Source organism: Mesocricetus auratus, unplaced genomic scaffold (genome assembly GCF_017639785.1).
Source record: "Mesocricetus auratus isolate SY011 unplaced genomic scaffold, BCM_Maur_2.0 Super-Scaffold_100048, whole genome shotgun sequence".
Classification (NCBI taxonomy): Eukaryota; Metazoa; Chordata; class Mammalia; order Rodentia; family Cricetidae; genus Mesocricetus; species Mesocricetus auratus.
Genome location: NW_024429225.1, coordinates 1 through 115,000, shown reverse-complemented (window position 1 = coordinate 115,000; position 115,000 = coordinate 1). Strand labels below are relative to the sequence as shown.

General features: G+C 46.4%; 5 protein-coding genes, 3 long non-coding RNA genes and 4 other non-coding genes across 25 annotated transcripts; 8 read left to right on the top strand and 4 right to left on the bottom strand.

Moving 5' to 3' along the window:
* Positions 1-19,947: 19,947 nt before the first annotated feature.
* On the bottom strand, positions 19,948-20,029 carry Trnal-uag. Its single transcript has one exon. It is a non-coding gene; the product is annotated as a tRNA-Leu (tRNA).
* Positions 20,030-24,058: 4,029 nt separating this feature from the next.
* On the top strand, positions 24,059-24,131 carry Trnat-ugu. The gene has a single exon. It is a non-coding gene; the product is annotated as a tRNA-Thr (tRNA).
* A 671-nt stretch (positions 24,132-24,802) lies between these two features.
* Positions 24,803-24,889, top strand: Trnay-gua. The gene is given in 2 exon segments: positions 24,803-24,839; positions 24,854-24,889. It is a non-coding gene; the product is annotated as a tRNA-Tyr (tRNA).
* Positions 24,890-25,849: 960 nt separating this feature from the next.
* Trnap-ugg lies at positions 25,850-25,921 on the top strand. Its single transcript has one exon. It is a non-coding gene; the product is annotated as a tRNA-Pro (tRNA).
* Positions 25,922-26,289: 368 nt separating this feature from the next.
* On the top strand, positions 26,290-47,764 carry Rnase4 (ribonuclease A family member 4). 2 transcript variants are annotated; one of them, XM_013126271.3, is made up of 2 exons: positions 26,290-26,424; positions 46,485-47,764. In XM_013126271.3, exon 2 carries the CDS (start codon positions 46,502-46,504, stop codon positions 46,943-46,945), a length of 444 nt encoding a protein of 147 aa, XP_012981725.1. In that variant the 5' UTR covers positions 26,290-26,424; positions 46,485-46,501; the 3' UTR covers positions 46,946-47,764. The 2 variants fall into 2 exon arrangements, with proteins under 2 accessions (XP_012981725.1, XP_012981724.1); XM_013126270.3 differs by lacking the exon at positions 26,290-26,424 and adding an exon at positions 33,999-34,021.
* Positions 26,300-39,947, top strand: Ang (angiogenin). Of its 2 annotated transcripts, none has more exons than XM_013126272.3 (2): positions 26,300-26,424; positions 39,363-39,947. In XM_013126272.3, exon 2 carries the CDS (start codon positions 39,381-39,383, stop codon positions 39,816-39,818), a length of 438 nt encoding a protein of 145 aa, XP_012981726.1. In that variant the 5' UTR covers positions 26,300-26,424; positions 39,363-39,380; the 3' UTR covers positions 39,819-39,947. The 2 variants fall into 2 exon arrangements, with proteins under 2 accessions (XP_012981726.1, XP_005087547.1); XM_005087490.4 differs by lacking the exon at positions 26,300-26,424 and adding an exon at positions 33,899-34,021.
* A 5,575-nt stretch (positions 47,765-53,339) lies between the features above and the next one.
* On the top strand, positions 53,340-55,378 carry LOC101839097 (epididymal secretory protein E3-beta). The gene is made up of 2 exons (XM_005087489.4): positions 53,340-53,532; positions 54,762-55,378. The coding sequence occupies exon 2, from the start codon at positions 54,780-54,782 to the stop codon at positions 55,212-55,214; it is 435 nt and encodes a 144-aa protein (XP_005087546.1). The 5' UTR covers positions 53,340-53,532; positions 54,762-54,779; the 3' UTR covers positions 55,215-55,378.
* Positions 55,379-57,972: 2,594 nt separating this feature from the next.
* On the bottom strand, positions 57,973-69,770 carry LOC110339731. Its single transcript, XR_002381740.2, has 2 exons — positions 69,360-69,770; positions 57,973-65,871 (listed from the first exon to the last, which is right to left on the bottom strand). It is a non-coding gene; the product is annotated as an uncharacterized LOC110339731 (long non-coding RNA).
* Positions 65,483-66,815, top strand: Rnase6 (ribonuclease A family member k6). The gene is made up of 2 exons (XM_005088145.4): positions 65,483-65,622; positions 65,955-66,815. The coding sequence occupies exon 2, from the start codon at positions 65,961-65,963 to the stop codon at positions 66,420-66,422; it is 462 nt and encodes a 153-aa protein (XP_005088202.1). The 5' UTR covers positions 65,483-65,622; positions 65,955-65,960; the 3' UTR covers positions 66,423-66,815.
* A 3,532-nt stretch (positions 69,771-73,302) lies between the features above and the next one.
* On the bottom strand, positions 73,303-77,408 carry Rnase1 (ribonuclease A family member 1, pancreatic). 8 transcript variants are annotated; one of them, XM_040735772.1, is made up of 6 exons: positions 77,250-77,408; positions 76,679-77,061; positions 76,176-76,406; positions 76,003-76,038; positions 75,489-75,629; positions 73,303-74,082 (listed from the first exon to the last, which is right to left on the bottom strand). In XM_040735772.1, exon 6 carries the CDS (start codon positions 74,056-74,058, stop codon positions 73,609-73,611), a length of 450 nt encoding a protein of 149 aa, XP_040591706.1. In that variant the 5' UTR covers positions 74,059-74,082; positions 75,489-75,629; positions 76,003-76,038; positions 76,176-76,406; positions 76,679-77,061; positions 77,250-77,408; the 3' UTR covers positions 73,303-73,608. The 8 variants fall into 8 exon arrangements, with proteins under 8 accessions (XP_040591706.1, XP_040591707.1, XP_040591710.1 ...); XM_040735773.1 differs by having other exon boundaries at positions 75,489-76,038; positions 76,176-76,262; positions 76,365-76,406; XM_040735776.1 differs by having other exon boundaries at positions 75,489-75,549; positions 75,630-76,406.
* A 2,260-nt stretch (positions 77,409-79,668) lies between these two features.
* Positions 79,669-81,999, bottom strand: LOC121136107. Of its 2 annotated transcripts, XR_005873236.1 has the most exons (3): positions 81,875-81,999; positions 80,062-81,498; positions 79,669-79,974 (listed from the first exon to the last, which is right to left on the bottom strand). It is a non-coding gene; the product is annotated as an uncharacterized LOC121136107 (long non-coding RNA). The 2 variants fall into 2 exon arrangements; XR_005873235.1 differs by having other exon boundaries at positions 79,669-81,498.
* LOC121136106 lies at positions 81,917-111,354 on the top strand. 4 transcript variants are annotated; one of them, XR_005873232.1, is made up of 4 exons: positions 81,917-82,267; positions 83,807-83,914; positions 84,081-84,278; positions 110,855-111,354. It is a non-coding gene; the product is annotated as an uncharacterized LOC121136106 (long non-coding RNA). The 4 variants fall into 4 exon arrangements; XR_005873230.1 differs by lacking the exon at positions 81,917-82,267 and adding an exon at positions 82,575-82,709; XR_005873233.1 differs by lacking the exon at positions 81,917-82,267 and adding an exon at positions 82,617-82,673.
* The last annotated feature ends 3,646 nt before the right edge of the window (positions 111,355-115,000 follow it).

Genomic DNA, 115,000 nt, shown 5'->3' with positions numbered 1-115,000 from the left:
CTAGCCATTGAAACCAATGAGCCTATGCGGGCCATTCTCCTTCAGTCCACCATAACAAAACACCGTGGCCGAGAGCGAACTGGGGAGGGAAGGGTTTAACGTCAAAGAAGAGTGAGTGACAGCTGCTGCAGAGCTGGTCCCACTCGCCAACAAGGAGGCCATGAAGGCAAGCAGACCTGTGGTCCTCTCCAGACCGCTCTGCAGCACCTGGGACCATTCCCCCAGAAGGTGCTGTCCATCTGCAAGGGAGTCTTCTTCCTTCACGTAACCCTTCCTGGAAATACCTCCCAGACCCTCCCGGAGGCGTGTCTCTAGGTTGATTCCAGACCCAGCCACACTGACAGTCCAACAGATCTTCACATCAGCCTTGATGAGGTGCTTTGTGTGTGTTCCTATGTTTAAGAAGGCTTTATCCGGGCTCATCTTGTGCTAATTGCATTTAGGGTGAGGTTCTCTGAAAAAAAAATGTACATCCTGTCGTGATTTGAACAAGACGGACTAAGATATCTGAACACTTGGTCTGGAGTTGGTGGTGCTGTTTGGGAAAGTGCGGGACCTTTAGGAAACAGAGCTTTGCAGGGGGGAGTATGTCACCGGAGGTGATATTTAGGAATTTATGGCCTTGTCCTGCTTCCCGTTCTCTCTCTGTTCCGTGTGTGCTGGATGAAATGGGATCAGCCAGCTTCCTGAATGACTTTGTGTTTCTCTGGACGTTATGTTTTGTAAAAGAAAGTTCTTCCCAGCGTCTCCTGTGTCATTACTGTAAAGGTGATCTCTGCCTTCATTGTCTGCATCTGTGATGGCAGCTGTGTCTTGGCTGGCCTACTTTCATTCTCTACATGCCTGCCCTTCCTCTATACTGGCATTAGAATTTACTTTAAAAGCATATATTTGAGCAGGGTCATGGTCGTCATTTTCAGATTCCAAGCCCTCTGTGATTGGGCCTGACACCCCTGCTCCTTCTGTAATTCATCCACAACAAACAGCCATATATGGAAGACACCACATAATATGTTTTGAGATTTTATCTTTGTGTGCGTGTTAAGACTTATTTTATTTTATATGAATGTCTGCTTCTCTGTAATGTGCACCATGTTTGTATAGGTGTCTGAGGAAGCCGGAGAAATTGGAGTCACAGTGGTTGTGTTAGGAATTGAACTCAGGTCCTCTGGAAGAGTAGCTTGTACTCTTAATCACTGAGTAATCTCTAAGCCCCTGCGTGCGTGCGTGCGTGCGTGTGTGTGTGTGTGTGTGTGTGTGTGTGTGTGTGTGTGTGTGTGTGTGTGACATGTACGTGGGTGGCTCTGGAGGCAAAAAGAGAGTGTTGGTTCCCTGGAGACTGGAGTCACTGGAGTCACTTGTGGTTATGAGCTACCTGACATGGGTGCTGAGAATCTTCAGCAAGAGCCATAGTGCCTTCATCTCCAAACATTCTCTCCAGCCTTCAACATACAGTGTTATACCCCAGTGTCTCGACTCTACCCCTTTTTATACCTTTCCACTTGTGTAAATGCTTTTCTCTTGCTTGCTTGGTTGATTTTTCTTTTCTTTCTTTTTCTTTCTCTTTTTTTTTTTTTCTGCTTGCTTGCTTCTTTATTTGTTTCCAGTCCGGGGGATCAAATAAGGTCAGAACTCACCTTCGGGCTTATGTCCTCAGCACTCAGTATTTTGAGACAGGTCTGGCCTCAACTCAGACTGGCCCAGGCTGACTCCAGACTCAGAGTCCTCCGGTCTCTGCCTCTTAAATGCTGGGATTACAGTTAGACACCAACACACCCAGCCCTAAAATGTTCTCAGCAGTTAACAGCATTTGCTGCTCTTTCAGAGGACGTGACCTGAGTTCAGCTCCCAGAACCCACATCTGGCAGCTCACAACTGCCTGAAACTACGGCTCCAGGGGATCTGACACCCCCTTCTGGCCTCCAAGAGTACCTCACATATACAGCACACTCTCACACAGATACACACACACACACACACACACTTTATTTTAAACAAATAAGAACTCTCCGAAAATTTCTATAAAACCAAAATCAGAATTAATTTAATTTTTTACATAAACTAATAATAATTGAGCACATTGGTGATATGAGAAAGTCTTTCCATTTTCATGGAATTTAGAATTGAGATGGTTAGAACATAGAAGATGTAATTAGACAGTGATGTCCCACACCTTTAATCCCAGCACTGGGGAGGCAGAGACAGGCAGATCTCTGTGAGTTTGAGACCAGCCTGGTCTATGAGAGTGAGTTCTAGGACAACCATAGAGAAACCCTGTCTCAAAAAAACCAAAAAGAAAAGAAAAGAAAGCAACTATTTGCATAAATATTTGGAAACCTTTATTGAGAGTGTATGTAGTCAGTCTTGAACTTTTGAATAGAGGATGTGCACAGATATTCATAAAGGTCCACTTAGGGATATTCTAACAGACCCCCATTCCCAGACAGACCCACACACGTTCAAACAGGTGTTACAATGATGGGTGGGAGGTGAAACCAACATCTGGGTCTTGATATATCAAATAGCGTGAGTTGGGCTGGAGAGATGGCTCAGTGGTCAAGAGTACTTGTTCCTCCAAAGAATCTGAGTTTGGTTCCCAGCACCCATGATTGCCTCAGTGGGCACCTGCACTCACATGTGTGATACAATCCAGGGATCTTGATCGGAAAGGTGTTTGTTAGGGGTGAGAACACACACACACACATGCTGCAAACACACAGAGAAAGGACTCTCTGCAAAGCAGAGGGGACACTCACGGAGCCAAAAAAAAACCCAGCCTCAGTTTCCCTCTGCAATTTAGGGTTGATCGGTCTGAAGAAAGACAGAACAGTCATGTAACAGTCCATCAGTCGAGGGCCTGTTGTCAGAAGACACAAAGCTTTCCAGGCCTTTGTTTTAAGCTGTCAGACTTTTGTATCAGACCAGAAGGGTGAGGAAGAAGCCGCCCTCTTGGAAGCTGGCCCCCTTTGCTACCTAGCCACGACCCCTCCCTCTCCTTTCTGCCTACCGGAGAATCTACTCTCTCGTGTGCACACCCCGTTTCCCCCACATAGAGATGTAATGAAAACAAAAACAAAATACTAAAAATGGTGAGTTGCTATTACTAGGCACAAGGTGGAGTCAACACATTTTACTTGAGAAAGAAATTCAGAGTTGGTGTCTCTGACGCTCACTGTGGCTCCTCTCATGCTGCTGGCGATGAAGGAAGAGCTGGCGGGGTGTGTGTGTGTGTGTGTGTGTGTGTGTGTGTGTGTGTGTGTGTGTGTGTGTGACTCTGAGGCAGAGCCCCGTTACTCTCTGCTCACTGTCGTCTTTCTCAACCTTTCCGAAAGGAAAGAATTTGCTGAAAGCTCTGCCACCGCCTTCCTGGACACGTCTTTCCAAAGCCTCCTTGGCCCGGTCATTGCGCAAGGCATAGACACACATGGATTCAGCAGGGGAGTCACAAAAGTTATTGCCACTGGTACCGACCAGTTAGCATGCACAGAGCCGCTCTGTGATGGCCGCGCATAAAGAAAAATGACACTTCCGTAGAAGAGAGTGACCGCCATCAAGTGGGAGGTGCAGGTGGAGAAGGCCTTGGGGCGGCCTGGAGCAGAGGGGATACGCAGGACAGCCAGGACTCTTCGGCCGGCCCGTAGGATGCAGCAGTAACAGCGAGTGGGGACGCAATGACGAGAAAGGCGAGGACAAAGTCAGCCCTCTTCAGTTTCTTTGGTGTTGGCCCACGCCAGGTGCGGAAGAAATGCTGTACCACAGCACCCTGCTTGCAGAAAGGAAGCAAGGCCTCCGTCACATGAGCGGGGCCGAGGACAGGAAGGAGCCCCCCCCCCCAAACCCAAGGCTACACGAAAGCACACAGCCCCGCTCCTGAGCAACGGGTGGTGCAGAGGACGGCAGATGGCCAGGTCGCGGTCCACAGACGTGACCGCCAACAGGAGGAACTCGGAGGCCCCCAGGAAGAAGTAAAAACAAAACTTGAGCGATGCACGCGGCAAAGGAAATGGTGGGCTGTTTTCGAGAGGGAGTTGCTCAGCATCTTAGGAATGACGACAGAGGTGATCAGAATCTCCAGGACAAGTTACCCAGGAAGAAATGCATGGGCGTCTGCAGGCGATGGTCAGCTCCTACCACCCCCACAATCAACGTGTTGCCTGTTAAGAGTCAGCAGGTGCCGGGCGTTGGTGGCACACGCCTTTAATCCCAGCACTCGGGAGGCAGAGGCAGGTGGATCTCTGTGAGTTCGAGGCCAGCCTGGTCTACATAGCCAGTTCCAGGACAGCCTCCAAAGCCACAGAGAAACCCTGTCTCGAAAAACCCAAAAAAAAAAAAAAAAAAGAAGAGTCAGCAGGTAAATAAGAAATGAAAAACCTCAATACACCCCTCCCCCCTTTTGAGAGTCAGAAGGTCGCTTCAGTGGAAAATTCCCCAAGGTCCCTTCCCCTAGAACAAGGTCGAATTGAAAAGAACATCTGGTCCAGAGTGCTGATGAAGGAAACGGGCAGGCTGTAGATAGAGATAAGTGTAATTCTGACCTTGTGGTTTCTCCAGGAAGGATGAGTTGTGCCCGCGTTCTTACAATACCCCTATTGCTTTGCTTGCCAAAAGTATGTATATAAAAACAACACTGTCCTAAAGCCCAACACATTCAGCTAGCTAAGGCTGCTGAATCGCCCACAGACGCCTGTGTAAACAATAAACCTCTTGCGGTTTGCATCCAACTGTCTGGTTATTGAGCTCGAGACATCACCTGGGTACTCAGCCTGAAGCCTGATAATCTCAGGTCTTTCAGAAAGAACATAGAAAACAGTTCCGCTCCTGTGCTGTTTAAGGTTTGGGAAGCCTGCCAGGATGAACTCTTGTCGTCCAATCACTGTGGTTCCCGCAAGGAGCCATTGTTGTCTGCCCCCCCTGTAAGACGATATGAGTGTTGTCACGATGGAGGGGTGCCCAGTCCTGAAACTCAAGGTCACTATCTGATTGCAGAGCTGGAGAAATTTCCTCTCAGGGGTAGCTCAGTCGTAAGAGAATATCAGGAGCCTGTATCTCCAATATCTCATTCTGAAATCCTGATTGACGGCTCTGGATGAGGAAGACAATCTCTCTGAACAGCTGAACCGGGTGAAAATATGAGCCGCTGACGTCCTGCCCTGGAAGTCCTGCGTCGCTACTCACTGGGCTGAGTGCATGCACTGTGCTCCTTGGCTGCAAATTTTTTGGTAAGGAGCAAGTGAATTAACAGGACAAAGGACTCAGCAGAGTTTCCGACATCACCCTAACAAATGAAGAGGCAGAGGAAATCCTAGGATGAGGATCAAAATCTAGGCCTGGTTCGCCACCTCATTTGGAAGCTGATTCAGGAACGGAACTCTTTTTTTTTTTTTTTTTGGTTTTACGAGACAGGGTTTCTCTGTATTGTTTTGGAGGCTGTCGGTCCAGCCTGGCCTCTGGGATTAAAGGCGTGCGCCACCACCGCCCGGCCAGGAACGGAACTCTTACTTGCATCTCAATTACCCAAATAAACAATCAGCTGGGCCATTTTACATTACACACCATTTCTCCCTTTTTTGTGGACAATTTTCACAATAAACCAAGAATCGAACCAAACTCAGATCACCACAAAATGCTCACATTTCTGAGTTAAGTGGCAAAATGTAAAAAGGAGACTGCAACAGTAAGTCGTATTGACTCATTCAACTAGTCTGCTGTCTTCAGTTAAGTACTCTTGTTAGTTTTAATATGAGTTCATGAAGCCCTTTTCAACTTGTGACACTTTCTGTTCTGAGCCACAGTCCAAAGCCTTTCCAAAAACAGGCTCCATTGCATTGTCAGAAACAGGATTCCACATTCCTGGCTATAATTAATTAAATTGGAAACGGAGTTGATTCAAGTCCTTCCAGTTCCACCAACTAAAAGCATAAACAAAAATAGTCAAATTGGTGATATTCTGAAGTGCTGTCTTTGAAAACCTCCATTAAAAGATAAAGAAAACACAAAAGAAAAAAAAACCAATGAGAAACTCACGGTAGGAAAACATCAGGAATGATCTTAAAAGCATCGACTCTTCTTCTCTAGCTGTTCCGTTCTGAACACACACCAGCCGTCCAGGTCCCGGCAAACGCTGGACTCCTTACTCTCGCCTCTATTTCCCCTTCCCACCTCTGGGTCTTAGATGCCTGAGAGGGAAGCATTTGTGCTAGGATGCGGGAGAGGGAAGCATTTGTGCTTGGATGCGCGAGAGCGAAGCATTTGCGCCTTCTGTCCGGGGCACGGCAGTTTTGTGATCTTTTGCCTTAGGAGCTCACCGGGCGTCGCTCCTCCCTCCAGCTTCTGCAGAAATCACGATGCGTAGGTTAGGACTGCTGCATTAACTCTGCTTTCCTCACGTGTCACAATCTGTATTAGGTGACCGATTCAGAGACAGGCCGCGTTGCTGGATCACTGCCTAACGACGAAACGGGAAGTTAGGATCTGGGGCAGGAGGAAATGCTGCTGCTATGTATAGAATGTTAAGAAGGATGTTAACAAGCCTTAGAGGGGTAAGTAGTATCCTCAAGAAAGAGAAACAGAGGGTCTCAAATGAGCGCTCCAGGGGAGAGGGACATTTCCACAGAAGCCATGCATTTGACCTAAGAACAGAAAGTAGGGATACAGTGTCGTGAGGCCACACTGGGTATCTAAAAGCAGAACTATTTTCTGACCGTCTGCCAGAAGAAGTAGTCAGGCCAGATACCTTCCTAAGTGTAGGACCCTGAAATATTTACCTTTCCCAGTTTATGAGCCAACGTCCCCTCCATCCTGTGGTCCTTCCATCACCTTGTACCATGAAGCTGACAGTAACCTAGTATCCTTGGGGTTCCCAGGGATGGATACTACGCTTGGGAAAAAAAGGGGGTTGGGTAACGCCTCTCTTCCCTTGGGCTCTCTGCCCTGGCATACCCTCTGTGCTGATCTACCTAGCGAGCACAGGGGCTTTCTGACCCGGAGGAGGGTGTTACACACTCTTCCTTCACAGGCTTGCTTTGTTTCTTTGTTTGCTTGTTTTGAGACAGAGTCTCGATTAAGTAGCCCTAGAACTTGCTATGTAGACCTGGCTGGCCTTGAAGTCACAGAGAAGGGTTGGTCTCTGTCTCCTGAGAGCTGGGATTAAAGGCATAAGCCACCCTGTTCCTGCAAGGCAAGCACCAGGACCCAGTCCTCTCTCTGTAGAAAGAGCGGCTCGCACAACACATGAGTGCTCTAGGCTGTGCTGGGCAGAATGCATGTGAAAAACAGATGTCTCTGCCCTCTGAAATGCCACCGCCGGGACAGTAGCTGGAAGGCAAGGGGTGAACGCAGAGGGTTACTTCTACCTTGAGAATACAACACACTTACCAATAGCTGTTGTCAACTCTAGTGGCTGAAAAACACTATTTTTTTTTCCTCATCTTGCTGATGGATTTCAGGTAGAGTGTCTGTTTTCTGCTTTTAGACCCTGTTTTCTGCTATTAGACCCCTGTTCTCCCCGGAGTGCGGGGGCGGGGGGGTGGGGTGGGTGGGGTTAGAGCACTTGAACTCTGACAGATCTCTGCACTTCAGTTGCTGGTGGGGAAGCTAGACTTGATCCACACACGAGGAGCTTACCAAGGGGTGGTGCCTTGTGGAGAGAAAGGGGAGGGGGGGGGGCAAACACAGCCGAAGGGGCCCAGGAGAAAGTTGTGATTCTAAGGGAACCTTCTAGACGCAGTATCTGGCACATCTGAAAAGGAGACAAGGACTGCTCTCTTCACTGGCTGTCAACCATCCTGCCAGGCGGCTGGGAAAGGCGTGGTAGCTATGGAAATGAGGGCGAGCACAGCATCTGACCAGCGTCAACTGCCTGTCCCCTCCTGATACAGGGGGAGGGGGGGGATATCTGCAACCCCAGTGACATTGCCTCTTCACCCTGAGGACTTAAATCGGTAGTGTGAATCCTTCCCTTGGGTTCTACAGAAGAAAATAACGGGAGGCCCAAGGGTGTGATGAGACAGTGAAAGGCCTCACTGTCTCCCTTCTGCTGCTTCTCCCTGCCATGCACTCTATACCCTGTCAACCACATGTAATCCCACATACCCAAGGCACCGTCAAGAATTCTGGACAGCTGCTCACACGTTTCCATCGCTGTGCACCATGTGCTCGTTACTAAAGACTTGGTCGCTTCCTGTTCAGGTGCAGGCCTCAGCTCGCGGGGTTCTACCTACTCTCTCCATCCCGTCTCTCTGACACATTCCAACCAGCACTATGAGCCGTTCGGCTGACTTTCCTCCAGTCTGATATTTAACCTGCTGCGCTACGATTTTTCTTCCTTGGCTCATCTTCTGCTCTCTGAATCACGAGTGTGCCAAGTGTTTGCCTTTGCATTTCCGGCACGAGTCTCAATGCTTGGGACACGCTACATGCTTCAAAACGGCACGTGTGCTGAGCGGCTCGGAACCCCAGGCTGGAAGGGCAGCTGCTTTTCTGAAATAGATGTGAATTGGGTTTTGAGCCAATTAGAAAGCACCAGAGGCTTTCTAGGCTCAGTTTGACTGGATTCCATCCTTGCTGGACCTAATACTTCTGAGAGCATAAAAGATAGCCGTAAACAAGCCGGGGCAAAGTGAGACAGTCTTCACTAGACTAAAGAAAGGAGCGCCGGTGCCGGGCGTTGGTGGCGCATGCCTTTAATCCCAGCACTTGGGAGGCAGACGCAGGCGGATCTCTGTGAGTTCGAGACCAGGCAAGAGCTAGTTCCAGAACAGCCTCCACAGCCACAGAGAAATCCTGTCTCGAAAAACCAAAAACAAACAAACAAAAAAAAAGCAAAAAAAAAAAAAAAAAAAAGGAGCAAGGGGACCCGGGGATTGGCAGAACTGTCATACCAAATCAGACTAAGCTAGAGCCCTCACTTGCTAAGCTAAGGGAAGGATGTATCTAAAGAGAGGATGTGAGCTGTCTAGAGAACTCTATACAGAATTTTAAACCTTAACTGAAGCGGGACCCAGTGGTTCATGCCTGTAATCCCAGCACTTGGGAGGACAGCCATGAATCTGAGGCCGGCTCGGGATATATAATAAGATCCTGCCTGTCTCAAAATAAAACTTCTTGATAGAACTATAAATACTTAAAGCTATCGAAAAAGAAAAAGGAATGAGGTGAGAAAATGCTTTTTAAATTAAGGTAGTTTGCCAAAATTTAAAATTTTGGCTAGCATACTGAGAAATTAGTTTCCTTGAGACAGTTTCATAACACACATTATTTACTTATTTTCATTTGCCTTCCCACCTGTCCCCCTGTCCCTGCTCAGTGTCTTGTCAATGAATCACTTCCACCTTCCGATTTCATGACACACAGATCCTATTACCTCTCTTGTTTCCCCCCCCCTCTCATAGTCACTTCCTACTTCCATAGCCTACATATACACATACCCAAACACATACGTGTACAATGTGTGTGTAAACTTAAATCTAGACTCTACATACGAGAGAAAACGTGATATTTGTCTTCTGAGTTTGCCTTCTTTCCGTCCGTTTTCCTGTGAGTGTCATGATTTAATTCTATTTTATATTTGAAGACAATTCCATTGTGTGGATTCACCCGTGTTTTCCTTTTCTGTTTGTTGGTTGTTGTTTGACCCCATTTCTTACCTATTGTGAATAAGTGTCAGTGGACACAGATGTGTGAGGACCTCTGTGGCATACTGACTTGGACTCCTTGAGGTACGGCAGGGTTGTATGGGGAGTGTTCAGTATTGTGAAGAGTGTCCATGTTGATTTCCATATTGGCTGTACCAGCTTATATTCCTAAGAGTAAACAAAGATTCCTCTTTTCCCTCCATCCTGGCCAGCATTCATTATCATTGGTTTGCTTAGTGATCAAACTGGGGTAACACGGTAATTTTAGTTTGTTTCCTGATGGTTAAGCATATTAAACACATCCTAAAATCTTTATTGGCCATTTGCATTTAATTTTCTTGGAAAGCACCTGGGCGTTGGTGGCGCACGCCTTTAATCCCAGCACTCGGGAGGCAGAGGCAGGCGGATCTCTGTGAGTTAGAGACCAGCCTGGACTACCAATCGAGTTCCAGAACAGCCTCCAAAGCCACAGAGAAACCCTGTCTCGAAAAACCAAAAAAAAAAAAATTTCTTGGAGAGCTATCTATTCAATTCATTAGCTCATGTATTAGTTATATGATATTTGGTATTTAACTTTTGGGTTCTCTATAGTTTTCAAACATTGATCTCCCTCCTACCAGACGTAGCAAAGATTTTTTTCCCAGTTCAGCAGGCTGGGTTCTCACTCCAGTGGCTGCTTCCTTTGTGGCACAGAAGCCATTTAATCTTACACAATCTTGTTTGTCAACTCTTAAGTCTATTTCCTGTACAATTAGACTCTTTTCCGGGAAATTCTTCCCTATTCTTGAGGCATTTTCCTTGTTTCCCCTAGCAGTCTCAGAGTTTCAGGTCTGACCTTAAGGTATTTGGTCCATTTTGAATGAGTTTTCCCTCAGGGCAAGAAGTGTGAAGTTTCATTCTTCAACATGCAGAGATGCAGTTTTTCCAGAACTATTTGTAGACGATACTCTTTATGCCGGAACATGTTTATGATGCCTTTGTTAAAGATTAAGTGTTAACATTACAGGGCTTCCTTGTATGAAAATGACCTGGGCATGCAGCTAATAATACAGTCAAACCTAGCTGTTATAAGATAGTAGAGATATTAGAAAATTCTTGTTTATTTTTGCAACTCTATATGCTTATGATGTTTCAGATTTTACCTATAAGGTATACACACATGGTTCAACTGTAAAGCTATAACAATATACAGGATAACAGCGCTAGGTATAGCTCAACGGGAGTGTACTAACTGCATGAACAAACCCACTTTATCTCAGCAACACAAGGAGAATCTAATTTCTAGCCCCTCCTTTGTCCATACCCACTCATTCCCCGTCATCTAATTCACCATTTTCATTATTTTTGTGTTTTCTTCCCAAGTTTTTTTGTTATATGACAACAGAAGGCAAAAATGTTCCTATGTTTACTCATGGTTTTCAGAGTCTGTGCTGTTTCTGTAAGATTTACAGATATCCTGTAAATTTTCCCTTCTCTATACACCGACAACAGGTGAAATATGTTTTAACTCAGATTATTAATGTGAAAAATCTATTCGTTACTTTATGCCTTTCTGAAACAAAATATCTAGCCAAAGCAACTGAAGGAAGAAACGGATTGTTTTGGCTCGCAATTTGAGGGTAAGGTTATCGTGATTAGAAAAGCATGATACGTGGCCAGAGCATGAATCGGTTGGTCATATTACATTTGCAAAGAAACCCTGTAAGAAACAGGGCTCAGCTCTGTTTCTACTTTCCCTGGACAAGGTCTCACTGTGTAACCTTGGCTGGCCTGGAACTCACTATGCTGCTGACCAGGCTGGTCTCAAACTCACAGATGTCCCCCTGCCTCTGCTTACCAAGTGCTGGGATTAAAGGTGCACACTACCAAACTTGGTGCCTTTTTCTCCCCAGTTCAGGACCCCAGACCAAAGAATGATGCCACCCACATTTAGAATGGGTCTATCCACATCAAGTAACTCAACCTAGAAACTTCTTTGCAAATACATCCAGAGATCTGTTTCCATGATGACTCTAAGTCCCACCAAGTTGACAGTCAAGGTTAGCCCTTACGACAAATCTGTTGTATTAAATGAGCTGCAACCTTGTTGAATTAAACTTGTGTTCTGATCATTGCTTATTGGGTCTTTTACCTTCAGTTTTCCTCATTAGCAACAACGACTGCTATAAACTATATAAACAACTAACCATATAAAAGTTAGTTATAACAAAACTCATATATCTGGAATTCTCTTCAAATAAAGTGGGGATTGTAAACAAAACTAGCTTTGCCATGAATTAGTAATTTGTGGAACTATGTGTTGGCAACGCTGTGACTTATTATACCGGGCTAGTTACCTTTAGTACGCCTAGAAATTTTCATAGTGAAAGGCCTCAGAAATGTGAGGTAGTGGAGTGAGGGAGGCAAAATGCTTGTTGTGCCAGCATGAGGGCCGGAGTTCAGATCCCCTACACCTGCATGAAAGCTGAGTGGGGTGGCATGTGCCCAGGAACGGAAGGAAAAGACAGGAGAAATCCTGGAGGTTGCCAGCAAGCTAGACTTACTGGACTAGTGGGCTCCAGATTCAGTGAGAAACCTTGCCTCATAAAGTAGGTAGAGGAAGAAACCCAGCTCTCAGCTCTGGCTGCCACAAACATTTGTGAGCTGCATCTCCATCCTGACATCATGCCTTCCCCACCATCAAGGACTGCAGCTCCAAACAGTGAGCCAAAATGAATCCTTCATTCCTTAAGCCACTTGGTCAGGGATTTTGTTCCAGAGATGCAGGAACTAACTAATGTCTGTTCCATGCTGCTGATAGTTTTAGTTTAAACCTTTCCCATCTGCTCTGTTTTAGTTACTCCTCTGTGGCTGTGATAAAACACCAGGACCAAAGCAACTTCGGGAGGAGTTTATTTGGAATTACAGTTGGGGGTGGGTAGGAGTCTGTTGTGGAGGGAAGGCCAGCATAGCTTCAGGAGCAGGAAGCTGAGGAGGAAGCAGAGAGGGAGCTGGAAGTGGCATGAGGCTTTTAATCTCAAAGCCTGCCCCCTAGTGACATACTTCCTCCAGCACACCACCTAACACACACACACACACACACACACACACACACACACACACACACACACACACGCAAACAGAGCCACCAACTGGGAATCCAGTGTTCAAATACCCGAGTCTCACCGAGACCATTTCATGCTCTAAATGCAGAGACGGGGCCGAGTAAATATATAGTAGTGGCAATCTGAGAGGTGACTGAGATTTTAGAAATAAAGCATTTCCTTGGTTAAAAATTAATGTCAGAAATACCTCCCTAAAGATAGAAACTAATCCTGCAGAATTAACCAACCGAGCTCTGGGGAATGTCAAATGCCATGTGGGTTACACAGATCCCAAGAAATGAAAACTGATAATTGAAAGACCCCGAATTTATAGAAATAAAATATAAGCTTAAACAGGGAGGGCACCCCACTAGAGAACTTGGGAAGTGAACAAAGGACCCCATCCCAGGAACTGGCCAAACCACAGAATGGAATGTATGGTTTAGAGACCTTAATTGCAGAAGGGCTGTAAATCGCCACAGAATGGAATGTATGGTTTAGCAACCTTAATTGCAGAAGGACTGTAAATCCACAAAAAGCCAATTATGGGCTGCCATCTGTGAAGAACTGACCAGGGCAAACAAGACTAGTGGGAAACAAGGAGATAACACTATTTATTTAGGGAGAGATAATTAACTCATGCCAAGGTTTGATGTGAAGGACATCTACTTCCCCCGGGACAGGAGTCACGTACCCCCTTCCCCCGTCACGAGATAAGGACTCCTCCCAAAAGCTTGTGGTTTTTGTCTTTAAAAGCTGATTGTAACTAAACCTCAGGGCCAATCGGTCTAAAAGCTGAGCGAGAGGCCCATCTGCAGATGCCTAATTAAAGCCTCTGCGTGTTGCATCAATTGGCGCGTGGACTCTTGATTCTTGGGGTGACAAATCCAGCCTGGGTACCCTCCTCAATTTCTGGTACCCCAACAATAATGAACTCCTAAAGGAATTCAGTTTCATCAGAAGCAACCTGCTTCTGGATCCAGACACTGTGGAGGCAAGGTAGAAATTCAAGAAGACAGAATCACAGTCTAGAATGTGGAGACTACGTCAGAATAATGATTGGAATGCAGAAGTCTCTTTTTCATTATGACAGATTCCTTAAAATTAATTTTTTCTTTTATCCCATTAACATTTTAACAACATAGGAAAGCAAGAAAAAAATGTTGTCACAAAAATGTTACAACAAAGTCGGGCATTGGTGGCACACGCCTTTAATCCCAGCACTGGGGAGGCAGAGGCAGGTAGATCTCCTCCTTGAGTTTGAAGCCAGCCTGGTCTACAGAGCGAGTTCCAGGACAGCCTCCAAAACAATACAGAGAAACCCTGTCTCGAAAAAAACAAAACAAAACAAAAAACAACAAAAAAAGTTACGACAGAAGTTCAGTTCGGTGCAGGCTGCTGTAACAAGTTACCATGATCTCAGCCTCTCCTCCATGCAGAGGTCCAGAGAGAGAGAGACAGAGACAGAGACAGAGACAGAGACAGAGAGACAGACAGAGAGACAGAGAGAGAGACATAGAGACAGAGAGAGAGAGAGCAAAAGAAAGCAATGATCAGAGCACCCACCCAACAGACCAGATATCAGCATTCCACCCAACAGAGATAAGACTGAATATCAGCACTCCAATCACCTGACTCATCCCAACCCCAGATGCCTTAGACACCACCAGAACCCAGAAATCCTCCTACAGTAGGCACTGAGAAATCCAATATAACAGAGGCACAAGACTTTTGAATAACAATTATGAATATGTTCGAGGACCTTAAAGAGAATATGAATAAATCCATTAATCAAGTCTGAGAACACAAACAGTGGAACAAAAATAATGAACACAGTTCAAGACGTGAAAATAGAAATAGACTCACTAAAGAAAACCCAAACTGAGATAAAACTGGAAATAAAAAATTTAAGAAGTCAAACAAAAACCTCAGCATTGAGGGATGGAATAATCATAGATGTTGATGACTGTTAGGGCCCATAAAGAGGGGTCCATTTCATCTTGCCTCAAGATCAGAGAGTTCAAAACTACCCTTACACCTATAAGTCTATAGCTTGGCTGCTACAGGATGTTTCAGCCTTGGTAGCGGATGTCTTTATCTAAATAGCAACAGACTTGGGATCAGGTATGTTTACTCTTGACCCTGAAGATCAGATGACAGGTATGGCTACCAAATACCTGGAGGATTAAAGGAAGTAAGTCTGTTTGCTTCTTTTACATGATAATAGAAACCTTTTGCCATTTCCCCACTTTTGGCTGGGTACTTAAGAATGTTGAAGAATAAACTAAGGGTGTTCAGTATGGACTGGATTTTGCCCTCCTGACATCATCCTATGTCTCCATCTTTTCTCTTAATGTCTTTAGCTAACCTTTCTCAATCCACGCTCCCCCTCTCAAGGGCAGGCCGGCTGACTCTGACAGCAGCCCAGCAAACACAGCTTCCGACAGATGACAAGGTAGAAGAAATGGACAACTTGGTCAAAGAAAGTGTTAAATCTAAAAAAATTCAGGCACAAAGCATCCAGGAAACCTGGGACACTATGAAAAGACAAAAATTAATGAATAATAGGAATAGAGGAAGGAGACAGAGGAAGAGGAGGAGGAGGAGGAGGAGAAGAAGAAGAAGAAGAAGAAGAAGAAGAAGAAGAAGAAGAAGAAGAAGAAGAAGAAGAAGAAGAAGAAGAAGAGACACAGGTTAAAGGCACAGAAAATAGTTTCAACAACATAGAAGGAAATTTCTCTGACCTAAAGGAGGTGCCTATCAAGGTACAAGACGCATACAGAACACCAAGTCGACAGGACCAGAAAGAAATTCTTCATGACACCATGACCAAAAGACTAAACATACAGAACAAAGAAAGAGAATTAAAGGCTGCGAAGGAAAAGCACCAAGCAGCATACAAAGGCAGATCTGTTAGAATAGCGCCCAGATTCACAATGGAGACTCTAGAAAGTCAGCAAGGCCTGAACAATGGTTCTACAAACTCTAAGGGGCCACAGATGCCAGTCCAGCCTACGACACCCAGCAAACTACCAATCACAATAGACAGGGGGGAGGGGTTCCATGATAAAACCAAAACTAAGCAGCATCTGTCTACCAATCCAGTTCTTTTTTTTTTTTTTTTTGGTTTTTCGAGACAGGGTTTCTCTGTGGCTTTGGAGGCTGTCCTAGAACTAACTCTTGTAGACCAGGCTGGCCTCGAACTCACAGAGATCCGCCTGCCTCTGCCTCCCGAGTGCTGGGATTAAAGGCGTGCGCCACCAACGCCCGGCCCAATCCAGTTCTACAGAAGGCACCGGAAGGGAAACCAATCTGAAGAGGGTAACAACACAAAAAGAGGAGTAAATAATCCCAGGCCAGAAAATGAAGCCGGGCACATCATAGAAACAAAACAGCAGGAACCAATAAACACTGCTCATTTATAATACAAAAAGACTCAGAGTAAAGGATTAGATTAGAAAAGAGGTTCCACCTTTCTGCTGCATCCAAGAAACACACCGTAGCAGCAAGAATAGACATGACCTGAGGGGAAAAAGATGGGAGAAGCAAGCGGACCAGAGAAGTAACCCAGGGTAGCCCTTTCAGTAGCTGACAAAATAGACTTCAAGAAATATGAAGAGATAGGGAAGGGCATCATACTCATGGAAGGAAAAATCCACCAAGAGGCTATCCCAATTCTAAACAGTATGCACTAAACACTGGGCACCCGAGTTCATAAAAGAAACACCACTACAGCCATGGTAATAGGGGAATTCCCCCACTCTCCCTAATAGACAGGTCATCCAGACAAAAGCTAAACAGATAAATGCCGGAGCTAAATCACGTTACAAATCAAATAAAGTTAGAACACATCTACAGAACATTTCGCCCAAATGCAAAAGAGCATTCCTTCTCAGCAGCTCATGAACTTTCTCCAAAACTGACCACATTCTTGGACACAAAGCGAGTCTCAACACACACAAGAAGGCTGAAATAACACCCAGCATCCTACCTGCTCACCATGGATTAAAGCTGGGTATCAACAATAACAAGAATCTTATAAATTGGGGGAAACTGAACAGTTCGCTACCAAATGGAAACTGGGTCAAGTCAGAAATTAAAGAAGGAAATTTTAAAACTTTTTAGGATCTAGTGAAAAGGAAATCACAGCACCCCCAAACCTGTGGGACACAATGAAGGTGCATCTAAGAGGTGAGTTCAGAGCACAAAGTGCCCACATAAAAACACTGGGGAGATCGCATATTAACAACACGCCTTACCAGCACACCTGAAAGATCTAGAAGAAAAATGACACTCCAAAGAGTTGATGGCAAAAATAATCAAACTCAGGAATGAAATCAATAAAATAGAAACAAAACAAACCAGAATACAAAAAAATAAAAAAAAAGAGTTGAATAAAATGAAGAGTTGGCTCTCTGAGAAAAAGCCTAAGATTGACAAATGCCTAGGTAAATTAACTAAAAGAGAGAGAAGATTCAAATTAGTAAGATTAGAAATGGAAAGAGGGCATCACAACAGACACTGAGGAACCCAGAGAATCATGAGGGCAGGCTTTAAAACTGTTACCCCATCAGATTGGAAAACCTAAAAGAAATGGATACATGTCTTGATACACACAAACTACCAGAATTAAATCAAGACCAGATGAGTAACTTAAACAGACCCAAAACCTCTAGTGAAACAGAAGCAGTATTTAAAAGTTTCCCAACTAAAAAAAAAAAAAAAAAAAAGCTCAGGGTCAGAAGGATAAAACACAGAACACTACCAGACCTTCAAGGAAGAATTAATGCCAACACTCCTCAAGTTATTCTGCAAAATAGAAACAGAAGAAGTATTACCTAATTCCTTTAATGAGGCCACAATTATCCTGAACCACGCAAAGACCCAACAGAGAAAGAAAATGACAGGCCAGTTGTCCAGAGTGTTTGCAGGAGGACGAGAGCAGTGTCAGGATCAGTAGGGGAGTGGCCTCTGAGAAGATGGAGAGGCTAGCTGACAGGAATGCCCAAGGTTGACCCTAGACACTGATGTCCAAATGGGACTGACCACAGAAAGGACTGTAAAGGAACCTCTTCCGCAGGAGCTCAGCTCTCTGATGCTTGTGGAAAGAGAGGCATCCTTTGAAGTGCACTTCTAATTTATCTTAATAATAAAAACCTGGAGTCAGATATTGTGGTAAGTACTGAAAGATCAGAGAAGTAAAGGAGTCAGCCACTAGAGAGACTTCTTACTTCTACAGGATCCCCAGACAGAGAAGGGTTGAGCTCCTATCCATCCGCGTCTAACCTCCCCCCTCTCCCCCGCCCAGCCTTATATTCCTCTCTCCACCCAGCAGCATCGCTTTCTGACTCCACCTCCCTAGTGCTGGTAATAAAGGCGTGGGACTTGGGATCAAAGGCACGAGATCCCAAGTGCTGAGACTAAAGGTGTGTGCCACCACTGCCTGGCCTCTACGGGTAACTAGTGCCTAGCCCCACCCCCTGATCTTCAGGCAAGCTTTATTCATCAGAGCAGGGACAAAGCATCACCACCGCCATTTCCTTTGCGGGCGGGATACCTTATGAGCTGCCATTTCTCAGGCAGCTCCTCGCAGTGTTGAACTACGTCTTCCACATCAAGCCAAGAATCCCACTGCCGAAGGAGGCCAACGGATTCCCCCTGCCTCAGTAGGATCCTGATATTCTGTAGCCTTCAAAAGGTTCTGGTCTCCTGAACCATTAATCCCAGCACTGGGGACACAGAGCCAGGTGGATCTCTGTGCGTGTGAGCCTGCCTGCTCTGTCCAGTGACTTCTGGATCTACATAGAAATATCCCATCTCAAAACCAAAAAAGGGCTCCAGCCAGAGTGACATCGTCTACAGAGGTCAGCAAGGAAACTTGTAACACGAATTAATAAAAGACCCAGAGACAGACATTGCCCATTGCCGTTCAAACTTCAAGTTGAATATCAGAAAAGCAAAGCAGCTGGCCGCTAGCTTCTTACTCTACCTCAGGTTGAATGGGCTGGTCCTGTCTCCACCAGCTCTCACCAAGCCTCAGACTGTAACCTTTCCTCAGCGTGACTGGAAAATAAATGCCTCTCTGAGACCTTGTTTCTGTTTTATATACTTCCCTAATGTTGGGATTAAAGGTGTGAGCTATAATTCTCTTTTAGACTGATTCACCTTGTGTAGATCTGGGTGGTCTTGGACTCACAGAGATCCATCTACCTTTTAATCCTGAGTCCTAGAATTAAAGGCGTGTGCCACCATCTCCTAGCTTCTGGCTGCTGGAACTGAAGCTTCTGGCTTCTATGGCTTATGGTTGACTTTGCTTTATGAACCCTCAGGTAAGCTTTAATAAATCACAAACAATATATCACTACAAAAGTGGCTGAACACACCCCAAATAGGATACAGAGAGAGCAAGCTGGAAGCAAGGTTAGACTGAACACTCAAAGCCTGCTGGTAACGACACACTTCCTCAAGCGAGGCTGTGCCCCCTCTCCACACAGGGTCACCAGCTGGTAATCAAACCACCACAGCCTGCACCCAGCACATGGCAGTCAGTCTGAGTCCTTACTCTAAGTCTGAGACCAGCCTGAGCTACTCAGTGATGACCACGCCAGGTCTGGCTCTAGAACCATATCCTAAAATTCATAAGCCAGCAACAAATAAAACGATAAAGGCCAAAACTATTCTTCGAAGTCCCATTTGACCATATCTGGGGACAGTTTTGTCACATTTGATTAGTTAGGGAGGCCACCATGAGAGAATGTCTCTTTAAAGGACCTCAAATTCCAGCAAAGGTACAGGCAAGGGGCTCAGGGGTTCAAACGTCACGCTCAGTTACATATCAAGTTCCAGAACAGGCTACACGAGACTCTGTCTGAGAACAAAACAAAGCTTCCAAACAGCATTGCCCCTGACTTCATACTCATCCTAGGACTCTTTGGTTCTGATCTTGTTTGGCTCAAGTCCTTCACAGGTCTTCCTAGTGGTTTGTGTAGGAAAGGCAGGACAGATGGGGGAGACAGCTGGGAGGTGCCGAGGAGAAAAACAACACCGTTATTTCATCCAGAGGCCGACATGAGCCCTCAGGCTTTCAACCCTGCTGCAATGCCTGACGCCTTGGTGCGGTCTGGCCCTGAGAGATCTCGAGAGCTTGCCAGTGCCTCCTGGCGGGAGTTTAGAAAACAATCGCATTTTCAGAGAGTGCAGGGATTGAAAGACACATGAGATCAAGAAAACATTGGCAGCGGTGGGATTCGAACCCACGCCTCCGAAGAGACTGGAGCCTAAATCCAGCGCCTTAGACCGCTCGGCCACACTACCAATCTGCCTGCCTCCGTTTTGTGTATCCTAGCTATTTACATCATTGCATTCTCTTTAAACCGTGCACCGAAAGCCAAAACCGTGCGCCGAAAGCCAGAGTTGGAGGATTTTCCCCATCGCGCTGCCCTCCTCGCACACTGACGGCTCGGCTCTGGAGGGAGCGGGTTAAACAAACTGTCCTCCGGACTGGAGTCCGCAACCCAGCCGGCCACACCTGGAGGGGCGACCGCGGCAGCTTCCCGTCTCCAAGTGTTTTTCTGATCGTGGAGTTTGAATTTCTCCGTTCGGAAGGCCCGAGACGCATTCACTGAAAGGCCGAGGCCAAGGCCAGTTCCCGGGTGCTCAGGAAAACCCGCGCGCAGAAGCAGCCAGAATCCCTGGCTGCAGCCTGTGTCCCCAGCCTGTGCGTCCCTGGGAGCGGGCTGTCTGCAGCCAGAGAGCCCTGTTCTCTTCCTAGAGAACCTGTGTCTTGTGATCACAGAACAACGCTTTGTTGACCCCTTTGTTTTGAGTGTGGCAGTGGCTGAGAAATGGTCCCATTGCTATTAACTGGAAAACCAGGTGGCTATCCCAGCAAAAGGCTGGGTTTGGGGCTGGGTAATGTTTGAACGTCTTTCGTATCTTTAAAAGGAAATTGTGGTTCCCTGGTGATATTCAAATTACATCTTCCGTCTGACTAAATTCAGTATACTTGGAGAGAGATTTCCACAAAGAGGCAGTAAGCCTGGAGACTGTATACGTCCCTGATCCTTGCTTACCTCTGTTGCGAGCAGGGCAATCACAGTTGCAGAAAAGGCACTCAGACCTAGCATAGCTGTTATTTTCTGGGGTCATGATCCAGTTCTTTTTCTCCACCTATTAAGAATTAAAAGGAAGGAAAAATCTCAGACGCAGCAGACAGCAACAGGTAACAAACTTTATTAGAGGCGAAGACTCGAAGAAGTGAGCGAGCACATGTATACACACACACACACACACACACACGTATGCACGCGCGTGCGCGCGCGCGCGCGCACACACACACACACACACACACGGAATGGGCAGCGGGACACATACAGGAGACAGACTCTCCAAAAATGGGGAAGGGGATCCAGAAACTGAAACTTGTTTTTCCCTGGAGGGCTAGGGATTTTAAGTTGTTTTGGTAGCATAGGATGAGACCCTTCTTCCAGGTTATTTTGGATTGATGGGGGTGGGATGGGGATTTCTGCTGATAGACCCAGAACTTCAGGTCATCAAGACTGGCCTTGAGCGTATCTGACCAGCCGGGATCAGTCAAACGGAAGAGGAGTCCCACTGATGGCTCTTGTCTCTGGTCAGGAAAATTTGCCATCTTTACCATCTGTCTGTGCCCCTTTCCCTAGCTGTCTGGCCATCAGAGATCTGTGTAGCTCCCAGTCCCTCACTTATTTAAGACTAGAATATTGTTATTGTTTCTGAATCACTTGTTCTCCTCAAGTGAAGAATTTACTGTCGCTGTGTGCACAAGGGGGCGTCTCGTTCTTGTTCAAGAACCTGGAAATACCCAGTCTAGAGATTTTCTTGGTGATATTTTTACTATCTTCCTTCAAGAGTGCATAGCTTAAAAATATTTATCTTTTATTTATGGATACATGTGTGAGCTTGCAAGAACACGTGTATTAAGTGTGTGTGGGAGGGAGCCCTCAGAGGCCGACAGAGGTCCCTGGGTTCCCTGAAGCTGGAGTTAGGAGCAGTTGCGATCCACCATGTGAGCGCTGGGAACTGGACCTAGATCCTCTACTGGAGCAGCCAGTACTCTTAACTGCTGAGCCGGCTCTCCAGTCCCACAGTATAGACCCACTAAGTGCTAACTTAGTGGATGACTTGCGGAATTTAAACGTTTTATTTTAAATTTCGGACAACTTTCTTAAGCAATCGTTTTCATTGTTGAGCTTTTGTTTGGCTTGCTTACCCAGCAATCTGAGTTTTGGTACTCCCCCCCCCTCAGAAGTCATGCAAATAAGCGTGGAAGGAAAACCGATTCCACAAACACAACAACAACAAATAAAAATCCGAGTGGAGGTGGCAAGATGGTTTGGTGGACTAAGGTTTTCATCCCTGGAACTCAGCTGGTGAGGGGTTGGTTTCCGACTGCACACTCCAGCTGTGACATCCGATGGCCCCCAGACACAAAAGCAAATACATGTTCTTAAAAGCAAAATAAAAATAAAAAATAAAAAACATTGTTGAACCAGGTGTATTGGAGGCAGAGGCAGAGGCAGGCTGATTTCTGTGAGTTCCAGGCCAGCCAGGAACATAAAGACCCCACCTACAAAAACGAATCGCCTGCTAGAGAGACGGCTCCTTGTCAGCAGCCCACGTGGATCACAGCTGTCTGTACCTTCTGTCCCTGGGGACCCGGGTCCCCCTTCTGGCCACCAAGCAAGCAGCTGGTGCTCAATCATGCATGGAGGCAAAACGCACATACATACATACAAGAAAAAAAGTTAAGGCAAAAAGCAACCTTTTGAAAAGCTAACTTTTACTTACTGATTGATAGCGACAGTGTCTTGCCCTGGGTGTGTCCCTGGCTGGCCTTGATCTCAAGATGCTCAGGTCACAGTGCCTACAGTGAGGTTTGCTGGTGGAAGCTAGTACTCCCAGTACTCCCAGTTTAACTTTTTATTTTATTTTGTGGTTCTGGAAACCGAACCCAAGACGTTGCAGTTTACCGTTCGGCTCTACTCCCAGGCTTGCTTAGTTTATTCTCAGCATGACCTTAGCTCACGGACTCTAAACACAAGCGTGTTCCGTGAAGAGCTCCCTGCACCTCCTATGTACGCCACCCAGACGCTGACATTTCTGCACCTCTGTCCTTTTTACAGGTATGGAGGTAAGACGGAGAGTCCCCTCTCCTTTCTGTCCGCCGCATTAAAGGCAGCAGACCAACGTTTCTCTGTGTCTTTTAGTCTTTCCTCTGTAGCCCCCGGCTCTTCCAACTTTGTGCTCGCCCGGCTCTGGGGTCTCGACTCTCTAGTTTCCTCTCCATTCAGTTTCCTCTACACTCCACGCTTGGTGACTTCCCGTCATTCCTGTCTCTTAGCCATCTCAGCTCTTGTCACTTCGATGAGGGTGGACCGACCATGTTCTCTTAACCTCTGACCCATCTCTCCAGCCCTGGACCAACCATGTTCTAACAGTGTACCTACCCTTAAGCATTTGGGTCTTCCTTGGACTTTACTCCTAATTTTCTTCTACCAGGAATCGTCTGACCCCACCACCACCACCGTAGTGCAAATCCCAGCCTCCCCGATCTTCAGATTTATCCCACCCCTTTTCAGGGTCCTCCAAAAGCAAGTTACACCTGGTACATCTGCTTTTCATTTTGGTTCCACAAAAACTGAAAGAAAAAAAATCCCACGTGGTGCACAAAAGAAGTATGAGGGAAGAAAATAAAATGATTATCAACGAAGCAAATAATAATAAAATAATAAATCTGAATCCCTATTCGGAGAATTTGGAGCTTCTTGAATGAAGGAATGAGTTAAATGGCCAACTGGGGATTGCTTGTTCTGACGCTGAGGGGAAGATCTTTTAAGAGGCCAGTGGTGGAGGTCTGGAGTCCAGGAGAGAAATCCAGATGTGGGGGCGTCAGGTTCCGCCCAGACTTGTGGTCGGCTTATTTCCTTGCTCTGGATTTCTGTTCCGGATTTCACCGTCTGAAGGAAGCACGAGAGGAGGGTTCTGTTGGTGTTAGGGTGGGGGGAGGATGGGGGGGAGGATGGGGAGCAGCGGAGGAGGGGGTAGGGAGAGGTGGTGAGGTCGGGGTGGACACATTTCTCCAAATTTAGGAGAGTAGTGATCCCCGCCACAATCCGCCGCTAAACCAGTCCCAACAAGCCCAGAGTCTGTAGACTGAATTTCCGTACTGCATACGGGAGTGGATGTATACGCGGGGATCAGACTAGAGTGCAATCCAGGTTTGCCTTCTGTCGTGCAGCCGATCAGCCGGAGAACCAGCAAACCTATCCTTTTCTAATGGAGAGAGACGCAGGACCTCCGTCAGGCCCTATAGCTCAGGGGTTAGAGCACTGGTCTTGTAAACCAGGGGTCGCGAGTTCAAATCTCGCTGGGGCCTGCGCTCAACATCTCTTTTCACGGAGGGAAGAAAGTGCGTTACAGCTGCCCTTCTCGTTTGGTTTTGATTCTCTGCACCCTGGGAAGGTGGGGCCTCCGCCTACACTCGGCTACGCGCGCGCGTGGGGCGCCCGGGGGCGGAGGGAGAGGGAAAGAGGGAGGGCGGATTGGTCCCCCCCGAGGCCGCGCGGGGAGCCCAAGCTGCGTGATCCCGAGACGTCCCCGTCTGGCCCCTGAAACGAAGGGCCGCGGTTGGGGTGAGACCTCGCTTATGGCCTCCTTCTAAAGGGACGCTTCCTCTCCAAGGACGGCGGTTTCTGCTTTTACGAGCTTAAGCTGAACTTGGAGACTCTGGCGCTGGGCGACGGCGCTACCACCCACCAAGCCACGCCTCCAGCCCCCGGGTTTCCCGGCTGCGGCGCAGGGTCGCGCCGCAGGGTTGGGCGCGCAGGACCACGCCTCCCCGGTGCGGGGCGCACGGTCCCAGACCTCTGGAGCCCGCGCCGCCGCCTGCGTGCGTGCACCCCGTCGCCCCAGGCGGACCCCCGCAGGGCGCTGGCTGCGTCCGGAAAGCCGGGGTGGAGCAGGACGGCGGATCCGGTCGCCGCACACCGGGGGCCGCTGCGCCCTGCACACTGAACAGCGCTCTCGGCGGACCGTCAGCCGCGCTTCCCTTCGATAGCTCAGCTGGTAGAGCGGAGGACTGTAGAGTGTGCGACAGCCATCCTTAGGTCGCTGGTTCGATTCCGGCTCGAAGGAGTAGCCTATGTTTTGGGATTTCAGAGTAAATAATCTCTAGTCCTATAGGCAACGCTTTCATCCCCGCTCCTGAGAATGGATTCGCTAGGTCTTGCTCAATCACTGACCACGATTTTGCACTTGGGGAAAAAAAAAAAATAAGAACTTTGAGTTTGTTTCCTGGCACTTTCTATTGTTTACTTTTAGTTTCCAACCGAGCCTAGTTTGCTGCCCTACGTCCTAAGTCCAGACTCCAAAGACCACAAGGTCCAGACCCTTGTGCACGCGCTTGTGTGCGCAAGTTTCCCGTGCCCTATTGGCCCGCAGGACTCTGATTTGCACAACACAATCCTTGACCGGTAAAGCGGCGCTTTATTCGTTAAGGTATTCGCGTAGCATTTGACCGTGAGTTGGAGATGAGGTTGGAAGCGTCTGAAGTCCAGATGGGTGGGTGAAGGGAGACTGAAAACGCAATTCCCGTTCCGGAGAGCTGCGAGGGTCTACGGAACCCGGTCCTCCTCCAGCCTAGCGGGCCACCCGTAGCCGCCTCCTGCCCCCAGGCTTCTGTGGCTGCTGGGGTGGATGCATCTGAGCTCCGCCCGGGGCGTGCAGCGCCAACCCGGCTCGCTTCAGGCGCCTGGATTAAATAGGCGCATGACTTGACATCTAAAAAGCGGCCGCCTCGGATCCCGTTTTGGACCTAGAGTTGTCAGGGACGTGGATAGAGAATAAGACGGGATAAGTCTAGAGGTCTTGGGTGGGAATTGACTAAGATGGGGTGCAAATGAAATAATCAGAAAGAAGATTCGCTTGTAAGAAAAAGAAAGGAAGGAAGGAAGGAAGGAAGGAAGGAAGGAAGGAAGGAAGGAAGGAAGGAAGGAAGGAAAAAAAGAAACCACCGGCAACACATCCTGACAGCCAACTGAACGCGGAAATGTTTCGGTTAGACAGATGAACTGTGAAGCAGCAGCGTGGTATCGCGGCTCGTTGGTCTAGGGGTATGATTCTCGCTTTGGGTGCGAGAGGTCCCGGGTTCAAATCCCGGACGAGCCCTTCGGTTTTACAACTTTAGTAATTGGAAACAGTTCCCTTCTCTGCAAACTTTCTCCAGCTGTAACCATCCTGCAGGAGGAGACGGTATCTCAGTACTACGCACAAGGCTGAGTTTGGGGGTCCCTGGTCCTTCCCCCGAGGAACCTCCCGGGGTCCCCTGAGTCACTGAGCGTCTGCGGCTGGTATCCTCCGGGCTCTACAGTTTGGCTCCTGCGTAGAACCCACACTGGTTCTCCGCGGGGACTCCTTTGGCTTCTGCAAGCGGGCCCAGCGGGGAGGGGCATCCTAGGAGACGTGGGGTGCGGCCCCAGCCCCCGAGGCTGGAACGCCCACCCTCCGCGTCCTCTGCACCCGGCCCCAATCTGTCTGCGTGGCCAGGCAACGCCGGCCTCACCCATATCCGCGACGAGATTCCCAAGGAAGCTGCATTTCTGCTTTTCGGCCCCCCACTAGGAAGAAAAGCGCGAGAAACAAAGCCGCCGCCGCCTCCAGTTCCGCGCCAGGTGGGTTTCTACTCCTGCTCCTCCAGTTTGGCCAGGAGCGGGTTCCTCTGTGGGAGCCCTTTCCAACCCAGGGCGGCTGTGCGCGCCCTGGGAGACCGCTTTTCCCGGTCTGATTGCGGAGCTGAGGGGCGGCATGTACCAACTCTTGCCAGGGTCGGCAATACGCTTTCCACAGCTGGGCACAGTGCAGCGTGGATGGCCTTTGTCTAGAACCCAGGTTCGGAGGGGACCACAGAATCTGCGAAGGGAGGAGTTCCAGGAACCCCGCCCGCGTTTGCTCAGATAAGGAAGGTCTGAGGGTTTCTGGGTTGGCCTCAGATTTGTGGAAAAGGCCTGTCGAGGTTGTGCAGGCATGAACTTAGCATCTGAGGGCTGGTGTTTGTCGTTTTCTGTCTCCTGTCTCCCGCCCTTAAGTGCGTTGTGTAACTTTTGGAGACTCAACAGACTCCTCCCTGCCTTTTCTCTGGGCGGTTGGGATTCTCTCGCTCTAAAGTGGCAGAGCAAATCGGAGCCATCTCCTTACACTGGGACATCTCCAGTGGGCCGGGATCCTCCCTCTGTGACGACAGTAATCTTTACAAGTTAGTTCATACATGCAGTCGCTAGTAACCTCAGTAGTCTTATCTGTCTGAACAGCTCCTGGCCAACCCCCGAAAGCAACTCTTCAAAAAGAGCTGCGCGCCACTCAGCGTGGAGTCAGCTTCTGTAATTCAAGATGCTCTTCTTCGCAGATAAAAGGGGAAGTCAAATGTTTGGGAGATTTACGGAAACAATCAGTGTTGGTCTTCTTTCAATGATTTTTTAAAGTGTTGCTTCGAAAATCAGTTTTGATTTTTCTAGAAATCATTGCAATGGGACATCAAAGTCGTGTTGTGAGTTAGAAAGTGTCTGATCACAGGAATGTCCGATGTTCCTTGGTCAATTAATGTCCTTTTCTTTGTTATTCAATTTCCTTCCTCATCTGTCAAGTGGAGGCTGGAGAAACCCGCTTAAGCATATCCCCGTTTTCATCTTTAACACGATTTGGGATAATGTGGGGTTGAACTGTTTAGTTTAACCGAAATTGCTTAGAAAAAGCAGACTAGCTCCAGCCGGGGTCAGAGACAGGCGGGAAAGCGTCACGAGTTAGTTCATCAATGTCTCAGCCTTGTTCTCTCTGCATCCCATGACTGTTTGTGGAGCTGTGGGCTGGAGGCATTATTAGTGTGACTCCAGTCCTGATGCAGGCTGGTGAAACATCCCTTGAGATCTTCCATTGTATCTGTATTTGAGCAGAGAGCAGTCTCTGCAAACAGTTATCCTGAGGATCATTGGAAGCCAGGAGAAGGCCAAAGCCCAGTGTGCTGGAAGCCAGGAGTAGGCCAAAGCCCAGTGTGCTGGAAGGTGAATTTTAACTTATGTCTTGTTTGGAGATTCAGGGAAGCCATCAGGAATTGTTCCCATTCTCCCTCAGCCACGGGTGTCCCTCTTCCTCAAGCCCTAGTCCAGTGAGATTTTCTCTTTTAGTTCTTGCTTCTGTCACGGACTACATGTTAAGTTAGCATTGTACAGGAATTTACACGGGTCACTCATACCTTCCACACCTGATTCTCCAATGAGTCCTAAGGACAGAATCAAATGTACACACTCCATATAAAGGGGGAAATGTCCCAGCACTAGAGTTCTTGGAAGGAGAATGTCATGCCTCATGTGTCCATGGATACTACTGGCTTGGATGAGAGACAGACAAAAATTCCATGAAAGGGGAATAGCTTTCAAAAACTTTGGAGCCTGTCCTGGAACCAACTCTATAGAAAAGCCTGGCCTGAAACTCAGAGAGATCCACCTGCCTCTGCCTCCTGAGTGCTGGGATTAAAGGTGTGTGCCACCACTGCCCAGGTGGTTAAAACCTTTTAAGAGAATACTTTTTAAAGTTGGCAGTTGTTTCATATGAGTTAAAATTACTGACCAAGATATAATATTCAGGCCCCGGGGTGCGGCTCAGTTGTAGTCTGAGTAGCATGTCTGAGGTCCTGGGTCTGAACCTTAGCAACACACACACACACACACACACACACACACACACACTTTGTTCAGCATTCATAGACAACATCTTAATAAAATACAAAACTTTTTAAAAATACCCATTTCTGTTTCTATATGTGCCAAGTTGAAAAAAAAATCCTGGCCTTTTGTCAGAGAAGTGAGCAGGTTCTAAATCTCCGAGCCGGCAGTTGAGGGCCGGCGACTTCAGAGACCTGAGGGCTGCAAGAGTCTTTGGCTGCTCTGTGGCATTCTTACACAGTTCTGAAGAAAAGAGGCTGCTGTTTGGACAAGGCGGTGTGTGTGCTGTGGGTTAGGGGGAAGTGTCTGCTGTGCAGCTGTTTACCAGAAAAGGGCCTCACTGATGAGAGATCATCTCTGGCTAGGGGAGTTGGCTGATACGTTCCCCGGGGGCTGGTGAGGCCATCGAGTGTTGCAATGCATTTGGCTGTTCTCTTCTAACAAATGAGTGGTTGATGACTCCAGCGCGCAGTCCTTCCGCGTCTGCTTAAAAAGTGATGTGCGGTCCATTTAAGGTGGGTGTGCTTGCCCGCTGAGCATTCCGGTGCCCAGCTGGAGATGCCAGTTGAGGTCTCTCTCGCCTCTGCTGTGGCTTCTCCATCCTTCTGAAGCACTTTACACTTTGGTGCTTGGCAGGACACAAAGCTCGGCACTTGTCACGTGGAAGCAGTGGTCAGAAGCGTGCTTGTGCCTCCCTTCCAGAGACGGTGGTCCCTCCCTCAAGTCACCAAGGCAGAGACAGAAGGCAGGCGTCTACAGCTTGCTGAGTCATCTACCAACCTCGCTTCCTTTCAGCTCTCAGTTGGGCTAGGAGCGCAGGGAGGAGGGAAAGGGACAAGGACAAGGGGGAACTTCAAGCAGGGCTGTGCCTCCACAAAACTGACACCTGTGGAGGTTTGTCCTTTCTAGGTCCCCATGCCACCCTCCTCCTCAAGCTGCCAGACCCTGTTCGTAGGAAGTGTGTCCCTCAGGGTGTGCACACACTGGGCAGCTTCTTCCGGTTTGTTTGTATGTTTGAGACAGGGTTTCTCTGTATTGTTTTGGAGGCTGTCCTGGAACTCGTTCTGTAGACCAGGCTGGCCTCGAACTCACAGAGATCCGCCTGCCTCTGCCTCCCTGGTGCTGGGATTAGAGGCATGCACTTTTTTTGTTTTTTAAGAGGTTAATCTCCTAGAGATTTTACACTGTGGTCGGGAATGGTACCTCATTGGCAAAGGCAAATTAGCCACTTTCAGCTACTTTTTGCAGGCAAGAGCAGAGTACTCCCAGGACTATTGCAACACCCGGATGGCCTCATCAGTTCCCCAGGATAAATATCAGTCAACTCCCCTAGCCCCCAGTTTGCTCTGCCGGAGATCAAGCTTTATTTGGTAACTGCTACCAAATCTTGCATCTCTGAACCTCTAAAGAGAAGCCCAGACAGCTTGCATGGTTAGAGGCTCCAGGTCAGCTGACGGTGACTTAGATGTCAGTCACTATGAATGCAGAAATGAGTAAACCAAATATTATTCTCGGGAAAGGTCCCACACAATGGAGAGACCACGACATTAACTAACTCCCAAAGGAAAGCGGGCAGCCCCTTTTCCTCAGTTACACCAACCTGAAGTGAAACCAGATCCGCCCCCAACCAGTCTGTGGGGACTCTAGATGAGCCCAGTCTTGCCAGTGTTCCCAAGTCCAGGTGTGATCGCGCCTGAGTCAGCGCCCTGGGGCTGCCTGTCTTTCCTGGAGGAGTTCTGTTCCTGCTACACAGAGGGACAGCCCCGCTGAGGGAGTCTGAAGATACCCACATGCTGTCTTCTTCCTCCTGCTAGAGCAAGTTAGTCAGCTAATGCTCCTCCTCCCTCCTGGGCACAAGTCTGGTTCCTGTGCCCAGACTCACCTCCAAAGACCCCCGAGAGGGTTCTCATTTGGGGCTCCCCCCCTTGCCTCTGCTCTCCTCCCTCATTGTCAGCTGTAAGGGGTTTTGTTCTTGTTTTTTTCTACTTTGTTTTTTTTAGAAATCAGTACAGCTTAAATTATGCACAAATATCTACACAGAATGCTGGAGCAAAATCTAGAAATCGATAAAGAACTAAACTATTGCAGTCTTGCCCTACATAGACAACAAATGTATAACAATTCTTTTTTTTAAATTTAAATTAGAAACAAGCTTGTTTTACGTGTCAATCCCAATTCCCTCTCCCTCCCTCCCCTGCCCCCCATCAACCCCCTGTCCCTTTCCCTTTCTGCTCCCCAGGGAGGTTGAGGCCTTCCTTGGGGGGAGTCTTCAAAGTCTGTCACATCATTTGAAGCAGGGCCTAGGCCCTCCCCCATGTGTCTAGGCTGAGAGAGTATCCCTCTGTGTGGCGTGGGGTCCCAAAGTCCATTCGTGTACTAGGGATGAATACTGATCCACTACCAGAGACCCCGTAGATTAATCAGATCGCCAAACTGGCATCCTCGTTCAGGAGGTCTGGATCAGTCCTATACTGGTTTCCCAGCTTTCAGTCTAGGGTCCATGAGCAACCCCTTGTTCAGGTCAGCTGTTTCTGTGGGTTTATCCAGCCTGGTCTTGACCCCTTTGCTCATCACTCCTCCCTCTCTGCAACTGGATTCCTGAGTTCAGTTCAGTGTTTAGCTGTGGGTGTCTGCTTCTGCTTCCATCAGCCACTGGATGAAGGCTCTAGGATGGCATATAAGGTAGTTATTAATCTCATTATAGGGGAAGGGCATTTAAGTAGCCTCTCCACTACTGCTTAGATTCTTAGTTGGTGTCATCCTTGTAGATCTCTGGACTTTCCCTAGTGCCAGATTTCCCTTTAAACCTGTAATGGTTCCCTCTATTATGCTATCTCTTTTCTTGCTCTCCTCTATTCTTTCTCCGACTCAGTCTTCCTGCTCTCTCATGTCCTCCTCTCCCCTTCTCTTTCTCCTAACTCTCTTTCCCCTCCCCCCATGCTCCCAATTAGCTCAGGAGATCATGTCCCTTTCCCCTTCTCTGGGGACTATGAATGTCTCTCTTAGGCTCCTCCTTGTTTCCTAGTTTCTCTGGTGGTGTGGATTGTAGGCTGGTAATCCTTTGCTCTATTTCTAAAATCCATATATGAGTGAGTACATACCATGTTTCTCTTTTTATGACTGGGTTACCTCACTCAGGATAGTTTCTTCTAGTTCCATCTATTTGCCTACAAATTTCAAGATTCCATTGTTTTTTTTTTCTGAGTAATACTCCATTGTGTAAATGTACCACATTTTCTCCATCCATTCTTCAGTTGAGGGGCATCTCGGTTGCTTCTAGGCTCTGGTTATTACAATAATGCGGCTATGAACATAGTGGAGCAGATGTCCTTGTATGAATGTGCATCTTTTGGGTATATGCCTAAGAGTGGAATTGCTGGATCTTGTGGTAGACTGATTCCCATTTTCCTGAGGAATCTCCATACTGATTTCCATAGCGGCTGTACGAGTTGGCGCTCCCCACCAGCAATGGAGGAGTGTTCCCCTTTCTCTACATCCTTTCCAGCATAAGCTGTCATTGGTGTTTTTTTATTTTAGCCATTCTGACAGGAGTAAGATGGTATCTCAGAATTAATTTGCATTTCCCTTGTTGAGCACTTTCTTGTGTCTTCAGACATTTTTGATTCCTCTATTAAGAATTCTCCATTTAGTTCTGTACCCCACTTTTTTAAAAAGATTTTTTTATTATGAATACAACATCCTGCCTCCATGTATGCCTGCACACCAGAAGAGGGTACCAGATCTCATTATGGATGGTTGTGAGCCACCATGTGGTTGCTGGGAATTGAACTCAGGACCTCTGGAAGAGCAGTAGGTGCTCTTAGCCTCTGAGCCATTTCTCCAGCCCTGTACCCCACTTTTTAATTGGATCCTTTGGTGTTTTGGTGACTAGTTCTTGAGTTCTTTGTATATTTTGGAGATCAGCCCTCTGTCAGATGTAGGGTTGGTGAGTATCTTTTCCCATTCTGTGGGCTACCATTTTGTCTTGCTGACTGTGTCCTTTGCCTTACAGAAGCTTCTCAGTTTCAGGAGGTCCCATTTATTAATTTAATGTCGATCTCAGTGTCTGTGCTACTGGTGTTATGTTCAGGAAGCAGTCTCCTGTACCAGTTCATTTGAGGGTACTACCTATTTCTCTTCCAATAGGTTCAATATGGTTGGATTTATGTTGAGGTCTTTGATCCATTTGGACTTAAGTTTTGTGTATGGAGATAGATATGAATCTATCTGCAGTCTTCTATATGCCAGCATCCAGTTATGCCAGCACCATTTGTTGAAGATACTTTCTTTTTTCCATTGTATAATTTTAGCTTTTTTTTTTTGTCAAAAATCAGGTGTTCGTAGGTTTGTGGGTCCATATCAGAGTTTTCAATTCGATTCCGTTGGTCTACTTGTCTATTTTTGTGCCAATACCAAGCTGTTTTCAGGACTATATCTCTATAATAGAGCTTGAAGTCAGGGATGGTGATGCCTCCGGATGTTACTTTATTGTACAGGGTTGTTTTGGCTATTCTGGGTCTTTTGTTTTGCCATATAAAGTTGACAAACAATTCTTTGCATTTTATATTTGTTTGTCTTCTGTATGTGGGTATTTTGTCTGCATGTATGTCTGTTTACCTGGCATATGCAATGCCTGGGGAGGCCAGAAGAAGGTGTCATTATAGATGGTTGTGAGATGCCACGTGGGTGCCAAGAATTGAGCCTGGTTCCTTTGAAGAGCTGCCTGTGCCCACAACCCCTGAGCCATCTGCCGAGCCCTAAAGATGAATATGTAACAATTCCAGGGAACCTCTTTTTACTACCGCCCTGTGTGCTTTCTGGGTGTTAGAAGTCTGGCCTCGTGATTTATCTACTGTTTAGTCTTGGTGTTCCCTCATAAGCAGAGCAGATGTACACAATGCCTTCTTTATGTAGTTTTGGTGATTATTAGATATAGGCAATTGGTTTCACAATTGCACTTTAAAGAACAGAAGGTTGGTGGTCAGGTTTTGTTTCCTGTGGATGGGTGAAGGGAAGAGTCCAGGAAATGCTATAAAGGTATTTCTGAGACTTGAAGAGGTAGGAGCATGGCTGCCTTGCTCCTCCCTCCCTCTAGACTTCTTCCAAAGTAGTTCTTGGAGTTGCCCTTCAGGTCAGAGATAATATGTTTTTGCATCTAACCTGTGGCATATGAAGAGTGAAGCCTCAGTCCTGCCGTGAGCCAGGGCAAGGACCATGCACACCGGGAAAGAGGTGGTTTTGGAACAAAAGGCCATACCTAGCAAACATTATCGTCTCTGAGCAAACATCGGGTCTACCAGCTGGTTAATATATGACCCAGTCATGCCCAGGGAAAAGGTGAGTGACTCCTCGTTTGTCCACTATTAGTGTCCTTGATTTACATGTCTCTGCCAAGGTAGAGGTCCTTGGATATGTCCACCCCGCCCCCTCCCAGGAGCACTCTATATAACCAGACTGAGAAGAGCCGGCAGCTCCACACTGCTGGACCTGGTCTCCAGGAGCGAGCAAACAGTTGGACTCGTCTCCAGCTGGAGGAGAGCTCTGGCCAATTGTTGTAAGTTTCCTCCTCCTGAGTACACTACTGCTCTGTGTCTTTTTCTCGGTACTCTTTCTAGCCGTCCATCTATTTTAATGAAACCAATTATCCCTCCTTAGGACCCTGGGCTCAAGCTCACACGCTAAATGAAAAATGAGTCGGAGTCTAAATTTAAAATGAAAGCAGGTTTCTTTTGGGATAGTTTGTATCTGGATGAAGATACATTAATGGAATTGAGAGCAAGGAGATGAAGGATTGTGATAGGATCTCCCAAAGGCTTGGGAAGTCATTTGCTGAAGGCATCTGAACTGCTGGGCTCCATGACAGACAGGTGGCATGCCAGGAGGAGACAGGAAAACCCCGAACCAGGAAGTAAGCTGTCAGCGCTGCTTCCTACACATTTCTCTCCTTTAAAAAAAATTTATAGACAAAATGGAATGTGTCCCAGGATCAAAAGGTGCTGGCTGGGGCAGAAAGGAGGAACGATTCGAAGGAAGCCTGGCATTATGGCTTCTCTCCGGAAGTGTTGCTGGGGTTGGCTGTGAAGGGGTTCTCTCCACACCGTCAGCCCTGCTACATCCCTAGGGGTTTTCTCCACACCCTCAGCCCTGCTACATCCCTAGGGGTTCTCTCCACACCCTCAGCCCTGCTACATCCCTTGTGTGCAGAGCACTGCCAATGGAGCAGGGAAGAGAACATCAGTTCTTGTGGGGACCAGTCTACAGGAGAGTTGGAACACATTCTCGGGACGGGACTCTGAACGACAGTGATGGGCTCAGCACCTTTGGTCCTTGGTGGATTTACATCTGCACCCCAAATAATCCAGCTATCGCTTGTATTCTCACAATTATACTTCTCCTGGTGTTGGGGGAAATCTAGAGTTAAATATGTGAGTGAGGCAGTTGCAGGGGTAGACATTGGTGTTCGTGGTGTGCTGCTGGGATTCGGTTTCTGGGTGTTTTAGAGAAGTGAAGTTATAATAAGCCCGAGAACTGCATTAGGTGAGCTGGCAAAAGTTAATGTGAAACTTCTGCAAGTTAGAAACAAGTAAGGCCTTTACCTGGCCACACAGACCTGAGTACTTTCAAAATCTAAAAAGCAAGGGTCTTTTTAGGGGGCAAAACCCCGCGCAGTGTTGGTGTATTGATGGTACACGGGCTTGGCTTACACGGACAACCTTCATGGAAGATGTGTTTCAGTGAGATTGGGCCAAGGTTGACCCATCACCGATTTCTTCCACTCGGTACCTCATACCATCAACAGCCTTATGTAAATTTGCCCTGTAATTCCAACGCTGCTGAATTCTGCGAATGAAACCGGTAAAGGATCTATGAGCTTAGTGAGAACCATAGACCTTGGGACTTTCGAAGCTAGAAAGAAACCCTCTCACTTATGGATGGCAATTCGTAGGCCCGGAGGAGAAATAGAAGCTAATCACCAAGGGGGTTTTTGAGAGTCTGCTGTGGAGCAAGGTAAAGAATGCGGATCCCACTCGGTTGTGGATTACACAGCGTGAGGAAATATGGACGGGTCAATGGTTGTTTGCCCAAGATCACACGAGTAACCATGTGCTTGGAAACCCCAGAGCTGGCAAACATCTGCTTTGTGATATGCCACGACCTGCACTCCTACAGGGTCGTAATTAAGCATGGGTTGGCACCTCCACAAGGGTCAACTGTCTCTACCAAATGGCAGCCTCCCTACCCACTGCTGCCACCTGCCGATGCTTTCAAGTACTACCAGTTCTTGTTATCTTTGTGTGTGTTTAGGTTGGCGTGGATCTCCCTAGGCAACCGGGCTAGCCCCAAACTTGCCGCGGTCTCCTTGCCTGTTCTATGATTGCGGGCATGCATCTTCCTAATTTCTGATGAGAAATCACACCCCAGGACGGCCCCAAGTGGGTGTCACGCAGCCCGACAGCTCTGCTGGAGCAGCCGGAGCTTATGAGGGTGGGGCGACTGTCCCCTCTGCACCAGGCACCGTCTTTTCTCAACAAACAACAAGGCACACTCGAGTTTGATTCTGTTGCAGATTATGATCTGCACACGTAATGGAGGCTTGTTATTTCAGTGCTGTGAGATGACAAGAATTTGGTGTCCTTTAGCCACACGCCGAGTTTGTCTACGGTTATCACGAAACAGAGAGGGTGGGTTAGCATCAGATGCCGGTTAGAGACAGTCTGTTTCCCTGTCCATCATCTGTCTCCCACAGGCTCAGTAAGGCCGCTGGCTGCTGGCCCCCTGATTCCTGCTATTCTCCCTGAGCCTGCACCAGGGAATAAACCACATACAGGCTGAGTGCCAAAACTTCGCCTTTACACACACACACACACACACACACACACACACACACACACACAGTAAAAGTGTTCAGACTTACACAGGAGAGAAACACAAAATAAAATGAATGATTAACTATGTACCACACTTTAAGGGAAAAGAAAAGAAAAAACCTTTTACCTGGGGCTGACCTTTCAGTAACACTTTTCTTTCAGGCTGAAAGATGCAACATTTATTTTATTTATTTACAGACAAGGTCTATTTTTTTTTATTTATTATGTATACAGCACTGTATCTGCATATATGCCTACAAGCCAGAAGAGGGCACCAGATTTCAGTACAGATGGTTGTGAGCCACCGTGTGGTTTCTGGGAGTTGAACTCAGAACCTCTGGAAGAGCAACCAGTGCTCTTAACCTCTGAGCCATCTCTCCAGCCCAGCCTTGAAGCTTTGATGCTCCTGCCTCCATCCCCCCAGAACTACATTGAGTGGGCATGGTAGTTCTTTTTTTAAAATTATCATTAACATTATGTCTTCGATTATAAATGTCTATAGTTTAGTAACATACATAATTTTTACTTGATGGATGATAATTTTCAAGCAGGAGTGTATTTGCTTCCACAAGACGTTTCAGAAAATCTCTTCTTGGTTACACACTTGTAAGCCTTGCGAGGGGAATACCTATGCTACAGCACACTTGCATAACTCGTCCTGAGCACTGCTGCTGTCCTCAATTCTCCACACCACACAGTTCCAACACGTGTGTTACATGTCAAAGCGGAGTAAGTGCTTGACCGTCACGGTGGGATGCCTTGTCCTTCTGACACTTCCAGCTTCCTCCTGGTATTCTGTAGCAATGACGGGAATCGTTGCTAATACATATCACGGCAAAGTCTGAAAGAGAAGCATCAATGAGCTGGTCTATTTTGGCTATAAATTATCTCATTCCATCACTGGAGGGCATCTTGGAACATCCTTGTTAATAAAAAAGGAATACCTAAGGATGGGAAACGGATACAGCTTATTATGAAAGGAAGTAGCTTTTATTAAGCCATGGACCAGTTGTGCTGTGATCTATGTGCATGGTAGTTCTTAGTCAAGAGTTTCAGACTAGCCTGGGCTACATAGCAAGACCCTGTATCAAAAAAATTCAAAACGTTTGTTGTTAGATGTGGGGGCATTCATCGCTCTTTAATATGCTGGGGTGTAGACCTACAGCGGGTTTGGTGGGAAGTGCACATTTGTGTATACAGCAGGTTTGGTGGGGAAGTGCACATTTGTGTGTATACAGCGGGTTTGGTGGGAAGTGCACATTTGTGTATATGTTCCTCGGAAGCCGTTTACCATGTTTTCTGGGACCTGAAACTCACCAGTTACTGGGGTGAATAGTAGGGGATACTCATGTTTCCCCCTTCACAGAGCATCCTCAAGCCCAGCTTTTTACTTACTGAACTACTTTCTCCTTATAACGCTTTAAAAAGAAAGATTAATTTTTGTTATTCTGAGAGTGTACATGCATGTCAGTGGGAAGGTATGTGCACCCACAGAGACCAGGAGCGTTAGACTCCCTAGCACTGGAGTTGCATGTAGATGGGACCTGCTGTTCAGTGTGAGATTTGGACCGGAACTCAGGAAGAGCAGTGTGCACTTTTAACTGCCAAGCCGTCCCTGCAGCCCCGATGTGAGGAGGGCTGTGAGTCTCGGAATGGTCTTTACGTTTCTCTCCAAAGACTGAAGGGCATTATCGCAAACTGCTTGCCGCAAACACCTAGTGCCTCTCGGTTCTCAGAATTCCACATTTCACAAGACATAACATCTTTCCAAAGTCCAGAAGAGAGGCCGGGCGTTGGTGGCACACGCCTTTAATCCCAGCACTTGGGAGGCAGAGGCAGGTGGATCTCTGTGAGTTCGAGGCCAGCCTGGTCTACAGAGCTAGTTCCAGTACAGCCTCCAAAGCTACAGAGAAACCCTGTCTCGAAAAAAAAAAAAAATGGTGTCACCAAAGTCCTTAAGAGGGTCAAGCCCCAGCAGAGGGCACCTTTGGTCCTAAGGTGTGTGGTTTGTGGTGGAGGCCTGTGGCAGAGGTCATCTCTCCGTCCTTTTCAGAGAGACCTTACCGCATGTCCTTTGGCCTCATGAAGACATCTCATTTTTGTGTTGTTACGTTTTGTTTTACCATGCTGTAAGATTGCATGCCTGTGATAGCCGTGTCACAAACATAGAGTAGACTAGAAACTATTCTCTCGAATCGTCCGAAGCGAGACACTGGGAAAGGCAAGCCCGCATTCCCCTTTTCACGCTGTAAGCGCTGTTCCCAAGCCCGCTTCAAGTACTGCACCCCTGTTCCATTCTTTCTATGCACTGGGTAGTGGCTCCGCCCTCTGGGAGACACACACCTGCCCTACCTCACACCAAGGTGATTTGCTCTCCACAGCTTTCCTCATTGGTGTGGAACTGAGTAACCTGAGTTCCTGGAATCCTGTCTCGGTAGCCTTGGGGGATTGGCGGTCTCTGTGCTCATGATCGCCCAGAAGTCATTCTTCATGACTCTCACCTGTGTTACCATTTGTCTCGCCTCAGGAGGCACCTTTGCTTCCCCTGGATGCCACATTTCATTTCATTTCATTTATTTTCTCCCCACCCCCACCCCCAAACGGAGTCTTCTGTGTTGCCCAAGCTAGTGTGGAACTCCAGAGCTCAAGGATCCTGCTGCCTCAGTTTCCCAAGCAGCTGGGACTTACAGACACACACGACACCTTGTCCTTAGCGTAGCTTTGACCCAGGATCTAGCACAGTTCCTGGGACCAATAGGGAGGTGGGTAACGTTTGCTCTCAAGTTAAGTAATACCTGACTAAGAATGTAAATAGTTTATAATTATGCTGTGACTAATGGTGATCCTAAAAGACAGAGAAGGATGGCTGGGCCGTGGAGTCGATTAGGAAGGCCACAGCAAAGATGGCATTTGATGACTGAGAACAAATGATTTGTTACGTGTTAGAGAGAAAAGTCTCCGCCTCTTTAGCCTAAGTTAGGCTGTGGTTCCATGGCCCTATTATTCCTACTTTTTTGTATTTGGCAGGACTCTCTGTTGGAAGAGATGACAATGAGTCTGGGCCCCTTGTTGTTGGTCTTCATGCTGAGTCTGGTTTTGATTCCACCAGCTCTGGCACAGAATGACCACAGGTATATCAAATTCCTGAACCAGCACTATGATGCCAATCCAAAAGGCCGGGACGACAGATACTGCAACAGAATAATGAGGAACCGAAAGCTGACCTCTCCTTGCAAGGAGCTCAACACCTTTATTCATGGCACCAGGGGCAGCATCAACGCCATCTGTGAAACCAATGGAGCTCCTTACGCAGATAACTTAAGAAAAAGCACCTCTCAATTCCAGGTCACCACCTGCAGGCATAGCGGAGGGTCCCCCCGGCCTCCATGCCGGTACCGAGCCTCCAGAGGGTTCCGATACGTTGTTATTGCCTGTGAAAACGGCTTGCCTGTCCACTTAGAGGAGTCTTTCTTCAGCTCATAGCCAGCAGGCTCCTGGCACAGAGTCGGCTCTTTATCCCCTCTTACCCCAGCGGCCAGAAAATAAACTATCTGAAACGGAGGTCTCCTGATTTACAATGCACATAAATAAAGATGTCTCTAAAGCCCTTAAGAATCTGTCCGGAAGAGTCACTAGTTCCTAGTAAACTTATGTTTACTTTTCCTATGTTTTCTGCTCAGCTGCCCCCTGGGGGAAGGGACAGGAACAGAGGTGTTCTTCCTTATCTGCCAATCAAGGGAGGGCGGACTTCATCTGTCTGTGGTGGCGAGGAAGATGATTTACAGACAGGCCGGATGGGGATTTTCAGAAGAGTCAAGTTGTCTATTAAGTAATAGGTCACTAAAGGAGTCCTTAGGGAAAGGGCTTTAGGACTGAGAGCCAACACACCAAAGACACCCTCCCCACCCTCTCCTCCCTTCTCTTACAAATACCTGTACACAAACCAGCTTGAGACGGTTGGTACTGAGGGGGTGGACACAACTTCCTGCTTCATCCCCAGAAACCTAATTTTTTTAGGGACCTCAACTCTGAACAAACCAGATTCATGGTTTCACACAGACAACAATTTCAAGACTAGCCTGTATGAAGCAGATTTGGAGGTTTTTAATCAATGATGTTTTTTTTAAAATAAGATTTATTTATTGGGCTGGAGAGATGGCTCAGAGGTTAAGAGCACTGACTGCTCTTCCAGAGGTCCTGAGTTCAATTCCCAGTAACCACATGGTGGCTCACAACCATCCGTAATGAGATCTGGTGTCCTCTTCTGATGTGCAGGTAGAACACTATATACATAGTAAATAAATAAGTCTTTAAGAAAAAATAAGAAAAGATTATTTATTATGCATGCCTGCAAGCCAGAAGAGAGCACCAGACCTCATTGTAGATGGTTGTGAGCCAACTTGTGGTTGTTGAGAATTGAACTCAGGACCCCTGGAAGAGCACCCAGGCCTCCCAACCTCTGAGCCCTCTCTCCAGCCCCTATAGATGATAATTTTTAAACATAGGCTGTCAACATAAAGGTGGCGAGAGAGGGACTGAGAAAGGAGGCATACCCAAATGTGGGTACGGGCTTCCCAACAGACAGCCATGTGTTAGTCATGTGTGCAATTTGGGTGCCTCTCAAGTCACGTCTTAAAAGGCTGCTAAAATATCCCTCCTTTTCCCTCTCTTTAAAAAATCGCTTATTTCATTTGATGTGTATTTTGTTACATGTGTTTTGCCTGCATGTATGTATGGGGATCACATGTGTGCCTGGTGCCCAGGGAGGTCAGAGGTGGCTGGATCCCCTGGAGCTGGAATTATAGATGGTCATGACGAGTCCTCTGCAAGAACAGCAGGTTCTTAACTGCTGAACCACCGTAAGCCCCCTTTTCTCTGTCTCTTGATAAGTGGCATCATAGGGTCGCTCAGGGGATGCCTTGGATAGAATTGCAATCTGCAAAGGTAGAATCACAAGCCGCTAGGGACGAACAAGGAGTTTAGTACACATCTCCTCCCTGGAAACAAAGTTTCTTCTTGGGTTCTCGGAAAGTGCAGGTTTACAGCTGGCAAGGGAGGAAGGTCTTATGCAGTGGTTAATTGTGATAAGATACTTCCCTCCCACACTGCCAAGCTGGGGCTTCCTTCCCTTCTCACAGCCCCTCCAGTTCCTCTTTTTATTCATTCAGTGTCTCTTGTCCTGAGGAATGGTTTTGTTGTTGATTCTAACGGAATGCCCCCAAGACATTCATTTGGCATAGCTAATTTATTTAAACTTTAACAACTTGGCTACTTTATATACTTTTTATCATTAGTCTTTTTTTTTTTTTACTTTATTGAGTGACATTCGACAACTGTGGGGTTTTAAGGAAGTCATAGAAAGATTTCAAGCTTTTTTTTTTTTTTTTTACATTCTTCTGCCAGACTTGTTTTCAAATATAAAACATAGCTTGTTGGATGCTGTCTGATGCACTGACCAGTCTATGAGCTCCGTAGGTGGTTTCCTGCTAGGCAAGACTCATGAACACACACCTGGGTGTTTTATTTAGAAACAGTTTCTAATAAGTGAAAGCCATCAGTCGTGCTGTCTTGTGAATATCTGAATATCCGGGTTGCAGGTCTACCTAACATACCTCCTACTGCTATCATTGTCCTAAATTTGGCCCAAAGCCCCACTTTCCCAGTCCTCAAGCTGTGGGCCAGTACCTGGGTGAGCCCAGCTTTCCTGGCAGTGTTCAAGTTTGGGAAGGGCTCGGGAAGTCAGTTGCTGATGCTTGGCATAGGAATCTCCACCATCTCTTCAGAAGACAGGAAGAAGTTCAAATGTCTTTCAACAGATAAGTTGTCCTAAAAAAAATATAGAAAAAGGCCCGTGAGATCATTCAGTGAGTAAGGGTGCTGGCCACCTAGACTGATGACCCAAGTTTGATTCGGGGACTCACGTGATAGGAGGAGACAACCTGTTCCTGCAACCAAATAACAACAACAACAGTCACACGACTGGATGAGTGCTTTCTCACTTGTTGATGGAGAAGCAGCTGACCAGTCCTGACATTTTTGTACCGAGTCTCCTGCTCTATCACAATACAAAGCTATTTAGAGTGAAAGTCAAATTACAGGTAAGGCGCTGTGTCCCAATAAACCCTTTGAGAAACAGAAGACAAAACCGTAGGTGAGTGCTAGCTGTGAGAGGAAAAGACAAGAAACATTCCCGAATTTCACAGATCGGTGACCATGGGAGGAAGGAAATTCCATGCAGTTGGAGAGGAAACTCTCCCCAGGGACACAACACGAACAAATAGACCTCCGATTTTTTGAGAGTGTGATTAACTCTTTAAAATAAAGGGAGTCAATAGTACTGAGTGTAGCGCATTGTAGTCATTCGTTATAGTCTCCTAATTGAAGAAAGCAGAAGAAAATGAGAAAAAATGAAAGTGAAGGCTCTTAGCTCTGAAGACCGGGCCTGCGTTCCTTTCTCTGCTCTGTGAGAGTCTATCCCTGGCTCACTGGAGCCTGTCACAGCCCTTGCTTCCCATGTAGTAATTCTGCCTTCTGAAGGAAGTAGCCCCGCCCCCTTCACCCCAAGGTGACCCTGCTTGCAACTCCTTACATGCTCAAGGATAAAGGCCGACAAATGGGAAAGAATCGCCAGCCTTTACCTCTTACCGTGTGCTAGGCATTGTGATAAGATCTGTTACACTGTCGAAAATTTGTTTCTCACAATATTGCAATAGACAGTTCCTGGTGAAAAATGTACTAGGTTGGAAAGCCCTTCTCTTGGAGCCAGAGGCCACCTTGATTTCTTTTATTCCTTCCTCTGCCTCCTATGCGTTCGGATTACAGGTGTGCCCCGCCATGCCTGTCTGTGTAATGCTGGGAATAGAACCCAGGACTTCATGCATGCTAGGCAAGCGCTCTGCCAACCATCACGGCTTTATCTCCGGCCGCCTCGTTTTCTCTTGTGGTGAGAGCCTCTGCTGCATGTCCACTTTGGACTGCTCCCCTAGGATGCTTGTTACTGTCTTACTTACTCATTTGGTCAGTGTATCTGAAGTGTGTGTTTACTGTTGCATGAATAGGTTTTCTATGTGGCCAATTTTCTCGCTAATCCATATTTTAGACTTTAAAAATAAAAAACATGGTTAGAGAAGGTAAATAAGAGGCATGTAAAATGAGAGGTGGTTTAGCTGAAGCTAAAATTCTTAGTACTGTGTGTCCCTGTAGAATTTGTGTCCGAGGTCTTGGACAGAGAGAGGGCTGTTTTGATCCCTGGCTACTTGGCAGACATAACTCAGTGGGGGGCAGGAGGGTCTGCCTGGTTTACACCTTCAGGTCACACCCCATCACTGAAGGAAGTCAGAGCAGGGACTGAAGTAGCTGGAAGCAGAAACCATGGCCGAATACTGCTTGCTGACTGGCCTGAGACTCATGTTTAGTGGTTTTCTCCTACAGCCCAGGGAACAGTGCTGCTCACAGTGGGTTGGGCTCCTCTACAGTTATTAACAGTCAGGACCCTGCCCCAGACATGCCCTCAGGCCCTTCTGACCTGGGAAACCTCTTAGCTGAAGCTCCCTTGGCAGCTGACTCTAGACCAATGGTTCTCAACCTTCCTAGTGCTGTGGCCCTTTAATACAGTTCCTCCCAACATAAAATTATTTCATTGCCACTTCATAACTGTGCTTTTGCTTTTGCTACTGTTACGAATCAAAATGTAAATATCTGGCAGGCAGGCTGTCGGATAGGAGACCCCCACAGGGGTCATGACCCACAAACTGAGAGCTGTTGCTCTAGGCGAAGACAAAGCTGACAGTTAGAACTGGGCCAGAAGTAAATCAAACCCCAGATTTCTCTATCTCCTTTCCTCCCAAAACCACTTAACTCCCCTCTTCCTGAATGGCGTTAGCAGAATGCTCTGTTCCTTCTTTTGGGTCTCCTTGATAAAAATAACTTAGCCTCAAAAAGGAAGCTTGAGAACATTTCATTGGAGTTTAAAAGAAAAATAGTGGAGGACAAGCTGCAGACCTTGGCAGCTAGCAGGAGGGAGGAGATGGAGAAGAGGAAGAGGAAGAGGAAGAAGGGAACGTTTTAAAGCAGCCCAAGTCCAGCAATGGAGTTCAGCAAGCAGCACAGAGAAGCGGAGGCAGGGAGGGGTTAGAGAAAGTTAGAAAGCCTGGAGTCCAGGGAAGCGTAGTTAGAAACTGTGGTCAGTGTCTGAAGAAAAGTGATAGGCAGCCCAGAAAAGTTAGCCCTCCCATCTCCTAAGCGTGGTTTTAGGTGAATCAGCCTTCCTGAGGGGTGATTGACAAGCCGAGCTGGATTAACCCTTAAGGGAGGAGAGAACAGTTTGCTATGTGCTAATCTTCGGAGCAGAGTAGAACATCATATAACTAACGACCCAGGGGCAGACATCCGTTCTTTTGATTGGGAGACCCAAGGAGTGCCAAGTTGATGCTCACCTTTCTAGTGTTACCATGGAAACAGGAAGTAGGGCCCCCAAACCAAACATGAGGGAGGCGGCCATCCTCAGTGGCCTCCAAGGCTACTAATAACTGTATCGATGCTATCCCAAACCTACAGCTGGAGGCAGGAAGTAGGGCGTGGACATGGCTGTGATACGGGGGACCGTTAAAGAGTAACACTTGCGTTTGGGGAGGGTTAAAGAGTAACAGTTGCGTTTGATACTGGCAGTTACCACTCACCAAAGCATGGGCTTCAGACAGGGTACAGTACACATGATTCATAGCGCATTCCAGCCATGTGCGGGATTGCCACCTTGAAGCAGCATCTTTGAAGGGAAGTGCAATGCTCTCTGCGTACATCAAACCCGCTCAGAAGGAGACGGCGCTTGGACTGTACTTGCATTGTTAAGTCTGTTTGACTCTTAAAAAATGTCCCTGTTACTTTGGGGTCTCCATCTCTCTTGTATCAGGAATGTTTTTTTTCCTTTTTTTCATTTGCTATGGTCGATCAACCTGCAAGTCAATCTGAGGACTGACCGCCAGATGGCAGCATCTGATAGCAATTCCTTAAGCCACGCCTGTAGAAAAGCACTGGCCATGTGTTTATTATCCTGTTTTGTTTGCTTAAATAATTTTTTTTAATTCTTTGAGAACTTCAATGAACTTTATTCATATTCACCGTCCTCCACCAGCTCTCCCAGAGCTACTCCCATCATCCTACTCACCCAACTTCATAGCCTCCTTTTTCGTTTTTTTAAACCCAGTGAGTCTCCTTTCTTCTGCCCAGACCCTCCTGAACATCCTCTGGAACATGGTCAGCCTACCAGGAGTCACACCATCTTAAAGAAAATGTTCTCTTCCTCTCCAAGCCAACATCATTTGCCAAAGGCTCCTCAGTTAGGGGGTGAGGCTTCACACCCCCCCTCCCGTCCAGGCTGGCTTGAGTCTGCACAGGCCTTGTATACGCTGTCTAAAAAGCTGTGACTTCGTATGTGCAAGTTATCTGCTGCTCCCAGAAAAAAAAACTGCTTCACTGTAGTCAACCCTGGCCTTTCAACCTTTCCACTCTCTCCCAAATGGTCCCTGAGCCTTGAGAAGAAGGGGGAATTTGTTTTTTAACAAAGACGTAAAGAGTCCCCCCTTTCCCCCAAAAATCCTCCACCGGTAAAATAGTCAGAGGAGGAGAAAGGCTAGACTGAAGTCTGGTCTCCCTCATCTCCCTCGTTTCCTAGATGTAGGGCATTCAAATCAATAGGTAAACTTACTTTGACCCAAGTCTGTCTACATCTTTGGGAACTGAAATTTCCAGAACACCAAACACTCCCCTGCGGTCAGGTCATCCCAGCCAATCCTCTTACAAACCTCACACCTCAGCCTTATGCCGATTTACCTGTCCCTGTATTTCACTCTGGCCACACAGGCCCGGACAACTGACCACCCATTCGGATCTGCCCCGCCCTGCTCTGGTGGCTATACCTGGCTCCTGTCATTTAGCCAAGAGGATGTTCGCTTTCAAGGAAGTCGGTGTTGTCAAACGATTTGCTCTCAGAGAAGGGAGTGGGAGCGGTGGGAAGAAGCCGGTGGGGCCGACCGTGAGTGGCAGGGAGGGGGAGGGAAGGCTCTCCGGAGGTTTCACGTTGCAGTGCTGGGTGCCTCTGCAGTGTCCAGTCCTGACCCTCTCCCCCCTTCCCCGTTCTTGCTTTCTTCCCAGGCACTTTGTAGGCAGCGATGGCTCTGCAGCGGACCTGGCCCTTGCTTCTGCTCCTGGTGCTGACCCTGCTGGGGTTAGGGCTGGTGCGGCCCTCCTACGGCCAGAACCAAATGTACCAGCGGTTCCTTCGGCAGCACGTTGACCCTCAGGGGACAGGCGGCAATGACAACTACTGCAACTTGATGATGCAGAGGCGGAAGATGACTTCTCGTCAGTGCAAACACTTCAACACCTTCATCCACGAAGACATCTGGAACATTCGCAGCATCTGCAGTACCACCAGCATCCCGTGCAAGAATGGCAGGATGAACTGTCACGAGGGCGTGGTGAAGGTCACCGACTGCAGAGAGACAGGGGGCTCTAGGTTTCCCAACTGCAGGTACAGGGCAGGTGCCAGCACCAGGCGTGTCGTCATCGCCTGTGAGGGTAGCCCAGAGGTCCCTGTGCACTTTGACAGATAGATGCCATCCCACAGCTGCTCCAGACAGTGACTGGGGGTTGGCCCCGGAGTCGGTGAGGATAGCAAGGAGCGATGTGTCTATCGGAAGGCCTCGGGCTTTGATTCCGCTGCCCGTGCCTTCCAGCCATGTATTCCCGCTATAACCCATTGTATTAAGCGCTTCTTGTCCGGAGAAGGCAACCTCTCCTGGTAGCCGGGCTCTCCCAGATTCTGTCATCTGGAACTTATGCATTCCATGTATTTACACAGTATTTCAGCTATTACAAAGTGCCTTTCCGTCCAAGCTGTCTCTGCTACTTTATTCGGAAGCCTGGAGTTAAAGGGTTTGAAGACCATGAAAACAGTAGAAGATCTCAGGCTACATCCAACCGAACAGGAACTCACACAGGCCCTTACCTACTTCATTATGTGTGTTTTCTGTTATTCCTAAATGTCACCCTTAAGAAAACCACTAAGAATTTGGGGGGGGAATAATTTGGAAATAACTTGCTGGCAAAATGGGAGCTTTGAGCCTGGCGGTGGTGGCGCACGCCTTTAATCCCAGCACTCGGGAGGCAGAGGCAGACGGATCTCTGTGAGTTCGAGGCTGGGCTGGACCAACAGCCTCCAAAACAATACAGAGAAACCCTGTCTCGTAAAACCAAAAAAGAAAAAGAAAAAAAAATGGGAGCTTTGAGTTACTTGGCATTATTATGGTTTGCTGCTACTAAGCTTTTAAAAAAGCTATATCAAAAAATGTAGTAGATTACCGAGATTCTTTTACCCCCTTTAGCTGAAAGATTTTCCGCCTTTTCATTATAATAAAAAGCTGTCTGTTGAACCTACGGTGTGGCGGATTTGTGTTTCCCTGCTCTCTTTGATTCCTCTCTAGCCCGAGAACACTCATGCCCCCAGTCAGAGACAGACACTCGTCAGACCCCCACAACACAGAAACTTTGTCAGCTTTGCTCCATGGGAAGTGACCGCACTCACAGACAAGACCTGGAGCAGGAGCAGGGAGGCGTTGCTAAGTGTCAGCTCTTCACTCGGCACGTGACACGGCTGTAGTGTTTGGCTTTTTGTTGTTGTTGTTGTTTTGGTTTTTCAAGACAAGGTTTCTCTGTGTAGCTCTGGCTCTCCTGTAATTCACTCTGTAGACCAGGCTGGCCTCAAACTTAGAGCTCCATCTGCCTCGGCCTCCCGAGTGCTGGAATTAGAGGCGTGCGCCACCATTGAAAGGTTCAGGCGTTGCGCTGGCCTGCCCTGTTACCTGGCAGGATGCACTCAGGCAACACTCGGGCCATCCCAGAGTTCTGTGAGAACCACGCAGGTGCAAAGGACCCTTTAAAGGACTGACCCCTACCCGCTTATGCTCTCTTTTACTCTCTCTCTCTCTTTTTTTTTTTTTGGTTTTTCGAGACAGGGTTTCTCTGTGGCTTTGGAGGCTGTCCTGGAACTCGCTCTGTAGACCAGGCTGGCCTCGAACTCACAGAGATCCGCCTGCCTCTGCCTCCCGAGTGCTGGGATTAAAGGCGTGCGCCACCAACGCCCGGCTCTCTCTTACTCTCTTACTCTCATCTCTCTCTGTCTCTGTCTCACTGTCTCTCTGTCTCTCTCTCTCTCTCTGTCTCTCTCTGTCTCTCTCTCTCTCCACGGTTACCTCTCATCCCCCTTTCCCTCCCTGTCTACCAATAAACTCCACCTGGGATCGTTGAGACACGGTCTGTGTCTCCTTACTGGATAAACGTAAACATTTTACCAACAACCACCGCTCAGCTTTAACTATGTAACGCTTCATGAATTTGCGTTGTCATCACGGCACAGGGGCCACGCTAATCTTCTGTGTCATTCCAGTTTTTTTCTTTCTTCTTCTTTAATGTGTTGCTGGATTTGGAACCTGGGTAGGGCCTTGTGTATGACAGACAGACACTGCCACTGAGCTACACTCCCACCCTCATTTGGCATTGTTGTGAGACTGCATGTGCCCAGTGGGTGACTGAAAGGAGAGTAGTGAGGCTGAAGTTTGTGGCGGTGTGTGGCTCGTCCTTCCTGTGTTTTCTGTGGTCAAATGGAATCCAAGATCAACAGGTCTGATGGAGAAGCAGAGTAACGGCTTTCCGCTTTCTTTCAGATTTTATGTGTGTGAGTCTGTGTGTGCGCGCGAGTGTGCACCAATGCATGCCACAGCCCACATGTAGAGGTCGGAGCACAGCCCTTCCGAGTCAGTTCCACTGTGGGACAAGGATCCGATCGTCAATCAGGCTTGTGTGACAAGTGCTTTTCCTGGATGGGCTATCCCAATGGCCTTTAAAAAAAAGATTGCTCTCTCTCTCTGTGTCTGTGGTCTGTGTGTGTGTCTGTGTGTGTGTCTGTGTGTGTGTGTCTGCGTGCAGGTGCTCAGGAAGAGGTCACAGGACAACTTTGGGAGTTTGTTATCTCTTCTCTCTGTGGATCCCAGGGAGTAAACTCAGGCTGTCAGGCTTGCAGGACGAGTATTTCTACTGACTGCGTCATCTCCCAGGCTCACACAATGTGTCTGGTCAACCAGAGAGAATAGCTGGCCAGAAACTGCTTAATACTTCTTGCCTCCATACAATATTAGTGCATTTGCTAGTCCCGCAGAGACAGGTTAAAGGCGCCAGGATCTTTTACCAGCACACTTACACTGGGTAAAGCTCGTCTATGCAGTCCACCATTACCTTTCTGTTTGCTTTGGTGTTTTGGTAGCCAGACTTCACATATTGGGACCTCGACAGTAAAGCCTTGAGCCTAGCACTCCAATAACACATGTTCCTTCGCACTTTGGACATTGATGTAAAGATGTTGGCTGCTTACCAGGTTGTTTTTTTTTTTTAAAGATTTATTTATTTATTATGTGTACAGTGTTCTACCTGCATGGTGCCTGCAGGCCAGAGGAGGGCACCAGATCTCATTACAGATGGTTGTGAGCCACCATGTGGTTGTTGGGTATTGAACTCAGGACCTCTGGAAGAGCAGGCAGTGCTCTTAACCTCTGAGAGCCATCTCTCCAACCACCAGGTTTTATTAAGAGGTGTTAGATAGGTGGGAAAATGGGGAAGTAAAGAGGTTTTCTTATTTTGTTTTGTTTTTGCTTGCTTTTTTGTTTTCGTTTGGGTTTTCTTTTTAATCTCCTTTTGGGGTGTGCTGCGGGGGTGAGGGGAGGATTTGGGTGTGGTGGCTGCTACCTATAATCCCAGGACTCAGAAGGTAAAGACTGGAGGATTGATGCAAGGCCAGCCTGAGCTACATAAGTGAATTCTGGGATGGCCTGTGCTACAGCATGAGACACTGTCTCAAGAATGATATAAATATAGTACATTTTATTGTCTGGTTCTCTTTTTTTTCACTTTGAAAATGATTTTATTACTCTGTGCTCATGAGTGTTTTGTCTGCATGTATGTATGTGTATCATGTGTGTACCTAGTGCCCACAGAGGTTAAAAGAGGGTGTCGGTTTTCCTCGGACTAGAATCACAGAAAATTGTGAGCCGCCCTTTGGGTGCTGGCAATTGAATCCCATTCCTCAACAACAGTGGCTCTCACCCTGAGGGTCTCTACACCCTTGGGGGTTGAACGACCCTTCCACAGGGGTCACCTAAGACCATCGGAAAACATACATTTACATTATGATTCATGGCAGTAACACACTTACAGTTATGAAGTAGCAGTGAAAACAATTTCATGATTGGGGGAGGTCATCACAACAGGAGTATCAAATAGCCGCCGCAGCATTAAGAAAGTTGAGATCACTGCCATCTCTCCAGCCCCCTGTTCTGTACTCCGTAAGCTTTTGCCTGTTGTTTGCCAAACGACAGAGATAGACACTCAGTGGCAAAAAACCCCACTGAATGTTGAGCTTCCATCACTGCTGAGAAGGTCACCTGGAGACGCTGGTTGAAAATTCTCCCTGGCTTGCAGCGACAGCCTCCTTAATCTCTACCCAGCACCTCCCCCTTAGTGAGCAAAGGAATTATTCAATTTCAGCTGTTGAAAGACCCCCAGTAAGGGGAGACCCTCACTCAAGTCTCGGGATAAGGCGATGCCCCAGTAATTCAAGAGAGACCGTTCTTGATGCCAGCACAGGAGGTTTATTCGGGGAACCAGTGCACTGGGGCCGAGCTGGTAACCCTCCCAGGGGCAGAGGAGTTCGACCCCCAGTAGCTGCAGTCGGGGGTTTTTAAAAGGGAAAAGCCAGAAAGAGTGGGGGAGTTAGGCAAACATAAAGGATGGGGAAGTTAGGTAAACACCATAAAGGATGGGGAAGTTAAATGATAGCTCATGTCTTGACAGGAAGGTTATCTCAAGCAAGCATTCTTTGGGCGTTGTACAGTTAAACATCATCGAGCTGGAATGTGGTGAGCTAGTTCCTGGATCAGGGAGTGTTATCTTTTAAGTTTATCTTGAGGTCACCGGTTTCTCAGGAGAGGGCAGAAGGGCAAGTAACTCTGTGATGGGCTAGTTGCTAGGGGTCTAAAAATGTTGAGTCGGGGTCTCTCACTGTGGCTTAGTGAAAATTTAAAAAAAAATTCCCAACATCCTAGCCCAGTTCACAGGCCCCAGGACTTTTGACTGTGGGTGTCCTTGGAAACCCTGGGATCCTAGGTTAGGATCTGAGGTGGAGGCTTCTAGAGACTAGTTGTTTCAGGAGGTCTTGGCCACTATCTGACTAATAGGAAGAAATATCAAAGAATTCACAGACTGAGTTAATACTTTAAAAGAATGTGATTAGGAAATGACGGAAACTTTATAGTCAAAGGAAAATATCAGTAACTCAAATTAGAAACCACAACCTAAGAACCTTTTGGAGGAAAAAAATAGAGCTATCAGAAGCACACACCTGCCTGGTGGTCGTGGTGCCGCACTCGGGAGGCAGAAGCAGGTGGATCTCTGTGAGTTCAAGGCCAGCCTGGTCTACAGAGGGAGTTCCAGGACAGCCAGGGCTGTTGTTACACAGAGAAACCCTGTGTGCCCCACACCCCTCCCCAAAAAGAGAAGCGCACACCCTTTAAGAATTTTCCAGAAAAAGGTCGCCTTAGCTTCCTGAGCCCCATCAGCAGCTTCTACAGCTATGTACAAGGGTACTGCTCCCCAGCTGCGCCTAACATGGCAGCGTATCCAAGGGGCCTTTGTAGTTTTAGCTTCCGAGCGAGCCTAGTAGGATTTGTGGGTGCTTGCACAGAAAATGTTTTTCCACATTTAAAGTGGATTATCGCTTACTTGATGAACACCGGGTTGTCTAGGTGACAGAAATGCTCGTGACCCTGATTATGTCTGACAGGCATTGGTGCAGCACTTTACTCTTAGGCTCACTCTTAGAATTCTTCCGGCTTGCTGAAGCTCTGTCATACACGCTGAGATAGATGCTTTGAATGACTAAGGCTTGGGTTGGGGAAGTAGGTCTGTAGTAGAGCACTCTCCCAGCGTGCTCGAGGTCCTAGGCCCCTCTATCCCTCCCCCTCCCCCCTCCCTCTTCCCTTCCTTCCTTTGTTTCTTTTGTCACCTCTCAGCAGGTCCTTCCCTTTTCTCTGCTCCATCAAGTCACCACTCGCATTTATGTCTTCAGTAGCTTGTATAAACTTGTTAGAATAGGGCTCTGGACATCCGTGCATATGATTGCCATGTTATTTTTCCTCAGATGTATCTCTAAGTTATCCAGACTCAGGTGCCTCCGGTTTCTCCCTGGGTATCCTCTCCCTGTCTCTCAAGTAGCTAGAGATCAGGAGGACCTGCAGAATACGGTTGGAGCCACCCCCAACCTCCACCCCCCCCCCACCCCCAGGGGTCAGCGCAGGATTCCCAGTTATTCCAGCAATGTTTGACGTGAGCTGGCATCTTCAGGTACGAGCTGGTGGATTGTCTCAGCTTGTGACAGGGTAGCTTTGTTTCTTTGTTGTCCTGAAACAGCTGGGCCTGCTGCTTCAGCTCCCTACCTGGTAAGGTTACCAACACACACTACCGCACCTGGCTTTGGAAATGGGCTCTGAGTATAAACAGATGCAAGCCGACACTCTCATGCCAAGGCGAACTGGACAGAAACTCCACCAGGGCAGCTGGACCACCCGCAGCCCTGGTGTCACTGGTAGAAAGCACGCCCCGTTATCTCCACACCACTTATCCACAGGTGGCACTTTTGGCTAATGTCCTCTTACTTCTTGGTGATGTCACCACAGATCACATTCTTGCCAGACTCCCTATAGAATACGGCCTAGCCATTCGTGGGCTGTCCCCAGAAAGCTTGTCAGGGGAACATGTTTCGGGGCAGCATTTCTGGCTGTCCACCCACAACCCCTCCCCGGGCTCACTCTCTCTTCCTTTGTACCTGGGCACCCTCCTTTGATGTTTGCAGACCTCGCTTGAGGCTATTCTCAGGGTGAACCTAAGTGTTCCACTTGAGAAGATCCAGGGACAGGCTCACATAGAAAGATGTTCCTGTCCCTGCCCTCCCACAAGCCCAGGGCGCTATACTTTCTCTCGTCATTCTCTTTTCTATTGCTGTGGACTGCTTGGACGTTCCAGAAAGGACGAAGAGTGCTCTTCAGATCCCCATATCTCTGTACCCACAGCAACCAGCGACTGGGGCACTGACTAGGTGAGTTAGAAGGATTTGTGGTTAGGAAACTTGATTGAAAGGCCAGGAACGTAGGACAGAGACCGGCTGACATTTTAGGGTTAAGGATGAAAACAAAACCTCGAATTCAGTTTAGCATTACCCCAACAGCTGTGGCTTCCACCCTACCCCACCCTACCGAAGTGTCCCCTGTTGGCTCCCAAAGGTCTGTCAGGCCCATATGAGGTCAGGGCTGTGAGTAAGATGACAGACTCACCAGGGCCGTTTATGTTCGTGTAAGTGAGAGTGGACTCTGTTTAAACGGAAGTCTTTCCACACACTGGTCTCTGTCTTCCGTCCAGAGTCACTCCTGCAAAGCTGGTTTTAGTCTTGGTATCTGGTGAATTGAAACACCATTTCAGACCTTCTGTACCCTTAGGAGTGCTCAAAAGGTAGCTCTGGCAAATCGTGGTGGTTTGGAATGACACAGGGATATGGTTCTTGAGAAAAGATGTGAGAGTTTAGAAGTGCCTTTCCATGAGGTTTTGGGGAAATGTTGTAAGGGGGTCAAGACAGGAGAGGCATCATGGTGCAATCAGCACGACAAGCAGCCTGGGCTACACCTTCAGGGACTCGAAGCCTTCCTGCTTGGCAATAACTCCCAAGCAGTTACTCTCTCTATTCCCCTCAATGGGGATTAGTCTTTCAACCCTGATGACAAGTCTTTTGGACACACGAGCTTCTGAGCGCTGAAGGGTTAGCTAGAGCTGGTGAGAGAGAGATGGTTCCTTCCAATGCATAGAAGTGAGGTCATATAAGTGGAACTTGGAGTTTTCAAAATACGTCTTCCTTTTGCAATTTTATTCTTGGTTCACTCAGTCCGCAACATATTTTTTATTTGCAATTAATTTTACTATCTAATGAGGGATATCTCTAGGAAACAAAATTATGAAGGAATAGAAATTTGGAGTAGGAGCCAGGCAGTGGTGGCGCACACCTTTAATCCCAGCACTCGGGAGACAGAAGCAAGCAGATCTCTGTGAGTTCAAGGCCAGCCTGGTCTACAAAGCTACACAGAGAAACCCTGTCTTGAAGAGAGAGAGAGAGGGGGGAGAGAGAGAGAGAGAGAGAGAGAGAGAGAGAGAGAGAGAGAGAGAGAGAGAGAGAGAGAGAGAGAGAGAGAGAGAGAGAAGAGAAATTTAAAGTGTGTGGGACTCAGCCTACAGGTTAGTATGTCAACACTTTCTCCTTTCTTTCCCGCGCTCGCTTAGGTGGCCCCGGTGGCTGCTATGGCGTCCTCTCTAAAGGCCTGGGGTCTGCTTGTGTCCCTGCTGTGCCTGCATTACAGCTTGCTGGCACAGAGCACTTCCAGGAGAGAGTTCATGGAACACCATCACCTAAGTTCACACAAAGAATTCAGTGACTACAGCTGCGATGTCCTCATGACAGAAAAGGGTCTGAAGCCCAAGATCTCACACTGGTTTGTTTACATGGCATGGTACAAAGTTGAGCACATATGCATTAGCGGCAACTGGAAAGACCGCTACAAAAATTCGTACGTGTGGGCTCAGACTCCCATTAAGGTGCTCACGTGCCACTGGGAGAATTTCAAAAGTAAATACGTAGAGAGGAGGAGCTACAACTATGTCCAGTTCCACTGTAACGCAGACGGCTATGTCGACAGCATAGAGGACATGAAGCTTCTGGAGCCCATCTTAGCCTAGAAGGTCCGGCCAGCTCCGGGAAAGCCGCCGGTTCTCCAGTGTCGGCCCCTGCTTCCCGTGCGGTTACATGCCAGCGTTTCCCAAGGATTCCCGGTCTTACGATCGCGCTTGTGTTGCTCCCTGCCTAGAATAACATTCCTCCCTTGTCTACCTGCTTTCCTTCACATTTTGTTTTTTTTTAATGACTCACACATTTTCTGTAGTTGGGACGATGTCTGAGGGACACCGTTCAGGAGGATTGATTCGCCTCCTGGTCTCAGGGCTTTCAGTCTGGGACTGACTGAGGCTCTGCTGTCCTCCTGGGAGAGTGAGGCGGGGAATGTGGGGGAGAGGGGATGCTCACTTCGCAGGGGCTGAGAGGCCAAAGGAGACGGAGGGCGAAGGGTATGGGGACGAGGTGTGACAGTTGTGGCCCCCCAGTGGCCTGTCTCCTCCAACTGGACCCTCAGACCCTCTCAGCTGTGAACTCATCAGTGGGTTAGTCACTGCCAAAGTAAGTGACAGCCTTCGTGAGCCATCCGTCAAGTAAGCCTTCAACACAGGAGCCCGGGAGGTCATTGGACAGCCAAACCACAGGGATCATCCTCTCTTGACTCATTCGGGGTTTTCTTTCTCTTTCCTGATGTCTTCATCTTTCCGCCTATCCAGACTGAATGGTCATCCCTTCCACAAAAAAAAAAAAAAATTGCTATTCCACTGTGCGTCATATATATACACGTGTTGTGTGCGTAGAGTTCGTGTTGTGCATTGGTGTGAGCAGTGTGGTGACACATTATATGTGAATATCTTACACTCTGGCTCAAAGTGAATTTTATGGATGTACCTTCTTACACATGGATATACCTGTGTGCCAGTAAGGCAAAGACAAGTCTTGACTTGGACAGGGATTGTAGTGTGCTGCAAGCCTTTATCATTTATTACAGAAGTAGCAATTAATATTCTAGGTATTGACTCCAGGTTATTTGTTACTATGAATTTGGCTTTGTATAGGCTATATACTGGGGTGATTTGTATTCTCAAATAGGCCCCAGAGAAAAGAAATTCTTCTCACCGGGTCAGCAGTTAGAGCCGCAGCCTCTGGATTTCACATTACACAGCCTTAGTTTTTCCCTTTGATATAGTGCTGAGAAGTCACCTTTAGTGAGTTAACAGTACCGAGTTGCAAGTCACGACCTCCCTGAGACTTAGGTTTGCCAGGACTTGGGTTTTGCAAATCACATCCAGGAGAGAGACCTGACACACGTGCTTTTCTCAAGATCCTATCAGCCTTCCTGGCTCTGAGAGATATGCCTGCCCTATTGTCAGAGAGTTGCTAAATGTGGATATAAAAACTAGAGGCCTTGTGGGATCCAGAGAACTTTAGAAGAAGGAACTTTTGGAGAACTTTTAGAAGGAACTTTTAGAGGCTTTTTAGAAAGAACTTCAGAGAATTTTTAAGGAGAACTTTTAGAGAGAACTTTAAGAGAGCTTTTAGAGAAAGAACTTTTAAAGAGAGAGCTGTTAGAGAGAAATGTTAAAGAGAGCTTTTGAGAGAGAACTTTTGGGAAGCCTCCATTCTTGAAGAATAAAGAGCCATAAGAGAGAGAGAGAGAGAGAGAGAGAGAGAGAGAGAGAGAGAGGTGTCGGTTTATTTCCTTTTGGCCCTCAGATCAGAACTTTTTAGCAAAGCCCCTACTCTGCCTGCTGTAAGCCTCCTCTCTGACCCCCCCCAATAGAATTGTCATCTTTAGCTCTACCCAAATGGGAAATCAGAGAAGAAGGAAACAGATAACTAATGTGTTCAGTCAAATAATATGGTAAGTCTCTGGTTCATAACAGGTGACCCAGGAAGTTTGTAGGGATATTTTGTTTTGTTTTTCCTTTCTTACCCTTTGATTTAGGATTTTAATTTAGACTTTGATAAAACATGCATGAAACGTGTTCCAGTCATCTGGTCTCCCTAGTTGTAGAAGATGTGTAACATAAAACAGATATTAGGGTTCTAGAGAGATGGCTTGGTAGAGAAGAGCACTCCCAGAGCACCGAAGCGCAGATCTCAGCACCCATGGCGGGGTGTGTGTGTGTGTGTGTGTGTGTGTGTGTGTGTGTGTGTGTGTGTGTGTGTGTGTGTGTGTGTTTACAGCCATCCTCGACTCCAGCTCTAGGGCCACGCCGACTCCTGTCTTAGTTGGGGTTACCGTGGCTGTGATGTACAAAAGCAAGCCGGGGAGGAAAGGGTTCATTTGACTCACACCTCCATATCACTGTTCATCACTGGAGGAGTCAGGACAGGAACGCAAGCGGGGTGGGAACCTGGAGGCAGGAGCTGATGCAGAAGTCATGGAGAGGTGCTGCTTACTGGTTTGCTCCCTATAGCTTGCTCAGCCTGCTTTCTTACAGAACCCAGGACCACAGCCCAGGGGTGGGACCACCTACAGTAGGCTGGGCCTCCCCCATCAATCACTAATTAAGAAAATGTCCTACAGCCACATCTCATGGAGACTTTTTTTTCAATTAAGATTTCATCCTTTCAGATAACGCTAGCTTGTGTCACGTTGTCATAAAAATCTCAGACACAGCCAGGTGTTGGTGGTGCACACCTTTAATCCCAGCACTCAGGAGGCAGAGGCGGGCGGATGTCTGTGAGTTCGAGGCCAGCCTGGTCTACAAAGCGAGTTTCAGGACAGCCTCCAAAACAATACAGAGAAACCCTGTCTTGAAAAACAAAAACAAAAACAAACAAACAAAACAAAAAAATCTCAGACACAGCAGGCAGCCATAGGCAACAACAAACTTTATTAAAAGGTGGGGAGGGGCCCAGAAAGAAAAACTCCCTGAAGAGCAGAGGGGGGCAGGTCCATTGTCCTCTGGAGGCCCTGGGGTTTTAAGTGGCTCTGATGGCCTTGGATGGATCATCCTCTATTATGGTTGTTTTAATGTCAACTTGCCACACACTAGAATCACCTGAACTAGAAGCCTCTCTGAAGGAAGCGTCCTGACCGCCCTGTGGATGTGGAGGACTCTTCCGGACTGTGGGTGACATCTTCTGATAGCAGCTCAGATAGAAGGGAAACGGCCAAAAGCAGCTCTCACTTCCCGCTCGACGGCCCCCTCGACTGGCCCTTGCTCTCTCTGCTGAACTAATTTGCCCTGTTGTGTCTTCACTGCTATAAGAACCAGAATTCCCGCCCCCCCAAAAAAGGAACCAGAATTCCCAAGCTTCCCTAGTGAACCAGGGACCAGCTGCTCTCCAGGAACCTTTTGAACTCCCAGCACCAGACTGGGACTTCTGCGGTCCTATGGACTGAGTAGTTACTGGTTGTTAACCCTTCCCCTTCCTCAGTGAGAGACAGCTGTGTGGACTGCTCTGAACGCTGAAGGATTAACTACGGGGTTCTCAGTTCTCAGGTGTGACTTGGCTTTTGTTACTTTTTTCTAACGCGTGCGTGCGTGCGTGCGTGCGTGCGTGCGTGTGTGTGTGTGTGTGTGTGTGTGTGTGTGTGTGTGTGTGTCCGTCCCACACTTTCCCCTCGGTTTTTCATTAATCAGTTGAAACAAAGAAAGGAGAGCTGCATAGCCTCGGGTACATGTTTAGCACCGGCCTTGACGGGGTCTGACCAGTCATCTGTAAGGGGTCCCAGCGTGGGGAGAACATGCCTTGGGGGACTTGGCCTCGGATCAGAGAAGACAGGAAGAAGTTGGGCCCTTGCTTTCTTTGCTGTCTAGCAGTGGTCCCTTTCCTTGTCTGTCTGACAGGGATCTGTCCGCCCCTAGCCCATCATAAGGTTTGTGTCTTTTTTTCCTTCTCTTTACCCCAAACTCTTTCTTTTCCTTCCACCTATCCTGGTATGTAGGGCCTTGATGACTCAACTTCCGAGGGACGACACTGGTCTACAGTGTCTGAAGGTGTATCTTCACCCCTGTCTTTCAATCTTTGACTAAGACTCCCTCACGATTTCTTTTTGCCCGTACCCCTCCGTACCCCTCTAGGGACATACCCTTTTTCTGCTTCCTATCTAACAACCTAATACTAATCATTGATCCCGCCGTGATTTCTTGCTGCTTTTTCTTTATTTTCCCCGGTCAGATCTGCAGGAACAAAGAGACTAGCACACACAGTTAGAAGCCAGCCTAGGGTCCAAAAGAAAGCGTCACCAACCCAACGGAAGCCTTGTACAAGGCGGAGCTGCTCACCGAAGTGGGAGAGCAAACCGGCTGAGTAAGAGACTCACGTGCTTTCATCTTAACGCAAGAGAGGCTTGTCCTTGTCCCGCTGGCTGAGCTCCAGCCTCAGCCTTCCATGGTTGCTTAGTCTGAAAAGGAAACAAAGGGAAGCAAGTATGGACAGACATCTCAAGATCCGAGAGTCCAGCAGGGTCTTTGTATAAACAGTAGTTTTACCGGGTAGGGGAGAGCAAAAGATTTAAACTCCTTGGCATACACAAAAGCTTTACGGTGTTTGACAAAAAGGCTAATATTTAATGTTCCTTACTTGCCAAGGACACTTGGTACTGAAGGAGTAACTGTGTGGAAGCAATCACTTACCCAGTTTCAAGGTGGGTCTACTGCAGTGATTCTTGTTGGAAACAGTTCTCAAGCCGCAAGGTCTGGGGAAAGAGCCTTACCCACCAGCTTAAAAGGAAACCAACACCTCAACAATCCCACAGCCTAGACTCTCCTGAACTTGGAAGCACCTTCTCTGAGAGGAAGAAGGCTACCTGAGCTAAAACACCAAAAATATAACCAACAATCTAACCCCAAACCGGAAGAGCTCAGTGAGAAACACAATTTAACATGGAAATCCATGACAACAGGGTCTCCTTTTCTTTCTTCTTTTTTTTCTTCTGTTGTTGTTTTGTTTTCAAGACAGGGTTTCTTTGTGTAACAGCCCTGGCTGTCCTGGAACTCACTTTTTAGACTAGGCTGCTCTTGAACTCACTGAGATTCACCTGCCTCTGCCTCTGCCTCCTAAATGCTGGGATTAAAGGTGTGCACTACCACTGTCTGGCATGATCCAAAAACTTCTAACATCCAGGAACCTCTAAGAACTTAAATGAAAATCCAGACCAAAAATTCAAAACAACTAAAACATGCTCAAAGAAGACACAAACTCCGGAGTGAATTATTTTCTTCCCCAACATAATGCTCTTATTAATTATTTGGGAATTTCATACAATTCACGCTGATCACAGTCCATTCCTTCCTGGTTCACCTTCCCACACTTGTGCCCTCCCCCAGAGAAAAACCAAGTGCAATCTGTGCTGTCCACACACTCATTGGAGCATGATCAAACTCCCGGTGGTCAGCCCCTTAAAGAAGAGAGTTTAGCATTGTGCCCCCCACCCCCAGTGTGTGTGTGTGTGTGTGTACACATGCAGAAGCCATCAACTGTGAAGAGCTATCCTTCAGCATCTTTATCACAATTTTAAGGACTCTCTTCAGTAGCTTCATGTCTACATTGTTTCTTTTTGGTGTGTGTGTGTAGGGGGGGTTGTCACACCAGCCTTAAACATGACTCATTTTCAGTTTCTGAGTGTGCAGTCTTCAATACGACTGCAAAAGATGCCTCCCCTATCCACAGAAGCTGGTGGCAGCCTGGATCACAGACATCAACACGGTTTCTAACAGCAATACAGATTAAGGACGTCAGTGTGGCTTCTGTGACAGCACAGATCGTGAACGAACGCCATCATGGTCTCTGGCTGCAGCATTGGTCACCGCCGTCTTCTGAAGGACAACCCAGAAAGTGAAGCATTCTGCATCTGGGATACCTTGTTGCTGCTCAGAGTCAGGATCTTGTGGTTGAGCAGTGTGTCCAAGGGCAGAACCTGGGAAAGCTCCAGGCTACTGTACACCACTCTGCCCTTGGTCCTGTACCCCTGAAGTAGCAGTAGCAACAGCGCCATGCTGTGCGTCAGCCTGCTGGCCAAGCAGTGACATTGTCCTAGTAAGGTAGCAACAGGACGAGGCAGGTCCAAGCCTCCTGGCTGCCTGAGGAGCGGCTCTACTCAGCAAAGACATGCTCCTTCTTCCTGGATGAATTCTGGGAGAATACGGATATCTGAACGACACAAAGAAGTTAAATTTGACCAGATGGGCTGGACAGATGGCTCAGAGGTTAAGGGCAACAATTCCCAGAAGCCATATGGTGGCTCGCAAAGGTCTATAATGAGATCTGGTGCCCTCTTCTGGCCTGCAGGCATACATGCAGGCAGAATACTGTATACATAATAAATAAATCTTTAAAACAAAAAACAAACAAACAAAAAAAGAAGTCAAATTTGGGATATGAAACCGTAATTCAGAAAAGAGCCAATAATACTGAACAAAACCCCCAAACTGAAATGATTATGAAAAGAAAATACTAAGTAAGTCAAAGAAAGCCTCCAGGGGATGAAAGACGGGAACATAGACATGTCACTGTCTGGATCGGGTTCATTTTCTCTGAATTGAAAGGCTGGGGGAAAAATTTCCCCTGCAACAGATAAGAGCAGTGAGATCTTCAGCTAGAGAAGACAGGGTCACAGGGTCAGGAAAGGCTTTTGTTCGGGGTGAGGGAACACAGGTAAGCATGCACAACAGACTCACAGAGGAAAGATCTACTGCAAAGCAGAGAGGGCACTTAGGAACCTGGAGGTTCAGCCTCTCCTCGAGGACTGGGGCTTTGAAGGGACTGGGGGGCCCTCCTTCCCTAACTTAGGTCAGTTTGATTAAAGAGAGCGTAGCGGATAGGCTTGCAACTTTGGGGCCAACATGTCCTGGCCCACCCTTCTCAGGTCAATTCCATCAGTGGGGGCACTGCTGTAGGGAGAAAGCCTTCCCGGCCTCTGCCTTAGGCTTTTGGTCTCACATCAGTATCTTTGAAGCTCACCGTCTTTGTCATCACGGCCCCTCTCCTCCTCTGTCTGCCTAGCAGGGAATCTCGCTCATAGCCCCTCAGGTAGACTAGGAAAGTGAGAGCAGGCTCCCTGCCGCAATGATTTCCTGTTCCTGGAAGATACTGTGAGGAGAGATGATGAGAAGGGTGGGGTGGGTGTCTAAGCAGGACCAATAGGGAAAACAGCCCATAGAACATCCGACTCAGAGTCCAGTTAGAGGACTCCCGGTTCTAGTCCTCTTCCATCTTGAAGGGGGCTGCTGTGGCACAATCCTTCGCATACTGTGAATACGCATTACTCTCACTGGTTAATTAAGAAGTTAATTGACCTGTAGCAAGGCAGGATAAAGTTAGGAGAGACAGTCAAACTGAGGATTCAGGGATGAAGAAGGGCGGAGTCAGTACATCATGGTTGAAACACAGAACATACAGAACAAAGAAAGTGTGTTGTAAGCTCCTGGAGAAAGACAAAATCACATCCAATGACAATTAATGGAGACTCAAGGTCGGTCAAGGTGTCATCAAGTGCTGGACCACCTATATCATCCTCTGCAAGGCTCAGAAACCATCAAGAGAGAGTGGGGAGAAATGAATGTGACAGCTGGGTGATGATGGTGGTGCTGATGATGATGGTGATGATGATGATGATGACCATGTAATGCCGTCTTACAGACGCAACTAGGCCATGGCATGCCTGAACTCACAACATCCATGGCTGCTTGCTTGATAAGGGCTGCCTAAGACTGAGCCCATAAACATTCAGGCGCAGATGGGGAGAGGCTCAAGGGAGCTGATCATAATTGATGGCTTGCTGGAGAAGGCGTTGTCTTCAGTGGATGTAGTCATTGTGAGTCACTCATGCTCCAGCAGATAACTTCATACCCACCCCCACATGAGCATTCAGGCATTACAGAGTTCAAACAAAACCAAATTTGAAGGGCTCATGCGGAAGGGCCTGGTGGTGGGAAGGGGGAGATGGCGGGAGTAAAGAGGGGCTACTGAGATGTTTCCACAGATACAGGAGTTTACCATCAAGCCGGGTTATCTGGGTGACTCCTGGGGAGCTACAAAATAGAGGGGGAAAACCAGCTCTTACAAATTGGCCTCTGATCTCCACAAATGCACCGTGGCACAAACCCGTGCACACGCATGTGTGTGTGTACATGTGTGCAAAAACATACACTAAATAGTGAGTTTAAAAAAGAGAGGGTGGAGGCATGAGTGTGATCAGAATGTAGTGTGTGTGTGTGTTTATGGCATTGTCAAAGAAAAAAACTAAGCTTAAAAGCTATTTTTAAAGACTTTCTAAAGGCGTGTATGGGGTCAGGGAGACACATGAATGTTATTATTCAAAGAAGCCAAAGACATCAGGTTCTTCATGGAGATGGAGTTACAGGAGGTTGTGAACTACCTGATAAAGTACTGGGAACTGAACTCAGGTCCTCTGCAAAGCAGCACGCCCTCCTGACCACTGGACCATTTCTCCAGTCTCTTTAAAGCATTTTAAAGCAAGTTTTCTTTGAGTAATCATGACTACAGATATCATTAGTTACTTGCCTTGTTTCTGTGACTAAAACCCAAGAAGAATCAATTTAATAGAGGAAGGGTTTACTTTAGCTCGCAGCTTAAGTCATTTTGTCGGGAGGGGGGCACAATGGGCAGGAGTAGTCTAGTTATAATTATCTTCGTCAGGAGCCACAGAGCAACAAGAAATGGGCTGTGTGTGAACCTCAAGCCCCACTCACACCGACCCACTTCCTCTAGCGAATCTCCACCTCCTGAAGGTTCCATGGCTCTCCCAAGCAGTCCCACCAGCTGGGGCCCAGATTCAAACACTCAAGCCTATGGGGAAATGCTCAAACCACAGTGGTTAAACCCCGCTGCTCTGTGGTGCTTAGTCAAAGGGAGCAGGGTGGTATACACCTGTCTCCCAGCACTCAGGAGGAGGATGCAGGAGGATCCTGAGCTCCAGGCAAGCCTGGGCACACACCATGACACCGTCTGAAAACAAGCAAACAAAAAGCACCTCCACGAAAGTGTGCTATCGGAACGATACTAATCTGGGAAAATATACAGGACTGATTAGACAGACCTACGGCCAGAGGCAGGGAGGCCCAGTGGAAGGCTTCCATGACACGAAGCGGGGCAGCCTTCCTGTCTTTCTTCATGTCAGTGGTGAGCAGAAAAGAGTCGAAAGCAAGTATTCTACGTTTTCTCTCCTTGTGTTCTCACGTCTTTTCACACACAGTTCTCCCTTTAAAGGTCCGCACCACTCTGCTCATCTAATTATGCCTTGGGTGAGTGTCTTTCAGTAACTCGTGTCCCCTTTGGTGGGAATCACACTGGGAATGCTGCCGGGGTCCGGCCTGTATCAGTCCTACGCTGCAGGGGCCATCTATCCCAGACTGATGTCTTTGGGGCTGTGTTCCGAACCAGCCCAACAGCCCCGGGTTCCACCCTGAGCGGGGGAGTGTGGATCAGGGAAGTCCTGGCTACCCAACGGCGTCAAGAACAAGACAGAGTCATCTTGTCATTTCAGCCCATACTGCAGACACGGGTTTATTCAAGCATCCTCTTAAATAGCTTTCTAAAAGCCGGGGTATGGGCAGAAGACGTCTATTATCATGTGTATAAGGCTGACTAGAAAACCTTTAACCCTAGAAATGGTCCTAGAATGCACGTACACAAGCCCTCAGACCTCCCGTAATGCATGTCTTGCTGTAATGAACAGCTCATGAGTCTTTGGGTCTGTCTCACTGGCCCTCATGATGGGTGTGGGGCCTAGGTCTATTGCTACGCACACTAGAAGTCATTCTCCACTGTGGCCAGGCCATCCGGAAGTAACCAGTTGACATCTAAAAGACAATAGGAGACTCGAGTGTCTGGAATTGAGCTGAGGCTTATATCGAAATATCATATTTGGGCCCCCACAGAATGCTATGCATAGTTATCAATTTGTAACCCGCTTATTTATTTTCCTGACTGTCTTTCATTAAACTGTAAACTTGTAAACTCCTCAATATGATACGTAGCCTAGAATCTGGCCCCATAGACATATGTACAAACAAGTGATTTATTCGTGTGTATCTGCAGGAATTCACATTGCCAAGTACGTGGTAACTATTGTACAAATACACATATTTGTAGATGTATATTTTTGTGTTTTTATATTTTGTATTTATATGTATATTTTTTTTTGTTAAGAAACTGAAATCAAAGAGCTTCAAAAAGCCTGAAACTCCAGCTGAAAAGGAAGTTCCAACCCCTTAGCAAGAGATCAGGTCCTTAAAGCTGAGCTTTGAGCCTTCTTGCTTCTTGTGTTTGAAGTTTTGCTTCCTTTTCACTCTGAAAGCTCTTACTTGGAGGTGGAGTCCAACTCCCACGGTACTTCTGCAAAATCTATGGTTTCTCTTTCCTGGGCTTAAGAATACTTCTCGCCCTGCCCCTCCGAGGCAGCTGTGACTGCCTTGAAGATGAAAAGCTTCCAAACATTCAGAACCTGGGATTGATCAACTGCCTGAGCGGTGGGTGGGAACCCAGCAGAAACACCTGGTAAGAGAGGCGCTTCCCAGCCCTGCCAGGTGGGGGAGCGCCTGGGAAATACTGGCTGGAGAGGGGAGGTCATCATGTTAGAAGCGATTGCAGGGGGAAGCCCCGTGTTCGTGCGCAATGCTTTGACACGGATCAAAGAGGACGAGACGTGCGAGACAGGGCAGCGTGCACATCTCCCGTCTTCCTCACTGGATTTCAGGGTTCTCATAGCATTGCGACACTGGCTTTCTTTTTTAAGACCTGTGAAATCTTAAAAGGAAGAATAAAATTCAAACAGCAAACTAATCATGGTAAATATAATTGTTCTTATTGCTTCTTCTATTCCCATATAGAAAAAAATGGCTGTAGGCCTTCGCCGATGCTCTCCTCTCCTCTTGCTGCTGGGGCTGTGGGCGCCAGTGTGTCTGCTTGGCACTCAGCCTAAGGGTCTCACCAAGGCGCGCTGGTTTGAAATTCAGCACATACAGATAAGCCCTCAGCAGTGCAACACGGCAATGCGCGGTGTCAACAATTACACCCAGCACTGCAAGCAGAAAAACACCTTTCTGCACGCATCCTTCCAGAATGTGGCCGCCGCCTGCGGTTTTCCCAACATCACCTGCAAGAACGGGCGAAAGAACTGCCACGAGAGTGCCAGGCGTGTCGGCATGATTGACTGTGCGCACACCGGGGAAACCTATCCCGACTGCCGCTACCGGAGCGCCCTGAAGCTCAAATTCTTCGTTGTGGCCTGCGAACGCCCAAAGAAGGACGACCCCCCCTACCAGCTGGTTCCTGTGCACTTAGATGAGATTGTCTAAGGCTTAGGGCACTTTTCTTCTTTTTGACACAGGTTCGTTTACCAATGTTTCCACTTCGTCTTTGGTTCCCACAGAAAAAGGAAGGCATTGGAAGACTTAGAAAGCTTAAGCTATCAGAGCAGAGTTAAGAGGCTGCAGGGGCTGTGATGTAGTTCAATAACTGAGTACCTGGGCACAAAGGTCCCTGGCTTCCATCACCAGCTCCCCTGTGCCCCCAAAAAGAAGAAACAGGATGTTTTTTTTTCTGCTCTGGGGTTATTTCTCTTGAGGGAAGAATGTAGGGAACAGACAAAGAGGGTCCAAGCAGCTGAACGATTTTTCTGCAGTTTTTTGGGTCAAGCTTCATTGTATTCTGCTCATAGAAATAAAATTATTTTTACTGTTTCAGTGTAATGAGTATGAATTTTGCTGGTTTGTTTCTTTGATGGTGGTTTGGGGCTTGTTTGTTTGTTTTGGTTTTTGATTGACAGGGTCTGATTTGGTCAGACTGGATTCAACACCACTGTATAGTCAAGGATGGCTATCAAGTATTTTTTTTAAAGATTTATTTATTATGTATCCAGTGTTTTGCCTGCAGGCCAGAAGAGGGCACCAAGTCTCATTACAGATGGTTGTGAGCCACCATGTGGTTGCTGGGAACTGAACTCGGGACCTCTGGAAGAGCAGCCAATGTTCTTAATCACTGAGCCAATCTCTCCAACCCCTCAACTCTTTTTATTAAGTTAAAAACAAAAACCAACTTTGGCAATAACAGTCATTTCACTCCCTGTTGTCTTCTCTTATTCCCACTCTTACCCAGTCTCTTCCTTCCTGCCCTGTGAGGGTTCATGGTCCCACACCAGAGGAGGAGGAGGGGGTCACTGGACTGTCAGCCATTTTTTCACTCCAGCCGGTAAAGCTGCCATGGAGGTGCCACTAGGAGGCACCAGGGGTGGGCAGGCTGTGCACAAGCCACACGGACCCAAAGGGGAGGCTCCAGGCTCAGACCCTTGACCTCAAGGCCATATTTACATTTACATTTACACAGTAGTCGTAGTCAGTGCTCTGTTGCTGTGAAGAGACTCCATGAGCATGTCTTTTCTTTTAGTAATTATTCGTAGACTAGGTAACACTCTTTTAAAGGTATGCTTGTTATGTGCACGGTGTTCTGCCTGCATGTCTGTCTGTACGCCAGAAGAGGGCACCAGATCTCATTATAGATGGCTGTGAGCCACCATGTGGTTCCTGGGACTTGAACTCAGGAACTCTGGAAGAGCAATCAGTGCTCTTAACCTCTGAGCCATCTCCCCAGCTCCCAGACAATTTTTTTTTATAAGAGAAAGCATTTAATGAGAGCTTGAAGAGGCTTAGTCCCTCATCCTCACAGCAGGAGCATGGCGGCAGCAGGTCCACGTGGTGCTGGAAAGGGAGCTGAGAATTCTACATCCAGACCTTCAGACAGCAGGAAAAGACTCTGGGCTTGGCATGATCTTTTGAAATCTCAGAGCTCAAACCCAGTGACACACTTCCTCCAATAAGGCCACACCTCCTAATCCTGTTCCCTGATGACTAAGCGTTCAAATATACGAGCCTATGGGGCCATTCTTATTTAAACTACGACTTCAGTTGAGAAAATGCTCCCACAAGATTGGTCTATGAAAAGCCCGTGTTGCCTTTTACTTTATTTTATTTTATTTTACTTTAAGCTTTTATTTTACTATGTAGTCCTGTGTGCCCTGGAACCCTCTATGAAAAACAGGATGACTTCAGACTTACAGAGATTTGCCTGCTTCTGCCTTCCAAATGCTGGGATCAAAGGTGTACGGCACTACACTGACTTGAAGCCTTTTCCTGATTGACAGTTGACGTGGAAGGGCCCAGCTCACTGTGGGCAAGGCCACCCCTGGCTGGGTGGCCTGGATGCGATCAGAAGGCAGGCTGAGGAAGCCGTGAGGACAAAGCCCTTCATGAGCTCTCTATCAGGTCCCAGCCTTGAGTTCCTGCCCTGACTGCCCTGGAGAACTGATTGCAAGCTATAAATAGGATAAACCCCCTCCCTCTCAAGCTGCTTTATCACAGCTACCACGCAAAGGGGCCAGCCACACCCTCAAAATAGTTATTAACACATTACATCATTGTTTACTTTGAGGCTCCCCAGAACCCTGCTTTGTATTGCTTTATAGCCCCTCCCCCCCATATCCATTGTGTGCCTTGTTTTAGCTGACTTATTCCAGATATCCACATCAGCTTCATGTTATCCAAACATAGACTGGCTCCTCTAGCCCTGGGTGTGAGAAATTTGTGCCTCTGAGCCACCTGGGGTGACCCTGGCCAGGACCAGCAGTATCGTGTGGCAGGGAGAACACATCTGTTAAGGGCTGGTGCTGGGAAATTGTCAGATTCTGAATAAAGGAGTGTCCTAGGGGACCGAATACAGGTAACCCTATGGTAAAACCTTCCAGGTTCCCGAGGTGTAACAGTTCCTCTCCAAGCGCACGTGGGACGTAGGGCCTCTCATGTTTGAAACAAAAGGCCTCAGTGGCAGAGAGGCCTCCATCTACGCCTCCTTCGCAACCCTGAGCCATTAGTGTTATTAAATTTATTGTTTGGAGCTGGAGAGACGGCTCAGGGTTAAGAGCCCCTGGCTGCTCTTCAAGAGGACCTAGGTTCAATTTCCAGCACCCACATGACAGTTCACAATCATCTACAACTCCAGCTCCAAGGGGTCTGTCACCCTTTTCTGACCTCCAAGAGTGCCAGACACGTCCACGGTGCCCAGACATATGACGTACATGCAGGCAAACCATCCATGCGCATAAAATAGATCTTAAAAAAAATATGGTTTTGTTTTCTTTCCTTGATTGCGATGCTGACTTTTATTAGTTTCTTCTGTTTGTTCAGGGTTAAATTTGATCTCATTCCTCCAGCCCTCCTCTCTTAAGACAGGGTCCCACGTACCTCAGGGTGGTCTAGAACACACTCTGGCGATGAAGCTGGGCTTGAGTTCCTGATCCCCTGGCTCCGCTTGGCAAGTGCTGGGATTGCGGCTCATTCCTTCCTTCCTTAGTCTTTCTTTTCCCCAGCTCTGGGAAGAGCACAGCTAGGACTAGTCAAGAGCTCTTGAGCGTACTGAGATTACAAGTGTGACCAACCGGCGTGCCTACTGTGTTGCTCACTTTCCTCGTGACCGCGACCTAATAAAAAGCAATGTGTGGGGGAAAGGCTTCAGAGACACGGTCTATGGCGCAGGGAAGGCGCCGCAGCAAGTGGGTGTGGCCACACGGAGTGAGCCGTCAGAAAGCGGGGTGAAGTGTGCTGGTGCTCCATCGCCCTCCCCCGTCTGGGCAGACTGCGGAGTGTCAGCCTCTGACACTCAGTGGGGCTCCTCCTCACTCGACCCAAGCTGGAAACACGCCCCGGGGGGGCTTCTCGGGCGAGTCTAGACCCTGACAGACAATGAATATTGACTGCTACTATCTTCTTTGGTGTCTTGGATTTTGTTTTTTGTTGTTGCCATTGTTTTTTAAAAATATTTTTTCTATTTTCATAACAGTGCTCTTTCCAACTTAGATAATATGAGGTGGTTTGGTTTAGTTTTTGTTCTTATTTGTTGTTGGGGTTTTTTCCCCCCATAGAGAATGTATAGGGGAAGGAAAACCATGATCAGAACATATAGGGGGGAAATTCATTTTCAATTTTTTAAAAAAAAACTAGAGAAAATAAAATAAGTCTGTTAGGTGAAACAGAGTTTTTTTTTTCTCCCCCTTCCTTCCTTTTGCCATGGACATTTAAGGATTCCCTGGATTTACCTCCTGTTTATCCAGCTGATGTGGGAGAGGAAGGTTTGTCAGGTCTAGTCTTGTGAGCTAATGTTCTGGGGTGAAGGAAGGTCAGCAGCACCATATGGAAGCTGGGGGGAGGGGGTCACAGGGTTCTTCAGTTCTTTAGAACTTGGAGAGAGAAGCACTCATCCTGACATAATGGAATGGCCAGGGCAGACCAAAATCAGGCAGCATTAAAATGTCCTTTGACTGACAAGGCGGAGTCCTTTGTTGCAGAAAACAAGGGACTCTCGGGTTAATGATACTCAGAAAGTCCCTGGAGTTGTGAGCCTCTCCATATTCTGAGCCCAGCAACCTACACGCATGCCCCTCTCCTGCTTTTCTTGGGATCTTTCTACAATCCTCTTTACAATTTTTACTTATGTATTTTATATATTTGACAGTTTTATATGCATGTACACCTGCATGTCAGAAGAGGGCATCAGATCCTACTACAGATGGTTGTGAGCCACCATGCATTTGCTGGGAATTGAACTCAGGACCTCTGGAAGAGCAGCCAGAGCTCTTAGCCACTGAGCCATCTCTCCAGCCCTACAATTCTATTCTTAATGACATAAAAGAAAAGGTAGTGAATATTCTTGGGATGAAGAAGTAAAGAATAGAGCCTTTCTTCCCGTTCTTACCAACACCAAACTTTAACATAAGCATCCCAGAGACGTAATATCAGTGTGGAAGGGAGTCGATGGGGGATCTAGGGTGTAAGGGGACATCATTCAGTGCTGGTCCAAACAGCAAACAACTTCAAAGCAATGAAGCTGGAGGACCGCTTAGAGAGAGGGTAGACTGAGCTTCCGGAACGTGCTACGCAGACAAGACAGCTGAAATGACATGAGGGCATTCCCTCACAGTTCTAGAATCTAGAGGTCCAAGAGCTCAGGGTTGGCAGGATTAGTTTCTCCTGAGGTCTCCCTTTGGCTCTCAGATGATCAACTTCTATCTTTCCTCTGTGTGTGCACGTGACAGGTGTCTGTCTGTCTGTCTGTATGTGTGTCCAACTGTCAGGCCGCATCACATCGTCATCACCTATTTTTAACCTAACGATTTTTGTAGTCATATTTTGAGATCCTGTGGGTTACGGTTTCAGCCTGTGAGTTTTGAGAGAGCATGATTTAGCCCACAATAAAGGGCGTTGGTGGCGCACGCCTTTAATCCCAGCACTCGGGAGGCAGAGGCAGGCAGATCTCTGTGAGTTCGAGGCCAGCCTGGTCTACAGAGCGAGTTCCAGGACAGCCTCCAAAACAATACAGAGAAACCCTGTCTCGAAAAACCAAAAAAAAAAAAAAAAAAAAAAAAAAAAGGCTCCTGTGGCAGTTTGAATGTAATTGGCCCCTGTAAACGCATAGGGAGTGGCACTGTTGGGAGGTGTGGCCTGGTTGAATGAGATCTTGTGGAAGGAAGTGGGAATCGCTAGGCAGGCTTACACTTTGCTCAGTGTCATGGCCCACTTCCTGTTGCCTTCTGAGCAAGACGTAGCCAGCACCATGTCTGCCTGCACGCCGCCATGCTCCACCACACAAACCTATCCCTGTTGTTAGGAAGCTGTGGTGTAGACAGGGAAAATGAGTACAGGCGGCTTTAGTGGTCTAGGCTAAGTCAGGGCGGAGCTTTAGTTGGTCTAGGCTAAGTCAGGGGCCCAGGGCAAATTTTCTTTTGCATCTCCCCTGTAGACTCAGGGGAGATGCAAAAGGAAGAAACTGACTTTCAATATAAGCCCTTCCCAACTCGTAAGGAAAAACCTAGAAAGCGGCTTGTGGGTACCATGAACTTTAAAGCGTAGCCACCACGATGGCATAGCATGCCCCCATCCACTCAGAGGAGCAAGCTCTCTGCTTAGCTACGAAGACACTCATGGCTAGACTAGCGTGCGCATCTAAAACTGCTCTGAAGGATAAAGCCTGTCTCTTTATTTCTTATTTTTATGTATGTGTATGCACATGCACGAGTTTATGTGCACCGCATATGTGCATATGTGCAAATGCCCTCCGGCCAGAAGAGGATCCCAGAACTCCTGGAAATGGTGTTACAGGCAGCTGTGAGCTACCATGTGGGTGCTGAGATCCAAGCTTGGGGCCTCTGAAGAAAGCAGTCAGTGCTTTTAACAACTGACCCATCTCTCTGTCTAGTCCTGCTTCTTTTCTTTAAGACAAGGAAATGGGAAGATAATCATGGAAGAAGTTCCTTCCCACAACACCTGTAAGTCAGTGCTTGAGAGGTGGAGGAGGGCAGAGGGGGTACACATCTCTAACCCCTGCACTCAGGAGGCAGTGGGAGGGAATCTCTGAGTTCAAGACCAGCCTGGTCTATCGAGAGTTCCACGACAGGCAGGGATGCATAGAGAGACCCTGTCTTGAAAAACCAAACACACACACACACACACACACACACACACACACACACACACACACACACCCTTCACTGGTTAAAAAGAGAGAAAACTACTCGGATATAGCTAAAACTACTGACTCATCTGCAGAGCAACTGTAGTTTGTCCCAGGTGTGCCAGCGGCCAGCCCTTCACGCTACTCCTTCCACTCAGAACCCCGTGGGCGAGACTGCCACGGTCACGGCTGATTCCCAAAAGCCTCGTTGGGGTCTGATTCCCACTCGCACTGGAAATGAAGGCCCCACGCATCCCCACGCGCTGCACAAGCTCTGAGTCAGTCTGAGGAGGCAGGAGAAAGGAAGCGGCCCCTGGAAGGCAAGACTGGGAGCTAGCTGCGTTTCCTGCACACGGAGAAAGGGAAGGGTGAGGAAGAAGCTCACAGGAAGGCAACAGCAAGAGCACCATCCCCTTGCTCTCCTGGCCTCCTCTCAGTGAGGTGTGGCAAGTCTGTGCTGGTGAGGGGAGCTCATGGACCCAGCCACCGAGGGCTGAAACTGACGTTAGACTCACAAAGGTAGAAGGATGAATGACCAGCGCGCCAGAAGAGGCAGAGAATTCTAGTCTCAGGGTATAGTTAAAGCTGCCAGGGGTGGGGGGACGGTCTGGACCGATAAGGCGACTTGCCTGCTGTCCTTGGTCCATTGTGAACTGCCCTAGAAGGACACCTCCGGCTGAGTCGTTTATAATGAACACAATTTTATTGGGTTCGTGCTTCTGAAATCAAGGAAACCTCAGGTTGGAAGGGGCACATTCTGGCGAGGGCTGTCTTGCTTCATCTGCTCGGACCAGGAGCCTAGCCCAGGAGAGGAAAGCGTGTTTTGTCACACGGAAGCCCTCCCGGGGCTTATTTCTTCTCTGGGAAAGAAGGAAAGAGAGGCGAGGCTGGGAGGCAGGGACGTCTCTCTGGTTTGGCGCGAGGCGGGTATCGACGTGATGAGGCTGGGAGGCAGGGACATCTCTCTGGTTTGGCGCAGGTGGAGCCCTACACGGAAGCATCAAAGTGGACTGGCACGAAGGGGTTCCCCTCGCAGGCCACAATGATCTGTTTCTGCAGCTGGCTGGTCTGGTAGTCGCAGTTGGGGTACTTGGCGTTGCCCTTCAGGCGGCAGTCGGTGATGTGCAGGGCCGAGTGGCTCTTGTAGCAGTTGGATTTCCCGTTCTTGCAGGCGACGTTTTCCTGGGAGCAGACAGCGTGGACGTCCGCCAGGGATTCGTGCACGAAGGTGTTGACGGGCTTGCAGTACCCCTGTGTCATGTTCCGGCGCTTCATCATTTGGTTGCAATAGGTGGGGCTGCTGCTGGTGGCAACAGTCGAGTCCATGTGCTGCCGCTCGAACTTCATGGCAGCAGACTCCTTGCCCAGGGAAGGCTGGAGCCATCCAAGCAGCAGGACAAGCAATGGAAGCAAGATGAGGGACTTCTGCAGACTCATGGTGGCTTTGCTGCTCTGAGGAGCCTGACAGGGGAAGGGAGAGAAAAAAGGACACACCCTCAGCCTCCCCAGCCCACTCCCCAACCTCAGCCCCCCAGCCCACTCCCCAACCTCAGCCTCCCCAGGACAAGTCTGTTCTTTGGGTGAGCCTGGAAGATTTCCCTCTGCTGAGAGAGCTTGCAAGTGTTTTACTTCATTCCCTACTGAAGAAAAGCTATTCTTTCCCCTAGAGGGTAGGCTGTGCCACCTAAATTCCTGGAGGTATACTGAATACTAGTGTTTCTTTCATATAAAATGTTGGGGTTCCCCGAATTGAGGAGGGGTCCCCAAGCTGGATTCGTGGCCCCAAGAATCAAGAGTCCACGCGCCAATTGAGGCAACACTCAAGAGGCTTTAATTAGGCATCTGCAGATAGGCCTCTCGGTCAGCTTTTAGACCGATTGGCCCCGAGGTTCAGTTACAATCAGCTTTTAAAGACAAAAACCACAAGCCTTTGGGAGGGGTCCCTATCTTGTGACGGGGGGGGGGCGCGGGGGATGTACGTGACTACTGACAAGGGGAAGTAGATGTCTTCCTGACCTACACGTTGTAAATTCCTCAAACCTTGGTATGAGTTAATCATCTCTCCCTAAGTAAATGGTGGTTATCATCTCCTTGTTTCCCACGAATCTTGTTTGCCCATCTCTGACGCCCTGGCCAGTTCTTCACAGGTGGTCAGCAGCCCGTAATTGGCCTTTTGTGGATTTACAGCCCTCCTGCAATTAAGGTTGCTAAACCATACATTCCATTCTGTGGTTTGGCCAGTTCCTGGGATGGGGTCCTTTGTTTACTTTCTGAGTTCTCTAGTGGGGTGCCCTCCCTGTTTAAGCTTATATTTTATCTCTGTAAATTTGGGGTCTTTCATAAAATACATTTTTTTTCGTTTTTCGAGACAGGGTTTCTCTGTGACTTTGGAGGCTGTCCTGGAACTCGCTCTGTAGACCAGGCTGGTCTCGAACTCACAGAGCTCCACCTGCCTCTGTCTCCTGAGTGCTGCGATTAAAGGCGTGCGCCACCACTGCCCGGCATAAGATACATTTGAAAAAGAGAACACATTGTACAGAGTGTTCCAATGGCTCATCAGAAGGTCATTTTGGATGTGCTATGAGCTAAATTATATTCCGTGGTCACTACTGACCCCCAGGACTGCGCCCGATAGACAGTCTTACAATGCAGGGAACTTGGTCCAGTGCATGGCCCTGTACTATAAAGGAACTGAGTTGTATTCTAAACATACACCCCCCCTTCCCCAACCTGGGTGCTCTGTCCTCCCCACCCCTTTAAACCTCACCACACCCCTGCCTTCACCCCTGCCTCCAGACTGGCCCTGACTCTCTGGGTTCCATCTCTCAGTCAGAAATAGTCTCTGACGCCATCTCTGGGCTACTTACCTAAACTTTGAGTTTGAACTCCAGGGCAAATTGGAAGCCCGTTTCTTCAGTCACTCAGTCCCTGTGGTGCGGAATTTATATGGATTACAAAGGGGCTGGCTTCCAAGGAAAATGGGTGGAGTAAATCTTGGTCAGTTTTACCTGAATGACAGAAACGAGAGAGCATTGTAAGCTTGGATGGGGAGTGCCTCAGGGCTGCCAAGGAAAGAGAGAACACCGTTTGAACCTCAGGTGTTGGTTCCCAAGGGGCAGCTGAGCAAAGCCTCACATTCCTTCACAAAGCCCTGTGACCTATGAGCTTGTTGTTTGCAACCCTGGGAATCCTGGGAGAGGGAAGGAATGCTCCCCACTCCCCTGGTATTGAATCAAATTGATGGTAGCTAGAATTCCAGGTCTCCGGACAGTGCCGTTCTTGGGGAGGAAAGGGGGATGAGAGGGCTGCCTGTCCGCAGCTGGAAGGGCTCTGGTATTGGTGGAGTCGCTAGGGTCACAGTCCGGGTTGTGGAAGTATTACCAAGCCAGGCTCAGCCAATCATCCTCAGCAGATCAACTGAAGAGACAAATAATAGGAAAAAGCAGAGAAAGACAATGGATTCCATGTGGCGAATAGGAAAAAGGACCAGAGTCCGGTGACACCGAGTCTGTCTTGGGGTCCTGACGTGAACTTCAGTGGGGGACAAGACTTACTCATGAATAAGCAGTCCAGGTCAAAGTGCGGCCCCTCCCATCACTGACCGCTCACTGTCTGGGCTCCAGTCTCTCCTGCAAGGTGGTCTGACAAGTTGTTGGGGCTGTGGAATGTCTTTCCAGGAGACAGCTCTCCCTCTGGCTAGCACAAGGCCCCACCCCGCCATTTGAGACTACTGGGAGACTTACTTCTCTTGTTGTCGTTTGGCTTTACAGGTTCGGCTTTTTTTACTGAACATGTTAGCAAAAGAGGTTTAGTTAAAAAGAGCAAAGGCCAGGCCATCACCCCACCCCCCTCCTTTCCGCCATCACCCCACCCCCTCCTTTCTTTGCTTTCTTCTCAGCAGGGGTAGCTATAGTGGAAGGGGCCAAGCAGCCCCCCCCCCCCTCCGTGCTGCAGGCGAGGCTCCCAGTGTTGACATTGGCCAGGGCCTTTGCAAACAAGCTGGGCCAGAACGGTTCAACATGGACACCAGCTGTTTTAACGATGGCATTCACCTTACCTTCCCATGTCCATCACCTCCTGCACATTGACAGCCGAGTGGAGCCGGGCTAGCTCAGAGATGTAGGCAACGGTGTAGACCACCAGCGAGGTGCTACCCGCCAGATAAAACGAGGGCCTCACCCCAAAGCTGCCTAGAGTCCTTGAAGCCAGACACCTTGGCAGAAGCTAAAGGAAGCCTGGGGGAAATACTAATTTGTTTGGGTCTGTACCAGATAGTTTTACGTCAACTTGACACAGCTGAAAGTTACCTGAAGGGAGGGACCCTCGGCTGAGAAAAGCACCTTCATGGTATCTGGCTGAAGGGCATCTTCTGTGAGTGATCAGTGGGGGAGGGTCCAGTCCGCTGTGGGTGGGGCCATCCCTGACTGGTGGTCCTGGATTCTGTAAGAAAAGCAGGCTGAGCAAGCCATGTAAGCAGAATGCCCTCCATGGTCTCTGAGTCAGCTCCTGTCTCCAGGTCCCTGCCATGCTTGAGTTCCTGACCTGACTTCCTGTGACCATGAACGGTGATGTGAGAAGCTGAATAACCCCTTCTTCCCTAACTTTCATCATGGTGTTTGTAACCGTACCTGAGACAGGGCCCATTGTCTCAACAGTCTGGTATCCGATTTTCTTTAGAAACTCTTCCAGAATATAGGAGGTTTGGAAAAGAAAGGGGAGAGTGCCCGGTCACTGAGGAGACTTCCCGTCATCCAGGAGACTTCCAGGACGAGCTCTGACCACTTCCCATCATCTTCCACACGTGGTATGGAGTATTAAAGACAGAGACAGAACAGAACTCAGCTAACCCGAAGCCACAATTGTTTTGGAAAAAACACAATGAATGACTTAGGAGCGGTCAGGTTATCCAGACTGCACACCTCCTCTCCTAGGGAGCCCGTATCCTGCCCTGCAAACAGGGTTTCCTCTAATACTTATAAGGTGTGCAGACCAAAGGGGACCCTTTTCCCTGCTGGGAAGTGATCCATCCCTTCCTTGTAAACAAACAAGGAGGACCAAGGAGTGGGAGATGATTCCCTTAGCCTGGACCTGGTGTAATGCAATGACAGCACTTTAGAAACCCTACCCTGAGCCGGGGGTGGGGGTGGGTGGGGGGGTGGGGGGGTGGTGGCGCACGCCTTTAATCCCAGCATCCCTGGGATCTGGGAAGCCGCTGTGGAGGTGGGGGCGGCGAGGACCTGGCGTGACACAAGCTTGGTTCATGATCCAGTAGCTTCCGCACTTCTGCCTGTGTAAGCCAAGGGATCACAAGGCTAAAATGAAGCACACACGACTGGATTTGGTTACAAAACAGATTTTCCAAATTTGCCTGCCATGGAATCCACCAAGTTTCCCCTCATGCTTTATCATAACAGCTTTTCTTTAGCCACTAGACATCCTTCTGCAGCCTAGCTTGAACTCATTTCTCGATATATGGACTGCCTGTGACATAGCAATGATTTTCAATTATTTGGGTGTGTGCACACTCCAGAGGATCGGTGTCCAAAGGCAATCAGAAGCCACTATTAAACCGCCACACTTAGTCCCTGATTTGAAGAAACAAGGATGGACAAAGTCTGCATGACCCTGCCCCCGCATCCTCCCCAGGGCTCAGAGACAGCTGCTTAGATATCAAGCAGCATCAAGTGAGTATGGCTGAAGGAGTTCTAACACACCAATTCCCATCAGCCGCTATGCCATGCTCATCATCAGTTTAGACTAAAGGCACCTGAAAACTAGCAGGTAAAGAGAGGCATTTGACCTCCCCCACGAGAAGGAGGGAAAGTACCCTGTGTTGGGGTAGAGGGAGAAGTTCTTACAGCCGGAGAGTTGAGGATGAGAAAAATCTACAAATCCAACCCTGTTAGGTCTTATCGTCCCATCTCCTTTCCCACGAAGCTGCCCAAGCTCAAAGCCCTTTGTTTGGTTCTCACAGAGTCCCTGTCCTTGCACTGCCTGAGACCTAACAACGATCTTCATTTATTTGTGTGTGCACACTCCAAAAGATCAGTCTCCGGAGATAATCAGAAGCCACTGTAAAGGCCATGTTTAGTCCCTGATTTTGAAAAACAAGGATGGGCAATGTCCACATGACCTTTCATTCACATCCCCACTGCTCAAAAACGATCGGGCCCATAAACACCCAACCCAAGCTTTCTGCTCTGTAAAACTCGTACTAGATAAACACACGTGTGCTTATCTGTCATTTGTTGCAGTAACTGAGAAGCAAGAATGTTTCCTCCTCTGTGTTATGTAAATGTCTCCATGAAATTCAGATGGGCTGATAGGATAGTCCTAAATCATCACTGGTGCAAACTGGCAAACCAGTTTTTCATCAGAGAAAATCTGTGCAGGAGGAAGATGACCAAGGACTTATCGAGGGTCCTTTGGACACCTTCTGACGCCCCTCCAGCTCCCCCCTCCAGATATGAATGAGTTTTAAGAGTGGTTTGTTTATTTCAGGATGATTTGAAGAATTCTCTTTCCAAAAAGCTGCAACTTTTACAGCCCCTGAAAAGCTATACATTTTGGGCTTTTAACTTGAGCTATTCCAATGTTTACAACAAGTGATTGGGAACAAAGCACTTTAAAGGAACTATATGACACAATTCTCATTCAAAAATTACACTGTCTTTACCATGCACAATTTCCTGGGAAGACAGGAATGTCCCGACTAAACTCAGCAAAGTTTGCAGGAACTCTTGAGCTCTTTTGTACAAAGACAGTCTAGTGAATGCAGTGAATGGGCGTGTGTGTGTGTGTGTGTGTGTGTGTGTGTGTGTGTGTGTGTATGTGTGTGATGTTTGGAGACAGCATGTAATTCCACCTCTGATGCTGGAATCTACCTTACTGTATGCAAACATGTCAAAATTCCACCCATAATATATCCAACAGTTAAGGCCACCTTTGCCATGACGTCATTCTAAACATCCTCATCGTGATTTTCAACCTGGGAGATCTTGTCTGGAAGAAAAATCAGAGAAAAAGTACTCTGGAATGCCACTGGAATGAACTTTATCAGATTTATTGTGAACAAACTCAGTGGTGAGTTCCCCCAATGGATCAGTCCTTAGATTCTTATTTCACAATGAAGAAATGATTCAGAACTCCACACAGTGGGAACGCCATGTCTTCGTCACTGTTAGTACTTTTTGTGGTACTCAGATAAAAACAAACAAACAAACAAACAAGGGCCAGAGGGATGGCTCAGAAGCTAATGACACTGCTTGGTCCTCAGAAGGGCAGGGTTCCATTCCCTACACTTCCATGGCAGCTCACAACTGCCCCGCTAGATCCAACACCTTCTTCTGGCCTCTGAGGACACAAGCACGCACGTGATGTACAAACCCACATCCAGGCAAAACACCCAGACACATAAAAATAAATGAATAATAAACAAACCTTAAAGGAAGGGCTATTTGTCCAGGTAGGGGGTGCTAGCCCACCTAGCACGTCATTTCCTCTTGGACCCCCAGAATCAGAAATTTCACCTCTGATCCTGGAATCTATCAGAAGAAGGCTTGCCAACTTGAGCTGCATCATGAGTTTGAGGCCAGCAATGGGAACATATAACATACAACCTGTCTCAAAAAAAAAAAGCCATTTGTACCTCTAGTGCTGGTCATGACAGCCTGTGAGGCTGGGCTTTGGATTCTGAAGCATCTCAGAGAGACTATCGGTTTTTCTTGTTTGGGTCACAGCAGTCATTATCCAGAATCCAAATATTTCTGTGTATCACTATCTTATGATCATAACGATACAACAGAAAGATGAAGATCTTTCAGTACACTCACCATGACGCTGACCAAACAGTTTCTAAGCAATGGCACCAGGTGTCTAAAAGGAGGTGAGTGGGCATCTCCATCTTAGCATCCCTCTGTTCTGAGAACTGATTCACCTCTTCCATCCCTCGCTGTCCTCAACAGCAAAAGAATTTGGGGCGGTACAAGAGCCGATTCCCAGTTGTGTATAAGTACTAATGAGTCTAAAGGCACATAGGGGTGTATAAGGAGCAAGTAAGGGCATTGCAGGGGTGTGAGGAGTGAGGGAGGGCGTTGCAGGGGTGTGAGGAGTGAGGGAGGGCGTTGCAGGGGTGTGAGGAGTAAGGGAGGGCGTTGCAGGGGTGTGAGGAGTAAGGGAGGGCGTTGCAGGGGTGTGAGGAGTAAGGGAGGGCGTTGCAGGGGTGTGAGGAGTAAGGGAGGGCGTTGCAGGGGTGTGAGGAGTAAGGGAGGGCGTTGCAGGGGTGTGAGGAATGAGGAAGCATTGCAGGGATGTGAGGAGTAAGGGAGGCATTGCAGGGGTGTGAGGAGTAAGGGAGGGCATTGCAGGGGTGTGAGGAGTAAGGGAGGGCATTGCAGGGGTGTGAGGAGTAAGGGAGGGCATTGCAGGGGTGTGAAGAGTGAGGCAGCAGCTCCAACAAAGCCTGGCTTTCCCTTGGGGACTCAGCTTCTCCTTTCTGAGTTTTGTCCCTTTCTCATCTCTCTGCACATTGCACAGGCTTCTTACCCTTCCTACACCTTCCCCTCTCCCCTCCTCTCTCTCTCTCCTCTCTCACTCTTTCTTTTTAAAAATCCAGATGGTTTACAGCCCAGTCAGCTTGAATACTCGTCTGACTCTCACTTCCAAGAGTAGACAAACACGTGTATGTCCTATTAAAAGACTTTGGTTCACTGAGAAGAATATAGATGGGTCGTTTTCTGTGAAAGAGAGAAGAGAGAAGCACTTCTGTACCCCAAGAGCTCTCTGAGACTTGCTGAGTCTGAGGGAGGCAGCAGGGACGAGGGGAACTGTACGCTTGTTTTAGGCAGGTGACGAGCAAGGAGACGGAGCCCGGCGGTCCTGAAAGAGGAAAGCATCCGAGGTCAGCATCATGGAGGTTAGCGTTCCTCTCGATCACGCCCATTCTGAAAGGCTTCCCACTTCCCCTGGCCCCCTCCACCCCTGCACGGGCTGTGAGAAAGATGGTTCCAACATCCAAGCCCTTGACTGAGGTCAAGCAGGCACAGCCTGCTCTCCAGATGGTTTCCCTCCCTCCCCTGCCTGTGAGTCCAGCAGGTGCAGACAACAGCCTGGTGTCCAGAACACACAGGCCCTTATCTCCTGAACGCGCCTGGCAGAGTACTGACCCCTCCCCTCCGCTCTCTGCAGCCCCAGGGATGATCGAGGTCACTGGCCGCATGCTCCTTCCGACTTTCTGAAATGGAGCACGCCTTACCCAGCATGCCAGAAGAAAAAGACGCGGCTCTCTGACCAAACCGCCTTCCATCCTGGCCGTTCCCAGGTCTCTTTCCCTCGCTTTAGGGACATTTTACCGTCTAGGTCAACATCTCCCTCCAGAGCGGGTAGCAGGGATTCCGCCCAAAGCTGAGCTCACCCCACCAGGACTTCTGTGTGAAAGAAACCATAGTTAAGGGAAAGCAGGGTGTGGAGGGCGCTGGCAGCCGGGAACCGCCTTGCTCTTCTCCGGAGAAGCGATTAAATTCAGGATGGAAGAGTCACTAAGGTTGAGAATTCTGTGCAGCAGAGCACGGCTAAACCTTGGCGAAAGCTAAAAGAGCTGGACCCAGGACAGTCCCGAAGAAGCAAACCCAGAGGGAGGGAAGCAGAGGTAATCTTAGCACACGGTGTTGAGGGGACTTTCGGGGGCCGGGAACCAGCCACGCACCTAAAATTTTAGTGACAGAGACGGGAGAATTTGAGCAGAAAGGGGTTAAAACGGGAAGCAGTAATACTGGCACTGTCCACTTTAAAAGTATCAAGTTTCTACGTGTGGCTGGGTGGATGTTGATGACAAATGAAAAGGACAATTTAACGCAGTGTAGAAATAAACGCCCCGGCTGCCTTATGAAACAACTACGGCAAAAGGCAAACATTGACCTCTGAACTCAAGCGAGGAGATGTCTCCCCACTGTGCGCAAGAGGCTGGTGGCCAAGGCGCAGGCGTGGCGGCAGAGCAGAAGCCAGCCTTCCACGGCCCTGGGCGCCTCCACCCTGGGGCTGCAGAGAGCGGAGGGGTCAGGACTCTGCCTGGGGCTGCAGAGAGCGGAGGGGTCAGTACTCTGCCTGGGGCTGCAGAGAGCGGAGGGGTCAGGACTCTGCCTGGGGCTGCAGAGAGCGGAGGGGTCAGGACTCTGCCTGGGGCTGCAGAGAGCGGAGGGGAGGGGTCAGTACTCTGCCTGGGGCTGCAGAGAGCGGAGGGGTCAGGACTCTGCCTGGGGCTGCAGAGAGCGGAGGGGAGGGGTCAGTACTCTGCCTGGGGCTGCAGAGAGCGGAGGGGTCAGGACTCTGCCTGGGGCTGCAGAGAGCGGAGGGGAGGGGTCAGGACTCTGCCTGGGGCTGCAGAGAGCGGAGGGGTCAGGACTCTGCCTGGGGCTGCAGAGAGCGGAGGGGTCAGGACTCTGCCTGGGGCTGCAGAGAGCGGAGGGGTCAGGACTCTGCCTGGGGCTGCAGAGAGCGGAGGGGTCAGGACTCTGCCTGGGGCTGCAGAGAGCGGAGGGGTCAGTACTCTGCCTGGGGCTGCAGAGAGCGGAGGGGAGGGGTCAGGACTCTGCCTGGGGCTGCAGAGAGCGGAGGGGAGGGGTCAGGACTCTGCCTGGGGCTGCAGAGAGCGGAGGGGAGGGGTCAGGACTCTGCCTGGGGCTGCAGAGAGCGGAGGGGAGGGGTCAGGACTCTGCCTGGGGCTGCAGAGAGCAGAGGGGAGGGGTCAGGACTCTGCCTGGGGCTGCAGAGAGCGGAGGGGAGGGGTCAGGACTCTGCCTGGGGCTGCAGAGAGCGGAGGGGTCAGGACTCTGCCTGGGGCTGCAGAGAGCGGAGGGGAGGGGTCAGTACTCTGCCTGGGGCTGCAGAGAGCGGAGGGGAGGGGTCAGTACTCTGCCAGGCGCGTTCAGGAGATAAGGGCCTGTGTGTTCTGGACACCAGGCTGTTGTCTGCACCTGCTGGACTCACAGGCAGGGGAGGGAGGGAAACCATCTGGAGAGCAGGCTGTGCCTGCTTGACCTCAGTCAAGGGCTTGGATGTTGGAACCATCTTTCTCACAGCCCGTGCAGGGGTGGAGGGGGCCAGGGGAAGTGGGAGCCTTTCAGAATGGGCGTGATCGAGAGGAACGCTAACATCCATGATGCTGACCTCGGATGCTTGTCTCTTTCAGGACCGCCGGGCTCTGTCTCCTTGCTCGTCACCTGCCTAAAACAAGCGTACAGTTCCTCTCGTCCCTGCTGCCTCCCTCAGACTCAGCAAGTCTCAGAGAGCTCTTGGGGTACAGAAGTGCTTCTCTCTTGCACAGAAAATATACATGCAAGCAAAACACCTGGGATGGGGGGAGGGAGGGAGAGACAGAGACAGAGAGAGAGAGAGAGAGAGAGAGAGAGAGAGAGAGAGAGAGAGAGAGAGAGAGAGATATGACAGTATACCTCTTTTTGCAGGTTTCTCATGGCTCTTTGTCTTCAATCCCTGGGAGAAGGTCACTCAAGCCCATGCTTGAGATGACTGCCTGATGGTTTCAAGCCTCCACATCATACCCAGCTATTTTATTTGAATTTCAAATACACCTTAAAACTTCATAATAGACCTTTATCTGGAAATATGTCAAACTCAAAATTGACTTCTTGGGGGGTAATAAGGTAAGGAATCACATATCTTCTCACATCTCTCTGGGGTTTCTCATACTTAAGGAGTAAAATATCTCTACATATAATGTAAAAACTAGATAGAAACCACAGTGGTAATTTACTATGGGTTGGCAGTTACCTAGCAGAGCCTATGAAGCTCTCAGCAGCATTCTCTGTTAAAAGTGATTTTGTAATTGAAGTTTTGACTTCCCCTGTGAGATTTCCTTCCCATCCCTGTCCTGACCCTAAGACCGCTGACTTGACATTAGGCTCCAATCCAATTACCAAAGACAGTTTCCCTACAGATTGGGTTCCTACCCCCTAGTAATTACACCCTGTCTATCACTGTGTTCTACACACCTCCCAAAGTATCTAAATAGAGGTTAGGAAGACTGCATGAAGCTATGAAATTCACTTTAAACATGGTTTTCTCCTTTGACTGAGGGCCTTTCTTTACTGCCGGACGAAACTCGCCCATGTGGATCCAGCAGGTTCAATCTGCAGCCTCTGGGCTGTATGTCAGCAAGGATGGCTATAAATGTAGCTCAGGAAATTTGCAGATGACAGTGCCGTATCCTGATATCAAAGGGTCTAGATGAAGCATCAGTGTTTCAGAATATGGAAAGGAATTCTTGTGTACTCAGCTTTACGGATATGGGTTCTCATACTGTATTCCTACTCCGAGCCTGTGGTTCTTAGTGGAACCTGGGTTCTCATCCTGTTTGCCCACCGCAGCCTAAGGTGCTTTGCAGTACTTCTCCACTGGGAGCTGGCCTCTTCAGCATGCGTTCCTTATGTCCCTAGGCGAGCCTACCGATGGCATCAGTCAAGGTGACTAGAAGAAGGTAGACTAGGTCAGAAGCCAAGGACTTCTGTTCTCTGTCTATCCTGAATAACTTTTCAACTATGACTGTGACCCCCTGAAATTCCAGCCTTCCCTTTGCAGTGACATCTCTTATGTGTGCTCTGGTTCCAGCATCAACTATCTGCCCTTGGTTTTATGAAGTACCTATCCTGCCTGGAGAATTCTGCCCTCATGACCTAATTACCCCCAAGGCCTCACCTCTATATAACATTATTATTGTCTTTTTGACATAGGGTTCCTCTGTGTAGCTGTGTAGATCAGACTGGCCTTGAACTCACAGAGATCCACCTGCCTCTGCCTCTGCCTCCCAAGCGCTGGGATTAAAGGCATCCACCACCACCACCTGGTTATTCTAAGACTAGAGCTCAACACGAAAAGTTAGGAACCATACGAACATTTACTCAGACTCTCATCTTTATTCTAGGGTTTTTTTTTTTGTAGCTCTGGATTCTTATTTTGAGCTTTATAATATGTTTCCTTTTTAGGTCTCTTTCAGTGTTCATATTATTTAATATTATTTTTAAAAGATCATATATCTAACATTCTATTATACTATAGTAAGCCCTTCTTTTTTTTTTTTTTTTTTTTTTTTTACGAGACAGGGTTTCTCTGTATTGTTTTGGAGGCTATCGGTCCAGCCCAGCCTCGAACTCACAGAGATCCACCTGCCTCTGCCTCCCGAGTGCTGGGATTAAAGGCATGCGCCACCAACGCCTGGCAGTAAGCCCTTCTTAATATAACCGGCATGTTTAGAAGAAAGTCCTTGAAGCAGTGAGCCTGCACCTGACATTCAGCAAGGAGTTCCCAATGAATTAATCATGGGCCACTCAACTGATATATTGCAGAATGTTCTGACTCTTGTTCTGCAGGGCTTTGTGCGGCAGCTTAATCTTTGGATATTAGATAATGTAAGCCCTGAAGCGATGGTGCCTCAATTCTATTTTCTTAATGTGACAGCTCTGAGAACAGGAAACAGATAGTAATTAGCTATTCTTTATCTGCTGAAAGTCCAGTTGTTTCTAAGCAGCTGGCAAGGTGCTGGTTTAAGGAGGTGGAGAGGGTATTAGGAGTTTCTGAGTTGCTTTTTTTCTTGTAATTTTATAGTTTTGGGCACATTCATTCCCTGTGTAAATGAGTCTGAGTGTGGGGTTTTCTATAACCACCAATTATTTTAAGTCTCTAATGAATATTGAAACAAATAATTACCTAAAGCACTTTTAATGAAAACTCAAATCAGGGACTAGGAAGACAGAGAAGTCAGTAATGTTCCTGCTTTGTGTGCTGCAAGTACCTGAGTTTGATTCTCAGAACCACTGGGTGTGGTGGCAGGGCGCTTGTAACCCCTGCATCTTTGGAACCTGGTAGCTGTCCAGTATAGTCTATTTGGCAACCCATACAAGAATGAGACCTAGTGTTTGCTGTTGTTTTTTATTTATTTTGTTTTATCTGTTTATTTGATTAAAAAGGTGATTGACAGCTGAAGAACAACTCCTCTAGCTTCCATATGTTTGTGTACAGTCATACACACACACACACACACACACACACACACACACACACACAGAAGAAACAAGAAGAAGAAAAATAAGAACATTAACTCATAATGAATTGAAATTTGAGGGTTTAATAAGAATATATCATCCTTTTTCGAAATAATTTATCGAGTCTCTGAGTTCCACAAAGCTATAAATTAGAGCTCTCATTTCATGATGAGGAGAGAGGTTTTTTTTTTTTTTTTTTTTTTTTGGTTTTTTGAGACAGGGTTTCTCCGTGGCTTTGGAGGCTGTCCTGGAACTCACTCTGTAGACCAGGCTGGCCTTGAGCTCACAGAAATCCGCCTGCCTCTGCCTCCCAAGTGCTGGGATTAAAGGTGTGCGCCACCAACGCCCGGTGAGGAGAGAGTCTTAAATGCAATTGTGGTTCACCCAGTTAGTATGCAAGCACTATTCCTGCCATCTGCCTGTTTTCAAGATAGAGTCATTCAAGAACCCATGTTTCCATGAAATACAAGTTTGACTTGATTACGTATTATGACTAATTATTAACCATGTCCCTCAGTCCCTTGGAACATTACTTTGTATTATTACAATTAACACACCCACCATATTTGTTGCTCCACTTTTCTACTTTGAGCATCTATGTTTTGAACACATCTCACTTTCAGTCCTTTTTTAAGCTCTAAGATACAGAGTTAGACAGACTAGCAGACTAGTGTTGTTTAAGCTCTAAGATACAGAGTTAGACAGACTAGCAGACTAGTGTTGTTTAAGCTCTAAGATATAGAGTTAGACAGACTAGCAGACTAGTGTTGTTTCTACTGGTTTTGATCTGGCTGTGCTTCAGCTACACCCCAGAATGCATTTTTCCCCAGCATGACTCATACATAAATCTGAATTGTCCTTAAATGCTACCATATACTATTCATAGAAAACCATATTCAAAGGAGAAATGACAAGAAAATGTTAATAGTTCCCAATGCTTATTTGGAAATTTCCAGACATCTTTAATTCACTAGTAAACAAACTAGGGAATACTCTTTTCTAAGTAGAACCCTTGAAAGAATTAAGACAACAGAGTAGGTCATGAAGAAACAAAATCTAGAGGTATAGTCTAAACACTTACTGGGCTTTTCTAGTAAGAGTTCAGGAGTGGGACAAGCTTACTGGGACCCAACTCCTCTACAGGAATATTTAGCTTTAATACATGGATGATTTGTTATGGCCCTAATAATGTCAATGGAAATTGTTGGCTTTACTGGACGCTGTAACGATATGCGACACACAGTTACTGAAAGTGAAGCTAAGTATTTAATGTAGAAAATTACTCACAAGATACCAAACCCCGAGAAGCCCAGCAGATCTCAGCTAGCGACTGGACCGGAAGCCGAACTCCAGGAAAAGAGAGAGAGACTTCCTGTGCGCTGTCTTTTATGCCTTCCCCCGTAACGCCCCTAGCCATGCCCAAAAGTGGGCCTGGCTAGTGACGTAGTTCCGCCTACGTACGTATACGTCTTTACGTCCAGCCGTATACGTCTTTAGTCCTGCCTAAAGTGGGTGTGGTTAGCGGTGTGGTAAACCGCCCTTTTATTACCTCATCTGTATGCGCCTCTAGTAAGTCACATGTTTAATGGCGGCATCAGACTTCCTCCTACAGGAAATGATCAAAACCTTTCCAAATATTTCTTGCTTTTACTTTAAAAATCAATACCCTGCTTTCCATCAAATTACAATGAGAAATGAAGCCAAGATATAGTCTTTCCAGAATCAGCCAGAACGCCTATTTCCAATGATCTCATGCAGGATAAATTATGCTAGTATACTTTGTGACCCCCCAGTGATTAATCTACTGGCATTCAGACTAGTGTCTCTGAGCTAAGTCAACAAGAGCAGGGGACACCAACAGTATGCCTCCTTTTCTGGGTAGACATGATATCATGTCACCTTCTCCAGACCCAGTTTCAGTGTCACACAAAAGCTCTCTCTTCCATGTTGACCTTGGATCTTGTCTACAGAATCAAGTCCACATCACTTTCAGAAATCCAGCCTCACACATGAGATGCCACTTAATTTCTGCTTGATTCTTACCTACCTGCCTTCGTGTTTAATGGCTTGTTTGTGCTGTTTATCCATTCATTTCAGTAACAAGCATTTGTTAAATAATTAACTATGCTTGCTAGGTCCTGGATTAGAGTAATATTCAGATGAAATTGATCTGCCTTCACTTTTCCAGTCTTGCTAGGTGATCGAGTTTAACAAGAAATTGCATAAGATATGATGACTTTTAATTAGGGAAGTATAATCCCTGTGTTTTCAAGTGGTTAGGGCTTGAGTTCTGATCAAACAATAGCTTATTAATTGCCAGGCTCCCCACCTCATTTCTCTGGGTTTCACCTTGGTATGTTCTCCCTATCAGAGTCTATGCTTTAACACTGGCTATGTAAGTTCTGATTCACTCCCCTTCTAGCTGTCTGCTCAGTTCTATAGCTGGCCTGTATTGTAAGATAGGAATGCCCAGACTCTGTGTGAGTGTCTCACAGAGGTGACCTTGTCACACTGTCCCTCCCAGCTCATACTAACCAAGTCATGAGATCCTGAGCAGACAGTTACATTAGGCTGGAAACATTCTCAACACTCTTCCCATGGACACTACCCTGAAACTTGCTTTCTCTACAGCTGAAGCAAGCCCATGCCTTCTTAAGGGACACTGCAGTACTTATTTGAGGAGCTGACAAGCTCTTCCAGAGAGCCCAATCTCCTTTAAGACTGTTGTCCTGTTAACATCCTTAATGTAGGTTATACAATATTCTCATATGAAAAATAAAGATAAAAATGCAAGGATCAGAAGCACATAATGTGTGGTTTGGGGTGGGTGGCTTTCTAGCAGTCCTCTTGACTCTATGACTGTCATTTCTTATTGGTGAGTAATTCTGTCCATATAATCAGCTAATACCCAGGTCCACTCACAATTAACATTTATTGCACAAAAAAATAGGAACAAGGAAACATATTGAATATTTATAGACATGTCATGATTTAACACCTGGTCATGGTGGCTGAGGGACTGATCTAATTTCGAAGAGAAGTAGCATATGTGGAAAACTGTCAGTATCAGCATGCATTAAATATTAAATAAATGACAGTAAAATGAAGAATAGAATAAACTTCTGAGAGCTAATGAAAGTGGATCATTTACCCTCATAATAAATGTGATATAGGCATTACCATTCTATAGGTGAAAGATAGAAAACCTTGACAGCTTTCATAATCTAATCATTGCAAAGGACTCAGCGGCTAGCATCCACACTCAAGCTATTTATGTAATGTAATGCAGGATTTCACTTCGCGAAGACTAAATATCGAGAAGCTCCACATTCCTTACCAAATGATTTGTCCTTCATGCTGGGAAGCTATTGAGAAAGCAAAGATTGAGTTGATAGCATTAACTATGGATAACAAATGGAAAGCATAAATGATCTGGACAAATAGGAATGTGTGACTACTGCAACTATCAGATTTTTCTTTCAACTTTGGAAAGAAATAAAAAAAGATAGTGACTTTTTTTTTTTGGTTTTTCGAGACAGGGTTTCTCTGTGGCTTTGGAGGCTGTCCTGGAACTCGCTTGGTAGTCCAGGCTGGTCTCGAACTCACAGAGATCCGCCTGCCTCTGCCTCCTGAGTGCTGGGATTAAAGGCGTGCGCCACCAACGCCCGGCTGATAGTGACTTTTATAGCAGAATCCTGTCAATAATCAGGTCACAGAATGGGGACCCAAATGTGTATGTGAACTTGCTTAGTTACCATTGTAACCAGTCTCTATCCAACTGCCCAGATGTTAGCTAAGGGGCTTCTTAGTTAAGGGAATTGCACAGGGACTTCTAATATGCAGATTACCCAGATCACAACTGTGGACTACAGTCACCAGTTGGCCTATAGTTGAATCTTTATTTCCTAATCATGTGACAGTTACCAAGTTACATAGTTTCTTTTTGCTTGAATTTCCAGGAAAACAATGGTGAAATCACTAGCACTTATGTGACAAGATATTATTTGAAAACATGTTGTCTACTCTTAGCATTAGCTAATAAAAATTACATATTTTACTAACATACAGAAACTGAGCTAGGGAATTCAAATGGCTGGCATCCTGGCACTTGACAAGAAGTAGCTCTAACTAGAAAACTGGATTCGGAGGTAGGAGTCTTGGATAAATATCCAGACCTTTCACACAGTACTTCTTGGCAGGTCACATGATGCACTTGACTCTCAGCACCTTCCTTGCATAAACTGGATCTAATACCCACGTCCTCCTCCGATCACATCCAGCACACAGTCATTATGTTGTTGCTATTGGCAACTTGCAAATATTTGTGAGTTTTGAAGTATGCTCTTGCAATGCCTGTGATAACTGGTTAATTATCACTACAAGGCTCAATTAACAGCCAAAAATAAAATCAGGGCTGTCAGTTCCTGGTAAAGTGTACTGTGTTCAGAGGTTGTCTCTGGAGTCAAATGGTCGTCCTGAGAGGAATCCGTTACAAAATGGTCATTATAGCCAAGCATTTGAGAAACGCCAGGCTGAGCCATTCTGAATATGTGTTCTAAGTTCCAACACTGAAATATAAATTATTAAGCTGCTGTAGCACAAATACTAGCTTTGCCTGCAGGAGACCTCTGTGGTGCATTGCAGGGAAATAGAAACAGCAATGCCAAACCTAGTTATACAAGTCAGTTCTGAGTCCTAGGCGCTCCTGCAGTGGAGCAGCCCAAGGTACTCAGGGCACGGAGCTCAGTAGGGGGATAGAGAGCTCCCAGGGCAAATTTCGAGGTTAAAAATGACAAATCAGGAGAGAGAAGAGCCCGTCTGTTCTGCTTCATATTGCTGCAAGAACCAGATTAAACGCTTTTATAGGATTCCATGTGGGAATCCTGTAAAAACGGATGGTCAAAAATGTGTGTTTTTTTAACTTGCTAGTTTGAAAAAGAGTATAGTGACTGAAGGGATAATAGTCACTGACCTTGAATGAAGTATGATAGTTTCCATGAGCATTCTTGCGACCTGAGTAGACTCTCACTGCTTGGCACGATGATGCCGTTATGGTCTTAATCATTATCCCATCAGCTAGGATCACTCCATTTACTAGTTGAGGAAACCAATTTAGTTAACTGCCCTGAGATCACAAACTGGCCAGTTTCAGGGTTGTCCTTTCCACTTAGTCACCCCTACCATCACTCAAGTGTGCCAAGAAGAGAGATTTCATACAAAGCACTTTAAACTTAAGTGACTGAAAGAGCTCATGGTTGCCTAGCAACAGGGCTTTCAGAGTGTGACAAGCTGAAGAAAACCTCTAGAGAGCAGGGGAAACCTGGCATCTCTCAGTAGCTTGCCTGCTGCAGTAAGTGGGAAACCCATTTTAGCAATTGGCACAAGGGCCTGCAAAGTGACCCCTAGGGACTGGGTGATCACCAGGTTCCTTTTATGGTGGCATCTGCCAAAAAATGAACCATTGAGTTACTAAAGTCTCAGTTAATTGTGTAGATCCGGTCCCGCTCCCCCACTCCAGGAACCAGAGTGTAAAGCCGTTTCTGTTCACATTCCTTATCTCACTCTAAGTGATATAGCACCCTGACACAACATGGTTCCTCTGAATAATGACTTGAAGCAAGAGTGTTTCTGGACTGAGAATTTTCCAGGCTCAGGCTTATGTTCAGGAAATAAGTAGGAATGCACCTCATAGACTGTCTTCTAAGATGTTAAAGGTCTGTAAAGGGCAAGAAAAAACCAAACAAGTATCCTGAATGTGGGGTAAAGGTTTTCCAAACATGAGTCACTGTAGAAGTTCCTTAGCTAAGAGCCTTATATTTGAATCCAGCAATCTTAGAGGACTTTATTTTATGATAAGGTTTAAATTATCATTAATCCTGGAAATTTTCATTCCTGTCCAAATCCTAAAAAAGAAAAGAAAAGAAATTTGAAACTCAGGTCGACTTCCCTGAAGTCACACAAGACCAGCAGCAAATGTAGGATCCAGACTCATGCTTTCTGGTTATATATTCAACATGTCTGTGCAGGGGCTTAAATTCAAGCAAAAAATAGCTAGTTACATATAGTTGCAAATAGTTCAGTACAAGCCTTACATGCTACCAGGAGCAATCAGGCCTGGGCTGGAGACACAGCTCTGCACTGCCTCCTGCAGCCCAAGGAGTTCATTCATTCCAGAGACTTAACTCAATGGAAGCCAGAAGCCTCATTTGCCACTTTGAGGAGTTTCAGGAAGAGACAGGGTGCAGCAACTTTGGAGTTTACAAAAGAAGTCTATAAGCATAGAAGGGGACCAATAAAAATATAGGTACTCAGAGAAAGGATGAGACTAATCAAAGTGTCATGTGGGCTTCCCAAAGAAGTGTCACCCTTGACTGACTGGACAATAGCCACGTCTATGATTTGGGAGGCTGTGAGGTTACTGCTTCAAAGAGTTGCTAAGAAACCTAAATGACCTGACTGGCTAGTTTTTGAAGTGCACCAGACAGTACAATTGCAGCTTATGAACTAAAACCCCAGATCCTGAGAATTGCACAGGAGGTTAAGATTTTCACTCTAAACGAAAATTAATAGCCCCTCTTGTGAATTTCTAGAAAACATCTAGGAAAGGAGGAATGTTAGGCTCAAGGCCCATAAGCATTCATTGTACTGTAACATTCCTTAGAAGGTAATTCTACATGAAAAACATCATGTCTCTTCATCAGCAACCCTCACAGAAAATATTAATTGTGCTAGAAGTTTTATCTCTTAGCTGGCAAGTCTGGAGTGAGGAGCCCCATCTTTTTCCCATTCCTTCACTTTCACCCATCTTTTTAATCTATCTCCCTAATGGTAAATGAAGCAACAAAGGAGAGTGACATTGAATTAGGAAGGAATAAGGAAAATAATGCATGAAAAGGGTAGCATTTTAATTGGACCTTGTAGAATAAGCACAATTAAGACTCTGGAGTTAAAATTGTCTTTAGAAGAAGAACAATTATAAGTATATGAAACAAAGGTATTGATAGCAAGATGACACAGAGAGAGCTGACAAAGTGGGCCAAGTATGAGACAAAGAATGGCAAAGGAAGGATGGGTAGGTGACAAAGGGGATAGTAAGGATACTGTGTAGTGCAGTTCCAGTAGCTTTGATTATGCTTAGCAAGCCACTGAGAGATGTTAACTTTAACAACGGAGTGTCATTACTGAATGTGGTGGCTTAATGAAGCTGTATTTATACTGTATATAAAATCTAGTTGCTGTGAAGACAGATTATATAGCTACTGTCATTGTCCAGGAAAAGACATGAGGTGGTAAGGAGAATGAAGGCTTCTGGGAAAAAGGAAGGAATAGACTCAAGACATTAGAGACAGAAAACATGGAATTGTGGAATGGGACTGCCCAAGGTGAGCATAATGTGCATGAGGTCAGGTTGACGAGTAGGTTGATGATGCCAGGAGTGCAGCCATACATTTTGGCATTATCTATCCACAGGATAACATTTGAGTGGAAGTAGATTAATGTCCAAGATAAATAATGTGTGTTATTTATGAATTTATAGCACCCAAATGAAGTAGCAGGGTTCTGAACTATAGGGGCTATGATTTTACTAATGTTTTAATTATAATATAATATACATTCAGGTAAGTATACAGATCTCAAATCAGAAAGTATTGTCTTAGAGAAGTATGACAGTATATACATGATATTATATTATGTTGTAGTTCATGTACTGCTCAATGATTTGAAGTTTAGAACAATACTACCATGACCTTCTTGTCTTTTAGTGGCACAAATGTAGGTATTTATATCTGCAATAGCACTGTCTACACACATGAATATGAGGGTGTGCTTCTAAATCAGTGAAGGAGGTATAACAGCCTCTGATGTGAAGTGAACCACTTATAGCTGAACAAGAAGACACAGATCAGGCTACAATTACAGAAAACAGTTGGAAGATAACATCTGGGGCCATGACCTAGAGTGTAGCTCAGAGGCAGAATGCTCAGCTAACTTCTGAGATCGTGAATAAATATTAATGGAATATTGATAAGTAACACCAGTTAATTGTTGATCAGGGCTGTTAGTTCCATATAAAGACACCTGATGTAATAGTGGCTCAAAATCAATAGGGACATATGAAGTGTGGTGATGCCATATCCAATGAAATCCAAAGTTCAGATGTTACATTTTACTTAGAACAAAATATAAATCAATGCAGATGGTATAGAAAATAGGTACAATCCCCAAGACACATGCCAATGAAGTTACATTGAAATTGATGGGAGGCCTCATATCTGTTTCTCTTTGATTTCAGCTTCAATTTCCCCCATGCCATTGGGAAAGTTCAATAAACACAGACAGAAGTCTAACAGTGTGGCCTAGGAACTGATGGTCAAAACCAGTGTCAGATTGAAGCTCAGCCTTCAATCTAGTGATCTTGAGTGACTACAGAACAAACCAGGTCAACCATCAACACTATCCAAGCATGTAAATCAGTTTCCTTGCTGTCTTCTCTGATTCAACCTAAAATGGCTCAGAACTAAGTTGGGGAGTTAATTTTCTTAAGGGCCTGACCTCTAGTATGTGGGACACACTCCAGTGGATCACTAGACACCTGATAGTATATCAACCTATTCGGATTAAATAGGTTTAAAAAGAAGGAGGATGTAAACTTGGGTGGGTACAGAATGGGAGGGTGGACCTAGAGGGGTTGATTGACGTGGCGAGGTCCATTTTACCTGTGGATAGGACCTTCCCTTAGAAAGATGGGGAAATTGAGTTGAGCACTGCCCTTCATGATCCATTGCTTCCTAATTGAGGAGGCAATGTAACCAGCTCTCTTAAGTTCCTGCTGCTATGACATTCCCACCGTGGTAACTATACCTTCAGCTTTGAGTGGAAGTCATCTCTTTATCCATTGGTTTCCTTTTTGTGGGGATATTTTATCTCAGCAGAAGCTAAAGTAACTAAGTTAATTTCACAGTTGCCAAAAGCATGCCTTTGTTTTTCAGCTTCTGAGTAAACAATACCTTGTGTTTTCAGGTGTAGCCTCCTGAAAATGCTTTGATTGGTTTCTTCTAGACATGACAGCATCTTGGGGGATCTGAGAATGTGATATTTTTCTCTTTGATTATGCATTGTTGCCTTCAATGTCTCCTGTTCTGCAGTAGACATTTTCAGGATTCCTGGATGTCTTTAGCAAAATGTCACCAGAAGGAGAATAAAAATAGGGAAGTATGAAGTTAAAGAAGGTCCTTTTAGCAAGATAGTATTTACTCACCTGTTCTCCCAGGCCCTAGGATAACTGTTAAGAGATTTCCCAGTGGCTAAATGTGCTTGTTGCCGGGCCTGACACCTGAGTTCAATCCCCAGGGTCCTACTTGTTAGAAAGAGAACTGGGTCTTGCAAGGTGTCCTCTGATCTCCACACACATAGCATAGCGCTCAGAGGCACACATACATGTGCATGTGCTTGCACACATACCCACATATGCACAATAAATAGATAAAATCCTTAATGAAAATAGTAATTGTCAAGAATTTAGGACTTCTAAGGAAACTGAAGCACTGAGAATTTACTGAGTTTAACTTTATATGTAAAGAGTGTAGCTGAGAGTCATTAATGGACTTTCTCAGCCTAAGTCACCCATTGAACCACCTTATTATACTGCCCCTACTGACATATAAATAATACAGATAATAAAAAATCCCAGTTTCTTTAGTAAATCTCAACTTTGTCCACCTCTATAAATTACATATTCTTCCGCAGTCATTATGATAAATAGATGACCTAAAGTATGGATGTGGAAGTAAGTATCCAAGCATAAATATCCAAGACTACAGAGTTCGTGTGGAAGGAGGAACATGCTCACATACCCTTACCACCAAACTGAGAGGGGCTGCACTATTCTGCACACACATTAGTGCTGCAGCTTTTCCCAAACTGCTTGTTCAGTTCCTTTGATAACACTCCGTGTCTCATTTTTATTCTGTAGCTGCAGGTGGATGAGAAGACTAACTCCCACATTCTAGACCTGCCTGCAGAATTTCATTTTATATATACAATCCCCAAAAATTCAGTCTGGGGAGCTCTGGGGCTGGTATAGCTGGAAAATAGATGATGCTAACTCAAAGTCAATGCAAGTACAATCTAGAATGATGGTCATACAGTGTTTATACCAAAGCAGACACACAATCAGTACAATAAAAGGAAATGAATGAGAAGCAGGCGTTGTGTTAGAACACAGGACAATCTTCTGCTCCCCAACCCAGTAGATTTTTACTACACTATGTAATACCAGGTGATTTAAGGCTGAACGTCCATTAGCCTGTGTGATGACGTTGATATTTTAGTGATGCTAATGGCACTTCACAAATCACAAACATTTCTAGGACTACCACACCTGTCTTTGTAATAGTTTTCAGTTTGCTCCTTAGCATGTAGAATAGATCTCCAGGATTATGGCAATTCTGCAGTTAGATGGATGTTTACAATCTAGAACATTAACATAGCTCAGAAAACTTTAATACTTGATATCTGCCCCTGCCTCTGAGGTGACAGAGCAGACAATACTCCTTACTATTCATTTAAAAATGATGATGACTTGCAAAATCACTTTAGTGATTTCCTCATTGAGCAAGCAATAGCAAAGAATGTAGACCATTTAACAAATGCAGGGCACCATCACAATTCAGACATGAGTCTATTGATTGGAAACCACAACATATGTATGGAAGCAAGTTTTGTTTGTTTGATTTAGGGACAGAGTTGGTGCATGTGGTGGAGTCGAGGGGCATCCGTTTGGAATCTGGGGCCAGGGGTTATTTTCAGTTTTGTTACTTATTAGGTAGGTGATCTGGAACAATGACCTCTCGGAACCTCAATTTCCTGTGTTATAAAATGACACCCTCCCTCCCACAACACAGCATCTCTTCTCGTTTTCTCCTCTTGTGGATGGACTTGTGAGAGCTGAACGAGATAGTTGAGGTGGCTGGCGAAATGTCTATCCTACTGCTTTCCTAAGTTTGCTTTGCAAATAGCTCTGAGAGGCTTGCTCAGCCATTTCTGATCATTTTCATCTCTTTATCCCCTTTTATGTGTTTCTTTTAGACTAAAAATCAAATAATGCATCATTCCCAACCAAGAATTATTATCCTCTCAATTTTCAAGAAATAAAAATTAGGAAGCCTTTTTTGTAAGGCAGCCTCTTTTGGTCGACTTTCTGAACACACTGACGGATTTGTGGTTTCCAAATGCAGGGCATGTTCAAGGCCTACTCATCAGTCATTTCTCTTACACCCAGCAGACTGCCTGCAAAACACAATAACTCTTGTAGTGTTCCTTTAAGTAAAGATTTAAATATCTCCATGAGTGTTATTGTGGAAGAATTGTCCTGGATCCTGTTGACCCTACATCATCCTAAAGGTTCAATATTGGCCTTCTAAGAGAGAATTTGCAAGGTTCTAAGGTCATACTAAATTAACCAAAATTGCCAGAGCAGAATTTCTGGCAGAGTTCCATCACTCGTCTTTTCGGGTCCATTTCAGAACTCTGTTTTCTAGTTGTGGACTACCCAGAATCTATATATTTCTGGGTGATCCAGAGTGGCTCCTTCTCATTCAGCCTCCTCTCTCCACGTCCCTCAGATCTGCTCTTTACAATGGAAATGACCTCTCTGGCTGTCTTGCACAGATGTGACTCCTACCTAAGATACCCACTGAACTCTTCCATCTTTCTAATCTGCCACGGTTCTATCATTCTCATCTTACCCATAAATTCCCTTCTGATTTTTCTGACCTCCACAGTTTGTAAGTTTCTTGCTCTCTTTCCACATCAGTTACTGGAACACTGGGAGTATGCTGCTTGGTTGTGCAAATGCCTTTGAGTAGCATGCAACCCTGAGATTTGCTGGGTATATATGAGAATCCACAAAGGGCTACCAGAAACAAGATGGTGGATTTAGACAGAGCATAATTTCCCTAAGTGTCATATATGCGGAGACCACAAAGGAACAGATAATGGTCAAAAATATTTCAGTAGAACACCTCAGAGCTGGAAGTCTCACTTGCTTGGTTTGGGGCAGGGGGCGAGGTGTGCACATGACTCCCCTAAGGACTCTGCACTCCACTCTCATACCATTAATCTGAAGTCAGTGTAAGTGAGGACTTGGAACAGCTGGGTTGTATGGCTCTTGTTCTGTACATTTTCCGCTGAACTGAAACTCTCCTTTCTGGAGGGAGAAAGTAACCTCATAAGATGCAGGAAGTAAATGAAATTCAGATGGCTCAGGAAGGCCTGAAAATGACAAGAGTCACAGGGCATCTCCCCAAGGTTATAAAAGGAATGAAAAGTTTTGGGGGGGGTGAGACACTCTGGCCAGTTGAGCTGCCTTCAAGATATGCAGGGTTCACCAGAGACCCAGCTTTTGTGAGTTGTCACCCATCCCTGGTAGACGTTTTGCTAATGCAAGTCCTTGGAGTCCCCATGCTCCTGTTATAACCCTTCACCATACTCCTATAAGGAACCCCAGTATGCCCACTGATTCACCAATCTAGACCTGAGTGGATTTATTTTGGGGATGCTATTGGAGTCCTATCTGAAGGGAATGTATGTTTATTCAGGCCCTGCCCTCAGGAAAAAGTCCCACAACTGCACTTTACATTCCATGCCCTAACAGCCAGCCTTGAACGACATGCTATTTTGTATTGGTAAATCTTGTTTTCATGGCCTAAACAGAAGGCTAAGACATACTTTTTCTTCTTATAGACATGAGATGAATTTAAGACGTTAACATCTGGGCAAATAGTAGATAAGAATTCAATTTTATTGATGACTTGACAACTTTCTGAACTAGAATTTGAGTGCTAGAGAGGTCACTCAGCAATGAAGTTCATACTGCTCCCCCAGAGGACCCAAGTTTGGTTCCCAGCACCCATGTCAGACATGTCATAACTGCCTGTAACTCCAGTTCTGGAGGATCTCACACCCACTTCTTGCCTCTGAAGTTACCTACACACATTTGGCATACACTCACATGTAATAAAAATTTAAAAATAAACTATAATTTTATAAAAGCAACTGTCTGACTGTTACTGTTTCATCCATGCATATCTTCCAATGACTGACATACAAGGATGGCAGAGGACATGGTTGCTGGGAACCCCTTACTGCACACCTGGGTTTCTAAGTATTAATGTACTCAGTATTGGTCAGCATATTTTGTGTCTGGTGCACACTGTCACTGGTAAGGATGCTCTAGTATTCCACAAACACAAGTAGGATTACTTTGGTAGTTACGTGTAATATGATTTAAAAAGAAAGTGAGGACCGATTCTCCATACAGACGCACAAGTCTCCATGTGAACAGACACACTGGTGTCCTCTGTAAGTGAGCATTTGCATGTAGCTCAGTGCTGGCACAGGGACTAGGCTGTTATCATTCAGAGTTGGATGGTGACAGCATGAGCCCCAAACTGCACCCCAATGGGCATAGAAACCCCTTAATGTACTTGGAGCTGTATCACACTTGCCTTTTTTTTTCAAGACAGGGTTTCCCTGTGGCTTTGGAGCCTGTCCTGGAACTAGCTCTTGTAGACCAGGCTGACCTTGAACTCACAGAGATCATCCTGCCTCTGCCTCCTGAGTGCTGGGAGTGCCCAGCCACATTTCCATTTTAACTGAGGTTTCTCTCTCACCTGATATTGACAACCAAGCCACATTTTCACACACCAGCGTCAGGGGCCTTCATCTGTGAGCCTCCTTTCCAGTAACCCAGGTGTGTTTGGAACCCCGGCAGCTTTCTATACAGAAGAGAGGTGGGCAGTGGGGCTACAACACATTTGATGCACCTGCCTTGGCATCAAATGGATATCAAATGGGGTGAGTAGGTGAAGCCATGTCGTGAAAGCTCATTTGCTGCTCCTGTTTGGGGTCCTCAGACAACATCTTCTCAAAGTGGTCAGATATCACTTATTTTTCTGTCTTAGAAAATGAAATACCTTAGGTTGCAAGGAGTTCATCTAAATTACTATACTTACTGAAAACCTAAAACATCTTTTAAAGTGACATTTGCTTATTTGTGTTGGGGCTGGGGTGGGGGTAGGGGTGGAAATCAGCGGACCACTCACAAGAGTCTACTCTCTGCTTCCACCAGGTGTCTTGGGCAGTCAGGCTTGGTGGCAAGTACGTTTACTCCCTGAACCGTCTCACCATTCCAAGATGGATCTAAAATAATCTTCATGTTCTGTTTACATTTCTTTTCCTTGTTGGAGGCCATATGAATCAGTCATGGGGCTCTTCGTGTTCACAGTCACACACAGGGGAAACAGATCTCTCTGTATCCCTAGGTCTACGTCAGGGTAGCATTGCCTGTGACACTTGTTTATCTCTTTTCCATGCACATCTTTATCCCCAAGTTGGCAGGAGAGCTTTGAAGTCAAGGATGGACTTGAACATCTTCTCCATTTCCCTTCACAGGCCAAGCAGAACTCAGACAGTACCAAGGTGAACTTCTGTCATTTCCAGCCACACTTTGGTGTTACACTGGAAATATTGAAATATAATTAGCTTGATATATGGGAAAAATAGAAACATGGTGGCACATGCCCGTAATTGTAGCACTTGAGAGGCCGAGACCTAAGGACAGTGAGTTAGAGGTCAGTTTGGATTACACTGTGGGAACTGGTCTCAAAATAAAACAAGTCTCTCTCCCTTCCTCTCTTCTCTTCTCCCTCTCTCTCTGTCTCCCTTATACATTCTCTCTCTCCCCCCACAAACACACCACACCACACACTCACACACACACACACACTCACACACACACACATTACCAAAAGCTTTCATTACTGCTTGCCAAATGCAGCTGCTTCAAGAAACAATTTTACATCTCTTTTAACTGATAATAGTTACACGAGTAGCATATGTGTCCTTGAGAGGTTAGATTATGAATAAAGAAACATTTTTAAGTAAATGGAAGTGTTAGATGTCATTGTCTTGGACGTTTTCATTTTAACATAATCATTCTAAAAAAAGCCTGACTTCTCTCATACTCAGCCACATCCTTGGAATCCACTAAAAATATTAAGATATTAGTGAATAAATCAAAACTGCACAGACATTATCTAATTATTATGATGTAGTCTAAGATACAGTCCTAAGTGCCCTGTCTAATTAAAAGAGTAAATAACTATAGAGAATCCTTGGGTTATTGTGGAAGCCTTGGCTCTAGCAGTCTTCTGTTAGCTGATAAATGCCCCCTGATAGGTTGAAGCTCTCTTAGACCCATCTTCTAAGGCTGAATGAACTTACACGTGCAAATAAATACATATGGAAAAATCCACACAAACAAGCAGGCTCGGTGGATATTGGCTCCCACCTCTGGAGCCAAGCATGACTGCTTCCTAGTCATTCTGTCCATGTTAGTCAAATCCTATCAAATGGCCCAGCTGCCCATTTGTGACTGATTTCAGCCTTTGGGTCTTGATGTTCCACATGTCGTGGTTTTAAGTCCTCATGCTTCACTAGCTGCTCTCATTCAACCTCTGCTTAGTTTTGTCACAATTTAGGTGGGCCTCTGGCACCACACGGTGTTGGTAAGTCGGAGGGCCTGCAGTGACATTAAGGATGCAGCCGCTCAGCCTGCTCTCCTGAATTCTCCACTAAGGAAAGCCAACTTTAAAAATATGAAAACAGTTTTTAATGAGGGATGGAAATACTGCCTGTTATGGTGTCTCAGGCAGAAAATAAAGACAGCAAGGTTGTATCAAATAGGTCATGGCTCATTTGTGTGGATGAGGACTGTGATTAATTTTCTTAAATAATTTACTGGGTTTCATCGCTTACCTCCTTCAAAAACGTTTTGTAAAAATTACATATAGTTTAAAATATCAAGTAACAATAAACATTTATAACAATACACACAGACCTCTGCCTTATATGTTCCTAGTCTTGGTTCCTTTTGGTTATTTGATGCACATTCAAAAATTGAAGATTTTTTTCTTTTCACTTTCAGCTAAACCCATACTCCTAAACAAGTTACTAATGCTTCCACCTCTACTCCAGACAGCTTTAAAAATTATTTATTAGCTTTCAGCTATGAAAAAGATTCTCTCTTTCACGTCCTTGCATCCTCTTTCCAAAACTGTGTAGCACAACTGGAAAGTTGACAACGAAGACTATCAATAAAGGAAAAAGTAAGTAGAGAGAACCTGCTGCGATCACATACACAATGCAATGAAAACATGAGCAACATACAGAAAGATATTTTTATTTCTGAGGATGCACATGTATCTGTGTACACATCTGTAAGTACCCACAGAGGTCAGACAAGGGTATCAGATCCCCGGAAGCTAGAGTTACTGGCAGATGTCATGTGGGTGCTGGGAACTCAACTTGGGTCCTTTGAAATAGCAGCAAGTGCTCTTAACTGCTGAGTCATCTCTCCAGATCCATGAGCAATATTTAAAAGTCATGTATAATTAATATATATATATATATATCATGTCTATAAACAACCTCAAAGAAAATCTAATCAAAACCAACTCAAAATGACTGCAATGTTCAAATTTGCAGGCTGATATTTATATGCAGATACTATAGCAATACAAGATAGAGTGAAGTGTTTACGTAGAAACATGGAAGAGTTAAAGGCAATCCAGGGTTTACACTAGACCAGTGGCTCCAGACAAGGAGACCAGGAAGACCTTGTTGGATAGAATTAGATGAGATTATCATTGCCTTCTAAAATAAAATGTCCTGGTCCCTTCAGCGACCTTTATGAGGTTCAGAATAAGAGTTCTATTGGGACTTAATGGAAGAGAGAAATGGTGCAGCTCGGGCATAGTTCTTGAACATCACTGTCAATCGGCTCTGTCCTGGCAGTTCTCTGGGGATGAGCAGAGAAAGTGCAGTGTGAAGTCAGGGGACCTGGAGGCTGTTTCCAAGATGCTGAATATTTACCTATTTTCCACTTATTTAGCCTCATCCTTCTTCATTTTCATGGCTTATCAAAGACACACATTTCATTTTTGTTTGTTTGTTTGTTTTGGATTTTTTTTTATTTAGGTTAGAAACAATCTTGTTTCACATGTCAATCCCAGCTCCCTCTCCTCCTCTCCTGCCCTCCCCACCAGGTCCCCCAGTCCCCACCCAATCTCCACTCCCATCGCCAGAGAGGGTGAGGCCCTCCATGGTGGATCTCCAGAGTCTGTCATTCCATCTAGGGCAGGGCCTAGGCCCTCCCCCAAGAGTCCCGGCTGAGAGAGCCTCCCATATTGTGGCATGCACACTCAAAGTCTATTTGTACGCCAGGGATAAATACTACCCACGGCCCGATAGTTTACCTAGGCCTCCTCACTGATGCCCACATTCAGGCGGTCTGGGTCAGTCCCATGCTTTCCACACAGCCGTCAATCTGGAGTCCAAGAGCTCCCCCTTGTTCAGGTCAGCTGTTTCTGTGGGTTAAACCAGCCCAGTCTTAACTCCTTTGCCCATCAGTTCTCTCTGACACTGGATTCCAGGAGTTCAGTTCAGTGTTTGTCTGTGGGTGTCTGCCTCTGCTTTCTTCAGTCGCTGGATGAAGGTTCTGTTTCCTAGACTCTCTGGCAGTGGGATTGTATGCTGGCACTCCCCTGATTCATGTCTAAAATCTATATATGAGTGAGTACATACCATGTTGTCTTTTTGTGACTGGGTTACCTCATTCAGGATGGTTTCTTCTAGTGCCATCCATTTGCCTCCAAGTTTCAAGATTCCATTGTTTTTTCCCCCTGCTGAATAGTACTCCATTGTGTAAATGTACCACATTTTCTCTATCCCCTCATCAGTTGAGGGGCATCTAGGTTGCTTCCAGATTCTGGCTATTACAAATAATGCTGCTATGAACATAGGGGAACAAACATCCTTGTAGTATGAATGTGTATCTTTTGGGTATATGCCTAAGAGTAGAATTGCTGGGTCTTGTGGTAGACTGATTCCCATTTTCCTGAGGAATTTGCATACTGATTTCCAAAGTGGCTGTACAAGTCAGCACTCCCACCAGCAGGGGAGGAGTGTTCCCCTTTCTCCACATCCTCTCCAGCAAAAATTGTCGTTGGAGTTTTTGATTTTAGCCATTCTGACAGGATGGTATCTCAGAGTTGTTTTGATTTGGATTTCCCGTATGACTAGGGATGTTGAGCACTTTCTCAAGTATCTCTCAGCCATTTTAGTCTCCTCTATTGAGAATTCTCCATTTAGTTGTACCCCATTTTTTGATTGGATCCTTAGGTGTTTTGGAGACTTGTTTCTTGAGTTCTTTGTAAATTTTGGAGACCAGCCCTCTGTCAGATGTGGGGGTTATTGGATATCTTTTCCCAATCTGTGGGTTTCCTTTTGTCTTGCTGACTGTGTCCTTTGCCTTACAGAAGCTTCTCAGTTTCAGGAGGTCCCATTTATGAATTGTCTATCTTAGTGTCCATGCTACTGGAGTTATGTTCAGGACATGGTCTCCTGTACCAATTTGTTCAAGGATGCCTCCCACTTTCTCTTCTAACAGGTTCATTGTGGCTGGATTTATGTTGAGGTCTTTGATCCATTTGGACTTAAGTTTTGTGCATGGTGATTAGGCATGGATCTATCAGCATTCTTCTACATGCCAGCATCCAGTTATGTCAGTACCATTTGTTGAAGATGCTTTCTTTTTTCCATTGTATAATGTTAGCTTCTTTGTTGAAAATCAAATGTTCATACATATATGGGTTAATATCAGGGTGTTCAGTTCGATTCCATTTGTCTACCTGTCTATTTTTGTGCCTATACCAAGCTGTTTTCAGGTCTGTAGCTCCATAATAGAGCTTGAAGTCAAGGATGTCAATGCCTCCAGATGTTGCTTTGTTGAATAAGGTTGTTTTTGCTGTCCTGGGTCTTTTGTTTTTCCATACAAAGTTGATTATTGTTCTTTCAAGGTCTTTGAAGAATTTTTCTGGGATTTTAATGGGGATTGCTGTAAATCTGCATATTGCTTTTGGTAAGATTGCCATTTGCACTGTGGTGATCCTACCTGTCGAAGCGCATGAGAGATCTTTCGATCTTCTGGTGTCTTCTTTAATTTCTTTCTTTAAAGACTCAAAGTTCTTGCTATACAGGTCCTTCACTTGTTTGGTTAGCATTACCCCAAGGTATTTTATGTTGTTTGTGGCAATTGTAAAGGGCAATGATTCTCTGATTTCTTTCTCAGCCCTTTTGTTGTCTGTATATTGTAGGGTTACTGATTTTCTTGAGTTGACCTTGTATCCTGCCACATTGATGAAAGTATCAGCTGCAGGAGTTCCCTGGTAGAATTTTTGGGTCACTTATGTAAACTATCATATCATCTGCAAATAGTGAAAGTTTGACCTCTTCCTTTACAATTTGTATCCCCTTGTTCTCCATTTGTTGTCATATTGCTCTAGCTAGAATTTCAAGTACAATATTGAAGAAGTATGGAGAGAGTGGACAACCTTGTCTTGTTCCTGATCTTAGAAGAATTGTGTTGAGTTTCTGTCCATTTAGTTTGATGTTGGCTGTTGGTTTGCTGTATATGAATCAATATTAATACATCTACTCTGTGTTCCTGGAATGAGGTTTTGGGTAGTCAGCTATTAACACAGCATCTGAGTAAGGTTGAATATATATATATATATACACATATATATGCATTTATTTTTAACAAATATACATTTGTATATATACTAAATTTCGCTTATATTTTTAATTATGTTTATCTGTGTGTCTGAGAGATGGGAGAGGGGATTGTCCATGGTAGCTCAATACCCAAGAAGGCCAGAACAGAAGAGGATATCAGATTCCCTAGGCCTGGAGGCCTAGCTGCCTACCAGAACCTGGAGCAGAGCTCTCTTTCAGATAAATAGAAGCTATTTTCTGCTGATCTGTCTGGCTCCCAGCTCTTGAGTTGATGTTTGAAAGCACAATTTTTACATGTGATTTTGCTGATGTATATTTATTATCAATTATCATATTAGTTCACTATAATTATGTAAATGTTTGTTTTACATACCTCAATCTTAATCTGAATTATCACCTATGGTCCTACTTGCTTCGTCATTCAACATTTCTTTTCTCAATGAACTGACTTGAGGAGCCACAGGGATGCCTTTCAGGAGCCTGGAAACTCAGATGACCTCCTCACTCTCCCCGCCCACCAGTGTCTCCATTCCTGCCACTTTTGTCTCTGTGAAGCTTGGTACCTTTTTTTTGTTTGTTTGTTTGTTTTTTTTTTTTTTTTGGTTTTTCGAGACAGGGTTTCTCTGTATTGTTTTGGAGGTTGTCCTGGAACTTGCTCTGTAGACCAGGCTGGCCTCAAACTCACAGAGGTCCGCCTGCCTCTGCCTCCCGAGTGCTGGGATTAAAGGCGTGCGCCACCAACGCCTGGCTTTGGTACCTTTTTAATACAGAAGACATTCCCCTCAAAGTTGTTCCCCTCCCCTAAGATACAAATGAAACCATGTTCTCATTTAAGTCATTTAATAATCCCATTTTCTGTAAGACAAGCACAGCAAAATTATCCTAGAAAAGCTACCTTCAGTCTGCCTCTGCACCCGCTCTCCTATATGCAGAGCTCCATACATCAGTGCACTTTCACACCCTTAGAATAAAAAGTCAAAGACAGCAGTAGGCACGACAGGAACACAGGTGCAAACACACAAGTTTACTACGAGTGTAGGCTGAAAGGCATGAACTATTTTAAATGAAAACTAACTGGAGATAATCCTTTTCATCAGCTATTTTACTTTTAATCTCATATTTTCCCTCAGAAGTCTACAGTCACTCTGGGACTATGTCTCTCTTTTCATTTGGTTGTTTTAGAAGAGAACCAACTTTGGGTATCCTGGTAAAGAAGATGACAATTTTGGCTATTGAGATGCAGGAAGTGGCACCATGTAATTTTGCCACATTATCGTCTTTTCTCCTTAGACCAAGTATTCTCCCACTTGGTGGGTTAGTATTCCAGTTAGGTGACTTCTGGAACGGAGCGGTCCTGTCACTGTTTGGTTTAGGTTTGGTGTTAGTGGTAGCATTAGGGTCAGGGTTAAGAGAAAGAATAAGGATACATTAGTTTTAGGGTTAGGCTAGAGTTAGGGTTGAGGTTATGATATTTCCAAAACTTGTCAATGTCTCCTGCATAGTGAACACTAGGGACAGTTCAGAAGATTGAATTAATCTCCAGTAACACTTTTGTTGAACCAGAAATTCTGCTGCTTCTCTCTGCTAATGTGGCTGTGAGAGCTCAGAAGTTTGGTGGATGGAAAGTGGGACTGAGAATGACACATGTTAATCTCACTTGCACTCATCTGTATTTGGTTGTGTGTGTGTGTGTGTGCACACTGTGTGTTATTACTTCATCAAAATTGTATTTCAGTATCACAGGATTGATGCAAAGTGTGCTCCCTAGTGTCAGACCTCTTAGTTTGGGAAGCCAATTGCACTGCTGATCAGGAATCTCTCGGCATGCCATTTGACTTGTTTTGATGTCAATTTTCTTAAGCTGTCAATGGAAAATAATGGTTAATGCATAAAGCTGTTTCATGTTACACAATAAGTCAGACAAAGAGTTTAGAGTAATGTTCTACCCATAGCATGTGCACAGTAAATGTGTCTGTTCTGTTATCCTTCAGGAAGCAGCCCTGGCTTCTCAATTCACTTATGTAGCACTGTCTAATAAGGTTCTTCCACAGTGTCTTCCTAGCCAACACCCCTCTATTCCCCTTCTCTACCTTTTGTCCCTGAAGACCCCTGAAGCCTTAAAGTTATCTGTATCTTCTGAGCCGGGCGTTGGTGGCGCACACCTTTAATCCCAGCACTCGGGAGGCAGAGGCAGGCGGATCTCTGTGAGTTCGAGGCCAGGCTAGACCGACAGCCTCCAAAACAGAGAAACCCTGTCTCGTAAAAAACCAAAAAAAAAAAAAAAAGTTATCTGTATCTTCTCAACAATCAATATCCATTACACATAGCTGGGATTGCAAATATTTTGGTGAAAGACATTAATGGAGACTGCCAACCACAGCACAGCCATTTCCTTACAGAGAGGCACTTGAGTCTTCTGATAGCCTGACCTTCAGTTAGGAAGTGATTAGGACATCTCAAATAATCCCAAGAATTCAATCAATATGGTTCACTCTTTGGTTGTGATTAGCAGAGGGACATCAGTTGTCACCAGTAGTCTACCACAAAGTCAGATACATCACTCGACTGTCCAGCCTTTCCTCATATTGTTCATTCATTGCATACCCTTGGGATGAGGGTTGAAGGACTCTTCAGGTTTCCATGGCAACAGAAAGGCTATGCTAACTTGCCTACCTTCATAAAAGAAAACTAGTGGACAGTACATAGTAAAAACAAATAAACAAAGTTAATTTCCCTTTAGATTTTAGAAGCCTGTGTTATTGGAGTCTGCTGTGTTAGTGCCAAGAACTTCAGAGCTGAAAGTAAACTCACTTGCTTTTCTGGTTGGAAGTACGCCATCCATTTCCCTGTTTGTTTGATTTAAAATCGTGTCTTCCCTTTGGCCCATTACCTTGCCAGAGAAGGAAATGAGAGCGGGAATATTTCACACCAATTTCCATTTCTGAGCATTCAGAGTGAAGTTAGCAAATTTCTTAGGAAGTTTATTTCAAGTCATCGCTTTGAAAGTCTGCCGATATCAGGAGAGACACATTCACGTGAAATTTCTCTAGCTATGTCGCCACCTTGTGTTTCTTCTGTGAACTTCATTGCCGGAAACAGTTTTCTCTATGGGAATGTTGAGAAAGTAGCTCTCCATGTTCAGCACATCTAAAGTGAGTTTTGAATCCTGTAGCCACTGCCAGTATAGATAGCTTGAGAAAATGGGAGAGAATCCTGTAACAACAGGTATTCTTATACGTGTTTGGGATCTTAGTGGAGGCCACAAAGAGTGGGTCATAAAGACTATATTCATGGATTTTTTGCATAGTTCATTTTGTAGCACCATAGTTTCATTCCTGACAAAACTGACATAAAAATATACTTAATATTCCATCAGACTTAAAACCCTCTTATCTGTACAAAAAGGAGTTTCATTCCTGACAAAACTGACATAAAAATATACTTAATATTCCGTCAGACTTAAAACCCTCTTATCTGTACAAAAAGGAGTTTCACTCCTGACAAAACTGACGTAAAAATATACTTAATATTCCGTCAGACTTAAAACCCTCTTATCTGGACAAAAAGGAGAAATATAGTGGCACCTTGTTTTGCCAGTGAAGTGTTGGTGATCTCCTATTGGGCACAGGCCTGCACTTAAGTGTGGTTTGTATACCTACTGAGACTCTGTTGGAGAAAAATAATTTTGCCTTGGTTATTATCAATTGGAGATATGTTCTAGCCTGTGATTGACAACAGTGATCTGCTTGCAAGATATGCTGGGGCAACAGTGACACAAGTAACCTGAGACTTCATTGGCCATGGAGCTAGGAGAAAACTATACACTACTGTTCTGACAAAGCAATGTGGTAATAACATGACTCCTAATGACATTCCGTCATACCCGGATGAGTGCCTCGCTCAGCCGTCATCAGGGAAGCTTTCTCCCGCAGTAGATGAGAAGACATGCAGAGACCCACAAACTGGACAAAGAGACTGTGGAATACTCAGTCCTAAATGGGATGTCTCTACTGAAATCCTTTCCTCAGGCTCAGGGGACTCTGTGGGAAAAGAAGCCTAAAGTTTGTGAGAGCCAGAGAAGTTGGAGGACACCAAGGAAACAAGGTTTGGTAGACACAGCAGGACGGGTGCACCTCTGAACTCACAGCTCACAGGGCCTGCACAGGTCCCCACGCTGAGAAGCAAAGTGGACACAAGCCTCCACACCTCAGCAAAATATCAATATTCAAATAAAAACTAAGGTATTCCAGGTGTTTCAGTCAGGGAAAGACTGAGGTTCTAAACATGGAAAATAGACCCTATCATCAGTCCCTTTGTTTGCTTATTTGAGAATGGATGGCACTGTGTAGTCCCAACTGGCCAGAAACTTGCAATGTAGACTAGGCTGGCCACGAACACACAGACATCTTGCCTCTGCCTCCAAAATGCTGAGTGTTTACCATATACTTGGTTATATGTCACTTTTCAAGTATGAATTTTTGAGATATTTTCAACTTCAAAATATGTGACCTTTACCTTTGTCTTTTCCTCTGTTTGCTCTGCAGGAAGAAGAATGGCAGCAATTGATGGTTTGTTCACATAAACTGCATAGTGCAAAGCTGTGTTGCCATTTGCATCCTTTATTTGGGTCAGCCCCATATTGAAGGAGTAAAGATACAATGGTTTCTTCACACATTTGTACTGCCTGTTAGTATTGTATCAAAAAACCCACTGTCAATTCTAGAAATGTAATACAGTGGTTTTCCCCAACTAGCTGTGGATTTTTAATTATTTTGCGAGTATGGGTATTTTACCTGCTCACATGTCTGTGCACCCCTTGGGTGCAGTGCCCTCAGAGGCCAGAAGAGGGCATCAGATACCCTGACACTGTAATTACAGACGGGTGTGAGCCACCTCGTGGATGCTGGGAATCAAACGGAATACTAGGAAAGCAGTCGTTGCTTTTAACCCCTGAATCACCTCCCCAGGCCCCAGTTAGCTATATTTAAATGTGGTGAATCCATTTTCCTCCTAAGCATTTCCATTAAATCCTTCTCCACTGAAATTTTGGAATTTGATCTACCTTTCTCAATGGCGTTGTCTTCTCATTGTCAAGTGCATTAATACCACAATTGTTTTCCACTAGAGTATTTACTATTTCTGCATATCCGCAAGAGGATGAAAAATGTAGAAAAGTTCTGTGGAAATAAGAGGTGTCTTTTCATTAAAACACACTACGTCATCATATGAAAACACACACATAGTTGCACATGTCAAATTACATGCAATTCCTCTGCCTTATATTATCACTTACTCAGAGAGTATAAATATGGGAACTCAGAGGACAAAACTTTGTAAATAGTCACTGTCTTAGTTAGGATTAGTATTCCTGTGATGAAACACCATGGCCAAAGCAACTAGGGGAGGAAAGGGTTTATTTCAGCTCACACTTCCAGTTTACAGTCCATCATTGAGGGAAGTCAGGGTAGGAACTCAAGTAGGGCAGGAACCTTGACGCAGGAGCTTCTGCAGTGGCCATTGAGGAGTGCTGCTTACTGACTTGCTCAGTCTGCTTTCTTATAGAAGCCAGGACCACCAGACCAAGAATGGCATTGTCTACAATGGGCTGGGCCCTCTCATATCAATTACTAATTGAGAAAGTGTCCTACAGGCCTGTCTACAGCTCAATCTTTTTTAAAAGATTTTATTTATTTATTATATATACAGTATTATATCAGTGTGTTTGCGTGCAGGTCAGAAGAAGGCACCAGATCTTATTTTAGATGATTGTAAGCCTCCTTGTAGTTGGTGGAAATTGAACTCATGACCTCTAGAAGAGCAGCCAGTGCTCTTAATATTTGGAACATCTCTCCAGCCCCTACTACCACTCAATCTTATGGAAGCATTTTCATAATTGGATTTCCCTTCTTTCAGACGACTTTAATTTGTGTCTGCTGTAAAATTTCACTGAATAAGATGGTAATGAATGCATGGGAATCAGCAAGTTTTCATAGGGGAATTGAGGAGGCTATGATATACCTCAATTTAAAATATAATTTGCCAAGCAAGAAGAGTTTATTGCTTTGTAAATTATGAAGCCTGTCAGTGAGATCCTCCTCTTTCAGCAGAAGTATCTTGCAAATGACCCAAGCCTATTGTGAAAATGGTGGGCAGTGGATGTTCACTCACAGCTCCATTGCAGACATTTCCTAAATGTATCAAATGCATTGCAGACATTTCCTAAATGTATCAAAATCTTCAGATGGGTGAATGAAATCCATCTGCCTGGCTGCACTGGTAATGGTGTTGTGTCAGAAAAAGTACTAAGTCTGACATTTCGGTTCTTTCAGGATATTCAGGCAAGAGAAGAAAGGCCCCCCAGAAGCTTCCTGTGTGTAATGTTTGTAATTAGGTAAAAGTAAATAAAGAAGAATAAAACCCTTTGTAAAACTTCTTGACTGAAGTATGTGCTTAGAGATTGCTATTAGCTTGAGCTATGGTGACAGGTAAGTCCACAGCACACAATCAGTCTCAACTTATGACTTTGGCGATATAATTCTTCTATGTGTTAAGTATTTTTGTGTCTTTCTAAACTGGTTCCTGGATTTGAGGACTGTATCTAACCTGGTTCCTGGATTTGAGGACTGTATCTGGTAGAGTATACATCTCCAATTTGTTAATTGTGGCCTTCATTATTTTTATACATTCTAGTGAAACAGTCAGATGTGATTCACCACGTCTTGCTCTAATCTATCTGGATACGTGTAATTGTTATTTCCAGTTTGGTGACTCTGTCCATTCACTTGTCAGTATTTATTATGCTCAATTCTTCAGTTCTCTAGTCCTCTCGTCAGTTTAGCAGACCGTAAAAATAACAAGAAACTTATGAGTTAAATCTTATAGAACTTGGAACTATTTACCTTTTACAAAGATAGCTGAAATCTATGTAGATCACTTTCTCCTTTCCCACTTTATGGTAATGTATTCCTTGTTTCCAAATGATTTATGAATGAAATTGCTTATTTGTTATATTGGTGACAATCTTATTTCCTCACAATATTGACTGTAAAAATGATTCTAATTCCACTAATGAGCCAGAGCAGAACACTCCTCAGCCCTGGAATTTAGGTTCAGCTATATATATATTTAAAATAGATGCATGGGCTCTCTGCTCCTTCTCTCTGTTCCCCAGTAAGCAGCATCTTCTTGTACAGTGCCAGCATCGACCCTATGACATGATGGTGAAGGATACAGTGAGTGGATTTAGGTATATTGGTCACCAGGTCTGGCTTCAGCTCTGACATTGCTGCCATCAATGACCCCTTCATTGACCTTAGCTACACATATGATTCTACTCACAGGAAGTTCCATAGCACTGTCAAGGCTGAGAGTGGGAAACTTGCCATGAATGGGAAAGGCATCTTCATCTTCTGGGAACGAGATCCCACTGACATCAAGAGGGATGGTGTTGGTGCTGAGTATGCTGTGGAGTCTACTAGTGTATTCACAATTGAGGATAAGTCTGAGACCCACTCCAAAAGAGCCAACATGTCTACTCTTTTTGCTGATGCCCCATGTTTGTGATGAGTGGGGACCAGGAGAAATATGAAGACTCACTCAAGATTGTCAGAGGTGCTTTCTGCACCACTAACTGCTTTGCACCTCCTTGCCAATGTCATCTACGACAACTTTGGCATCATGGAGGGATCATAACCATGATATATTCCATCATTGCCACCCAGAAGACTGTGGGTGACCCCTGAAGGAATATGTAACATGGCCATCCTGAACATCCCCAGAACATCATCCCTTCATCCACAGGTGCTGCCAAGGCTGTGGGCAGGGTCATCCCAGCGCTAAATAGGAAGCTCACTGCCATGGTCTTCCATAATGTTATCCACAATATTTCTGTCATGGACCTGACATGACATCTGGAGAAAGTTGCTAAGTGCAATGACATCAAGGAGATAGTGAAACAGGTATTGAAGGGCCAACTAAAGGACTGTAGTAAGGACCAGGTTGTCCTTGTAGCTTTAGTAGTGATGCTAATTCTTCTGTCTTTGACCCTGTGGCTGGCATTGCTCTCAATGACAACTTAATAAAGCTCTTTTTCTGGTGTGAGTATAAATACGACTACAGGAATAGGGTGTTGAACCTCATGACCTACTTGGACTCCAAGGAGTAAGAACTCCAGGAACACTCACACCAGAAATAACAAGAGAGGCAGAGAGAGGCCCTTGGCTGCTGGGGAGTCCCTGTCCCAACTCAGCCCTCAAACACAGAGCATCTCCCCTGACAGTTCCATCTCAGATCCCCCAGAAGAAGAGGAGGGGTTTAGAGACCATTACTCTCTTGAACACCATCAATAAATCTCACTGCACCTGCTTAAAAAACAGATAGGCAAATAGATGAACTCTTGATAGCTTTTGGGGTGGAATAAGTAGTATTCTTTAAGCTTATGACTCCTGATAGGAGGAACACACTACAGTGCATGCCCCCCACCTAGAAGAACACGGACAGCACAAACTGGAATCCACTAATATTTTTTTTATAAAGGAAGAATATGAAGTTCGGGAGGATAAAGAGTAGGGAATGGGCATCCAGAAGACCCTCCCACATAGGAAAGACATCAGCCCTTCCAGGCCCCAACTTCTGGCGATCCCAGCTTCAGGTGAGCTTGGGTCTCCGGGGGGGGGACAATCCCCATCCTC

Excerpts from the sequence above, each read along its gene's own strand:
- Ang (XM_013126272.3), top strand. The coding sequence starts at position 39,381 with ATGACAATGAGTCTGGGCCCCTTGTTGTTGGTCTTCATGCTGAGTCTG.
- Rnase4 (XM_013126271.3), top strand. The coding sequence starts at position 46,502 with ATGGCTCTGCAGCGGACCTGGCCCTTGCTTCTGCTCCTGGTGCTGACC.
- LOC101839097 (XM_005087489.4), top strand. The coding sequence starts at position 54,780 with ATGGCGTCCTCTCTAAAGGCCTGGGGTCTGCTTGTGTCCCTGCTGTGC.
- Rnase6 (XM_005088145.4), top strand. The coding sequence starts at position 65,961 with ATGGCTGTAGGCCTTCGCCGATGCTCTCCTCTCCTCTTGCTGCTGGGG.
- Rnase1 (XM_040735771.1), bottom strand. The coding sequence starts at position 74,058 with ATGAGTCTGCAGAAGTCCCTCATCTTGCTTCCATTGCTTGTCCTGCTG.